This window comes from Colias croceus, chromosome 5 (assembly GCF_905220415.1).
Source record: "Colias croceus chromosome 5, ilColCroc2.1".
Lineage (NCBI taxonomy): Eukaryota > Metazoa > Arthropoda > Insecta > Lepidoptera > Pieridae > Colias > Colias croceus.
In genome coordinates, this window is record NC_059541.1 from 7,012,972 (window position 1) to 7,132,050 (window position 119,079).

A 119,079-nucleotide genomic window follows, 5' to 3' on the forward strand; every position below is an offset into this window, starting at 1 on the left:
ATTATTATCATCCCCTGAAGGGTTCTCGGAACCTTGTAAATATTTTTTATAAAGTCCAGTATGGTCAATCTATTGTTTTGATGTCTTTAAATTACCTACCCGTAGAAACATATTATTATTCCTCAAATTTATATGACTATCATCCTATCCTAATCTATCCGACTAATCCTACTATAATATTATAAATGCGAAAGTTTCTGAGGATGGACGTATGTGTATGTGTATGTATGTATATTTGTTACTCTTTCACGCAAATACTACTGAACAGATTACAATGAAATTTAGCACACATATAATTTAACTAACTTGGTTTAACACATAGGATAGGTTTTATCTCGGAAATCCAACGGGGACGGAAACTATCCGGGTTGTTTTTGGAAAACGCGGTGGAAGCCGCGGGCGGAAAGCTTGTAAAGCAAAATTTTTCTCAAACAATTTTAAGGTGTCAAAAAATAATGGGATAGCATGAAAAGTGTGTAGGTTAGGTCACATTAATATGGAAACGTGATGATTTCCTCGGAAACCCATGCGAGATCCCGGTCGTTTGTTAAGCTCTCGAATTATGTGGCGCCCGAGGGAGCTCTCGGGAACAACACAACACAAATTTTACTTTTTCGCTCAGAAATTTACTTTCTATCTGCCTGCCTGGGTAATCCGGGTAAATTATAGTCTTCCTTAATAAATTGCCGTCTAGATTTTCGATGCAAATTTAATTATGGTTTTAATTTTATGCGTCAGGTAAGTAATGTGTTTATGAGTAACATAATAATGATTATTAAATATATATTATTTCTAAAATCCTTGTTCTAAGAAAAAATGGTTTTCATATATACGATTTAATAATGTACTGTGTGTATATATATTTCCCAAATGAAGGTTACATAAAATAAAAGAGGAATAACAATTATTAGTTCTATATCTTTCTAAAACCCATAGTTTGATGACCATATACATAAATAAATATACCTAAAAATATTTTGGCAAAAGTGAAAATGTTTTCCACTGTATTTCCACAACGAGTGGGGATAAAATCATCGATAAGTTAGATAAATACGGGCGTAAACAATAGCAGGATATAAAGTTAGGTTGCGGCCGTGTCACGGCGGACTAACACAAATAGCTCAATTAAACAGGGCCGTTATGCCCAGAACATCCCTCCGACAACAAATGGTGTAGTCATCTGTTCACGGGCAGGTACTGTGTCGCGTTAAAACTCGACGCTCGCGCTTTGTTTTTAAGCCTACATTTTAAACATTGTATACGCTTATAAGATCTAATGAATAGAGTAAGGGGTTCATTGATTCCATTTATTATAAGACATATCGCTTCAGTTAATTTAATATGTTTAAGAAGGGCGTTTGTAGTTATATGGCAAATAAAATGGTTTATTTCAACATTGACTAAAGGTACAAAAGCCAGAATTTAGAGTATTCCAAAAGAGGTTTGTTCATTTAAATCAAACGGCAATACGCTCTATTCTATTCAGGGAACAAACAGCACAAGTAAGACTCTCGAAACTTCGAAGCAATACGGCCGCTTGCTTAATTGGCTAGAGTTTTCCCTTAATATTTACAACTTTTAAGCAAATGCAGTTGAAATGCATTCGAGAGTTTCGTAATACACTCGCTTTAGCTTTGGTAGGTTTTTCTTAACCAATTTGAATCGGGTTCCGTTTTGAATCGGATTTAATTAAAGTCGCTGCCGAGTTCTTAAGTTATAGAAGGTACGTCTTTTACAATATCACATAGGTAGTCTAATATTTTTATTTTTTACACACGAAGAAAATAAAAGTATGTAGGTATGTATAATGGGGTGGATATCTAAAAATGTGTCCAAGAATAAATGATAAATGCTTTTTGTTAACTGCACTTGTACTCGTATTAAGTAGCCTAGATTGATATTTATTGGTACTATCCAGAACGATTGAATCCGGAGTAAGCCTTAGCGAGCAACGCGCATAAAAAAATATTGAAATATTTATAAATTTCATATTAGAATGAGAGCATTTGAAATAAATACCCTCATATGTGCTACAAATGCAGAACCGTACAAATTAATAAATAAAAGAGCAAAAGAGAGTCGCTACTCAAAACTGTTTCTAGTGTTTTCGAGTTGCTAGGAAACCTATTGGCGTTGCTAGGGAACGATGAGTTATGAATTTGTTTGAAGTTACTCTAGTAATAACGAGAACTTGTTGATACAAACTATATAAAAGCTCTAATGAGGATATTCCTGGTCTCTTTCTAGTTAAGATTATTAAGCACTTATTTAATTATATGAAGTGTATGAAGATGATTAAAAGTGTACCTAATATTGCGCTTGAAATTAAACATTTAAAATATTTATGTATTATGTACTTACCTATTGTAAGAAACTAACAAATTTTAAATTGATATAAAATACAGTGCGTATTATTGTAGATTATCTTTTTTTTAAGTCTTAGGTATGTAACTGTAGGTAAAAAGAAAAAGCTCTTTCTCAAAATTAAAGTCTTCAATTTTAATTTTTCATATTTCGTTTTCTTATTCCTATTTACATATCGCGCATTTTTGAACCCACAAATGTACTCATATCCGTATAGAGAAAGGATAGTCGATAATTGAAATACATATATTTTACGAATAGCTTAAAATTGAGCTCAGAATGTTGCTTATAATTAAATCATCAAAGCAAGTGATATCTTACAGCGATGTTTATCATTCCTCGAGACATGGTATACATGTAACTTCTTAGATGTAAATTTCGTAATATCAAAGTATTCGCCTTGTTTTGTGTTAAATAATTTAATACAACAGGCATTTAGTGTATGTCTCATAATATTAATCAATATGCTTGTGCTCGAATATGTTGTAATTAAATTTGCACAGCGAATGCCATTATTATGAAACGTCTGATTTGTTTATGTCAAGATAATAAAATAGAGTTTATATACGGGTAAATGTCGTTGGAATTCACGAGCGTTGATAGAATTTTCAGTAGGGTTGATGGAAAAAACAATTCGCGCGAAGGGTTTTCCGATGCAACATTTGAGAAACAATATCTTCTTCAATGTCTCAGTCTATCGCCCAGGAGTCAATGACGGGCTTTGGAAAAGTGTCACGTAATATGTAAATCGTTCAGGTCGCGATGTGTCCCGACTGTCAAAAACAACCGCTCTCCGAGAGATCTTGGGACGATTTTTTCTCAATGATGTCGTTTCTTCAAATCAAACGAATTATTTCTTCAACATGAATTATAAAATTGTATTAAGGATAACGTCATTTAAATTGAAATGAAATAATCATAGAAATTTAATTAGCATTCAATAAAACTTTTAAAATAATTTAATTAGAAACTGTAGGTAGGTGCTTTACCCATTAAATTTAATTGTAATTGCAGGAGATGTAACGAGATAAGGTGATCAAATTGAAAACGGAGTTAAAAATTACAGTGTCGTTTTTAAACCATAACAATGTCATATTTATCCTTCATCAGTATTTAATAACTGCAGGAAAACTTTTATGTTAACGGTTTAAAACAAATATTTTAATGTGTTATTTTAATTATGACTATAATATTGTTTAAATATTTTGCGTAATTGCGGTTTGAAAATTGCGTAATTCTGATAAAGGTTATTATTACTACATACATAATTCTATTTAATTTGTTATTTGTGTTGCACTTTAAATTTTAAATACATATTTAAAAAAAATGTATATGTATCAATATAATTGTATAAAACAGCAGTTTTATAACAATTTATTACAGTAGAATACATATCACGGCAAGGATAGCGCATTAAATACAATTTTTAGGAGGAAATTTAACTACGACATGAACCCTATTTAATGCTCGCAGAGATTGATCCAATATAACGAAATGGCTATTAGATCCAAGCAGGTATTAAAAGAACCGCTTAATGGTAAAACAATATAGCGTTGTCCCGACGTGATGCCTTTGTTTAAATATGCAACGTGTCACCGGCGGTGACGCTCTCAAAATATTACAACGCCTGTTAGCATAATAAAAGAGCATCGCTACAGGCGGCGCATTATTGCATTAACGAGGTGCAGGCGAAATGAAATGGCATCCGCATATTTTTCTAACATGTACCTTCAAAATTGTCAGGTTTTTTTGCTTAGTTTGTGAGCGTGCAGAGAATTTATTCCGTCTTATTTGTTGATGATAAGAAAGCTTCATTGTAGAGCAGATATAGATCACGGATTTCGATCAAATACTGTTTATTTATATTTAAAATTTCTAACACCACTATCGTGCGAGACGATCTTTACTCACCAGCAAGTACCTTAAATTTTAATCAATAGAAATGCAAAAGAAATGAAATGAAAAATACTTGATTGTAATTGTGTTTACGGAATTAAACAAGGAGGTTAACTTATGTACTAGCAATAACGTTTTAATAAATACCATATGTATTTAAACCGTACTGAAGAACATTAAACGTTATATGCAGTGTTAAAGTAACAATAACTCTTGAGAAGAATGGAACGAACAGCGACTGTTGAGTAACATTTACAACTTTCATTTCTGATTCCCGCTTAACACAACGTTAGTAGTCCAGCAGCGTCGCAGCAATACTATTTTCTCATAGACGCCAACGAGATTGAACAGGAGTAAGGCGATCATAACTCACACTTAAATATAGCCCGAGGTGTAATCTCGAGCGTGGATGCGCAATAATCCCAGCCGTCCATTCTATCAGTTAAGCCTGTTACTTTTATGCTATTATTCTCAATTCTCATTCCTTGGAGAAAAATGACAAGAGACCGCCTGTATTCGGGCAATTTTCTTACATTTCTAGCCACATATTATGGTTTAGAGTTTAGTCGTATATATTTCAAATAAAGCTATCAAATGTTTTAAAATAAAAATATCCACTAGTTCAATATGAAATAAATGAAACAAAATTCGTTCAATACCGACCCCTATTCAATTAAAAGAAATTCTATATTTATATATTTTCTATTCACATTTTCAGGTAATGAAAAATACTTCAATATGCGCCGAACTAAGATGTGAAAGGATAAAGCTTTATTGGAAATAATTTAAATACTTGATGTACAGGATGGCGAAACTGATATAGGAAAATTCTAAAAGCTTACAACGTTGTCAAAGCTCTTCAGTCAATTTGCTCCGTCAAGAAGTTCCTTTTAAAGTTTGCTCTTAGGCAGTGTAAGGGCATTTACATGTTATTGAATTTTTAGACCTCCATTAACTTGATCCCGATATGGGACACCTTTCTTTGCCTTTTGCCTTTATGCCTTAGTTTCTATGTAAAAATACAGTCAACGAACTGAAGGATTGCACGTTCAAAACCAAAGCTTTTACTGTTGCTTATAAAATTACCACTTCTATTTTTCAAATATAATTTTTAATTTTTAACAATTTAATTTATTTTACATACATTAGGTAAAATCATTTGTCATAAAATCGTGAAAGATTTGCGGTATAATTCCCAAATTAAAATATATATACATAGTAGATTCATCCACGCAGCTAACAGCACATTCAATTTAGATTCGTGCATAATGCATGCGGTCGGCAAGCACGAGCCTAGGGAACATTTGCCGTATCTAATTACGCATTATGCTTTGCCATGTAGACGGGCACGTCTACCGATGATGAATATTAGATCGTGGGCCAGCTTACACCAGCCTCTGTATTGGAGCCAATGCGCTCTCCGTAATTGCTTTGTTCGACGGCATAATGCGACGGACGAGTGTGATCCTCTGAATTGACAAGCGCTTCGTTAAATATGATTGAACTATTATTTAAATGGTCTATTACCGAACAAGATGAAGTTAGGAGTTGCGGAAACTACGATAAAATACGAGGATAGCAAGGATTTTTATTAATTTAATAAATTTATGGAACTAAACCGTTAACCATTGTTTTATCACACGTTATTTAACATGTTATTAAGAGGTTTTAAAGAATAATTTTAGTATATGCGAAAAGTTTTCCATAATAAGTGTACAATGTCATGCAAATTATAGATGACCGGTATTATACTTAGGCTTGGTCTTTTCACGTTCACCTTCATCATCAAATACAGCACTCTGCACACGCACAAATGTTGACAGATCGAATTGTACCATCAATTAACTTTAGCTTACCTGTCTCGTGTACATAAAGGTTTACTTAATCCGTGATCAGAGCAGACTATACTAAATTTTGTCTGGGTACTGATTAGATTAAGATCGTTTCACCAAAAAAGAACAGCGTAAAACAAGTCATTTTATTTTATAATGTAAAAGCATTAGAAACGTCGAAATATATCAACGGGAAATGTAGGAGCCCGTATCTCGTACGTGCCGATCTGGTCACTGTGATTTGTTCCTACTCAGGGTGCATTAAACCTTTTCGTCGTTATCGAACCGAGAACTAGATGCTTGTGAACGTATCAAATGGCAGACTAAGATAATGCTGATTGGGTGTTGGTATACCGTATACTGTATGTGCTTCTGCAATGGGTTTTCTTTTTATGCGTTTTCTAAAAAATATCATTTTAGACGAACTAAAAAAAAGCAAAATGGATTCATGTATATTGTATAGTATTCATAGGAAAAAATGTAAATTTTAGAAATAAAGTCAAGCAGATTATCTGGTTGTACGTATAACTGATGCACAAAGAAATGATAATTTGTCCTGCTAACCTTATAGAAAGATTAAAAAGTACATTATAAATTACACACATAACGTCAAAATATATTTATTGTCCCATTAAACCTATATTGGGATAACTAAAATTGCTAGAGCTTTTTAATATGGAGCTGACACTCAACATGAGCACATAGGTAATTCGCAAAGTACAAAGTTAATAGGAAAACATTGTTTTGAGCTCTGATTAAAAATGGCCTGTCGAGAGTGTGGTTACAAAAATTAACATGACCAAAGCGTTTCTGGAGCGTGCACATGATTGTTGTGACACGAAAAGAGGTGGATTTCAAAGAGTTACGCAAAAACATTTTAAAAGCCTACCTTTGACTCCTTTGTGTCCGCTAGAGGTTTGAAACTAAAAATATGATGACTTAAAATGCGAATAAAAAGAACGTGTGTACCATCGTTCTTTTAAATACCTACGAGATATAAGCTCATTAATGTTTCTATTTCCATTGGAGTATGATAGTGTTACTTAGGTATATGTATTTTAAAAGGAATGATGAAACAAAATGGAAATAAATTAAGCATTACGTAGGTTCAGTACGAAAATTGAGATTGTATATAAGAGATTTTATGAAAAGTCTGAAATAACCTTTCCTTTTATGTAAACGAAACTTTACACTAGAGGTTATTTTTGATCACGGTCTTTTTCTTTTGTTCACCTTTAACAAGCAAAGTAAAATCTCTAGTTATTCCTGATAAGAGACAAAATGATCAATTTAGCGAATTACTTATAATCATTAGGTACACTAAAAAAACGAATTTAATTCTTAGACAACAAACTTTACGTAACATTAAGTGGAATTGGTTCTAATAAATTATGTTTTATTTAATGACGTGCTAATAATTTCTGGAGCACTATCACACAATTCTTAGGATTTAAACAAAAAAAAAACAAAGACTCCCTATTTTATTTTAGTATCTACGCAAACATAACACTGAATTGGGTACGTTGATTTAGAAAATAATTTGATATTCAACACAAATTCCAAAGACAAATGATCACGTAACTTTTTCAATGATCTAAGGATGGAAATGATAAAACTATTTCCACTGATACACAAACAATTCATTGTAACAGCACATACATATAATAACCTTAACTATTTACAGGCGGATCATTATTTTCTTAATAATCATGATAAGCAACAAAATAGCAATTTGCTAGACCATAAAAATAATTGAGTTCAAACTACGTTTAGGCAATAAAAAGCGTGAAAGCAGGCCCAATAACCTTTAGTGGGTGGACGTGGGAAACACAGCACCTGTTCAGTAGGAAATAGAGAAAGGAGATATTAGGTACCCACATCATTGAGCCGAATGGCTGTTTGAGGACTTCGTTATATTGCTACACGTGATTGACACTTTTTGTCGTACAAATAAGCTATAATTATTCAATTAAATCCGGTGTAGTAGTAGGTATAATAAATAATAATATAACATTATGATGTAGTTGAAAGTATTTGAATTGTTTAGCATACATTTAATATCTAAAAGAAAATTATTAGGGTTAGCTGGTTTAGTAGTTAATAGTCATAATATGTTTGGGTAATTGGTAAGTTTCTTGTTGAAAACTTGTAGACTTAGTTGTCTAATTAAAATCCCATTCAACGGGGCCCTTATTACGTGTGCTAATCAGCTAGTCTATGAAAAGGTTAATAATTAAAAGAGAAGGACAGTTTTATAATAATTTATAAAAAAAAAACATAAATAAAAATATATACCATCGGCTGCTTTTAAGCTTTTTATTGTCGTTTTATAGAGCATAATGCGGCTCCTGCAGTTTCCGCCACATTCATATAAATCAATTGAGTACGCACCGAGAGCTTTATTCATTCATTTCCAACAAAAAACTCTCAGCTAACATGTGTGGAATATATGTTCAGCATACAGTAATCCAGAGAAAACTCTCTAAAAATTACAATGTTTTATTGTTCGAGCGAAAAATCGCAGCTTCATCACAGTGTAGTCTCTGGAAAATGAAGACTAGTGTTAAGGGCATCTTTACTGCTCACCAGGGAGTGGAGTAACCGTAAGTTATGACGGCATTTTCTGCTCCCTTATGAGGAAATACGACAGTTTCTCCAAAGAGATCCTTTGGTCGAGTCTATGATTGCCTAGAGCTAATAAGCTTGCGGCTAGTTGAGTTCGTGAAGCTATCAATCACTCTATTTGCGTACTTATGTAGGTTGAAACTTATTTTCTACGCACAGAATAACGTGTCATTATGAATACATAGGTACCTATATTTTTTATGTGTTCGATAGAGTAAGGACAAATAGATTATAATTTGATTTTTTGCATCAAAATATTATTTTTAAGGTCTTTAAGTGCATACGTGCTATAGCATACCTAGCTTCAGAAATAGTAGCGGGAGTGTAATACCTTGACAAAAGACATTTATTTGAATTGATTAAATTTATGAGATGATATACCTTAATATTTGTTTTGTTATTTATATATATTTATATATTTGTTATAATAATAAATATTGTTTGTTAATAAAGTAAGAATTTATGTATGTAAATTGTACATAGTAAAATGATTTGTTCTAGAAGGTAAAGCATTACTAAAGATCGGCATGTTGAGTAAGAAAGATAAACATCACTAAACGTATTTCCAGAAGCAACGAGAATTGAGTTTTCCGACGAAAAAAACGAAACAGTTTTATTTAAACGACTGATTTGAGAGCAAACACCTGTCGGAGACTGAATCAGCAATTCCTTACTAAAATATAATATTTTATAATACAACTACTTCTTACCTTTAAATAAAGGAAAGAAGAAGTTGTAGAATTTGTTTCCGCTTGTAATTGATATAAAATACAACAACATAATATTAAGATATTTGACTTAATTAACATGTTACTTTTAAAGTTATTAGCATGTCTACATAGATTTTTTTAACAGAAGTATTTCTAACAGATATATATATAGTCATCTAATATATAAAAATCAATGCCACTTTTCGTTGTAATTCCATAACTCGAGAACGGCTGAACCGATTTCGATAATTCTTTTTTTATTATATTCCTTGAAGTACGAGGATGGTTCTTATGTAGAGAAAACGTTAATATGTACCACGGGCGAAGCCGGGGCGGACCGCTAGTATATAATATAGTTTTTATTCTTAAAGGAATACTTAAAAAATATAGCAAAATAAACCCCTAACATCTGCCTCACATAAGCGTTTAAGATTTTAATTTTAAATGTCAACGTCGTTAAAGTAAAATGCCATAAAATATGTGAGTCGGCGCAAGAAATATTTCGGGCCCGGGGCACGAAGTTAATTAGCGTGTTTTCTTTGATTACAGTCATCAGTGCACCGGGTGCTTGGAACAGCGTCTCGGCTCAGGTGACTCGACGCGACGTTATAACTAAATTAGATCGTTTCCTTTCCTTCAATAAAAATAGCGATAAACTTAATTGTAAGCTGTAAGGTCGCCGGCGCCGCGTTGTATCAACATGTGCTGGGAATTGATTTTTATCACGGTAAGGTTCCAAAAGATGCAAAAAGGTGAGCTTATTTGCACTAGGTGAAAATCGTATGTATATTGGTAAATATTATATTTATTAATTTATTCTGTTTACTACTTAATTATTACTTATTTAATTTTGAAGTAAAAGTCAGTGCAGACTATCGTATATAATTGCCCAAAATCACAACAATAGATTACATTTCGCTCTACTTTATATTCAAATCCAAAGACTGCTTATTATTATAAATTACGAACAAGAGTTTTAAATTCTGTATATTTACTTGTACTACGCGTTCAATTTTCACCAGGTTGTTTGATAAATACGTAACTTAATAAACGCGTCTAGTAAAATAATGCTTTTCATCTCCTCTTGTCGACGTAACAAATTACTTCATTTTTAGCGCGAACGCATTAAGTTTAAAATTTATCACCTGTGTATAGGCCTTTTGTATACTCGCTTTTATCACTTTATCCTTGTTCGAGGACTTCGCTTGGGCACAAATCAAGTCAAATGTTCTGGTTGTTTTACAGTAGAATATTGTTTCATGTATTGGGCTTTTGGTGTTTTTCAGATCCTTCGTTTTCACAAAATGGCTGATATGTGATGAATTAATATTCTCCTATATTTTAAATACCAAAATAATAATAAATATTATTAAGTATTTAATATTAACTAAATAAAGTGAAACAACTGTTAAACTTATTTTGATAATGATAAAAACCAGAAAAATTTCGTAAATTTTAATGCTTAAGATTGGTTTTGTGTTTCCACTAGTTCGTGACAGATGAGGAAGGCTTGTTCAACTAAGATAATTAACACGTTTCTTTTCCACCGGCTCCGTAACCAAACTTTATTAATACCGGCGACGGCTTAGGCTTTGAGAGTAACAAACTTTTCTAATGAAGTCCCTCTGTGGAATAACTATGAAGTACTTTTAATTTGTTTATTTTGTTTATGTCAAATCAAACACCACGAGTAATATAATTTAATTGGTTAAGTATCTTCCTAAAGAAGTTCCAAAAGTTTGAATTAGGATCTGAAGAGTGTTAGGTAGACATAGTAGTGAAATGACGATTAGTAATTAGTACATCAAGTTTGAACAAAGGAAGAATTTCCAAGCAACAGCGCTGTCAGTGATTTGAGATGTCAAGCATAGTGAGGGTGTCAAAATCTGAGCAAATGTGTTTATGCAAATTACTAACTCCATTAACACTGCCTTCACAGCGACAGACACGTGTTTGTTGTATAAATATCACATGGTACATGTATTAAAATGAAATATGCACGGTATCAATTAACGTGATGTAGAGACCACTGGGAATTCTGTGATTTTGGACGTTTAAAAAGTGACAAAGTTTGGCTTGTGGTCGCTACATATTAATGAAATTATTATCATGCAGCAAAAGCACCATCAAACAATATAAATTATTAAATATAAAACAGCATATTCATGCTATTAGTACGCCTCATAATCTTCAATTTCAAGTTAAGTATTATGCTTTTACTTCAATGGATTTATATTGCGATTTATTCATTATTATTAAAACCGTTGGTCGGAACGCTTTTCTATAGAATTAGCAGGGTCATGGACATATTAAAATTAAACTGTTAGTGCAGCCTTTATTGCGTTCGAAGTATCGGTTATAATAATTATAAATACATTATGTTTTAATGCATCGTTTTAACTACTCTCTGTTTTATCTGAGCTTGTAAGCGTATCGACTACCTAAGCTTAGTACCTACCTAAGAGTAAGTAATTAGTTTTTTTTTCTGATTGAGACAATTAGTAATACAGATACTTGTGAATTAAAATATTTCCATTTGCAATTGTGCAAAACTTTAATGCTGTAGGTAGCTTCTCTAATTTAGCAATCAGCTTACCCTCTCAATAAGCGAGCCCTCTGTAAAGTTTCTTGGGTATTTTATATTTTTGGTGAACAACAAGCCTCGTTTGAGTCTTGAATGTCTTGCATTACAAATGCCAAATGGGCTTACCTTCGCTTGCCACAAATATGCGTTCAATGTAAATTTGATACTCGAAGTGATGCCACGTGATCTGAATCCAGCCGCGAGCAATCTCGACAACACCGTAAATCTGTAACATAACTTTGTGGCATTCTGGCAATAATTTGTTTGTTTATTTAGGTAGAAAACATTTATTTAAGTAAGTAATTAAGAAGTAACAAAATGGTAAAGTTTATTAAATTTTTAAGTTTTATAGAATACAAATGCTTTATTTTCTATTCTATAGAAATGTATCATAATAGATAGGTACTATAAATTAAATCCATGAAAGTTTTTCTTTTTTTTTTGCTCTGAAAAATGTCGAAATAAGTTCCTAGTTAACTACACAGTTGCTGCTGCTTAAATAATTTGAAGAAGGGTGTAAGATTTCCCTACCTACTTAATAGGAAGATAAATTTAAAACCCAATGTTTAAGCTTACAGGTACCTAAAACAAGTCTGTATTCAGCTCATGCACCACCAAAGCGCAACCAACACATAAAAGTCAGTATTCTCTATTTTTACGCGATAACGGGTTAATTCTCAGCGCTATTTTATAAATTGTAGGTGTACAAGAGAAGTTTGCGCGGCAAATGGTCGGAGTTGGACAGTTCACTCGACATTAGGAAGCTTTATGCCTTCGCCGAATAGAGAACGTGACTTCGATCTCTCAATTACGAACTTTATTGCAAAAGTAATTACATTCCTGGAAAAATAGTTGGCGTAATTAAGTTTTAACTAATTATTTTTAGAATTTAATTGTCCAATTATTTTATTTGAAATTTTTATGTCTTTTTTATAAAGGATCAAATGAAATACGTGTATCTCCTTTCACAATATGAATGATAACAAAACAGTAATCTCCTAAAAGGGAATGTAATACAAGGAGCAAGTTGCATCGGCAGAGCGTATTTTGCAAAGCCAAAACGATTGTAGGATTTATCCATACACGTAGAAGCTTGACTTCGGTTTTGCCTACTATATTTGTCGTCCTCTGTGGGATTTGTCAGAGGTTTTGCTTTTTATTTAGTTTTTGTTCAAAGGCATACATTATTCTGCTTTCTAAACTCGGTAAACTGATGGAAATATATGCTGTGTGTTATATTTATAGCATAAAATTGAAATATGTAATAACATTCAACAAAAAAAAATAATTTCACCTAAATAATCTATACATATAATAAAATCGTAGGAAAGTCAAAACTGTACATTGAATATTTTTTTTAAAGAATACATAATCCATGATCTATAATCGATATAGAAGCCAAAAACACAGTTTTTAGAATTTTTGTCTGTTTGTCTGTTTGTCTGTTTATCTGTTTGTCTGTTTGTCTGTATGTTTGACCGAGCTAATCTCAGAAAGTACTGCATAGATTTACTTCAAATTTTGCATGAATATTCCTTAGAGGTCGGGTGAGGATAGTTTAAACATATTATCATGATATCACCTTCGGGGGAGGAGCTGTGAACCTTTATTTTTCTTACATATTCCGTGTACTACGACAGCGTACAATCTAAAGACTCATGTTTAAATGTTGGTTTCGAGTAAGCCATACTATTATCTAGCTTTACAAAATAAAAACTATGTCATTTACGTAATTTGGGCAGAGAAACAGTTTAATGAATTTAGTAGTATAAAGACAAATTTGAAACAGCGCCATCTATAAGATTTCGTAAAAATCAAATCAATTTACATGTTAACACTACTGAATACACTGTTGAAAATTAATAATTTAAATATAATCATATTATTTATTTATCTCTTTAACCCATATCTTCCATTCCCTATAAGGTGCGCTTATATTTCGTGTGAATATACTGCATTTTTAAAAGTGAGGGTAGGTAGATGTTTATTATTTTAAGTCAAACTAGACACCATTACAATTAATCTAACATTGATTGTGTTCATTGGTTACATTTTTAAAATCTTCGTGTTTTATAAATTTATAAAGAATAGAAAAAATTCGATTTAATACTTAGGTATATATTCTATAACGGTACGCTCAAACTGTTAATCTACATTTAATTTAGATTATTATTTGAAATACTAAGTAATGTAGAATTTAAATCACATTCATTCATGTTTTCCTCAGATTTTCGATTTTCTCCGATTTTAAGATTTTCTTATCAGAGTTTTCAATTTTAATGTAGTTAAATTTTATAAGAGACAATTAAGAACATTCAAAAATAAAGTGTCACGTATTTTTTTTAAACGACGAATGACCTAAAACGACGTAATCGCGGACGAAGTCGCGGGCAACAGCTAGTATTGTATTATAGATGTAGATTGTAGGTATAAAATTTGTATTTCTGAGAGTTTAGACATTTTCCATATTTATATTGATGTAATATTAATTTGTTTTAAAGTACATGAATATTTACCGTAAGGAGTGGTAGAGTTCCAAAAAACGAACCCATAAACTATAGTGTAAAAGCTGTATGACTTAAAAAATCATCAAACGGCATTTTACTCTCAATCACTTTTTAGTTTTGCAAACATTACAGAATAAGACCAGTTCCACACCGGCACTATACAACATTATTGTCGTATATAAATCAGGTTACTTTATAAACATTTATGTTGAGCTCCATACGCTTAGTCTGAAACAAATCCGAAAAGATAATACTTTGATAGTATTCTAGAGCTCGGATTTTTACGATACGCTGAATTTACAATTGCCTACGAAAGCATACTGTCTTGAGCAATCCCTTTGTTTGTTCTATTCAAATCTAATGCTAATACGTTCAGAGAATCAAAGCGGACCTATCATGGGGGTATGGCTGTTTGCATTGTAAAAACAACATCCAAGGAAAGTAATAAAATTTACCAGTGTCGTATTATACTATGAATAGGGTTATACTAAAATTATTTGTCTGTAACGGCACGAAATATAACAACAAAAATGTGTCAAGATTGATTTATTTTATACATATTAAAATATTGAATTTAAAACTTCACCATTACATTAGGTATAACACGTAAAATTAAAACACAGTTATTTTCCTGCTTTGTAAATAAATGTTAAATAAATAAGTCTGTGTATGTATGTCCACATAAGGATACTCAGTTTTCCTTGAGCAGTTATAATAAAACAAATTCTAATGACTAGCGTTTTTAAAATGGAATTCGATAGTAGTATAGAGAGTAACATTAAGGGCAGTGGACAGCAAACCCCAGTCCGATCCCGAGTAATGACGGTACGTCCGCCGAAAAGTTGGTAACTTGCGGAATCTATCGGCGCCCGTTCAGTTTCTTTATGAGCCGCCATTATCGTCCTTTTCGCGCTTTCCGATAAAACGTGTTCGCCATACTTTTAACAGCCATTGAAACTTTAAAGATACCATAAAATGTTCGTTTATTTTCAATTTGCATTCATTGTTGCGATTGATTTCGGTGGTAATAAATTGTACGAAGTTCTGGCGTATGCAAAGTTTAAGTGCTAAAGAGAGCATTACTTACATCAGTGCTCGGCCAAACTGTTCATAAATAAAAATAAAACTGAGACCGCTAACTTTCCACTTAACTTCTCTGAACTGTTGGCTTCCTGTTTTTAAACTCCGTCGCCTTTTTGCTTCAACTCAAAGATGCGCTTTAGGGCTGTAAGTTTAAAACAGCTCCTAACACCTTGTTGCAAAGTGCATCCTTTTAGTTTATATTTTCATTAAAACATTAAAGGTGTTCTTGTTGTACCTACGCTGGAAAACTAGGCTGACTTGAACTTATGTGATATCGTATGTTATACTTTTATTTTAAGTATTTTATATTGAGTTCTTGTAGATCGCTTTTGGTTCTCATCAAAGAATGAATTAAGTCCTATAATATCGTCGACTCTATGAAGCAATAATCTAATGCTAGAAAGCTTCTATTTCCTTTGGCTTTTTCGATAACATTTCATAAATCGCCAGTGTGTAATGTTAAATCGGCAGGGAACCATAAGTCAGCTTAGGTCAAGATCATCATAATATTTTCAATGGCTCTCGGGAACCCTTATGGTAATGTCTTATTTCTGCCGACGCTAGCGCCTTTTATAACTGTGTTTAAGTTTCCTTATCTTGATTTATTTGATCACGATTGCTTCATTCTAATGGCAGACAATATTAAGGAGGCATTATAAATATTTTATTGGCTTAACAGACTAGCTCATTGTTGACGTTTATGTGAAGAGTATTTGACATAAATAGATATATTTTTCCTTCTTAAAAATATGATTACTTACATGAATTTTATATGAAAATTTCTATGCATTGTTAAATTATTCCACGATACAGAAGCATACGACGCGTGTTATCTAATAATGAAGTAGATGGAATCTCTAGAGTTTGCGGTTGGCTTAAGCCTCTGTCAATTATGCACTTACATGGCATACAATGAGCAGAGGCTATCGTATGAATCTGTTGGGTGCCCGTCGCACCTGACAGCCGTGACATGCGGATTCTCTTTGTAAAGGGCACACAATCAACTAGAGCACAACACTACAATGATATGGTCTCTTATATTAATTTGGTAATTAGCATAATGTGTGCAGGTATGGATGTTTATTCACGTTCTGTAGCGAGTTGAATTTCGTAATGTAATCAATTGGAATTGGATTGCCTTTGATGTGTTAAATAATGTGTGATATTTACGCCATTGTAGACCTTATTTATTGTAAAATAGAGAAATGATATTATTATGAATCATGTAGTGTAAGTACGTTCGTACATACAGTACATAATGTATAGTAAGCGATAAAATAAAAATATAACAATAGATAGGTAATAAAGCTAAAACTAAACGGATAGTCGCTTACGAAAAGCTTACAAATAATATCAGTCGACGAGTTGGAATACGATATTAATCGAAATACTCCTCTCCTTCCCTTTATTCCTATTGGCTCAGTAGGTACGTACTACGGAGAACCAACTGAGAGCTTTTGAAATTAGAATAGATCAAAGAACTCGAAAATCAATAGCGTAAAGAGCCGGAAACATGCGATGACTGAATGCAAAACTTGTTACGGTCTCAATGAATTTTAATTTAAAGTTAGGTCTTTTGAAATCCCAAACGAATGTTAAAAATTAATTTATTGTAAATGTGTTGCGAATTCTTCACCGTTAAAGAGTTACGTATTAAATTTTCGCCCTTCCAGTGGGTTAGTTGTAAAGGGTCGTGACTGAAAGAATATAAATGAATCTTATATTTATGATACTTTTTTCGTAGCCTGTTCTTGGTAGCATTTTATTGCTCGTGAAAGGGTACGAATTGTTTTGCTGACAGATTTACGACGAAATATTCGGCGTTTATTTTAACTGTAAATGTTTCTTTTTGGATCTAAGCAATGAAACAAGATCTCGGAAAATAATTTCATAAATTCATTTTTCCTTTTGTTTTTGGGGTTGGAATAAAAATCTGCATATTTTTATTGAATCGATTACAACTGTTTCTTGTCTGTTCTTATCATCTTTTTACAAGGACAAGTTTACCGTTAGTAAATAAAATATTTACTTTTTTGATAATAGATATTAAGTACTCTAACAGACTATACTCTATATTAAATTAAAAAAAAAGAAATCTTTATCAACAACGATTAGTCATTACATTACAAGTACGTGACAGAACACAGGTAACAAAACAAAAGTTTATGTATTCATTGTAGATCAGTTATATCGAAGTGCTTTACGGAAGGGGCTTGAAGGCAGCTAACTCGATAACAAGACACAACAGCAGCTTTCCTAATTGCAATTTATTGCAGGTACTACAAACAAGTCTGTTTCACTCGACGCTCACGTATTTTAAATTAATTTGCAAATTTCGACAAGCAATTAGATTTTGTTCTGCGAATTTGGAGAGCTAGATTTTTGACATTGCATTATCCAATTTAATGATAACGTCTATTGTATCATTCATTATATTGTTAGTTCTAGAGCTGACTAATTCTTTATTTTAATTAGCGACAGAATCTAGATAAACATTATGAATTCCTCTGCAATACATTGCTTATTTAGTGCCGTATAATTTAATCTACATAATAGAAAGTTTTCCTTCTTAAGGTATTGTTGTCTCCTTAGCTCTTTGCTTTTGGAGCTTATTCAATGATTCCTTTATTAGCTTCGTATTCAATACGCGGCAAGGTTAGTCTTGAATTATAAATTAATTTGTATTGGGTTATTAATTCAGAAATTCAACTATTGTTATCCGAAATGTCAAAAGTTAATTAAATATCACTTGTTAAACTAAATTATATTATAATATTTATTAAAGTTATTAATTGTAAATGTTTATTGTTATTATTTAGGTATGTTAGATGTCTACTTCAGGATCTATAACTAAAACTAGGTAGATATATCTCAGTAGAATGAGATAGGTATTAGTTCGGCTAACTATGATAAAATATGTAAATGTATTATTGCAATAGTTGGATCCAGGTACAAGTTAGTAATACTATTCCTGACTGTAGTACTTATAATAATAAATGCCTCTTATTTCTCGTCGATATTATGATATGAAATGAATGCTGCAATAACGAAGTTATTTTACAATATTTTTTTTGTTGTTTATTACATGTTATGGTAAATTAGACTGATGTCATATTTGGATTTTTTTAATGAAGAAAGTCGTACGAAGAAAAGTGTACTTACAAAAAGTAAAAAATATTTTACTATCAACCTAATACGTTCAAACACAATCTTATTAATACTTATTCTTGCTTGCTAGTAGCATAGTAACAACAATAATTATTATGAAGCATCATCAATAAAGCGGATATCATTAATAGTGTTTAAAAGTATCGGGTTGCAGCAAACGATCTGATCGCCGAATCACTCCGCCACGGATAAGTACAATACAAGCGAAAGGGGATTAATTTGTTGTCAGTAAATTGGATCCTAATGAAGCAAAGGCTCTTTAGGTAAACAAGACGGTCGTCTTGCCCCTGTTTACATGATTCAACGGTTCGTTAGCTTTGTTTCAAATTCAATCGCCTGTTTCCTATACAGCTTTTCTAGCTGCTCACTCACTATTTTCACGTTCGCCAATCAAATGGTCAATATTTGTATAATATCTTATCGGATTTATCGTTGAAAAATATAATAAAGTAGGTTTGTACTTAATATTTACTGATGAAGAAATAGCCTTAGAAATTAAACCGGTTATTTGAAATTACGATTATTCTAATTTTCCAGTCTCTACCGAGAAAAAAAGATACATACAAGTGATAACTGCGTTAAAAACAACCGACTTCAAACTTGCACTTGCAAAATTTACAAATACCTACAGACAAAAATGCTCATAAAATAAAAACTACTGGGCCTATCCGAATAAAATTTTTATGGGACCAATTCGACACCATCCCGCATCGAACAAAAAAAGAATCACGTAAATCGGTTCAGAAACCTCGGAGTAATCGGTGTACATACATAAAAAAAAAAAAAAATATACCGGCCGAATTGATAACCTCCTCCTTTTTTTTGAAGTCGGTTAAAAAGAAAAAATACTTTTGAAGAAAATATATTGTTAATACCTGCGGTTATTACAACTGATAAATTACGTTAGTCTCTAATGTACAAATAGAAAATATAAATATTTTACAGATTTTTGATAATATGCTAATTAGTATTATTTATCTAATTAATCCCTACTAATATTATAAATGCGAAAGTAACTCTGTCTGTCTGTCTGTCTGTTACTCAATCACGCCTAAACTACTGAACCAATTTGCATGGAACTTGGTTTGGAGATATTTTGATACCCGAGAAAGGACATAGGCTACCTTTTATTGCGAAATATGTACCACGGGCGAAGCCGGGGCGGACCACTAGTGATATATAAGTGAAGGATATATTTTATTTAATCTCTCTCTAGCGTCTTATAAATCTCTACCATATGTAATTTTTTAATGAAAACAAGAGTATAATATCTATGTACTATTAGATAGTGATTTTTACTAAAGTCTGCTAGATAGGATCTATTTAAAACAAATGAACACTCATTACGATTAGATCTAGAGACAGGAGGTTTCAACAGCCGTGCCGTTTCTCTCAATGCATCAGGTATTCCTCTTATTGGATGTACGTAGATTGCGTGGTACATATTTCGGTACACGAGTAATAGAGACAGTGTCGCTGGCATGTAGCAGCGTGTTGCGGTTAACCACAATGAATCTTCAGACGCGTTCCGAGCGTCATCGTTATTCCTGATATTCAGGCTATCCTCAGCCATATATTAGCATTAATAAGCTTACGTAATAATGTGACGGTAAGGGAAATCGTTGTTAAAATAATATGTTTAATTAAAATTTTATGAAAACTTAATTATATTTCTCGAATTTTGCGTATGCTGTTCCTTATCGTTCTTACAGGAATTACATATTATTTTCAATTTAAATTAAAGTAAATCATATTGTATGTTACATTTTAGAACTTACATACATAGCTTTAGATTAGTATACATTTAAAACAATATAAAAGACAAGTGCTGATTGATATTGTTAATGCAGTTTGTAATCATTTTTTTTACGTCATTTCACATTTGGCTTACTGCTCTATAATTCATAAACTGATACAGATAATTAGGACGTGGTAATTAATAGAAATTTGATTGCTTTGCACAAATTAGACTCCTATTGAGGCCGGTAGCCACGCCAATAGCCACGCTTGTCACATAAGCGGATTTGCATTTAAATCACAATAGGCTTCCTGTAAATCACGCTCGAAACAATTAATCATTTACTGCGCACTATCTGAGTTTAGTGAATCATTTTCATCACGACTAGTGAAGAAAAGTGATGTTCTGTGCTTAGGTTCTGTGATGGTTTTTATGTTTGTTTATTTTTGCAAGGGCTAGTAATTCTCTTTAACCCTTCATAATATTTTTATATCACGATAAAAATGAATGACTTTCTGCGTTGTAATTACTACGATTTAGTGTATGGTTCATTTTCTGGCGAAGAAAAGTGTCGCACCGTTTAAAGTAATGAGTATGATTTAGGAAGGATTTTGCGTTACTCTATAATCTATATTGTATTTTTCTTTATATGCACTTGCATAAAATTTAATTCCGTGTACTATTACTTAAGTACACGGAATTAAATTTTGCTGTTAAGGTAGGCCCACTATTTCAATAACTTGTAATGCTGATATACTTAGACCGAGTCATGTCCATCAGTGATATTATGCATTTTGTATAAAAAAATATGTTAAATGTAATTTAACTACTTTACGCAATAATTATGCGTATAAATTTAATCCTTAATCAACATGTTTTACACAACTTCCAATTGTGGAACACAAATAAAACGGAAAAAGTAAAAATACCAAAAGTAAAACAAGCAACGTTGCGGTAATGCTCTTGTACATTCATTTAGTTTAATGTTCTGTTAGTTAAAGGCAAAACTAACTGGGAGTTTGTTCAGGCTGTAAGCATGTTTGAAGCTGTTTATAGCAAAATGTACGTCTAACGTAAACGATGATTCCGACTCCACTGTTTGGTTTCTTATTTCACTTTGTTATTGAAGTTGAAACAACCGATCCTATAGCGTAAATTAAGGCTGAGATTCAGAATTAAATGAATGACGTACAACTGTTGTGTACTTAAATAATAAAGACGAGTGTGTACTGCTTGTTGTGTTTCAGGTATCCTATCATTATTCTTATTGAACTGTGTATGTGAATGTGATTTTTTTTTCATAATTTTAAAGATATTAGTTTCACTAACTAATACCTCAAATTGTGGATTAGCTTCACTCTTTTTTTAGCTAGCTCTATCTATCCAGGTTCAAAATAAATAAAAATACGAGTGCGAGAATTATAACTGAACCCATACACACCTTCAAGTGGGTATAAAAACCAGGATCTCCTAACACGGCGGCAACTGTTTTTAATTAACTAAGTACCTACCTACTTCTTCTTTTGTTAATTTTTATTGATCTACATTCTACATAATAAGAACTAGGTATATTTAGGTTGCAAAAATCTGCGTACCAAGGCTTACAAATGTCGGTTTTAAAATCATGTCGCCGTTAAAACTTTCTTCATGAATAATTTACGAAATTTATTCTTAGATATGCTTTGCCGCAGTAGATAAGAATTAAATTACGCGAAATTAAGTTTTATTACGGGCAGCGAATAAAAATATCAAATTATAAGAGTAATTTATTTAAGACATTTTAATTGTAGCTACAGTTCAAGTAATATAATAAGTCGTAGGTATATTATTTTTACTTGCATAATATAAATAACCCGGTCCAATTTCCATACGTAATCAATAAGTAATCTCGTTATATTTCAGTTTAAATATAAAGGTATGAAAATATAGGGAACCCGGGCAAAGGAGAAAGAGTAGAATCTAGAATGCTGGAAGAAAGTCCTGGATTGCGGTTGTAGAGCCTCAGAAGATGACGATGTTGAATCTAGTAGATAATATTAAAATACTGAAAAGATATTAACAAAGAAAATTTTCATTTAAAATCTCAAAAAAATATTAAACATACAATTTATTATTAATATTATTAATTGATGGCATTATTGTCGTAAGTCGTATGAGCATCTGGCATCACATCATACAGCCGTATGGTATGCAAAAAAATAGGGTAAAGTAAAATCACTAAAAAGTATTTGATTTTCCCTATAATAGTTTTTATCATAAATTTACAATGACAATTAGGTATGTATTTACGATTACGATAATAATATTTTATTGGAATTTGACATAATATGTTCTTTGGGAAAAGTTGTTCAGTTTTATGGTATTATGGGGATTTTGTTGCATTCCGTATATGTAAAAATATGATAATTCATATAAATACACAAATACCAGAACAAAACAGCTTGTCAACAAACAAATTGAAATAATTAATACCTAAAACAATTATCCATTTACGTAATTTTTATTTTCTTTTTTGCTGACCCTACCATATGTCAGTCTCAGCTTTGGCCGCTATTGAAGATTCGTTTCTTTAATGAAACGCGTTATAAAAAAATTCTTATTAATCAATTTAAAAATTAAAAATAATAATATCCGTATGATTATACTCATTCAAAAACAAGCTAATCATCCAATAAATATAATTTATTCGTAATTGAAAAATAATCCAAACTACTAGGTTTTAATCTGTTAACATTTAAGGTATAGATACATATACCTTATATTTATAAGCCCATACACCATACAGATAATTTCAAATAAAATCTTTGAATGGGACGGTGAAGTGCTTAAGACCACCTTTCCGTAATATTCTCAAGTGCACCCTCTAATTTGACTAAGGGCCCTTTAATTCCAAATTTATAATATTTCTGCTCTAAATCCTGCCCACTCCTACGAAATGTGAAGTTACAATTAATTATCTAAAGAGCTCATATAATATTTAAAAAAATTCAGCTGTGATATTTAACTTTGTGGATAAAAACGCCTCGAAAAATAGCTATGGACTTAACCGTTACATTCCTTTGTTTCCTCCAATTCAGAGATATATCCTTATTGGATACCTATATCTTTGAATTTTCGTATTATTCTATCTATTGAAATCTTCCTGTTTGCCAACCGATTTTCCATTTAACGATTTTAATATACCATTCTTTAATATAATTCGATTGCTGTCTACCTCACAACATTTTAGAATTATATTCGAAATAAATAAATTAAAAAAAAAACGTATTTCAATTTTAATTACTTAAAAAAATCTAGTAAAAGAGGGCAGGGCAATAAGCGTCAGTGTGATTAAAAATCACAACCCACATTTTTAGTTCTCATGAAAACGCTTTGTGGAAAACAAGCTGAATTCCTACATAATTATGATTAAGCTGTACAGAAACCAACGTCCCCTCGTGTTAATAAACTGTAAAGACAAAGGTGTACTAATGAGAGCGAGGTGTACAGGACTAGAATACTAATATGTAATTAAAAATACTAGCAGGTAATATTTACATGAAAACCACAGCTTCCGAGTGACGACGATACTTCATTAAGGTTATTGTTTTCATTTGCTTTTAAGCTCTGTATTTTGTTATGAGTTAAATGTTAGTTAGGTCTTTTAGCAACGCTGGCATGGAAAGGAAAGTGAAAATGTGATGATAAATTATTTTGGTGTAATGAAAAAACAAACTCTTTGCTGACTCACATGTTGCGTCGTTTGTATCATTGCGACATATTAATAGACATTTCAATTTCAGATTTTTTCCTAGTCTGTTAAAAGCTTAAATAGACTTTCGATGTTCGTATGCCATGCTTTATTACAAACTCACTACTGGATATTAATATATGTGATGTTTTGAATCTATTATAGTTATTTTAATATTTTTTACACACACGAAAAGTTATTTATCCGTGTGGGAATCTCATAAAGTCATAAGTTAGAAGCCGGTTGATGTAGCTTTGCCAAAATTGCTAATGACCGCGAAACGGCGTGCGGTCGCGCACGATATCGAGCCAAAAACCAATTTCCAACACTAATAACAACATTGTTATAATGCTCGGTTATTGAGTTCAAATTGACGATAGTTTTGGATAATTCGTTTATTATTTCAAGCTGAGCTTAGCAAACCGCAGCGCGTAAAAGGCTTTATTTTAATCTCTACTATCTTACTTCATTTTAAGGTGTCAAAAAGAAACAAAACATTTAAATAAAATATTTTGTCGAGAAGTACTTATACGTAATTATGAAAGCGAAACAGGACGGCTTTATGAAACGCAGTTAAAGTAATAACATCAGAGGCTTTCGGCTATAACATCAGATAGATATATTTTCACCGATAGTGCATTGTCACTGAAGTTGCAAAGTTATGCCAAATTTCAGTCCAATCGAATGCCAGCGAGTGCTTGAAAATTGTGTCTATTGATAGCGATATTCGAACCGAAATACATCCGTGAATGTACGAACAGAGCGTGTAAAATAAAAGCTTATAAAAACATTGCAATTATCAACGTTGGAATCAGTTACTTTCCATAATGTTTCGCACAAATAGCATTGTGGGTCTAAAAGTTTGCACTCCACGAAAGAAATGGGTACCTGGACGTTTGAACGCATATAAAAGTTTTCCAATTTACAGAGGCTGATTGGAAAATTTTCGGCAGTTTGGGTGTTAATCGAACCTTGACTTTTCTCGGACTTTGGAATTAAGTGTTAATTCCGACTTCGGAAACCCCTTTTTTATTAAAACGATCACATTGTTACCATTTCTATTACTAGGTACTACAAAATAAGGACGTGGGATGTTTTCCTCTCGCCATAAATACTCTCGAACTAAAGTTTCTTCATGAATATTTCTTTTGAATTATGACTTACGAACCCAAAGCGGAAGATAATAAAATTCTGTATAATTTTTATTGTCGTTGTTAAGATAAAGCTCTATGAATAGTGAATAACATTTATAATTAGGAAATTTTATTATAAACATTTATTATGTTAATTTTACTATAGTTCGTCATCTATTTAATATGTACATGTATTTCCATATTTAAAAGAAATTGAACAACCTTCGATTTCAAATTAAAATTAATAATTAGCTGTTATATGAACTTGCATATACTTTGTTTATTATTTAATTCAGTACCTGCCTATGTGTTAGCAAAACAATTATTTGTTAAATTAGGTTTAAATTTTTTTTCATGATTTTAATAAGTTGATTCAACATAACAAAGCCCTCCTAATCTTAGTCTTAGTTAAAGGTTATTTTATATTCTAAACTGTTTTAAATTTTGAAAAGTAATATTGTTTGAGTTCATTATTGAATTAGGGCGGTACGAAAATAAAATTAGCGAGGGGTTTCCAACGGAAGCCAAGCCAGGAAGCGAGCGCGACGTCATTGCCAACAACTTATCTATATCTCTTTCCAAATCTTAATATACTTCGCGAAATTATCTAAAATTATATGATTTTGTTTATCGTTAATTTTGTGGTTATGGTGGAAAATTGTTATCTGCTTAGTTTATTGCAGTTCTCTTAATTAGTTTCGCGAGATGTTTATTTTTAATTAAAGTTCATAATTTATTAAATTTAAAAATACAACAATTAATAATTAGGTAGTCCAATTGCAATTAACTTTTGTCTACTCGTTCAATATTTTAGATATTTCTTACCATAGCCAAATCAAATACCATAAACAAGCCAATAAACCGAGACAACAATGGTGGTTATTTTTAAATTATTAATATACTCATATAATATAAGTCTTAGTGGCTGTTTGTGTGGCACCATCCATAAACTGAATGGTTTTTACTGATGATTGTCAAAATTAATCGTTCCGCTTTCGGCAGACATGATGAACGACACAAGGAATTGAAGTAACGTACAAATTGCGAGCATAAATTATGTTTTAATAATTTCCTGTACGGGCTGTTCCCTCAATCACCAAATGCAGGTGTCGTGACCATGAATTAATGATACCTAAAATTACTTTTTTTGTACAAATGGTTGAAATTGTGACAATGAATGTATGTATTTTTAAACGATTGGAAAGATGTTACTAGGTTATTTCTTAGGAATTCAAAATGAGAACTTTATTAATTTAGCTTAATAAATTTTTACGTAAAAAATACACAAAGAACAAAACGTTTTATTTCTAGTGGCTACTACCTTGTTGCTATGGAGTGTTCAATTAATATTACAACTAAAGAAATTCTTACAAAAAAAAAACTCTAAACGAAAGGAAATGTAAAAGTTTGCCACATTACCTGGAAACGCTTATATCTGAACAACAACACCCCAAAGCTCACTGATGAATATTCGCCTTGACAGGTTTGTAAAGAATACCCTTCTTTAGCGCCAACGAAAGAACAAAATTTGAAAATCATTTGAAAATTAAACATTGACGAATAAAATTTCGTGATCGAAAATAAAGAAAAATTTTAATTTAGTGGAAAAAGCAACGAACCGTTTCCTTTTTTATAGCTGGCCAATTGAAACGTTTCCAGTTCTCTGAATAATTCATCTTTCGTTTGAACAAAGACGAAGTGGGCCGCGCGGCGATTCTTTGATCTTTTGTAATTGGAATCGATGCTCATATTAAAAAGAGAAAATTCTTTAGAACGACCGATGAAATGCACCGAAGCCATTTCGTTAGAGGCGATTAAAACGGTATTGATTTAGCAACACTTAAGACGCACTCGCTTCCCTCCAAATACGAACACAACCAATTTTTATGTGGAAAAAAAACCATGAGTCCAGTAATTTTAAAAGCATAACATAATATTATATTTTAATTTTTAATACTCTCAGTCTTATCTATGGTGTTACCTAGCTATTTGAAATTAAAGTATTATGATAGATATGCAATGATTGTTTATTATAACTTGGTTTTCTATATTTGCTTTAAAGTTTAGACGAATTATGTAACAAACTTGATTCATATTGCATATTACTTCTATATTACCTACTATATTTTATTACGTACGCCGCTCTGTAACTTATTTAGTAACATAACAAAACGACATCAATTTATATTCATCATGAATATTTTGCTTTGCAAAGTTTTTCCAACAATAAAAGCTCGAAAAGTTTAACGATTATATTACATTTAACGTTAATCATAGATACTTATTTGCTTAAATTAAATTTATTTAAATTAAATATAACTCTGTTTATTAACAGTCAAATAATTTCTCATATAACTCGCCGTAACCGAAATAAACCAATCGATCAGCACGTTTGTATCACACATGTGAAAATAAAACTTTGTGATTCCTCACATTTGTTATTTACAGATATCATCATTTGATGTCTCCAATAATATCAATGGAACACATTGCTGTCTATCGAAATTACTTTGGCAACTCTATCAATAAAGTCGCGAACTTGTGCAATAACGCCAATCCATTATATAATAGAGGAAGATTGTCCGAGTTGCTAGGACTTGTTTAGCTTGAAATATTTAATATTATTTCTCGGGAACATTGAATTAACAAAGTTTTCTAATAGCGAATATATTTGTCTCGTGAAGAACTTCTTGAAAAATAAGATGAATTGTTTATGTAAGTGGCTTTGGTAGCATGTAAGAAAGGGTTAAAATATTTTAGTATTTTACTGACTATCAATAATCTGATGAAACTCTGATAAACTCTGATTGATAAAACTGTTAAATTCTGAATTGTAAGTATTTTTTATATTATGTCATACGTATGAGACCATGTGAATCAAATGAAAAATTAACCATACAAGTCCTCTTGAAGCATAAATTTAACTCATCAACTTTATGAGGATAGTCAGTGCAAGTTTAAAATTTAATCCCGCTACGGGTAAGAGACCAGAAAAGTTAACCGCCCAAAACTTTGTGGAGCATCCCTGACATAATATGTTTGAAGGAATATATTTTACCTCTTGTTTTTAAACACGCATTAATTAGCTGAATAAAGTTTTTCTAATTTATTATTTTCATGTTTCATTAATATTCTGGTTAACAATGGTCATTCGTTTACACTATACTGGATTACAATAACCATTCCTTATCATTTTTTAACCGACTTCAAAAAAAGGAGGAGGTTTTCAATTCGGCCGGTATATTTTTTTTTACATTTCAATTCTAAGACACGTAGGTACCTACTATTATTAACATGCATAGAAAAGAAACTATTCCAATAATAAGTGTGTACTGTACTACTGTGTAATAATAAGTGAGATATGGCATAAACTCAAATAGTTGAGGATTAAAGAGCGAACGTGTACGACATTGTCAATTCCAACGATAAAGTGATACAAGTATATTTTCCCTATTCGAATGCAATGTACGCTCCTCGACTTAGCAGTTGGGAAAATACTTTATTTCTTTCAAAGTTTTATACCATGTAATTTTTTCTATGAATATTTTTTATTCGTGCAGGATCATTGAATGTACGTTCGAGTAATTTTTGTGATAATAGTTCTTTTATTTATATTTTAACAGAAGAATAAACGAAATCAGTTTAGATTAAATTTTTTTTTTTATTTTTTTTTTTAAATTTTATCTTAATAGAATGTATCGTAATCTTTTGCCTTTTTCTTACAAAACTAACGATTTTTAGGTACATGTCAAACTCAGCGTAGAAATACATTACCACACATTACCTTTACAGTGTTTAGTCAGCTGTAACTAAATTACATAACTTTCAAAAAGTTTAAATATACCGGAACAACGTAACATATTCCAAAGAGTAGAAAACCTTAACCCTAGAAAGATAATCATATTGAGTAGTACGGGAAAGATAGTCATGCGTCAAATTTACGCATGTTTTTTAGTTAGCTCAAAGTCGAGGTATACCTATTGTTTTTTTTCTATAAATTGTAAGTTATTTTATATTAACAGTTATATTAGAATAATTAATATTACAAATAATTTATTTTTGATTATTTTTATACATATAAAAAACGAAAACATTAAACGTCTGCTTTAAATCTACAATTCTTGTAACACGTATTATTTCCAATAAAAACTTATTTTTGACCACAATTATCAGACTTTTTTGTATGTTATATATATGTTGTACATATAGTTATATAAAAAAATAGTGAGAAACAAGTTTAGCACATATCAACGTATGCTCACGACATATGTTCTATGTTACATTTTTTGCAGGAGGCATTTGACTTTCGTCATATTTCAGAAGGACAAAAAGTATAGTAAATACGTTTTTTTTTTTACAGAAGGCCTCCTCAGTACTTTCTTATGATGTACCAGATACTTCATTTGGCAACAAATTGGAGATATTATCACGCAAATATCTTATCTAAGCTGGTGATTCTAAAAACCCACGCATAAACAAAGAAGACAGTTCCATGCTTCTATATTTCATGTTTTTTGGACTCAGATATTTTTGTGCTTTGTAGTTAACATTGTGGCTATAAATTTAATATGCAATATGCAGGTAATTTTATTGATTCCATAAAATAAAGCCATTAGCCATCTCATTGTCTTCCTACTATTGAACATCAGGTAACACGTTCGGTCTAATGCATCTACTCCGCCTTTTGCTTGAATATAATATATCATCTTTGCTTTGTACCTCATCGGGAAAAAACTTCTTCTGTGTCACTTTGCTCGACGTCTTCAATTTTCTGGTCCTCCTACTTCACTATCGGTTTCTTCACCCTCAACGCTTTGCATAAGAGCGGCTAGTATACAATATTCTTCCAATTTTCTATCCCCAATTGTTTTCTATATTTGCTTCAATATGTATAAAAATAAATTTGTAACATAAGTCACAATATACAGTAATAATAAGCTAAAAAATATTCAAACTACCATAGAAGTCAAAATCTTAAAAGTCACGGTAAAGATAATCATGCGTAGTTTTGACTCACGTAGTCGTTATATTTCAAAATCGGTTACACTAACTTTATTGAAACGTATACCATAGCGTAGCTCTCAGTGACTTATGAAATGTCCTATAAGCACAGTTATGGATTCGCGACATTTAAAAAGATACAGCTATATTTCGAAAACGCAGGAGTCATTTTGACGCAGATTATCTTTCTAGGGTTAAACAGTAATAAAACTTTTCGTTATAATAATTTTCTGAAAAAATCGCCCGCGGGGACACCGAACTCTACTTTTATATTTCTCGTAAAATGTATTTTCTTTTAAAAAGTAGTTAATTTTATAGAAGTGCTTAAGCAGAAGTCTCACTTCTTATTACTTACAACTATCTTAAAATTCAAATACTTTCATCAGAAAGCGACTTAATCGTCCATCATTAAAGCCCTTGCCAAGAAAAAGTTTTATGTTTATTACTTATGCTGATTTTTAATATTCTTCAGAGATTTTGTTTTTATTCAAATTTACAAAGACTAGTAGTCTTTGTAATTTAGATATAATATCTTTGGTTATGCAGCATTCGAACATAGTTGATGGTCTTTGTAACGTTTTAGATGTAAAATATCGGTAGATGCAAGTCACTTATTACTTGTTTGTTTTACAATTAATATTGTAATATTTATTGATAAATATTGGCATAGAAGATAAACTATTATTCGATGCGGGCCCAGCACGCTAATACTGTGCTAATACTATGCCAGATGTTTACTTTGACGAGTTTCAAAGTCAAACTATATTATACAGAAATAATATTGGATTTTAGAAAAGGAGTTAAGATGTTTGCTGTATCAAATTAATTGATTAATAATCCTAAAATGGTATTATGAATTAATACTGTTACCAATATATAAACAGTTATTAATGTTTTATAACTTATTTTATAAGTAAGTCTAGAACTGATTATTATTATTACCTTTGAGAGATCCTTATAACAAAAATCGAATGATAATAATAATTGTAGAGTCAGCGAGAAAATGTTGCACTACAAGTTATTATAACATTTTCAATTCACAAGATCAGCTCCCTTACAAGTAGAACGTTGCTCTATGAACATTTATATTTGTTAATAGCAAGAACGCTATCACCAGGTATTGAACACAAGATTTCATTACGCGTAGTGGCCGGTATCGTCTTTATAGTGTCATAAACGAGAAAATAACATTAAAAGGAAGCATAAAAAGACGACCTGTGGCATTGCATTCCTGCCTCAACGTCCATACACCGTCGAAGTTTCATTTAAGCTGGGTACATTGATAATGGCTTTATTTTTGTCTGGAATATTGTAAAGGTAGACAATGTTACAGCTCAATGCTTTTAGAATAAACGTAAAAGTGGATAAATACTCGAGAGATTCGGAATGCTGCTTATAAAAAGTAGTGGTTGTGTTAAGGTTATTTTTCGTCTGATATTTATACCAAAATAGTAAACCATCTAATAATAGGTTCATGTTGTAAATGCGTCAGAAGTAGAAAATATAAAATACAGTTTCTGCAAATAAAAAAAATAAAGTAAACATAAAGAAACCTAGGTCATACGTATATACTATATACTATACGCAACTGGTATCTACGAATCTATCCCACTGTCAATTGTCATTATAGAATCGAATGTTTGTAGGTTTTAATGTGTATGCGATTCCTTTACGCTAAAATGGTTGAACGGATTAGAAATGTATTGATGTTATATGATGTATTGTCGATACATAAACCACAGATTATTGAAATTTGAAACAGTATGAAACAATTTATATTACCCAGTGGGATATTTTTATACTACGAGTCCACGCCTGTCTAGTGTATGCTGTAATGAAATAGCCATTTATGACCTGGTCATTGTATGCGAGCATTAAAATTAACCTAGCAATTAATTGATGTAAACAGCGCGGCAACTCCTAATGGAAGTAAGGTATCTCTCCATTTAATTGTCCATATATGTGCTGAGGTTACACGTTAATTGGAACTAATAATGTTGCTACGCCCCTTTTATGCCAAACATGAAATAAATTGTGTTACCAATATCTTGATGAATTTTACCGCTTTGTGGCCTTTATGGTACGTAATATTTATAAACATAGAGCTGTAACTATTGGATATGTTACGTTTACAGATATTTCGGCTAGAAGGAATTTTCAATAAACATTTCTAACAGCTAATTTAGCTCGTCATGCAATGAGAGTACTTCTATGAATAATGATATTTTAAAACGATAATCAAGATTTTTTTGGAAGGAGTACAAAGTATAATATGAAAAATCTGTAGGTATTTATTTCAAGTAGTAAGTAGTAGTTTAAGAATTCGTTATTTATTTCGCTTCTCTAATCTATGGTATTCCAAACCTTTTGTTTTTTTCGCGAAAGAGAACAATATTTGTTAGTTGCGATTCAAAACTGCATTTGACGATTGTGTAGTGATGTACGTAATACTTCTACGTATCGATAATTCTTCCAAGTATTAAAAACTTATAACTATTAATCGCTTCAGCCGTGGGACGTCCACTGCTGGACAAAGGCCTCCCTCAAGGATCTCCAGTACGACCGGTCACCGGCGGCCTGCATCCAGCGGCTCCCTGCCACTCGAACCAGGTCGTCTGTCCATCTTGTGGGAGGTCGTCCCACGCTTCGTCGTCCAGTTCGTGGCCTCCATTCCAGAACCTTTTTGCCCCAAAACTGTTAATAGAAGAACAACACATAACTATTAATAGAAGAACATTATACCTGTACTAACTAGAAAAGTGAGCGCAAACAACTTAATCAAGAGACGATAATTAAACTGCGCAGCCAGAGTAAACAGTTACAAGTCGTAGATTTAGTTAGAATAAGGAACGTAGCTAATATGTTAGTCGGCAGAACAAAGTGCCTCGTTTGCACCAAGACCAATAGTCGGACAATGCATTAGTTAAATGGATACGCTCCGGTCCATAGTCCCGTCTAAGTTACTTCACAATCTCCACTAACAGCAACTTAGATCACTACTGTTTGGAATCCAATTGCAAACAATGTCGGTTGCGAAATGAAACGTCAATAAAATGTCAAGGTTCTGAATCGAGATCTGAAACTAAACACACCACCAGTCCCAGTCCAGTATCATTATATTCATGTTTATACTCTGTAAATTATATATCAATTTAACTTTCAAATTAATGTAATTCATTGCAACTCATTATCATACTGTACATATTGTACGACGCTATCAAAAAAAGTTAGCACAAACATCTCGTGTTAGCTCCAAATGAAATAATTTATGATACAATCATACTTCAGTTGGTGTGCGAGTGAGACCGTTGTCAAGAGTAGACAGTGGGGAGACAACACTGCTAAATGCAATATTCAAAACGGCACTGCTATGGGCCACGCGGGACTCTGCTGACAAACGTATATGTTGCTGATTGCTCCGAGAATATCCTTGCATGAATCCGCTATACTTTGTTGACTACAAAAAAGCTATTTCTCGTCTCTTATTTGCATTTACTGAGCACTTAGCGAGAATTAAACTGGATGAGATTTTCTTTTTTACTTTATATTCAGTGAACGCTACACCTGAACAATTTTATAGATTTTGTTAAAACAACTGTAATATGTTATTTAATGTTAAATTGTAATCAGTTAGAGTATACCAGTTGTAATATTAAAGGGGCTTATTACGGTATTTTTCTAATATTGTACTCAATCGCTGTTGCTACAAATACAATTGAAACATAGAATAAAAACAATGCGGAAGCTATACACTACGTAGGTACTCAAATAATACATTGATAGTTTTAGTTTTAACATAGTCAAAGTAGAATATATTAAGTACTAAAATACGTAGAGCTTTTTATTACAGAAGAATAGGTACGAATCGTAGATTTCTTTTACCAATTATAGGTAGTAGGTACCAACTGTTTCTGCATTTAGTTTTGCAATATTTAACATCGCCCTTATTGTTATCGCGCATAAAATAACAGAAAAAGGTTACCTTAATGACGTGGATTATTGAGGTGAAAAAATCGGGTGCAATTCGAAAAAAAAAGGTGCAGGAAATGATTTTTCAGCTGGGAAACTATTGGCAAAGGTCGCGCGTTGTCAACCGTACATATTTGTTCACACAAAGCAACGCATGCATGAAATCCTATTTTACGGCCCGTATCCTTTCAGAGCGCCTTTTGAATGGCCCGTCTAAGCTCAGGAGAATATCTTGCCCAATGCCTTCGAGCAGCCGTCACGTTTAAAGTCGACATGTGTAACATTATTATTTCTTTTCATGCGTTTAGTGCACGTCTCGATTTTACGGATAATTTTACTGCTATTGTAGTTTTCATTTTATGTGTTTTCTTTGTGTAGGAACTTTTTAAGATGCTCTATACAGAGAAATAGTTTTTTATACGAATAGTATTACGTAGTCAAAGTAGAGCTAGAGCTTATTTTCTAAACTTAATTACTTTGCAATAAAACTAAATTATTATAATTCTTTTAACTATCGTATTATTTTTCACCAACAACTAAATTTAATAACAAAATTTATTAACCGTGAGCTATATGGTAATAGAAATCATGATATGAAAATTTAAATACTGAAAACAGGGCTTGGGCGTCACACTGGCCTGTAAATAGCTGTAAGCTTTTCTTGTTTCAGTGAAAATACACCTTCATGGGCCTTAAATTATTAATAACTTTGAAACTTATTTTGTCATAGGTACTATATTTTATATGAATAAGGGTTATAACATTGCCCTTACTAAGCATTAAAATTTTACAAATGCAGACAATATTACATGGCTAAATAAAAGATCATTTCCGAAAAACTTAACATTGAAAGTGGACACGTATTGTGCAAAAGTTTGAACTATATTGAAAATTATTGTCATCTTACCTTTTAACGAGTTGATCATTCTATTTAAGACCAAAAAATTCCAAATTTAATTGTATATTTAAAATATCATTTAATACCAACCGCCAATCACGTGAATAATATATAATTCGGCTTTAGTAATGGCAATTAATACGTGAAATAACGAGTAACAGATTGAAACGCGGTTGAAACTCGGCGCTGGTCCCGGGGGCCCGGCGTTTATTGTTCGTCGAATTTTAATGAACCTTCCATGTCGCGATGAATACCGATCGAGGGCTGCGATTCACTAAACAACGCACGTACTATAACAATGTGTATATTTCTGCCTCTATCATTGATACCGTGAAGTGTCTATTTATGGATGGACACATGTGAATGACGCTACCGTGAATGAATATTACGGTTCATTATATATCTTTATTAGGCACGACATTCGGATTACGATGACCACGTATACCTGCTTCATTAGTTTGCTCGTTTACAATTGAATAGAGATTATTAAACCTAAATGTATTAATAGAATTAGAACATGACGTCATGAAATTTGACGAGGTAGTGCTGAATCAAATAACTTGAACTAAATCTATGATAAGCAATATACGTTTTCAAAGAAAATATATTTTATATAATGAAATTAAAATATTATCTACTCTTAAATAAATATAAATCGATCGCTCTGGCGTGTCACGAGTGGCTGAGTTGGTCAAGCATCCGCCCCGGAATGGCGCGAAAGGATGCGGGTTCGAGTCCCGCCTCGTGGTCGAATTTTTTCTGTTCTTTATAAATTTATATTTATAAAGCATTTGAATGCCATAAAACCAAAAATATGAATACTCTTAAATAAGTCCAATAGACCATAAATCAAAGCTTTCTCTGAAATTCTTGAGGCAATATCCATATTATAGCCAGGCGTGTAGCAGCGAAGGCTTGCATATTTAAATAAAGCGCTGAAGGAAAAACAGTGGCATACAATGAGGTGTAATTAAAAGTAATAAATCTCTCAGCAGGTAACAAAAACTGAAAGAGCTTAATAAACGTCTCATGTCTGTGGTGCGCCGTGGGAACTCGCACGCGGCACCTTCCCGAATCTTGCTTTACATGAGATTAGAATGGACACCGGGCACCGGCCATGCCATCCCCATCCTTAATTATCTTTTAATTACATTCCTTTGTTTCCTCAAATTCAATTCAAATATTAGCAATTAATAAAATTTAAAAAATCGCTAGGTACTTGGTAATATTTTTAAAGTGCAAATAGATTTGTCTAAAGATATTATAGGTTTAATATATTTATAACTTCGCACTCGTATATAAATTCAATAGATAACTAGGAGCTAAATATGCAACCTAATGCTGGTCGTCTGTGAAGATGTAGCATCTTCCTCCGTACGAGCGTGACTCGATTCGTAACCAAAAATAGCATACATTTGTATGTTACGTAGCTGTAGACCGTGTAAGGTGTTTCATGAAAAGTAAAAATAACTTTTACAAGATTTTATGATAGAATTTTTGTATATTACATTATACTATTTCATGATATTTTTATTACATGCATCAATTATTACGATTACAGTGATCATATTTAAATATTTTATAAATTCGTCATTTTCAAAAAAGTAATACGAAGCTTTTTGAGGTATACGTACGTTCTCAACAACGAGCTTGTTGTTGTTTATAATAAATTTTTTCCAAATGAAAAAGAGGTTGTACTATGTAACAAAAGCGTGGTTACAGTTGATATTTATGGCCACGACGGATAAAATTATGTAGCGTCGTGTTAATATATCCGGGATAAACTCCGCACGTGTGCCGGTTCTCACGCCTCGAACCATCCAGAAGCTTTCCGCTATCGCCGATATTGTAGCGTGAATCTTGAATGCAATGCTATTAGCCTTTGTGAAATGCACTTTTCTGTACATTGAGAATGATGCTGCAACTTCAAATAGGTAGTCCAATTGGAGTATCCGTTCCAGCTATTACTTTATATTCGAATTGACCGTTGCTCCGGAGTCCGGTCGGTTCGGAATTAAACTGTGGGGATGAAAACGATCCGTGTTGTGTTTTGCAATCTTGTTATGTTTAAAGAAAACTACTACACTATCAGAATAAAAAGTAAGAGACAAATCTAAGATTTTACATTGATAATTTTTATAATTTCTGAAAACGACTGACGTGTAGATATAATTTGTGTTTAACTGTATTTTTAACTTTTTTGACTTAAGTAATATATACCGTCACCCCTTTTTGTAATACTACATAATTACAATTCAAAGTACAAGGCGAAAACTGAGTTTCAAAAATCACGTTACACGAACCCCAGTTGTATACGACAAGTATACATGTAAGAGGGGCTGAATAATTTACGAGTGCACCAACTTCGGCCACGACGGGCCTCTGCTACAGATGGCCGAAGTACATATATCAAACGGGCCCAAAGTTACAACTTCAATAAAACTTTAGCGAAACTTATTCAAACGCGTCGGCCGGTGAAAGCTGTTTTTAACTTCTACCCTGAGGGATCACCCGCACAAATAAAGAGTTAGGTGAGGTAAAAGTCGATTCTGTTCGCGCGGAATATTTTTTAAGTTAGCAACTCTTGGTGCCAACATCAGACCTCTTTTTGTTATTCATGTGAAATATTGCCCAGCGAAATTGTTTATTCACGAAGTGATCTGTTCTTTTTATGGATCGAAATGAGAAATGTTTGTTTTACATACTTACGAAGTTGTTATATTTTTCAAATAATTTATTATGTTCTATGGGTACCTAGGATGGCTACATATTTTATATAATGTAAACAAAATAAATTCTTATTAATAAACAAGGATGTTATAGGTAACACTAACACGATTGAAGAATAAAAATACGTAATCGAAAATATACTCTACGCAGTACGCTATTCAGTAATACTTTCAGATCCTACCGGCAAAAAAATCAGTTCAGCCGTAACAGTACGCTATTCAGAAAAATCTGTACTGTTTAATCATAACAGCAACATCAAATCGAGATCAATACAGTACATCTATGAAGCTATAATGATCTATTTTTGACTATAGAATATGTATGTATCGGATTATACATATAATACTAGTGGTCCGCCCCGGCTTCGCCCGTGGTACATATTTCGCAATAAAAAGTAGCCTATGTCCTTTCTCGTGTATCAAAATATCTCCATACCAAATTTCATGCAAATTGGTTGAGTAGTTTAGGCGTGATTGAGTAACAGACAGACAGACAGAGTTACATTCGCATTTATAATATTAGTATGGATATTATTAATAATAAAATCAAGTACTACATTTCAGAGTTGTTATCATCAAATGAAGCATAATAGACCCTTCAAGCCTTATATAAGAATATATTTGAATTTTGATTGTGGGAAAATAAGTATATTTTTTGATAATAATATAATGAAAGGCAAACGAGCAGGCGGCTCACGGCATGTGTCACTTAACGACACAAATAAGGGCGGTGTTGCTAACCTCAAATAAGATTTACAATCTAAATACCTTAGATTACAAAATAAAGTACAGATGGAGCATGACAACCGCCCGTCGCCCTTGTCAAAGAAAATACGAAATCAAAAACAAATACGTCGCTGCACCAGTGCTATAGCGCATATAGTGTCATGCAATACGTCAAAAAGGGTTTGCAATTTTAGTAAAAAAATGCCGTCTTGTGATAATAAAACGCTGTAAAATTTGTTCCCGAAAACAAAAAAAAAGATAAAACATCGTTTCACAGGTTTTCTGTAGATTATTTGGCTGATTTATTTCTTTAATACGAATAATAATTTTACAGATATGAAGGAATACAAAACTTCAACGTATGTTGCCAGTATTTTGAAAATGAATTTGCCATTTTTATTGGTAAAACGGTAAAATGGTTAAAGGATCTTCAGGGTAATGCTGTTGGATTTTTCGATCGTGAATGTGATTATTTGTATAGTGCACTAAAGGTTCATGATAATTATTAGATTATTTTAATAAGCATAATACATTATTTTGTTACTTTATAAAGCTTAAAAACGTCATAGTCGTTTTCGCTAGCGATTTAATTTATGTGAACTCCATGATGGATATGATGAAAATAAAGTGTCCCGTATTCTCGACTAAAAACTACCGCTATTCTTATTCATATATTATGAAAAATAAAAAATTATATAATTATTGTAGTTAATATTGAAACTTTTTTTATGTAATTTATTTAATAAAAAATTGAATACAATTTTTTGGTCCATATATAACTTTAGTAGGCAGGTACTTTATGTATTAAAAGAATTTAAATAAAAATTAAAACTTGACTTCTCATTTATGTATATACCCTACGTCACTACCGCCACTAACATAATAATTCAGATCATTGCAATGAAACCTCACAACTCAAAATCGGTCCAACGGTTTATACTGCAGGGCGTGTCAAAGAAATATTATTCATACATCCATAAACTCGAAAAACATAACCCTCTTTTTTGCGTAGTCGGGGAAAAATTTGGGAAATTTTTCAATATCTGGCAACATTACACGCACACAGAAGCACCGTGTACGTACAGTGCAGCGGCGAAATGACAGCACACATAGCTTTATTGAAAATGACGATAAATTATTCGGTTTAGTTCGGCAACGCTCCATCTGTCTTTTATTTTGTAATCTAAGCTAAATACTTACTGGCCAACCACCCCAGCTTTTAGACTGGGATAAAAACCTTAAAAATAAAGCCATTTTCTTGATAAAAACGTCTTTTTCATTTGGTAAAATGATATGTAAAATCGGAAATGTAGTTTTTTTATTTATATTACCAACATACGGTCAAATTTTACCTCTCTGTAACTAATATTATAAGAGAAGTACGAAAAATTTTCAGGTTATTTTCTGAAGAAATTAACCCCTTATTGCATGAATTATTAAGGAGATGAAATAAAAATTATTTTTTTGCAAAAAAGTGTTTATTAGACCTTACATTATGAGATCAAATTGAGAAAAAAAATTATTTACTTATATTATAGAAAATATGAAACGGCGCCATATATGGACTCGTATGCAGTGTTTGTTGTATTTTTTCTGTCATATATGGCTTCATATGCAATTAGAAAAAAGTAACTAATTAATAAAATTAAAATATATTCCGGACTAATTTCACACACTCGGTTGCTAAGCCCCAAAACAAAAGGCTTGTATCCTGAATGCTAAGTCAACTGATATACTACATATACTTTACATAAATCCTATCCTACTAATATTAAAAATGCGAAAGTTTGTGAGGGTGGATGTATACGTGTATGTGTTTGTTTGTTACTCTTTCACGCAAATACTACTGAACCGAACAATGAAATTTAGCACACATAATATAGAGGGTAACTTGGCCTAACACATAGGATAGGTTTTATCCCGGGAATCCCACAGGAACGGGAACTATGCGGGGTTTTCTTTGAAAATGCGGGCGAGGCCGCGGGCGAAATGTTAGTACTTTATATGGATATCTAAATAAAACCCAGAATCATAGCCAACTTATACTTCGTGAAATAGCTTAAAACAATTACATTTGTCATTATAACATAAAAACACGTTATATTTTTCACATAACGTGAAGGAACGAAATTGGAACAATATAGGCATAGGGGCATAGCTGACGGACGTTCTTCTTCCAAATTGGGTAATGACTAATCCCATCAGATCGTGCAGAATCAAAGTGAAAATCTAGATGTCTTGCAGGAGATTTTCGTAGCTTTTTTGCGGCAATTGGCGAGTCAGGAATACAAAGGAGACTCCAGAGATGCCGATGTTTCTAAGTTCTTGAGAGACGACCACGTCTTTTGGTAATAAGAGCTTTCCCTGACTTTCGCATTTGCTCTGAAACGGCTAATTAAAAATCATACAGTGGCAAATACTTACTTGAGTCTGTATTTATTGATGATGATATGATATTTACATTAGCATTGAGATAAAAGTGTCCAGAATCGATACTGGAACAATCAGTGAAAGTATCCTTGAATGCATACCAAGCCACATATGACATAATATATTTTGGACGGAATGCATACGAAGCCAAATATGACAGATTTGGAAAAGTACAAAAAATCATGATTAAAGCAAAAAAACAACCAAACCAAATGTTTTACCTTATTTTAGAAAGACTAAAGAAAGAAGTAATATTTTTTTTCATGGCTTTACTCACCTTTTTGATATTGAAATCTTAATTTGAAAATCACGGTTTTTTCCGCGCACCCAAACCGTCGCACGCGCTACACTAAATCTATAATATATCTGATGGATAATAATTACACTGTATAAATTAATTACATTCCAATTCTCGATGATATGCTGTTTAAGATGTAAGGTAGTTTTTTTAGATATTTTTTATAGTTAGCCTATAAAAAATTCATGAACTTCGTCGTCCATACATGGCTTTGTATGCGGTAAGGGGTTAAAAATGAAGACATTTAGAGCAAGTTAAGATAATACTTTATCAACTGTATTTTAGTACCTACTGTTCTTTTCATATCAGATTTCGTTCCTATTTTTGCAGCTTCTGCCATATTTAATAAAGGTGTATTATTGATAATATTATATGTATAACGAGTATACAGTATGTTTGATACTGATACATAATAATAATCAACCAGTAATAAATTCTCATAAAATTATAGTAGGTATGCAAACTCCTTGATCACTAATATATAATTTTTTTATTTATTTCCAGGTAAATAATGATCCCTTCAATGGTTTTTGATACTTGAGTGAAATATTAAGTACTTACAGCTCGTGAAGTGTAGGCATCTCTGTATAAAAAGTTCTCATTCAGATTTCGGCATTAATTAATGGACAGGTAATATTGTTTTGTAATTGTCTATAATATATATATGGAATTTTAAGAAGAATTTTCTGAGAAAAATCACATCGAAAAGAGTTTCAAATAATGTAGTATGAAAGAAATAGCTTAGGTTGGCATTTTTAGCTTACCAAATTAATACGTGTTGTATTTTATATCTTAGTTGTTGTATTAGGTTACAAGTATCCTTACATATTATCTACTCTATTTTTTGGTTATAAATTGTGGTACTTCACATAATGAATCAGTAAATAAAACATCTAAATTATACTCAGCAAAACAACTTTTTTCATAATATAATTAGCCGATGCAGGAAAAGCGCATACAAGTGCATACAACGTCACCTGAGTGACGCTAAATCTCTGACACTAGATGAATATAAAGCAAATAAACTCGACACTCAAGTACAGTGAAGCTCATACTCGTCTTCAAGTGAGCACTCAAGTCGCGCCCCACTTCACAAGTGTTTAGCAGACTTTGTAAACATCTTTGCTCATCGTATTCGTGTAGGTGAATTGGTTTGTCGAGTTGTAATATTTGATTTGCGATTTCTTATATTCATTTTAATATTGAATTATTATTTTTTATTATTCCTGTGTACCCTATAGGTAAAATTTTTATTGTATATGTAAGTAGAGTGAGAGGGGGAATCTACGTAATCTTTGAAAACTATTATAATATGTATGTAGGTATTTACGTGTTCACTGGTGTTTAGGAAAATAAATTTCTTAACAAGTATTAATTATTATTTCTTGATCGTTCTCATTTGATAAATCATTTCGTTAATTTATAATATATTCCTTTTACAGGCAACTAACTACCTATATCTTTGTTTTTAATAATTTAATAATTACATCATGCATCAATGACTTTTACTAGCTAAAAACTTACAGACTCGAATAGTTTGAATAGTACAACTAACTGTTGAGCTAAATCATTAATTATTATCTATTAATCTCAATTTAAAAAAATAGAAATTCAAAATTCTATGTGAGTAATTAAAATATTAAAATCCATAAAAGTGATGCTCTATAAAACTTTCGATTAGCTTCATCCGTTCTGCAACAACTTTTAAACATAATAAACGTGGCTAGATAAAATAATTTTTAATGAACTCAATTTGTGTAAGTCTATTAAGGTAGATCGAACGGAAACTTTTCCAATAACGCGGGTTCAGTCGGGATCCGGCGCGGAAAATCGAGCGATTTATAGATCTTAATTAGAAGTTTATTACGTTAGTTTTTACTATAAACAGCTGTTTTAATCTCATTGTAGAAACTTTGTTAGGAGATAAAGTTTTTTAGATTGAATTTATTCACGTACGATTAACGAATGTAAATTAATTCGTAAATTTGTATGTTATTTATTTGAAACAATTACCTTGATTACAGATATCCATCTATGTTAGTAAATGACTTATAAATTAATGTTAGTAAATTGTCTTTATCAATAACTAGCTTTCCGCCCGCGGCTTCGCCCGCGTTTTCAAAGAAAAACCCGCATAGTTCCCGTTCCCGTGGGATTTCAGGGATAAAACCTAGCCTATGTTACTCGTGGATAATGTAGCTTTCGAATGGTGAAAGAATTTTTCAAATCTGCCAAGTAGTTTCGGAGCCTATTCAATTCATACAAACAAACAAACAAACAAAAAATCAAACCTTTCCTCTTTATAATATTTGTATAGATACACGGGGCGTCAATACATTCAAATTGCAAGTTACTATTTTCGAAGCTGAATAATTGCAGATATGTAAGTCAATGTTATATTTTCAATTGTGTAGTTATCTTCATATAATTTTGTTTATATCTAATAGCAAACCTGGTAATTTATAACAAGAATAAAGAGTATAAGATTTCTTAGTATCAACACATTTCTTAAATTAATTATTGTAGCTATTATCTAGAGAAAATCATGTTACCATATTCTAGACAACGGCGATGAAGAGCGTTATTAATATTCATTATCTAGAGACTTAGTAACATGACTTGAAGAAAATAATAGTAATATATTCAAATTACAATTATGTTAAAGAAAACATAAGTTCGTACTCCTGGGAACAGTTCCAATTTTATTCCTAGTATAAGCGCCTAGATAACTACCGGACATTGAAAATTCCATGTTCCCGCGCTCGGAATGTACCGGTAAAAGAATTGGCAAAAGCATCTATCAGATAAACCTATTTTCAGCTATATAGTATTAGCAAAATTTGTAACTTATTATTTCACTAGCTGTTGCCCGCGACTTCGTCCGCGATTACGTCGTTTTAGGTCATTCGTCGTTTAAAAAAAATACGTGACACTTTATTTTTGAATGTTCTTAATTGTCTCTTATAAAATTTAACTACATTAAAATTGAAAACTCTGATAAGAAAATCTTAAAATCGGAGAAAATCGAAAATCTGAGGAAAACATGAATGAATGTGATTTAAATTCTACATTACTTAGTATTTCAAATAATAATCTAAATTAAATGTAGATTAACAGTTTGAGCGTACCGTTATAGAATATATACCTAAGTATTAAATCGAATTTTTTCTATTCTTTATAAATTTATAAAACACGAAGATTTTAAAAATGTAACCAATGAACACAATCAATGTTAGATTAATTGTAATGGTGTCTAGTTTGACTTAAAATAATAAACATCTACTTACCCTCACTTTTAAAAATGCAGTATATTCACACGAAATATAAGCGCACCTTATAGGGAATGGAAGATATGGGTTAAAGAGATAAATAAATAATATGATTATATTTAAATTATATTAATTTTCAACAGTGTATTCAGTAGTGTTAACATGTAAATTGATTTGATTTTTACGAAATCTTATAGATGGCGCTGTTTCAAATTTGTCTTTATACTACTAAATTCATTAAACTGTTTCTCTGCCCAAATTACGTAAATGACATAGTTTTTATTTTGTAAAGCTAGATAATAGTATGGCTTACTCGAAACCAACATTTAAACATGAGTCTTTAGATTGTACGCTGTCGTAGTACACGGAATATGTAAGAAAAATAAAGGTTCACAGCTCCTCCCCCGAAGGTGATATCATGATAATATGTTTAAACTATCCTCACCCGACCTCTAAGGAATATTCATGCAAAATTTGAAGTAAATCTATGCAGTACTTTCTGAGATTAGCTCGGTCAAACATACAGACAAACAGACAAACAGATAAACAGACAAACAGACAAACAGACAAAAATTCTAAAAACTGTGTTTTTGGCTTCTATATCGATTATAGATCATGGATTATGTATTCTTTAAAAAAAATATTCAATGTACAGTTTTGACTTTCCTACGATTTTATTATATGTATAGATTATGATTAGAATAATTTTCTAAAACAAGCTTTTGATATGTGATAATTGTTTTAGTAGGATTTCTAATTTAGTGGTTTTCTTAATGTTTCTGAGATTTATATTTAACTTCCTTTTTGAACTTAAATTGTAATGTCACTAGAAACAAACGCATGCTTTCACTTGTGAAATAGACCTCTTACCTTCTGCTTTGATTTTCTGGAATATGACTGTGACGTTGTAGGCACTGGTAAGTTCCCTATTTCTTTATAAATTTAGTTTTGGTTCTTGCAATATGTGATATTTTTGAAACAGGAGCTATCGGTCTCTTATATTACCTACTGTTAGAAACTTGAAGTTAGCAGTAAGTAGTTTATGATGCTTACCGTTATAGATCATATTTTATCAGAAAGAACTTTATTCTTATTTATACAATCCTAAATTTTAAAATTTTGTAGCAATATTTTATCAGAAGAACTATATTAATAAAGAGCAATTGAATGTGTTTCACATGTAATCAAAAGTTCAAAAAAACCACATGTAGAGCTCACCTCTGATAATAAGTTTTTTTTCCATTCTCGCAGCACTAATATTCAAGTATCTAATCTAAAAGACATGATAGAACTCGATTAAATTAAGTTACTACGGCGAAAAGGGGAGCAATTTCGATTCTCATAGAATTCAAATGAGCTTTTTATTCAAACACAGAAGTGGAAGAACACTAAAACAGACTGTTCCGCTCCATTGCGACGAAAAAACGTAGAGGTGTATTCTTTAAGCTTGTGATCGCTGACTTTGTGATCTGGTAAAAGGTCGTTCAATGAAACCGAAGTGGGTTTCCTACTAATAATTCTTCCAACATTTACTTCTAAAGGGACCCTTTGTATTCAAAGCAAATGAGGAAAGGCGTCGGGAGTTATCATTTAATCAAATAAAACCCTTACAATATCAGACCTTTAGAAGCCGGAGTATTTAATATATTAACAATATTTTATAAATGACATAAATAAATTTTCATTAAAGCCGTAGATACCTTACAGCATGGCTTTATAAAGAAATACAATTTTCATAATTTACATACAATTACATGATATGATTTTCTAAATTCATTTTAATTTGCTCTAAAACAATTAAATTATAAAAGTTCGTATATTTTAAAAGTTTAACAAGATGTTAGCGAAATAATATATATTTTAAATAGGTATTAACTATTATCAATACAAAGTTGGTTGTTAAAAGGATTACCTATTTTAGATTACCTACCTGCATAAAGGATACAAAACCGTTTATATAATGCAAGATACGTATATTTGAACTATTTAGTTACTTAACACGCGCAATCTGAATAATCTATCCGAAAATATGAATCCTATGTTAAGAGGCCGTTACATCATTCTATTTAATATAACACTAATGGAATATTTATTACATATATTTCTTTCTATTTTTATATCCTAATACATCTACATGTTATATCATAATTGAATTCCAGCGCTCTTATATATAACATTTTAGTCAAGTTAGAGTACAATAAGTCTATAATACAATTTATTATAAATACAAGTCTATCATAAGCAGAATGTTTCAGTGAGACTGTACAAAAAGTATATACAAAGGCTTATTTATGTTCGTAGTAGGTTTACAGAATATTATTCTTCTACAAAATTTAAATACTTATTTTAATACAAATGCCTACCGGGTACTTTCCATTTCAATACTGTGTCCACGTTTTTGCTGAAACAAACAAATTATTTATTAATTTTTTGAAGAGATAAAAAATGTAAAGTGGGTTTATTATATTAATTAGGAATTGTTCAATTCAATTTAAAATAATAAAATTACTTGGTGTTATAAGTATAAGTTAAATGACGACCTCATACCAAAGAAGTTGAACTTTATTTCCTTGAAAAATAATTTGCAGTAGCAGTTTTTAATTATTACCAAAGATGTGTTAAGTATGATATTATTTTGATACATACCTTTATAATGCATATTTCTTTGCATACTTGGACAAGTTTTTCCAGGATACTAGAACAAAACAATAATAAATTAATAATTGTGTGAGCAAAAGACAATCAATTCCATATCACATAATAATATAGTAGATAATATATTACATTTTTATATACCTACTTATTAAAAATTTACTGATACCTGAATAAATATTATGATTAAATGTGCAATTTTATTGCTCTACTATTTCCCATCATCTTATTTTCTATGACCCTAAGTAGGTAGTTGCACCATATTATAATTGATTTATAAACAAATCCACCATATTGAAACATTTACCTTGCTCAAGTCAAAGTCGATGTTAGTCCTTACAGCGCGGTGGTGCAAGGGTTGTGGAGGTCTAAAGTTGTTTCCCAGCGGTGCCTTCGGGTGACGAGCGTCGCCCTGCATGAGACGCCTTAGACCGTGCAACTGTACAAGTTCACTATGTTTAGTGCATTTTAATAGTTTAAAGGAAATATGATTTCTCAAAAATTAAAAATACAATGCTATTACCTGAAAAGATTCAATTCAAATAAAATTTATCAGTAGCATAAGTAGATAATTATTTTAAAATTACGTTAAATCGATAGACTACCTAATGGTATTTGAAGTCTATAATGCTATGCTCAATAAAATAACATAAATTTAATGTTTTGTACTCTTACAATTCACGCCTTTCAATGTGTAACAAATTTTGTTTTCTACAGAAATACCGATTTGCGGTAAATTGAAAATTCTTCCATTTATGTTTTAGTAGAGTGTTGGTATAGCCGGCGAGATTAACGGGAGCGGGGCACGCGATCCGCCCTATCTCAGACCCATCGCTATTCACGCTGTATTAAACCGTTTGATTGTGATTATAGACACCACCTAAAAGCCAACAACTTTCAGATTGCCGTAAATGAGTAAAATCGTTACTTCGCTCACGGCCCGCTCGAAATTGTATTTCGAGTTAAGGCTCATTTTCACGATATTCAACTTTGTAACATTATTATCCGCTCCTGCAAACTCGCTACATAAAACTTTCGATAATAATTTCAAATTATTATTCACCTCCCAGATTGAAAGCGCAACGTACTGTTTACATGAAATTGAAAAACGTTTGTGAAAATGTTAAGGGCTATCCTCGACAAGACCTCAGGGTGTTGAAGTTCGAGATTGCAAGCAGTTTCTGCAGGCACTTAATTTCCCACCAACACAAACGGAAAACATAAACAATGATTTATAATAACAGCCATACAACGCGGCACTTTCAGTTTACTTTTAACACGTACATAATTCACGGCGGAGTCTTTGTCTGAAGGCGAGGGACGTGAGTTGTTTATTGTAGCGTGAGCACAAATGAAAATGTTATTACGCTAGCCTCTGCCATGGCTCAATTCACAAACACGTTTCTCTGGAAGCGACCGCGAGGGTGCGTGCTATCTAGGACCTACATCTCTATTCAAAGCACTACTTACAAACCTGTCACATTGAGCTACAAAATCATATATGCATAAAATTACTAATTGAAGTAAATAGGTTGGCAACAAGGTATTCGTAAGTTTATATGAGGATATAAAAGAATACGCAGCTATCATCTAGGTATATTAAACAAATAATGCTATGGCGCAAATACGGCAACAATATTATAAACACGATAATAATTAAAAAAGCTAACATCATAGATTAAAAATAATTATAAAAATTAAATTTTTATACCGTAGTTCCAGTTTCCAAACTTGAAAACTTTTGGAAGCACAACTTTCCGACTACTCAAAACTGTTTCATAATACTTAACTTCATGGAATATTTTATGTACTCAATGCATTTAAGTATTTCCTAGTACAGTTACTGTAATGATCACTACGGAATTCTGAACATTTCATCTTTACGCCTTGGTTAATTGCTCATAGAGGTCATTGTTTCCAAGTATTATAAAAATGAATAAAGGAATGTTAGAATTATTATTAGCTTCAGAATTTATAATAACACTGAAGTCGTATCATTATGTTAATGTTAACAACTAAAGAGATAATAACGGTGCCTTTTTTGAAACATCTATTGAGTAATTAGTAGTATGTCTTTTTGGGATATTAAATTCATAGATTCAGCGTGATAAGTTTTTAATTTCATACAAAAACTAAAGTTGTAATTTTTAATTATAATATTATAGCAGGAACCGTATAAAATTTAGCCCAGGTAAATATTTAAAATAAACAAATTTCAAATCCGAACAGTACATACAAAACCAAATAAACACTATACAGAATTAAACTCACGGGAAATCCCGCAATTTTATAGTAGCATGTTACTGATTTATATGAGCAATGCACATGTTATTTTGCTATTCTTAATTTTAAATTAACTACTGAGTTCTTGTTTATGAATATTACCGCTACGGTGGGTACTCGTACGCGAATGTGCACATTGAAAAGCTTTTCAGTTTGATTTACAAGTGGCACACGTTTGTAGCAGTGGGACTGAAATTTTCAGGTATTGCAGTTATGTGTGTTAAGGGCTGGAGCCTACGCCATGTTTGAAAGTACATTTTAATCAGTTGCTTGACTATACATTTTTTTTATCACGCTACGCTGAATCGAAATATAATTGACTGAACTCTCGGGTTATCAGGTGTGGAAAGTTTTTAATGGTTTATTCTGTGAAGGGTTGTTAGTGTTGTTGATCATTCTTGAATTTTTTGGATTTATAATTGGTATGTGAATATTTTTGTGTATCAGTAGTTCTCCGAAAGCGGATTTTCAATTATAAAAGAGGAACAATCAGCAAATTTACTGGGCGTGTACGGTGTACCTCAACAATGAGGAGAACGAACTCAACAATATTTTTGTTGAGCTATAGAAATATATTACGTCCAATTAACATATATGAATAAAATGACTCACCTGTTGTTTGGTGATATAAATAGGTTTATTGACGATGATCCACGTGACGGTCTCGTAGCAGGCGGGCGCGGTGGTGGAGCCGTCGTACGTCATGTAGTAATCCGTGTCTGGGAGTAGTCCTCGTACCGATAAACGGTTTACGGGCATCTCCGCACCTAATATTTGCGAGAATTAGAACGTAGTAGTAAATAAAAATATGTATTAACCAAAAACAAAAGTTTTTTCATTACCACACACTTATTATAGTAGATAGATATTTGGTTCATACCTCCGTATTTTATGTTTTCTAATTCTTCAGTTAAAATCCTTAGTTCTGGATTAGATAAATCACCAAGCTGAAAATAAATATTTTATCAATATTCAATTTACCTTGTAATGATTTAGGAAATATAATTCATTGTGCTTAGTAAACCTTCTGTTGAAATACGATATGATACTTAAAACAACAACATTGTATAAATTTAATAATATCATTGTCGAAACCTCGATTCGTATAAGTTTCGTAACTAAACAACTTTGCTATCTCGCAGCATACTAATTAATAGCAATTGTATGCATTAATATAACCCACAAAATGCACCCAACAGCAAATTAATTCTATAGGAATATGAAATTCTCCGCTATTTTGTTATAGAGGGAAACTTGCTTTCGCACGTCTCTTTAGTGTAATTTCACGGGCGAAATATGAACATTGAGCGTGGTGTAAACAAGGTCCCCTAGAGACAACACCGGACCCGCCTTCATTAGGGAGTCGTAAAACGATCGAATAGTTACTTCGGGAGAAAACCTGACTTATAAAGTAAACGTTAAAGCCTTTACTGATCTCGTTTCTTGGAACCGCTGTAAACATCCGATGGAAAGTTTTGCGCATAATTGATTATTTGTCACGCTTTGTGTCGTATATTTATTGGTGTTGTTAATTTATGTTTTTATTATAATAGATAACATAAATTGTATATGATATTCTAACAAAAAATAAAATAAAATATAATCCATGTTTGCCTTATATTCTCTTAGGTTGTACCTAATATTATCAATGATTTTCTCGACATACCTAGATTATCTAGATATGTCTTTAAAAATATTTTAATTGCATGAATTATTAGGAAACTATTTGAATATTCTCTTATTTATATTATAAGCTGATAATAAAGTTATAAAAAATGTTTGGTTCAAATGTTTTGGAATAGGGAATGATATTATAAACTCTACATTTATGAAAATAAAGACGTTAATTTCGTGTCTTTTCAAGAATACCACCTTGCATTTTCAAATGCCTAAAGCTATCAAATATAGTGCAAGTAAGAACAACACAGCAAAAACTTTACGAACCAAAAGTAAAGCTGCACCTTGTTTAGAATACAGATATTCTCTAACAAGTAAGTTCTCGAAACACGATTAACATTTCTAGAAATTCACGTTACATTTGTTAGTTGTGGAGAACTTGCACTTCTTGCTAATGCATTATAAATTATAATAGATACCTACAATTAGAATTCGACGAATTTCTCAATAGATACTTGAAGGGAAACATAGAGATAAATATGAATTTGTTTTTGTTTGTTTTAAAGCTAAATAGTTGGAGAAATAATGTCTAATGTCTTCTGTGTAATGTGTCTGTTGTCCAATTTGTCCTTTTTAAAAAACAGTCCCAAATTTCTTTAGGTTTACTTTCGTACAATTTGGAGAAGTTAAAGGTTTATTAGAAATTATTATTGGAAACAATTTGTCTTGATTGCATTTTTGATCTTAACAGAAAATGTATCGATACACTGATAACTAAAAAAGAACAGGACCGGCTGAGATTATCAGATGACAGATACATGCAATCTAACGAGGCTAGTTTGAAAACTAAAAAAACCAATTAATGGAAACAGTAATTGATACAAAACGGCAATTACTTTGCAAGTTTAGTGTCGGCGAAAATAAAAAGTTGCATTTCGTATTCAGACAGTTCTTAATTTGAACTAATAGCTTCGGCGGCTAATCCAATAGCGCACAGAAAATTCCAATTTCCTTAATTAACTACCCCCAGTTTGGGTGAAGCTATGAAAGGTGTGGCGCCGTGATAACACGCCGTCGATAACTCACATTACAGGAACCTATTTCATATATATTTCCAGATTATCTATGATTTATTGATTAACAATATAATACACAAACGTAAATAAATATATTCCTGCTCCACGCTATCCATACTTAGATTATAAATGCGAAAGTCTGTTACTCAATCACGCCTAAACTACTGAGCCAATTTGCATGAAATTTGGTATGGAGATATTTTGATACCCGAGAAAGGACATAGGCTACCTTTTATTGCGAAATATGTACTACGGGCGAAGCCGGGGCGGACCACTAGTAGGATATAATTCATTTCATAATTGTTTAATACGCGCCTAATTTATTTTGTTTATAGGGTCACAACATTTTATTTCCATATGCAATATAACACATGCAATTGAAGTTGGCATGAAGTACTACGAAAAATAAACATAAAAATTAATTTATCTAGGTAATCATATTTGTTTAACAAAAACACTGCATTGCCTTTGAATGGTCAGAAGTGGACAAAAAATTTTATGGAATCAACCGGAAGGAAAAAGAATCATCAACATATAAATTTATAAAGAATAGAAAAAATTCGATCACGAGGCGGGACTTGAACCCGCATCCTTCGCGCCATTCCGGGGCGGATGCCTAACCAACTCAGCCACTCGTGACCCGCCTGAGCAATCGAATTTATTCTATTCTTTATAAATTTATATTTATAAAGCATTTGAATGCCATAAAAATAAAAAAAATATAAATTCAATCATCAACATGTCAAAAGTTGTGAGCTGTTCTGAGATACCTAACAAACCAAAAAAAAAATGCAGTCGAACCTCCTCCTTTTTTTGAAGTCGGTCGATAATTGAAAAAGCTGTCGCGATATTGTGTAAGTTAAAAAAAATATAAAATTGATTACATACAACTTATTTAACCATTTTTTTTTTTTAGTTTTTCACTTATTCTATTAGAGTATGATAATATTGGCAAATTGCCTTTAAATTAGGCATTCAACCAATCACGCAAAAGTTGAATAAACACCTACACGTATTGCAAATACGGGGGTCGAATGAAAGAGGTTCTCAAATTCGCAAACAAGCGTTGTTATACAACTCTAAGTAAATCACGTACGTACCTGTAATAGTAAAGAAATTGAAACAATCCCCTGGGCTTTATGTAAAGCCTCCGAAAAGTTTGAATACAGCTGTGAATTGAAACCAAATATTTGAATCTGTAACAAAAGGAAATCTTGAATGTCGAAAATCATATTTGTACGCTCCCAATTCGCATAATACAAAGCGAGAGAGCTTTGTTAAAAATGTTGAAATAAAGCTTGGGTCATTGGAATAAAATTTGATAATAAAGAGCAAGGTAAATTGCGTAGAGTTAAATCTACAGGAGAATAAGCACATGATTTGGGATTTAACTTGACGGTGCAAGAATTTGTCACATAAATAAACAGTAGGCACGCTTCAGTTGGCCGAGAGTCGTTCGTCGGGATTACTTTGGGATCCGGCTCGGAGGGAGCGCGCGGCCCATGCGTGTAAAACATCTGTTACACTTTCTTTTGAACTTGCGAAAGAAATCCGCGACAACATTCTAATGTATTAGGTATGTTTATTTGCGGCTTAGCGACGAACAGATTTACGTGAAATGTTTGTCAACTTTATGGTTAATGTAATCATTTTGGGCTGCGTTGGCGGTATTACGCTTTATGCGTATGTGCGTTGAAGAACCTCCTAATTTTGTTATTTTTGTCACAATTGTATTTTATACGAGATATATTTTCGTTCTTATTTGTAGTTCTTTTAAAAGACTATAATAATTTTCTTTGAGTAGGTACCCAATAAAAATAGCAGCTTTTAGACTAATGCTTATGTGGGATGAATTGTTGGGCGACTGATTCAACTAATTTTCTCATTTTATATAAAATTGATTGCAACAACGTCTGCTTATCGGGTAGAAAAAAACAATCAGAAATGAAAAATGGAATTTAAATAATTCAAGCTATTATCTGTAACCGTTCATACAGAAATCATACTTACGCAAATTAATTTTTACCACGAAATATCTTATTATTACTTTTATTGCTGGGTATTTCAGTATTCTATCAATAAAAATAATTACTTTTTAATCCCAAATAACTCAGACAATCTTTACCTAGAAGTACATAAAATTGTTCAAAATATATCTATAAGCCTACCACCCGCAAACTCTTAAACAAATTAATAAACACGCTGTCTACACTTGTCTAATTTCCTAAAGTGCACGCCGTTGAGTTACGCTTAATTAACGGAAGCGAAAGTATTAACAGTAACACGAGCTTAATTAGTGTTTAGAGAACACGTATTGCATCCTCAAGTTACGCCGAGTAAACACTCGGATTGATGCGCACTAATTGATTGCAGACTCATCTAGACGTGCTGACGTCTGTGTTTTGAATTTACTGATAAAGAGGGCAGATGTATTTCCCAATATATTATATGCTTTATCCGCACTTGGAAATAAATCCTTCAAACGCGTCACTAATATTATGAATAAAACATAGAATTAAATGGGTTGTGAAGTGAATAGTTGGTTAAAATAACACATATTTTCTCATTTCTGGTCTATTTGAAGGTAGTAAATCTATTTAGAACAAAGTATAAGATTAACAGCAGAGTTCTCTTTGATGAAAATTTTCAAAGACTTTGGTCATGAAGTGAAGTCTACTGGATAGAAAACACAAGTATGCGTGGTCATAATATAATATTTGGTCTTTAAACATTGGTACACGTTTAAAACTTAAAATTGTATTAAATTATGTTCAATACCGAATTTATTATTATCGATAATATGTGCCTACGGGCTACGAGATAAATATAAATGTACTCACTTAAAACGTCGTAACAAAGCAAAGCACCTCAAGATTTTATTTCAATCGAGTTTTGTAAATGAATTTATTAGGATCATTGTTACGTTTCTCGGTGTTTAATTATATCAAACGTGGAACCAGTACCATTTTAATAACACATAATCAGTTTTCTTTGTCACGTTCATGATTTTAAAATGCTCCGGGCATTTAAAGAATAAAGAAATAAAATAAAACTACAAAATTATAACAGTCACGTATAGACCAAACAACAATATGATAAAATTGCTGATGCGAACTTCTCCTTGTGAACAATGAAATCGAATAAAAACGTATTATAAGATATTGGACCATTACGGATAGTATCGTGGATAATAAGATGAAATAATTTGCTTACCTCAGCGGGGAAAGAATATCCGTTAATCGCATGTTCTGAGCCGAATTGATCGTGGAGGCCATAATGTATGTGGATCTCGTGAAACTGATACTTGTATGAGAGCGGCCCGCCCGTTATATTGATGTGATGCCGAGTTTCGTTTTCCACGGTGAATATTACCGAGTGACCCGTGTTGCTTATTAATCCATTTATCTGTCGAATACATTGTTATCTTCATCTATTTGGAATGTATAAAACAAAAATAGGTAAAACTTTCCTACATTCATTTGTTTTTTCTTTTCCTACATTCAACGTTTGACTTACTTACAATTTTAACAATCGTGTTTGTGCTACATATACTAATATAATATTCATTGTAGGTTGTTGTAGAATTCAGTACTGTTTTTTTAAAAACCACTGAAAGTTTCTATACTTTTGTGTGGGTATAATAAACGTATTTAAGTAGGTACCCACATATACAAGCAATAAAAGCTCCCCCTCAATTATTTTTACTGTTTCGTACCCTATGTTTATCTATGTGCAAAAACCGTAGGTTTGGATCGAAGAGCAACTTCTCTGGTTCGAGGTTGACTGGAGACTGCCGCCGACCCTTGTTGCATAGCGACCACTCTGGGTTGATTAGACCCCAGAAAGCTGGACCTAATGGAAAGCATTCGGGTTAACAATTTTATAAAACTACCATTGATATGTTATCTTAAGACAACAAACTTTATCTTCGTCTGAATATCAAAGGAAGTTGAAGTTTGAACTATTATGAAATTCTACATATAAAAAAATCATTAGTAGGTAATAACATTTTTACTCAATATATCACACGATAAAAATTTTATTTATCATAATTAACATAATGCTGCTCTACAACTTTACAATACAACATCATACTTAGTATAATGCTCATTGTTCATATAGTTATAAACACTAGAAACATTTGACACCGCATTATGTAGTGTATATTGATACTAATCAAAGCACTCAGCAACGTCCAGATCTGTATCACAATGTGTAATGTGTCCTGTATGCTATGATGTAGCGTTCAAATCGCGGCCGCTAGTACATGCCATTCCCTAATTACCTATTTATTAGGTCATCTCACAAGCACAATGCCAATAAACAGTATTAGCAACCACATAACGCACACGATTTAAATTAATCCAGCCTTAAATATTCCTTCAAATTGAGCCATTAGATGGACTTTTGATTAGGACATTATAAATTCACATACCGACTGAATGTTCATTGTTCCGATTACGTCATAAATATCCACGAGCATTTTCGAATTATTTGTTGAAATTTCACGTGAAATGACATGGAATGTATGAAATGTGCATGAAATAATATTTTATGAATGCGCACGTGTTCATTATTATTGTCCACATACAAGCGCGATGTTCGCTTAATTATGATTCTTATTGAAAAAAAATAATGGAATTATTTTACATACACTGCAATGGATATGGTATGAACATGTTTTTAACTCGAATACATGTTTCCTCTTAATGAGAATGGAAGTGTAAAAGCGGTCGACATTTTTTCTACATACTTTTATATTATAGGAGACTTGAATGATTTACGAACTATTCATTAGAATGAGGTATGGTTTTCTACTCTGAAAGTCGAGGTTTTTTCTTTATAACAGAATAAAACCCGCCCTAGCTTAACCAAAAATCCACTGGGCATGGAATGCTTAACACGAATTTAGTTTAAAAATGTCAATTAATAAAATGCTCATTTGTTTTAGCCGCATATTTCACTCTTTCAGAAATATTCTTGTCTGAAGAAATAATAAGGGCATACACTAAGTTAAATTGGATTGTAAAATTAAATTTCATGCTGTAAAAAGTGTAAGTAGCGCCATCCAGAAACCGCTCACGTCTACGAGGTATTTCAATATGAGAGAAAACAGCGGAAAAGTGGCCAAAGTGCTTTGGATCGCGTTCACGGTTTTATTATTTATGACCTTGAAAATTGCATGAGTAAGCCGGCGCAGCGGTTGCGGTCACGCCTACTTTATAGCTATGCGTTAAGTGAACTTTCCTTGTATATACTTTTTGGCACACGGTTCATACGGGTCTTGTTGTGTGGATAAAAACTGCAATTACGTCAGCCGCAGGGTTCTAATTGCGCTATTCGTATTGCACTCCGCAAGTGCCGTTTCTAAGCTTTTATCGGCTATAGTTATGGCCGGTTAGAATATCATCGCACGGTTTAAACGCTTTAATTAAAAAATAGCTCCATTATGATTTTACTACGGTTCCTGTAAGTGGCTATTTATTTATTTATATATCCTTTAAAACACGTGATAAAACTCTAAAAGAAGCGAGATCGAAGTTTGGGTAGTTAGCGTGATTACTAATGGGCTTGAATATTACAAGAGATCGGAGGGTGAGGGTCTCACGCAACATCACTTTACTAATACTGGATGTATCGAAAATGCTACTTCTATACATTTTTAACGAATGTCTACAGTACTTGATTAGCTAACCTTGTTGTTGTAAATATATAAATCTGTGTATTATAGTATAAGGTAGCATTAGCTTTTGTTCTATATTCGTAATCTGTTAATAATTGTTAGGTACCTACACATTTCTCTACATATAAAATTTTAGCAATAAATTAATTCTTATGTAAGTATCAAGGAGCAAAATTTATTTAAACATCACTATAAGCATAAACCACATTGTAAAGCTCGTACAGGAACGCATAAATCAAAATTTTATTACAGAAATATCATGTGCATATCATAAAATTGGAGAAAGACTGAAATTTCTGTTACGGAATGATATGATAACACACCTCACAATTTCGCGAGTAACGCAATATGAATGCAAGATAAATTGGCCGTATAAATTTCATGTCACGTAAACTGGCAAAAATGTTATCGGCACAGAAAAATTGATACGGGAAACGTTATATTTGCGGTGCGTTTGCGGTAGGTCAATGGATTGAGGTTTCACTTCATCCCCTCACATACGGATTTGCAGTTGACGTTACCGTGTGTTATGGTAGTCAGTCCAGTCATGCCTTTATGTGTAATACGATAATAGAGCACGTATGTGAGCTGTTTAATCCCTATTGTAATGTTTATCAGCTTAATAAGTTGCTTAACTAGCATCTATATGCTGTCAGTATATTATGTATTTGTAATTCCAATATTCACATTTAGATTGCAGCGTTGCATGCTTGATTCAAGGAAATATTTAACAATGGAAAAAAAAAGTGTGCGTACATGAACAGTTTATTTTGGGTATTAAATTATTGTATTTTATGTTGAGCTTCTCTAAAAAATCTCTCAAACAGAATTTCCATTTTTGAAATATCTGTGAAAATTAAAAGCGTGTAATTACGCTTTATCAATACACCGATATCTACTGAATATAAAAAGGACGGCACTAACTGATAAATATTCATAGATTTATACAGATATTTATGCAGAAGCACAGATAACAAATGGAATACAAAAGCAGCATGCAATTTGAGCATTTGAGCGGAATAGTTATAATTTGGGTTTTGGCTCACCTGAGATGCCGTCGTAGGTCCACCATTCCTCCCAGCTGACGCCGTTCACGGCTGCAATCAAACCGACACTAATTAAGTCTGTGCAACTCCAATTGCTTACATTTATCATCACATTTTTGATATTAATATGTATTTTATGAGTTTAAAGAAATTTAATAAATATTCGGTAATATGGAATCCCAAAAATCTCTGGTGGAAAATAGCTTAAATACTTTCCTTTGTGTCTGTTGTTATAATTTTTTGTAATTGCATATTTTATAGTTGTATTTAACTTCTTCCTCTTCCTTCAACTTTATTAATGCAACAAAGGAGTTATCTAGATTTGATTGTTGTTTTTAAAATAAAGAATGTTATATCTTATCTCTGTTTGTCTATAGCTGTACAATTATGTGTCGATGCTTAGTTGGAAAATGTGACATGCCAACAAAATGTTACAATATTTATTATTTTAACAGTAAACAATTCTACAGCTTCATATTGGTTTTCCTGGCTGTTGAGTCAAGAGCGGATAAATCATTGTTTTATGAACGCTGATGAATTGCATTTGATTGAAGATAAAAGAACATTTTAATAACGCTAACTGACGAGGGAGGGTTGCAAAATCGACCGATTTTTTGTCTTGTTCTGAAACGAACGGCCATTTATGATCTGAGAAAAGTGTAGTTCGAATGGATATTCTGTACACGTTATTGTTTTTAAAAACAATCTGAAACTATACCGATAAACCTATTACATAACAGTCCTAAAATATTTCAAATTATAGCAATAATGTATAAAAATTGCAACTGTATATAGTAAAAAGGCATTAAAGTACAAAAAAGTCTAAATACATTGTTATCTGTATTTTATTATTGTACCCTTTTTATAATCGAATATATAGAATACTGTATGTTAGACCAATTTCAATCAAACTATAAAAATGCGAAATAGAAGTTTTTGTACCAAAGATCAACCAAACTCATATTATTTATTGCTCTAAATTACGATTTCTATCCATTTAAAAAGCCTTCGGAATCGGGAAGATTTGACAACGCACAGAATTTTAAAACATTTTTTAGATTATATTTGCAAGTTATTCAAATCATTTTTTCACTAACTAGTGAAAGGAACATCGCGATAAAACTAGTGAACTAAAGTTTGACATGTGACGTCTACAAAACCGTAGGTACTCCTTCACAAGCTTAACGCCTAAACCCTCGAATACCCTGTGACACTGCAGTGGGAACAAAATATGCTTATGGTTAAAATAAATTGCACGTTTATAATACATAGTATCGTAGAATAACCATAGTATAATATTAAGTCTGTGCATAGGTACAATGGTATAACTGTAGCAACATATAAGCCAATACTTTCCTGTCAACGTCAACGCGTTTTAATTTATAACCAATCCTTTTTTAATTCTCGCTTGATCAATGTTCGTTTGTAATTGCAAGTTCATATTTCATTTATGCAATTTGAAACGTTATTGGTTATTACAGAATATCGTATAATCGCTTTTTAACTGACTTTAGTAATTTTGCCCCTCGGATTGACCAGTTAGTCTATGACTATTATCAATTAATATAAACTAAAAAAGACTTAGGTATATAATATTCCCTAATAGCTGATATATTTTGCAGGAAAAAAAAGAAAAGGCTCAATATTTTATGGTGAAATAGCCTTTTGGTGTTGCAACATTTAAGGTTTTCATGGTCATCATTTAAAATTTTATAGCAAAACTTTTATTGAACAACAACATACTTTACAGTCATATACTAATAATTATATTATGTGACAGGTTGCTAATTGATGTTTTCGCTCTAATTATTTTTTAAAAATATTATGTAATTAGATTTAAATGAAATGTATTTCGTAAAGAACATAATATTAAGAGTAATATAATTTATACGTTTCAAAGAAAAGCAGAACATGAAAATTTTTCGTTCCAAAAGTGTAAATATTCAAAATTCATAAGCAGCATCACCTCACGATGAACGGATTTCGAGAGATTAAAATTTCTAATTTGAGCGTCGTGAAGTTCTCTTAATTAAGATTATAAGATACTTATGTTTCAGAGCAATTAATTCAAAAATACTAAAACAAAATTCGTCTGCCGTAATTATCTGTTAAGTATCTTTTATTTTAACAAGATATTCTCACCTGACGGATGTTAGATTATTTTGATTTCAAATTAATGAATGTAATAACCTTGTTCGCCGAACGGTTAAATTAAATTAAGGTATATTGAGTTTCGGTATTTTAATATTAAGTTCGGTTTATTAAAATGGAGATATTCGTATAAAAAATCGATAAGCCAACAAGTATATGTTTCGAAGCGTGCAGTTGAAATGTATACCGGTCTCGAAACTTACTCGATACACGCCTGATTTATGTTTTTAATTTAAATTTTTGCATTCGCCAGGCGAAGTTCGCCACGGACGCGCCGCCTGCATTGCAAATATACCTATATCGTAGTTGACTCGAGAGATCGTTTCGAGTTGCGATTCGATACAACTTCACTGAACTATCGAGTTTTAATCTTTTAATGCTACTTGATAACTTTCGACGTTATGGAAATACTGAGAAACATAATAATTGGCGATGTATGACTTTTGAAAGCATTTTTTTTATATTCGTTTGCTTTGGCAAATCACTTCGGGAGAATGATTTACTTTTACCGTATTCCTTTTGTGGAAATAGTTTATATTATTTGTAATTAATATTGTATTTTCATCTTACACAATTACCTATCTTTCAATGCGTTAAGTATCAGCTAGCATTATATGTTTAAGAAATAATTCTATAAAACTAAATTATATATAAAATATAGGTTAAAAAAAAGATATCTATTTCGTGGAAGTGTCAGAAGATTCTTACCTTTCTCAACTGTCGTATAAAAACCATAAAACCATAATTGCTGGTTATTAAAGCAGTGAATTAAAGGTCTTATAATATAATAATAATTTTAAACTTCATTAGTGTTCGGGGATAACAGAAAGCTTACCGGCCTACATTTACTGAATACAGGATGATACAGCTCAGTGCGGCTTAGAGCAACCTTACAGTCGGGAACGACACCTGCGGCAATTCATATAGTTTTATGGGATTCATTGAAGCGAGAATAGTTTTGCCAAAATAGGGAACCAAATTTGTACGGAGTTCAATTATTTAACACTGATTTAGATTCGAAGTTATGTGACAAAGATATTTCGAATACATCGATGCTTGTTCTTTCTTCTTTCATAATTACTAATAATAAGTCATGATTCAAAACATGAGTAAGTTATAAACTATTCACAGCCTATAATTAAAATATTTCACACTGTGTTATTAACCCCAGAGAAAAGTATTGTCTGTACTTTGCAATCTAGCAGTATCAATAACATAAAACAGACCTCTATTTTAACACATTTCTATGTTATTAAAAGCAGATAATGTAGGGTTACTTTAATTTCTCTGATGTCTCGCTACAACGAAATTTAATATTGCATCTTTATGCATCTTTGAAACAAACATAAGATTGAATTCTTATGCATTGTTGCATTTTGCAGACGCAATTGCTACGTGATGGAGGAAAAGCTCGCCGGGGAGGGAGACGCCAGTCAGCGTCTGTTTTGCAGTCTTAACTCTCGGCAAACGGAACTCTAGTAGGACTTAAATGCTCACCGGAATATGAAATATGTTTGATGTGAAAATCTGATTCACAACCCTTTTCCACATTTCAAATAGTCATAAACAGCGCGGACACAAACACATTTTAACGACAATAGCGAATGCAACAATATTTTATAGGTATTGATGTCCCAATCAAATGTTGAAAACGTGAGCAATTCGCAGCCGACGAACTCCACAAAGAGCTTCAACCGTGCATCGGAAATGAATCAGTTTGAGAAGGGTCTCAGTGAGGTAAATGATATATCTGTGGAATTTAACCGTTCGAATGCGAACTCTAATGCCTACGAGATACCGTCCATTACGAATATTTACCGTGAATTAAAACAGGATGCATTTGAGACGTATCGCATTCAACTATTTGCATTTTTAATTCATAGAGCAAGTTCGTTAATGCTCAAGATTCAAGAGTAATTTAATTAAACGTTACATCGCATGACTTTGAACGGTTTGTGATAAAGACAGATGCGAATGCACATTTCAAGTTTCGCCGTATGATTTTCCGATGCGGTGAGCTGCAGTTATAGAACGAATGGAAATGTCATCGATGTATGAAATAAATAAATAAAATTCACGTGGAAAATAGGCAATTTCACGGTGCATTGGTCGTTCTTTACGTGGCATGTGCAAGCCTGCGCCGATCGCGACGCACTTGACGCCGGCCCAACAAAAGCTTCATTGGTTCGAATAAATTCAACTCGATTCCAGATAAATTTATCACATTGTAAGTGTGAATTACAAATCGTCGGTAAGCATGTAACTGTATAGTTGTAAAAAAATAATGAATTTATATCAACCTAACAATTTTACAGTACAACATGAAAAAAAGATTTGTAAAATGTATAAACAAAATAAATATCAACACTTTTAAAACTCTATAATATTACGAACTTCTTTTCCTGCAATTTGGAATATTACAAGTGAAATATACGTAAAATGGTCCATTCCTTATTCTCAATATCAAAAGCACAGCAAAAATATGGGTTGTCGCTTATGAAACAGTATTCTCGCGACCGCATCGATGTAGTGAAGTTACGTATTCAAACCGTATCGTACCGGCGTGGCGCGTCTGAACTCCTACCTATGCAAATTCTACACTATTGCATTTGTGCTCCCCAAATATCTATAATAGCGATCATCCCTAATGGAATTTCCTTCTTATTGTACAAATAAATGTCCCAGAGCTGAACAAAATGTTTATCTTGAACGTTTATTGGCGTCGTTGTAGTTAACACGAGTGTATATATAAGTATTTTTTGCTTCCTACTTTACTTTGTTCGTATAAATATCAAAAATGCGTTTCATTTTGCGGAAAACACGAACTTTGCAGTATCGTTATTACATTATATAATTCCAATTTATACAACGAAATGCTGTTAAACTTTTGTCGGTACATGTTTCAATTTAACTTCTGTATTTATCGTTAGACGAAATGATAATGTTTTCGGAATAGTATTTCACAAACTAATTTATTCGGGTGTGTCATGACGACTGTGGTAAATTAGAAATTTTAGTGCAAGAACGATATTCAGTGAAGCAAAGTTAAATTAAAGTCGTGTACGGATTTGGCGGCGTCCGTTCCAGCTTAAGACCAGGCCCGCCACCTGCGCTCCAAAACAGTACTGAAAACACAATTTGCGGTGCGCCTTTTGTGACTTTTATGCAATTTATATTTCATATTTATGTACGACACTGCACGTCCACTCATTCATGGCTTTATTTTAATTTGCCAGATGTTCATCCCGTGTCTGTTTTCCTTTATGAATCGTATAAGCGCGGAATAAAAATTAATCCGATATTTCTATCTCGCTGATGTAAATACAGATGAATATTTAGTGATTTTAATTAAATTTCAACGTATTGAAAGAAATATTTTGTTAAAATATATTTTTCTTTGAAATGAGTAGACTAATTTAATTTTCGAATAGCCGTACAGTAATATATAATATAGGGCTTCTTCTGAGAAATGTCCTTTTTTAAATTGATTTAAGGTTATATTATATCAGGTTATAGGCAATGAACAGAATCACAAAATATTACAATTAATTACGTATATCATAAGCAAAATAGTCAAGATTATAAAACGCGAAGTGAAGTTTTTTATTTATTTGACCATTAAAATTAACAAAGTAGAGACATCTTTGAAATCTACCAATTTTAGGTTGCTCCCTTCAGTTATATATATTACATTATAATACAGTATAAATAAATAATTTGGGTTAAATCGTGTAAAAAAAACAGATGACGGTAAAAATATACCTAGTCGTATATACCTGCCTATATTGTAAAGTTATGAAGAGTCGGTGCCTATTTTTATTATTTTTTGAAGAAGGAATTAGCCGCTTTAGCCCAAAAGTATGATTTAGGCTGTGTTAATAAAACAGTGGTAAACAAAAGAAAGAGCACAAACAAGGTGATAAAATACGTCTGAAGAACCAGCCTATATATAATCAGCTTAGTGATAAATTGGTAAACAGCACGCGAGCGACACAGCTGCTTCCGGCCTCCCTCTGACTGTCTTCATACCTCGCCAGTTACCTTTGTCTGAAGGTGTAACTATTACGGACAGTCTTGAATTAAACTGAACTTAATCGTGATTAAAATGGGAGCTAATTTCATGAAATATTCCTTACGTTTATTATTATTTGCTGCTTTTTTAGTTTCAACTTCTCTACCTACAATTATAATGTTCCCTAAACTTTTTCAACAGTCGGTTTAGTTCGGGAAGTAAAGTATCAAGATATCTTTTAACATTCTTTCAAATAATATGTACTACCGCTAAGTATAAAACCATTATTTACATTATATAAGAGACGTAAAGTAAGAGAATATGTACACAAACTTACCAGAAAATGATAGTAATATCTGGAGAAATGCGGACGCTGTAGCGACTCCAACCAGGCCGGGCATTGTCTAAACAACGTCTCTCGGCCACGACATCTGAAATCCTTTATGATTCTATCGTCAAATACTCGTCCTCATTCATTTTGTTCTTTAAAACATTAAGTATTAATGTTTAAATGCTCTCTTGGCTCGTTACGCTTCTCTTTCCTGGAACAAAGATATTTAATTTAGCTTTTCTTTATTCTGCCACATATATCGACAAAATATTGGAATTAGATATCGAATTACTTGTTCAACTAGTTACTAGATTCTTTAAGGACTTCAGTAAAAAGGAAGACAGTCTTAAACATTACAATTAGAATACAACGTCCAGTTTACAAGTTTCTCTTTTTTAACTCATTCAATATACTCATATAAATAATGAAAAATTGATGTCTCATGTGCTAATTTGCTATAAGTGCTACTTAATTTTGTTGGCAATTGGTTATAACTTATACCCACAAAGATTAGGTAATTTAAAATCCGAGTGTTTTGTTTTTGATTTTATGTTTCCGAGTAGCAATTACCTATGTCACAGAAAGAGCTCGTGTTATCAATGCTTTATTTGGAAAGAGAACAAATGAATGCATCATGCATTTTCAACTGACTATCAAAAAAAGATGAGTTCAACTTCATGCTATCAAACTAGGACTGTATGAGCTAGATTGAATAAGTCATCCAGTTTGATAAGATGCAAAATTGGATTCATATGATTTGATTCTTTTAGGCATAGAGAGTTGGTAAACAATTTTCGATTAATTATAATGTCTGTTTAAATATTTTATAAACATTTTCGACGGAAACAAATGTATTACTTGAAATAAAGATAAATTTCAGAAACGGCCTAAATAAATCATGTTTTAACTATTTTACTTTTAGCACCTGGAATAAACTATCAGATAAGCTAGGCATTTTGCAGTTACCAAGAAACCGCAGAAAATACCTTTACTACTTGTAAACTTGTCAAATATCGTTCAAAGATATCAATCGCACTTTTAATTTATCCAAAGTCACTAACAATAACTAACCAGGTATTGTACTTTGAAAACTATCTAAGCAACCCCGAAATAGCCATGGAAGTATTAAAAAATATATCAAACGGGACGAAGAGTCAACAAAAGACTAGAGGCTTCAACTAAATTAAACAACTATGATTCCTGGATTTCATAAATAGCACAAGGAATTTAATCTACCCAAAGAACAACAGTAAGATTATACTAATGTTGCCATATCTCAGCTGCAAGTCTTGATAATGGAAATTTGATAGGTCGCGGCGTGTGTAACACTTGAACGTCGAGCTCTAGGTACGCTTTATTGTATAAATAAGCTTAAAGTAGTGCGGTATCACGCGAACGGGTCGTTAACCCTGCCTCATGGTGTACTAATGGGACTACAGAGTGTCAACGCGACGGTAGGGAAACCACATCACCGCACCCTGTCACCCAAGAATCTCTATAATCAAAGCGTAATAAAAGGAAGAAAAGGTTTAGGACTGTTGCGGTCTACGGGATGAATGGCATGGATTTCATAATTCAATTGTTTTTATTATGTATACAAGGTGGCATTGTTCTTAGTTCAATAAATCAATAGTAACCTTAAACTTGTATTGAAAAATAAACATGGAACTGCTTATAGGTATTGTCTATTATGATGAACATTTTGAATTCAAAAGATAGGAAGCGTAAATAATATTATATCATAGGAAACATTACACTTTCATTTTCCAGTAATTGCATCCAAAAAGTGTAGTAAATGCCGGAGGCATAATAACAAAAAACGTCAATAACGTTATGTTAAAAGAGTTGAATAGATTGGGAGCAGTGCAGAGTGGAATGTCAGGAAAAAATTTTTGAAAAGGTCCCCTTTTTCAAAGCCACGTCGTCGTCGTATTGAATGCGTTTTAATGAAAAAACATGCGCCGATTCGCAACAGTCAAGGGAATTAAATCCTCAGCGCGGCGCTCGCGATTTCAAATGCATCGGAATTTTCATTTACCCGAATATTATTTTCATAGGGGATTCTGCAGAGCCTATTTAAATTATGATAGCGTTTGATTAATTTTGTTGCAACCTACCAGATGTTACCGTGGTCCATTTTGGAATTTCATTTTAGTATGAAATTGAAAGAATGGAAAATTAATAAAATGATATTGTTATGGTGTATGTTCATCCTCAGATTTCAATGCGAAAGTGTATTTCTTTATTAACCGTCTGAACGGAGTTTGTGTGTGTATTTAAATTTTAAGAAATTACTTTTGAGTAGTTAAGAGATATTTAGGATGAGCTACCTTTTACAGCAGTGAAACCTCTCATTCGTAGACTACGCGGGCGGCTCCGTAGGCGTTAAGCTTGTTAGAGGTACCTACATTTACGTTGAATGCCGTTTCATTAAGATTAAATTTATTTGTAACGAATTTTAAGTGTCTGTGTCTCTATCATTTTGTAATGAGCTAAGTTCATCAATTTAAAGCACCAACTATTGTTAAATGTAATAATAATCATAAGACGCTAAACTAATTTATAAGTATTATTAAACTGCGGATTTAATTAGGTAAATATATGCATAAACCTTTTAATAAAAAAAATTAAATTGCAAATGGATATAATATAACAATAGAAACTGCTCACGCGCCGTAAAGTGGACGAATCGAGTGCGCAGAGATTCATATATACGAAATATCATAGACGAAATTTGTTAATCTATGGGGAAATTTATTCTTTATTAAGGTTTCAGTGAGCTCTAGTAAAACAATCGTGCCTTTTTGATGTTTTTCCAGATAATTACGTTACTCCGTATGTGAGTCAGACTCACTCTTAGCCGGTTTCATTAAATAATAAAGTACCAATAGGAAATACAATTTGCCCACTTACAATATTTTCTTTCGGGTGCACTTATCTATAACTCAGGTATAAAAGAAAGTTCACTAAACGTAATAATCGTATTATCTACGTTTTTTCAGTAACTGCACATTGATATCCAAGTCCTGTTACATGTTTGTAGCAAAAATTGTACTTATTGAATTTTACTCATAAATAATTTAACTAGCAATAAGCTTACTCCCAAAGTATTATGTACTTCTAGTTCAGGATACATCGCCCATTTTTGCAAGTGACTACTATCAAGCTGATTTTCCGTTTGTAGCTTTATTTTGATGAGACACCGAATAATTTCGTGTACGAAACTCTCGATTGTGGTAGCTAACAGAGATAACAAGGATAAAATTTTTTGATTTGATGGTTCTCAAATATTTATTACGCAATTTGTAGGACAATATGTCTGTTGAATTATATAAACATTAACTAAGTGAAAACAAAAAAAATCAGCTTGTTAGTAATCATTTATGATGACCTCGTTATCGATACACTTTGGAAAGGGGGACACTTTGAACAAACCATAGATTTTGTAGGACAAATATTTTTTCGAATAATTTAGGTAATTATCTTGAGATTGAACAAAAAAAAAATCAGTTAGTAACAAATATTTGAGAACCATCAATTCAAAAATTTTTATCATTGTTATCTCTGTTAGCTACCACAATCGAGACTTTCGTACACGAAATTATTGGGCGTCTCATCAAAATAAAGCTACAAACGGAAAATTAGCTTGATAGTAGTCACTTACAAAAATGGGCGATGTATCCTGAACTATTCAAGATATAGGTAATTTGTGGCTTGTATACAATATTTTTAAATAGATTAATTTCACGAAAATCACTTTTTTATTGAATTACATGAAACAAAGTACCCTTTAACTTAGAGATTTCAGCTAATGCCATAAAAAGTTTCATCCGATTTCTCCATTATGTCGTTTTGTTATGATCAAATAAATTGTAATATTGAAGGATTAAAAAATCTAAATAAATTGTTCACATATTTTGTGAGTAAGTACCTACTAAGCCGAGATATTTTACGAGCGCCTCGACTTTATATGAGATTGAAGAAACTTTTGAAAACTTTGCATGTGATCATATTTATTTTGATCTCTCTCACAAAAATACGATTCTTCAACTAGTGTAATTGTTGGAGTACTTTAATTTGTTTTCAATAATGCTTCCTAAAGTAGACTCTTTTTAAAAGTTTTTAAGTTCAAGTTGGATATCGATAAAACAATTTTACGGTTTGTCATTTTAGGATAAAAAGTAAAAATGAAAAATATATAAATAAGTACTTATTAACGTAGATTGTTGGTTCAAATCTATATTTAGGGCCTAAATTACCCGTCGGCAAGTTTTATTCATTTTTTTAAATGCTACAAAGTTTTAAATGTTTTCCATTTTATTTACATAATGTATTCTACTACAATATTCTACCGACAACTAATCATATGTTATAATCAGATCTAATGTAAGTATTTTTATAAAATTGTACCTATAGGTAGTTAAACGATGTAGGATATATACAAGTAGCTGTACATAAATTATACATATATACGTTTACTACATTTTATGTAAATTAATTGTTTTCCAATTTTATTTGGATATTTTTTTACATTTTAAACATTTTTAATTTCAAATTTTGATCTTACGATCAATAAATTTACATATTATACTGAAAAGATTCAAAACATTTAAATCAAATTTTATATAACTTTAATCTCTTTCAAATAATAAATATATTTTATTCACTGAGTATTTTAGAGCTGAATGTTTTGTGGTACATAATAATATTTTATTTGAAATTAAAAAATAATTTTTTATTTTTAGATTTATAATTTCTAGATCTAGAAATAAAATTACAGTCCAAAATTTTTAAATATGCGTACTTACTTAAGTCGAATTAAACATCCTGTTAGTCTGGTTTTTTTTTAATCATCTTTTTTTATCATACACAATATTATGTTCTACAGAAAATAACGGAAAAAAAATGTACCGAGAAATTATCAATATGTGCATTAATTGTAAAATAAAACAAAATAATTTCTTAGGGATATCAATTTTCAACATAATATTATGAACGGATACTTACATATTTTATTAAAAACTCTTTAACAAAGTCATTCTCTTCTATATAACATACAAGTAACACGATTGAACAAAAAGATCAATAAATAATATAATTTTCAAATCTACGCTCGCAACTTCCAAAAGCTCGAACGTTATCGTAAAGTTCCCGCCATTTTCGTGATATGTCAAAACCCGTGTTGCTAGTTACACGCGCGCGTAGCGACTGAAGGCATGTTTCATAGAAGCCCATAGTCAAAACGTCCTGACTGGTCTATCTTTCAACTTTTCCAAGCTCTGCTTGATGGAAATAAAGCACACGAGTCTGTACAATCAAAAGCTGAAATAAACCTTATGCTGATATTATAAAGACTATTTCATCGTGACACATAAGTTTTCTTAAGTCGTTTAATTTTGGGCGACCGTAAAAGGCCAGTTGTTGCAGCTCTGAAAAGGACTAAGCTAACTTTACCGCCACTGAATTTCATACGCTTTTCCTCAGAGCTTTAGGTTGCAATTTCAGGATGATGTAAGTCGGATATAGTTTGCGAACATGAGTTAAACTGAAAAATTTTCCCAGATAGAAAGAGATGCATATAGTTTTAAGTGACAAAGGGAACGGCCTACCAAATTTAATAGTGGGGATGATCTTAAAACGCGTTAAGATATGCTATTAGAAATCTCGATAGCCCAGGTGAAAATTCAATAACATACAGAAACGTTCTAAATGAAGAGTTGAATGTTATTCAACATCAATAAAATAAAATAGTCATGGATAAAACTGCATACTCATTCATAAAACATGTGAAGTTGACTCTCAAAGAATCTGAGTCAAAGCAAAATGTTGTTTATTTTGTTAGAGAAGAAAGCCTGTACACAACGGAGAGACGCCACATGTCAGAAAATGAATAAAAGAAGAGCTATGTTTCAGACTTTCAAAAGTTAAGCGCGTATTTCTAAAATGCATCGCAACATCATATTTCATTCTACCTACGACTAATTGCACAAAATGTTTAAGAAACCATTTTTAAATAATGCTAAGATATCTAAAAGCTCGCATCATTTTAAAATGATGATGATGATTTTATTATTATTTTACAATTTATTATTTAGTAGATAGTATGTTTAAATAATCATTTACTTTTAAAGAGAAAATCTTTAAAAGTAAATGATTACAAAAGTGATTACAAAGTGACATGAATTTTAAAAATGTAATTTATGTTATATTTTGTTCATGAATGTTTATAGTTTTAGTGTTCTAGGTATTCATTTAAATGAATGTATATTATTATGAATTAATTGCTATCATAGTAGGTAAGTAAGGGTAGTGTATCAAAAATAAATTTACAAGATTTGTTGACCTTGAGAAGACTTAGAGCCAATATAATATCGTATCAGGAGTATTAGAAAACCTACATAATATAACACTTATTGGTAAAAAAATATGGAATGCGAACAATCCACACTAATTGAAATAATTTCCACTATTTACGCAAACTATTGGGAAAATATTGGAAGAATAGTCATACAGATTTAAAAATCTTACACAGAAACATTATTCAAGTGTGCTGAAAAATTGCTCACATTCAATTTTTGTTTTTTCCCATCCCAAAAAAATGAAACGTAAATTTGGGACGTCTATTTTTTATTTCTGCTGCGATGTGTTGTTCGGGTTTTTAACACAGTTTCAAACGGCAAAATATATCTTTATATTTTTAAGATTTTTGCAATAAATCATCCAGCGTTAGTTAGCACTATATCAGACAAGACCTAACCATAAAGTCACATTAAGTACTTTAAGTATATAACAGGAGCAATTTATGACTCCAACGTTTGACCCTAAATTTGCGCAATATATTATGGTTTACTTTGTCGTTTATGAGGGCTGCTGTAGACATAACCGTGTGCGGAACATGTGTAACAGATTGCAGCAATAAGGGAGATTGTCTTTTTTATGAACGAGCGAGAACGTAAAGTATTTGGAGAGAACAAGCTGCTGCCACTTAGATCAAATCGCTCTTGAGACTCGAAGAAGATGACATTTTTGAATACTTGATATTTTGCATATTAAACACACACGTTATGCTATGAACTTCATATTAAGCTTCAGTGTATTATTTTTACTCTCATGACTTTTTATACCAACTCTGCTGCTTGCGCAGCTGCTTTAAGCTTCATTTTTTTATTTTTCTTATAATCGGTTACAATCCTTTTGCAATGATAAGGAACATCTTCATTAATTTATTAATAGCCAAATAACCAGTGCATTTTCATTTAAGTCGACTCACAAATCCGGAAACACGTTTGACATTATGACACTGCTTACACTTCGCACAGTTGTTATCCCACAAACAGAATCCTACCTTAGGAACCTGCGTGTCTAGCAACACTAATTTGAATTTCTAATTCGGCTCTAGTGCAAATGCAGACGCCCATACATTTTCGTGTCGCAGTAATCTGACCGAAAAGGTACAGCTTAATATGTAGACGAATTAGACATGTTTACTAACATACAATTTTCTTGTATAACTAATGAGTCTAGCACTGTTATTTATTATAGTGTATTTGGTTAGTACATATTATTTTTAAAATCAACTTTCGTTTTCTCAACGTTGTAATTCTTAAATTCAACATTATTCTCATTAAAATTATGTAGCATTAGAATAAATAAATCATTAAACATCTCAAATATATTTATGCTTCGTTAAAATGTATGTATCAGAAGTATTTTAATTACCTGAAATCTTCCCAACCATTTCAAGAACCTAATTAAACGGTTTAACTTTCCAAGTTTGTTTATCAGCTGACTGACAGCTATTAAAATGTTTGCAAACAAAGTGTCAACAATATGTTTTATGGGAAGTTTCCTCAATGGAATCAATGGTTGGTCTTGTGGGAAAATTTTGCGCGTACTGTTTGTACGTTTTTATCATGTAATCTATATGGAGAAGAACTTGTATACTAAAATCATGTCAATTTATTTACTAGAATTCCATCAATACCAAATATATACCAAAGCCGAAACATTTATACCTTCGCAAAATTAAATAGTTACCATCTCCTTTAAACAAAACTATGATAAATTAATACTTATAAAAAAAAAAACAAGTCAATTACATGATAATTACTTACGTTGAAAGTTGTTTAGTGAGTTTAAATTGTATGCACAGAATTTTGCTACAATGTAACTTTCCAAAATATTCAGTACAAAACGATCAGATAAAAGTGTCACAGATATTGAAGCAATCGGAACTTAATTAAAGCGGACTGTGTTCCAAATGGATTATTTGATATTCTATAAGAATGATTTTTAGGTTTATTTCTTCTAGAACAGTCCTTTAATTACTCCTGTAAAGTTCACCCTTGAAACTTAACATTCTTTTGTTAATTTACATTATTTTACAAAATTGAATGATGGTATTTATTGATTTTATGTTAGATATTTTTCTATAAGTAGTAATTAAATGTAAATTTAATTAAATGATACTATCGTTAATGTTACAACAATGTCATCGAAAAGCCCTGTAAAAAATAAAAAAAGACTTAGCAGCAAAGACCTTATAAACATAATAATATTATATTGTATATCCTTAACATGCGAAATTTCTAGCACAGAATTAGCACAAAAGATGAAATAGTAGGCACTAATAAGTATGTCAAATTTTATTATGGAAGAAGTAACAGACTTTCTATAAAATATAATTCATATTCTGTAAGACTGAAAGCGTGTTATAAATTTAGTTTATTAAAATAAATGGTGAAGGAATTAAGCTGCACATATTTGCTACCTCAGTTCAGAAATAGACACACTTTTCAAATGAATTTAATGTATGCTTCTTATTGTTCATTATCTAAATACAGCGGCAAACAATTTACGAAAAGTATGAAAAAGCTATTTATTCATAAGTCGACTTTTTGAGAAATGATACAGACGATTTATATAGAATAACAAAAGCCGCCTTACAAAAGGAGCCGATCATTCAGAAGTCATAAGTATGCAGTCAATGGCCGACGTCATAACGGTATAACATGCGATACTTCTGTTTAGAATAAATGACTTAATATTTACTTGTTCTTTCTATCAATATTGGTTCTGTATAATATTGTGAAAAGTTTATAGCTGATATAAATTTTTCTTTTACTTATCTTTTAAGTATTTATTTATGTAAGTACATAATATAACAAAATATTAAGAATTTGTAAAAAATTCTACTGAAATATGTTATAAGAACGACCCGACGATAAAGAACGACCTACAATGGTCATTGTAGTTGTAGTCTCGCAAATTGAACATAATCTTCTACACTGAAAATAAAGTAAGTAAGAACAATTGCAATTGCAGAAAAAACAGGAAAAATATTACGCAAATGTTTTCATATAGTTGTAATATCAAGTATGAAACATAGCAGTCTTTCATTTTCTATCGAAAAAAATATTTAGCTATAAATATATTAAGGAAATAAAATGTTGTGAACGTGTTCTTAATAACGATAATGTCCTTACAAATTACCCATAACAATTCACAATACCAATAAGTTCCTAACAAAATATGAACAAGTCAGTTTATCTTCGTTCTCAGTTAAAGTGAGGTTCATGGCGTATTAACTTGAGTGGCGACCCTCGGCCTCGTACGCTTTGGACCTTTTTAATAAGGATCCTTATACTTGAGAGGCATTCTCAGCAATATTTTGGATAGATCATTAAAATTAATAAGCAAATACTCTAAAAACGATTACGGCAAACAATTTGGAGGTTTTTTTTGTAGTTAGTTTTCTAAAATAAGATCGCTATCATGACAATAGCTATAGAAAACCGTATATCAAAGGGCTTCGTTACACTCCAACTAGATACTGCTCAGCCTTTTAAAAATAACTCGTTGGTGTTACATGAACGCTTGTACACGTGAAAAATAATGATGGAAAATTTATGTGACCCTAACAATTATTATTGTGATGGGCTTACAGTTCTTAGAATCAGATTTTCGTGTGGTTTTTTTACTTCATTTTTATATACACAGCCTACCTTGCCAAGTAAAATATACCACTTCATACAAATTATTATTTATTTTATGTAAAAATAACATACCAAAAAGGGACTCACAAAAGCAAAGGACTATACAATAAATCTAACGATGCACCGCTGTCAAGAATAAATAGTAAGTGAATTTTGAAAATTTTGCACAAGTCGACATCTCCGCTTGTCGGCTTCAACAAAACGTTTGAATATGTGACATTTATTCAAAGTGGCCGCATTTCTCGAAAACTCTTTTATTCTTCACAGGAAACGTTGCGATCGGTGGAGTTCCCTCTTAAACTGATATAAACATCGTGCAGAGGAACGTCGGAGCTCCCGGGAGGGCGGCGAGTCATTCGAACACACTTCCGCTGCATTCAGCGACAACAGCCGCTTTTAGTGTTCTGTGAAATAAAACAATGCACTTGTTTCGAATATTGTTACTATTTATAGCGAAGCAAATATTTGTATGTTTGCAATTTGCATAAACGGTAAAAATGGAAGGTACGTAGAAATTATGTTTAGCGTATATGATATTGTATGATAAAGATGTCGTTTTTTTTAGGTGTCCTTTTATTATTCGTATACAAGAATATAATATAAACCAACTAAACATAATTTAGCCACCTATTAAATATATTTCGTAAAAATAACGATGTTTGTGGTAACAACAATCCTTAGAAATTAAAGTCTGTAGCCAATAAGATATAATTTTCCATCTAAATACACACTGTAAGGCTTTATAGCATTGTTGCGTGCTCACACATAATATATAACAATGTCTAGGCCAAAAGGTCTCTGTTCAACGTAAAACTTTGCCAACTAAAATACGAGTTAATTTATATGTGAAACGTTAAATGCAAACATATTTTATTCAGTAAAATTAATATTTGAATTAAATTATTCAACGTGACACTCCAATCTGCATACTATGAGAAAAAAAAACAAATGGCATAAATTCGACGGTAGCAATTATTATTAAAGACTATAATATAACAATTTGTGATAGTATTAGGGAAACAATAAGTTACCTACTGTAGAAATCAGACATAACAAGCAATAAATACGAAAATGTGAGTATTAGAAAACTTATTGAATAATTTATAATATGCCATTGCAGAGTATTCCTTTCTTCAGATGAAAATTTATACTGAATTTTGCATCTAGTTACAAATATTTCATGTGATTTTGAGTGTGAATGTATTTCGAATGAACACTGAAATTCTACCTTATATATGCCATCTATCTTAACATGACAGGCTCTGTGGAGACCAAAAGTTTCAATCTCGTAGGCCACAAAAGAGTTATTACCTACATGTCCTGTATAAAGGAAATTGTGATTAAATTGATATTAATAAATATATAAGGTATATGGGTTCGTCCGACGTTGTTTAGTATTATTGGAATATATAATTATTGTTGCTACTTTTTCAAAGTTCCTTTAAAAGGCTCAGAGCTTTCCTTCATCGTAAACCAATTTAGTTACATTCATGTTATGTTTATCAGAGTAAACGAAGAAGCCATAAATTATTATCGTATCGTATCGTACTTTGATGAATTAGTAACCTGTATTATGCAGTACAATTATGATAAATTAAAAACAAAAAAAAATCTATGTGAATTTGTTGTACAAAATCTTTGCGACGTGATTATTTATTCAAGTGGTAGTCCACTAGAATCTTGCGAGGCTTTTGAAATATAGCAGATCACATAAGTCTCATATGAAGGTTTTGTCATAGGACCTGTGAAATATATATTACGGTTATAAAAACGTCTACATAAAGCGAAAGAAACATTAGCACAAAATTGAATTCATTTTTTGCAATAATAATATTATGGCAAAGTCCATATACAAAATAATAAAATATAATATGTATTATTATATTTTAGTCTAAGTACTACTCCTGCTCATAAACGACTACCATCTAACAATATTATACAACGTCTTTATTCCCTAAGATCGGTGTTCTCGACAATTTTCCAAAGATAAAATTATATTTCTAAGAACTATTTGGATTTATCGTAAATTTCCCGTTGGAAAATAACTGGTTGAAAAGTTAATTAAAGCCGTGGACGGGTCAGCTCCTGAGAGGTTTAAATTATTGCGCTGCTCGTTTTTCACATGGTCTAACTCGCAATGCCAATGAACTTTGTCCATAAATGTCTGATACTGATACCGAAAGAGACGTTTACTATAAATTAAGAGACTAGAGATTAAATTATATAAAAAATGAATATAATAAAAAATTGAGTCGAATTAATTGATCATAATCTTAGAGGCTGTAGATAGACAACATGAGCTTATTTCAATCGACTCGACTCAATTAATATCAATCAAATATGTATATTTGTAATTGTATAAGTAAATTAAATTAGTGCAAAATATATTAACCAATCAAATTTATTAAAATAAACATAATTATAAATGCATTACACACATTAGGGAAAGAATTCCACAGCGTAACAAAGCGTAGTGTCCGAAATGGTCCAGGCCCGGCGCAGTTAATTTCACGGAGTATTTGTTAGCCGAACAAAATACCACTTACGGTTTACACCCATACGAAGCAATGTATTAAGGACGAACGAAATTTGTTGTAGCCTTCCAAGATGCCAGCTTCTTATGTATTTACTGCTCTAATAAAATTCGATTAGACTGCATTCTCCAATTTGCATTGTTACATTTATTGCTGTTTAAATCTTTTAGCTCTACTGTTTTTTATTCCTGAAAATAGATAACAGTGTGTTTTGTTCAATGTTTTCTTTTGTGTCAACGAACAATATTGAAAACGAACAATTGATTGTACAAAATATATTAATTAGAATATAATATGTAAAGTATTCTCTAGATATTTAATAATCCAAAGTATTGTTACCGAGACTTGCACAAGTAGAGGCAAAAGAAAACTTGAAAGGTTTTAATATTTTTAGATTTTTAAGACCACAGCGTGAGCATGTAGAATTGAAAATTCAATAATAAGATTTGAATCTAACATAGAGCATTTTACAATATCTTACCATTTAAATAGAATATTTCTTTAATGCTTAAAATAAATTCATAGGAAATCGCTCGGTTATCGTCGGTTATCGTCTGCATTTTCAGCTCGCTCAAACCTTAAATCATAGCGGAGTAGCAGTAGGCTATTACTATCGCAGTTTGAATTTATGTGTTACCTATAGTTAGCGAACACCTTTGGAAATTATATTTGGACTGCAGTGCGGCTGAGCGTAAGGAAATAACGTCGCGTCATTAGCTTCTCTCGTATTTCTTGTACGCAGACATTTACGTGCACCTTCGAGTTACTGCTTTTCTTTTACTAATCGAGCTCAGTTTATAAATTGCAAACCATAAATTTCCTAACAATAAAATATATCAGAAAATCTTGACTCTACGCGGTTAAAAATTGCTTGTAAATTAAACTAAATTGCTTTCTACTTATTAACTTCAAAACACTAATTATTATATTGGCATTGTACCTACTTGTAAAATGTCTTGTTCTATAGTCAAGTTCTTAATTTTAGTTTAAATAGATACTACAAGGTTTTCAAAACTCTACAGTGTGTATTTTATTTCCTTATAACAAAACCTGGGTGAATAGCAAAATAACATTCACATTTAAATTCGTCGTTTAAATAAAAGTCCCATACAAAGCAACAGGAGTAAAAACAAACTAGATAAATTGTCCCAGATTACCGTAACGTTTTACCTTAACTGACCTCTCTTGTACTTGAACAACCGAAATGTTTTATTTATCCTATACAGTACCTATACAGCTAACATTTAAATTTGTTATCAAGCAAATAGCATGAAAAGACACAGTATAGGAATATCAAATTGAGTCTTGCATAAAGATGAAGATAATGTCATTCATGAAATTTAAAAAGGCCGTTTATATAATAATAAGGTGCGGTTGTTCCTTCAGTTTTACAGGAGAAAAATTCAAAATTTAAATAAGACAGCTATTACAGCACAGATAACTAAATAGTTTATTTATATTTATTTTAGTGGAACTACAAATTATGTTATCACGATATGATTCAAGTCAATATCAGAAGCTGATCTTCGTCGTAAATATTAATCTAAACTCATTCTATTTCATTACGATCAGATAGAAATAGTGATACATTTCTATACAAAAGAAACTATATATTACTACAACCTGTATATGAAACATAATTACGATTTGTTCCTAATGTGAAAACCCAAGGAGTATAGTAGGCCGCGGGCGGGAGAGGCCACGTCTTCCTGAGTTCCGGAGTTCAGATAAACCGCTTCCCTTTCCTGTCCCTTTACCTAGCATCGTGTAGCGGACAAAAGACTAAGTATCCGTACACACCTGAAGGGGGGGAACTAGCCTCTATAATATAGATACTGTCTAAATTTTTAACATTATGAATAGATTTACGATGGGCTTGGCGGACGAAAAGAAAAGTGTTTGTTCTGAAAGAAGTTATCATTGTTCTGGATGAATAAAGTTGTTTTATATATTATCAAATAACAACCAACTTTTATATTTTTTATCTTGATGAATTAGTTAAATAGTTTTATAAAAGCTATTTGCAAAAAGTCGATAAACAACTTTACAACTCGATAAACTCCCATCTATTTAAATAGAAAATAAATGAAATTATAATCACATTTAAAGTGCCACATGATAATTGATAAGCATCATTAGAATCCACGCATTTAATATCAGTCGATAAAATGCTATCAATGGTTAGTGCGGCGTGAAATAAAGCCAATGGTTATAATAAATACGAGATATCAGCATACCTTTTAGCGAACGCAAATTCCGAACACAAATTCCCAATTCGCCGTCGGTTTACAGATCTGTTTGACATCCAGCAAACGAATGTAGGAAAAAATAAAATTTTGCTTGAAAACGGGACAGCGCGTCCACGCTCCCGCACGTAATTTAATCTTGTAGCACTTTGACTATGCCTTACAAAAAATGTAACATGAAGCAACACAAATAGTCAAATACAGATAAAGATTTATAAATTATCATTAATTAAATTTTTTAAAGTTTTTCTTTTTTACAATTCATGTTTGTGTCGTCGTCGTTGTTTAAGCCATGGGCCGTCCACACTAAGTACAGAAATAATTACTTTTAAAGTATAAAATAGTCGTTAAAAATTATAAAAAAATAACTATGCGCATCATATTCATATTCATTGGATTATTTCGTTAGCTCACAAATTAATTGTTTTTGCATAATTAGGACTTGAACAATAATTATTGTAGGTAATTATTAAACACATCTCTACGTGCACAGAAAATAGTTCCAAATTTTAATTACAATACAAAGGCGAGCTTAATTACTTCGCCAGCAACCCTCTTCATTATTAGACCAATGAATTTAACCGTCGAACTCAAAGCAATAACTAAAACTAAATACGTTTGTAACAAGTTGTTTGTTGTGTTATCAGCGTCGTGCCAAACGTTCCCTCGCACATACACCGCAAACTTATGCCCGCTCTAATGAAAACTTTGTTTGAGGTGAACTCGACCTAGGATTTAAATTTAAAAGGTACGTGCGATTCTGTGGCTGCGACTCCGATTGCACCAAACAAAATAATAAATAGGACCAATGGCATCTTAATGAATGAGTAATCGCAACTTTATCGACATCAATTTATTGTCTTCGAAGAAAAATAATACACATAAAACTAAACTTAATACACACAGTTATACGACTACACACGGCAATGACCAGACACCCTACCCCTCAATGATTGCTTATTAATTATTCACATGTGTTTAAAACGGTCAAATTATATCAATTGAATGAAACAGCAAATACATAATCTATATTCGTAAGCCCTGTTAATGTGTGTACAAAGTAAATCAGTGGAAACAAATGTAGACCATCAGTCAAGGGCTTGGTAGGCCGCTGGGGCCGTCGTTAGTGGTTGAAACCTCTAGCAATAAATCTCGGCGGCGCCGCCTTGAGGACAGCGCCTATAAAACAATCTGCTGATCGGTTTTGTTTTAATTTATTTACCCAAAGTACACTTGGAATGTCATTGACCTTTTGATTCTGAATAATTGCCGGGCTATATTCTATCACTGATATTAATGTTAATTCAGTGGACAGCTGTACACCTAACACGTACAATATATTAATAATAATATATACGATACACGCATAACTATAAAATATGATTAAATGCATATTTGGTGCAGGTGTCAGGTGGACAACGCAGTTATAAAATCCTAAAAGCCCTGTTAAATGATTCAAATAGATAGATGGGTAGGCAATATTTTTTTTAGCTAAAATACAGAACATTAATCATAACGAACATAGGATATTGTTGTACCGCGTGCATATGCATTGATATAGTGCATATGCATTGAAGAGCGTCCATGCGAGGTATTGAAGCCCAACCGCAAACAAGTGTAGCGGACTTTTAATCTCCCGAGCACCGAACGAGCAGCCCGCACACAAACTAATCGCTGGTTTTATACACTAGCGATTTTTTTAATCGCTACCCAAGCGTTCTAGACGTTCTCATAAGCTTCTATAGTACAGTATGGACTGTGGGGAAAAGTGTGCGACCGTTAGGGGAATGCAGTATTACAAGACTGGACAATATAATAGTTACCTCGCAACATTTTATTTTATTTATTTGTCTCCAATCTACATTTACGCGACTGAAAGCTCCTAATTCAAAAATAAGAGTTTAAAAAAATCAATAATATTATAGCATAGGTCACCTCACGAATTATAATACAAAATAATCAATATCGTTATTTCATTTGAATAATATGAATGTAGATAATAGAACAAGAAAAAAGAAACCAATGTTGTCACATTCAAAAAATCAATTTGTCTCTTCCACCACTTTGTCATAACTCAATAGATTTAGAGCATACAATAATGAAACGTCAATAGTATTTCGATCTAAAACTCATATACATTCAATCAGACCGAGACAAAGATTTTCAGTGAGCTAACCAGACATTTCCTATTTCCCTCTCTGATTGCATCTGCGGTTGGTCTTCAGTCTTTACACTTTTTTATCCGCTCCTGTATATGCGACGGGAAAATGAATGCTTTTAAAGATATTGTTATTTGCATTCACATTATCTGTTGGTTTTATTTAAACAAGTAATTATTTAGAGCAGGTAATATGAAATGCAGGTTAGTTAAAAATGCACACTTATCATAATGCGAATATCTGTCCTTCTATCTATCTCTGACAGAATAATGAAAGAATAATAATATTGTATTAAAAATATTGTCAGTATAAATTATGTATTTATTTATTTGCAGATATCATCATAGTTTACAATATTTACATTAACCAAATTATATTTAATACAAAAAATCTGAAAAATCTCAACAGAATGCGCTATGTTGAAATAAGGATAACCATTACAGAGAAAAAAGACGTATTTACCATTTATAAAAAAGTTACCCTTTCGGTCACTATAACAAGGCGTCTCTTTGTTATAGTGCGGTAATAAAATTAATAACTCAATGAAAAAGAGCTCATGACCGATATATGAATAAAGTCGGAAGCGGGAAACATTTTAATATATTTCAAATTTAAATGGATATGGCAGTCGCGGCCGTAAAGCCTGGCAATGGGACGTATGGCGCTCACTAATCATACTTTGCTTTCTGTTTTATTTCGTATTTCCATTACCGTATTTCAAAAGGTATTGACATATGAGACGTTTTTACGAGTTACACCAAGTTTACCGTACGGAATATTAACTTTGAACATTTCCTTTGTAGAACAAATAATCTCCGCCCACTTTTCGTCGCTTGTTTTTCAAGTTTTCGTTCATTCGTTTTAGCCTGGATAATTTTCTTTGGATACTTCATAGACCTAGAGAGTATTATGTACATAATTATTGCTCCATGGAATTGTATCAGTCTTTTCTTAAATATACTTCGGTTTAATATTATCGACATGCAATACATAACATTTATTTACATCCTTCGATTAACATTTAACATAAGTACCTAAACTACTATGCTAATACATACTATAATCTAATCATTTAATAGTTCAGAAACAAGGCTTTAAGGCCTGCAAATCGGATTCAATCTGTTTATTGCTAGTAATTTTCAAAGTGCTAATTAGAAGTACTCATCTTTCCAGTATTACCCCTTGCAACATAAACTGTAAATTACTAAGCAATTAAAATGCTATACCCTACAGACCTTCAAGGGAAACTCAACAAATTTTCAGTAATTTAGCCGACCGCAATTGCTTATGTCGATAACAACATTATAATTCCCTCAAACACTACACAAATTCTTCGAAATGATACTTTAATCACTTTATATTGCCTCCTACTTTGGGTTCCTCTATAAGGGTCTCAGTATCCACAATATTATTTGATTTACATTGCAAATTTAGAATTTCTAAATTTACGACCTTGGTTTAAGCTGTAGATCGTAAAACTTGTTTCTGAAACAACTAACGATGTTCCATTACTATAGATAATTTAATTTAAATATAATCATGCATTAAACAAAAATTCTACTTGTTCTATAACTGCAGGCTTGTAATAATTATTATGATATCATAAAAATACCCATACAATAACAATTCTACGGCCATAGGTAAATATTTCTTGTAACAATGAATAGACATCCTAATTTAATAACGATAAATACGTGAAAAACAATTGTATCAGCATCATAAGCACGTGGCCGGAAGGGTTGTTTTCCAAAAGGCAACCGACGTAAACAAGGTACAACTAATATAATAAATAATGTATGTAGCCCAAACACCGAAGTTATCCGTGCCATATCGAGAGGGATCGAGGTACATTTTCATGATCTTGCGGTTTGCGATACTAGCTTGTTAATATTAGTTTATAACCCTCTTACCGCATTGTGTACAAGATTTACAAATACCTCCTCAATTCTCCATTGAAGGTGAACTTAATATTTTGTATCGCTTGACGCTTCAAGTGCAGCCAATTTGCAATCATTAAAACAGACTTCAGTGAAATGAGTCAGTGTTTCATGTATCATAATTATGCGATAGATACATAATCGCAGATTATTATTATTTAACTTTGTGTTAATGTTATTCTAAAAATAATCAACATACGCTTTTTGACTACACTATGATGGTAAGTTTGACACAACTCGATATTTTGTATTGCGAAATTCAGCATCGTAAAAAGAAGAGAATAAGCTACGATGATGAATATGCAACTGTTCGTCTTATTTTTAAAAAGTAATAATCACTGAAGCGAACACATATGTTTCTGTACAAATATTTTGAATAGTTTCCTCGCGGAAGAAACTACGAAGAACGAGATTATTTTGTGTATTGTACCTCGCAAAACAATATCGTACGAAGGAACAGAATATATTTATTCAAATGGCTAAAGAAAATAGAAACTGCACCGTTGTTCGTAATAAAATCTTTCTTATTTGTATTTATTGTATTTACAGTAGTATTGTAGTCATAGAGATGGGTTAAAATATAACTCCGTCAAGAATAGTCGACGGAGCGTTGGTAATTAGAGGTTGTTAAAAGTTTGCTGCGACTAAAAATGTTTCAATTTGTCGAGATCGTCAAACTAAAAAGCAAAGTAACGTTTGTAAGCCTGCAAAAAGTCGGCGGGGTTCAGTTGTGGTGACCTCTCATTAACAGTGACTGAGCGGTCGTTGTCACGTCGTGGGTTGAGTCCTGGCAATTTGTTCGCCCTTAACGAATTCGCTCAAGTAATGCTTTTCATAAATTAATTTCATTTTACATCGTTCCAGTGTAAATGCTCCACCCTGTTTGTAAAGTTGTTATTATGATGGAAATCGTGTCTACAAATAGAACTCATACTGTTTTTGAATGACTACTTATTGTTGTTATTATATTATTATGAGTTTTGATAGAAATGATACTGATTTAGGTATTCCTATGTAGATATATTATAAATTAAAAATAATTCAAAAAATACAATTGTTATTATACAAAAGGGGTATGAACATTTATAATTATTACAATCTAGCACTTTATAATAATACTAAAATAATAAAAGCTTAGTAAAAGATTTAGGTATTACATTTTGATAATAGTCAAGAAAAAAAATACAATGTGTTTAAGCAAAACCTTTTTTCATTTAGCTCTATTTTATTCAATCTTAAAGCGATTTCAATTGAGCAGGTAACCGAAAGGAATCAAGGAGATCGTGGAGACGCTTGTGACGTAGATCATTGTCTAAGCACAATTGAGGCACAATATTGCTGTAACAACATGGACGGATGTTTCCGCTTGATGCATTTTTGATGTTTTTCTGATGTGGGTCTATCGCGCCGTTCTATCTAAATGTGATGAATATTCAAAGCGTTGGTTTTAGGTAGATACGTTCAAATTAACTCGATTTTATATTTATTGCCACTGTGGTTGCATTTGTCTATGATCTAGGTATGTCGAGTTGACGGGATAGTCTGATTTACTATAAATTATAGTTTTGATGTAGCTATGGTATTTGGATTTATTTATCTATGTTTGTTTACATAATTAATTGAAGTTTGATTTAATGTTAAAATGAATATATTTATAACATTGATTCTTGTACAAAACCTGGGACGTTATTAGATGCATTATTGACCAATCGCATAGCACATTTCATTAACTGTAAAAGTACGATAATTCGAGGTAGTAATTAATAATTATCGTTTTCATAATATGTCCCTCCTTTTCAAACTTTAATAAATGTTATATCACGTACACTTTAAAAATTATTATGATTAAGTCAAGTCTTATCTATACTTTTGCCATTATTTTTAACATTTCACGAGGACAACAGTATCCGAAAGAGCCCATCAAATAAAAAGACCTTCTGTGCATAGATAAAGGACGTTCGACTGTCGTCAACTAAATTGAATTTTGTTGGGATAAATTTACCATCAAATGAATGTTTAACGTAGGTATACTTTCAATTTACGGAAGAGCTTTTTGAATTGATTAAAAAAAGGTTAACCTTTGTCGGTATCATTTTTCTTACCGATATACTTAATTACACGTACAATTTTAAACAAATTAAACGTTGTGACGATAAAACATTCAATAGAATTATAGAGACGATAGTTTTTATTTTACTCGTATATTAGACACATTGTTTCAAGAGTACCAAATAATTCCATCAAGGTCCATGGGCCATTCGACAAACATTTATATGATAGTTAATCTAATATAAATGATTATGTTATCTTCAATATACAGTGTGTAAATTTTCGATGGGCCCTGTAGGGAAAAGTACTTGAAATACTCAAGATAGAAAAAATTGCGGAAAGGAAACATTCCAAAAATAATTATAGAACTGCATTCAAAGATTTTCAAAAATTCACTTGCTTCGACCGGGAATAACTACAAATTAAAAGAAAAATATTTTTTTTTATATTGAAATCGATATAAATAGGCCTTAAACTAGTATTTTCTATACCATTATAATATCTGTAAAATATGTAAGTATTCAATTTTTTATTATTGAGTAGGTACACATGGGCCTTAATTATAGGCCTTAATCAACTTCTACGAAAAATTGTCCGTCTGACACGTGAACACTGAACAACCAGTTATTACTTTCTAAAGGTAACACCTGAATATTTTTTATTAAAGACATGAATTTAAGGTAAGAAAATAGTTTAATTGGTAATAAATAAATGCAGATATTTTATTTCTTAGACGTTTCTTTTTTATTTAAATTTTATAGTAATTGGGACCGCAGTATTAAAATTTGTTTTACTTGTAATAAGAGGTCTCATTTTGAACAATTTATTAGTTAAATAGTGTTAAAATTAGTAACGTTTTTTACATAGTGTTGACGATACAATAAAAAATGGTAAATTCCATGATATTTCTATTTCTACGAAGAAATATTTTTACGATAAATTAGGAATTAACTATTAGATTTTAATTATAAAATAAAATATTTCAACATTTTGACATCCGTCATCTACATCTGACAGCCGTCATATAAACCTGACAGCCGTCATATACATCTGACAGTCGTCATATACATCTGACAGCCGTCATATACATCTTACAGCCGTCATCTACATCTGACTGCCGTCATAAACACCTGACAGCCGTCATATACACCTGACGGCCGTCATATACATCTGACAGCCGTCATATACATCTGACAGCCGTCATATACATCTGACAGCAGTCATATTCATATGACAGCCGTCATATTCATCTGACAGCCGTCATATTCATATGACAGCCGTCATATTCATCTGACAGCCGTCATATTAATCTGACAGCCGTCGTATTCATCTAACAGCCGTCATATACATCTGACAGCAGTCATATTCATATGACAGCCGTCATATTCATCTGACAGCCGTCATATTCATATGACAGCCGTCATATTCATCTGACAGCCGTCATATACATCTGACAGCAGTCATATTCATATGACAGCCGCCATGTTCATCTGACAGCTGTCATATACACCTGACAGCCGTCATATCAATATCATTTATATCATTACAGATAAAATCAGTCAATATCTGAATTTATCAGATAAAATCAGTTAATCAGTTATCGTATTAACCGACGCGGACGCCCTTAGTCAATAACCTTAAGAACCGTCAATAAGGATATTGACTGGTTCAGGGTTTTGACTGTAGCATATATTATATAACTTAAATGTATAACTTCTCTTATAACGTTTTCTCCATAAAATGCGTTTAAAAAGTGTTAATATAAAAAATTCGTGTATATGACTAGATAAAACTTCATATACGAAGTAAGCATTAAATATATAAAGAGTGTATATATATAATCTTGCAACGATTAAGCGCGAGCCGGAGATACTATAGCAATGAAATAACAAAATGCGAACAACGCAAACGTTGTGAACATAAATAAGCTTGTGTAAAGTGTGATTTATTTAATCTTCTTTCACAAACGCGGGACTGTTCTTTATTTTTCTAATTTATCTAAACAATCTGTGCAGGTGCAAAGAGGGACGACAAACGGTCGAAGAGGGTCGCATTCAAAACATGATGCATCAAGAGCTGAGTCAACCAGCTGCCGCCGCTCCCTATTTACACTATGAATCTGAAATTTCAATACCGTGGCCTGTCCTTCGATTTAAATTGCACTGTTTAATGGTACTCCGTAATTTCGCTTACCACAGATTAAACGAACTTAATGTACTCTGTGACAAAATTAACTCTTTGGATTGGTACTTGGTTCAGAGTGTTTAGAGTTATTGACGTCAATTGTAGTTTACTTTCGTTAACAAATAAGTATAGTGTGTATGTTTGTAGTAAAGAATAAAAATATTTAGATTATTATTTACCAACTTATTAAAGTATGTGAAACATTCATATTATAATGCATATAAAATTAGTTGTGTTATTGTAAATTATTGTAAATGCAAGAGTTTTTTTTTGTTTTTTCGCAAGATAAATCAAATTTAATATAAATAAAACTGTATATTATTATATAACAACAATTATTTATTTTGTTAATAGCCAGATAATATTCCTCGCAGCATTAGCAAGGACATTGATGCAGCATTATCGCCTTGTATATTTGTGGCCGTGTAATCAGAGACGTTGCAAATAAATGGGGGTAGTTAGCCGTGCACCGCAGAGGGCAGTATCCACGATTTATGAGTACCGTCCGACGTTGCTTGGCGTAACCCACGCCTTACCTGCGATATTGTTTTTATCCCAGACGTTATCGACAAAATGAAGCTGTGTTCGTAAGCTATTTTAAAAATACTCTATATAAAGGTTAAAGAACCCTAATACAACGTGGGTATAACAGATCGAGACTCTTTATATAATAAGGTTTCATACCTCAATATTCTTTGTTGCAACTAGCATGAGATTTTGTATTATTCGTAATTGAGCTGCTTTGGTGGAAATAACTTTTTACAAATTATTTCTTAGCGTTTATATTTTCCATGTAATAATTTTCTTTTACAGTACTTGCATGACGGTAAATGTTCAAAGCAATGATTATATTGGTTTTAATCAAATAATTATAGCAAAACTCATAGTCGCAATTCTATCAGCAAACAGTATTATATTTTCAAAAGCGCAAAATATTTTCTTGACATTCGTTTCTTTACACTTGTTTACACAATATCTGACAATATTAACAGTTGTCTGCCCATGTCATTGTATGCCCTGTGCCCAGTGGAGCTTGAACGTTTTTTTTAGTTTAATAACACTGAATAGCACATGAAAGCTTAGTGATTTTCATAGAATTTTTCAAATTTTATCGCATAGTTTCATATTCTATTATATTAAATTGATAAAAGTGAACACATACATTGTGAATATTTCATTTCAATCTCGCAGGGTCCACGGTCATCATCCGATACCATTCGATTACATGCGGTCCGTGGAATAGTTTCAACCAGTTATATAACCAATATGTTCTCATTTTTACTGGCACGGCCTCTGATTGAAATTTATAATTGTTTCATCTTTCTTACAACCGCAAAACCGATGCGTCAGAGTGAAGCCTTGAAATTGGAATTTGCAGACGAATAAATATGAATGGCTTTTCTTCTTTTGTTTTCTACTTCAAATGTTATGTACTGTACATATTGAGAATATCGTTTTTGGTAGCGTAGTTTAAAAAGGAATTAGGTTTATCTCAAGCAGGCATGTCACTATCTAGATTCTAGATCATCGTCTACTTGAAATCAGGTAGACCTGTGGTCAAATGCATGGTTGGTCAAATATAAAAGAGGAGTATTTGAAATGCTATTGTTTTCTCATTACGTTAAAAAATAATATGAGTTTTAATGGAATTGATACAAATCTAAACTTAATAGTGTACTCAACGTATACACTCTATAAAGTGATAGAGCGTTGTTGAAAATCTACGCCTGAAAGTGGAGACCGCAGACAACTATAGCAAACTTCGTCTAATCCTTTCTCCTCCCTAATCGTTTCAATCCTTTTAGTGAATACAATTTATAATTGACATTTATAACAATTAATTGGTATGATATGACAAATAACACTTCCTGAAATATCATCAATTTACTAAAAAGTATTAATGGTTTGGTCAATCGCAAGAGTCACAAAAACATACTCAATTAGTTTAAATCAGTCCTATGGGCTTACCTACTTACACATTAATACATACCTACACACATACACATGCAATATATTATGTATTAATATAAAGTGCTGCGTTAACCGTACATAATTGGTAATTAAATAAGATCGTTTCTACAAGGTGTCGAGAATATAATTAAGCTGTAAAATATAATTATTAATCATTATAATATAATTTTTGCTTAAGGATGTTAAATTCGGTACGCACTCGTAACTCATCATTATATAATTCGTGTAAGGATATTGGAATGCATGTTATACCCGTACGGAATTTATTGTAGCAATATGACTAAAAAACATTTTAGATACCCAACTTCAAAACTATACGCTGACTGTAAAGTTCTGTCGGTGCGAAAACTTTATATCTTAAATATGATACTTCGTACACATGCACACTTAAAATATGATAAACATCTCTTATCAACTATACGTAGGAATAATAAAATAGTTAAACAAGAATCGTGCAGAACCTGTATCGCGGGTAGGCACTCTTATGTAATGGGTCCAAGGCTGTACAACAAAATTTCCCAAATAATATCCATTTATCCACTCACAAAAAATAAACTAAAATTAGTTTTGAAAGAATGGCTTCTTACTTTGAATTACGAGGATACAGAGGTATTGCTAACTTTTAGGACGTAATACTTAAGTAATGAAAGTAAAATACATTAAAATTAAGTATTTTTATTTTTTATTTTTTTTATTTATTTCTATTAGACTTAGTGAATGACTGGCTTTATATATCCAGTCATTCGATCCCAAGACCCGTCGTTGGTCGTAGGGCTAAGTGCAAGTGTAATGGGAATTTTATTATTAATTTTGCCTAAATAAACAATGATAATTATATATTTTTAATATATACAAAACTCTTGCTTTCTGGACTGGTGGTTACAACTGAGCTTAGGTATGATAGTGGTTTATATATTCTTTGTAGTTTTTCTTATTTCTAGCGTTTTTTTTTTTTTTTTTTTTTCTCTCAACAAGTATAAATAAAATGTGATCCAAAGAAGTTAGGAGTGGGGGCCTGGTGACCTAAAATACAGGTAATTTTTATTACCTAGTTTAGGCACCAGTCTCACACTTATTTATATGTAATCGAAATGTGTACTTATTTAATGTAACCAATGTGAGAAATAAACTCTTTTTTATTTTTTATTTTTATTTTATTATATTTCATTTTCGCAAGTAAAAAATCTGTTATTTTAAAATCTTGCTTGAAATTTATATTAATTTTTGCTCAAATAAAAATGAAAGCATGTTCTCAAATGTAATAGCTGACTAATATTTAAAACAGACGCATAGATGCCTAATGCTAGTCAGCTATTCGAAGCGCTCAAAGTAAAATGTTAATTTCAGTACGAAAGAACTTTACATATCGGTACATTATAATAATTAAAAGTTTCACGTAGGAAAGCAGCTAATTAAAGCGACGTAGGTACGCTGCACGATGTGAAAGCAATTACTCTAGTACCAGTTATATCTATTCTCATAGGAGATGCTCGCTTCAGTCGCTACTACATATTTTTAAAGCTTTTCTAATTAACTTTTTAATTTTTGTAAATATACTTAATCTTAGCTAATGTAAATTATATTATAGTTATACGATCTTGATATTATTTCTTGTAAAGTAAAGCTTCCTTTACAAAAGCTAAATAAATCTTAAAGCTTAAAAGTAAAGCTTATTTTACTTTGAAAAACAAGCCTTAGCATGTTTTGGTCGTCCTTGCGAAAGTTTGAATATCAGATTATATTAAATACTAGTGGTCCGCCCCGGCTTCGCCCGTGGTACATGTTTACGTTTTCTCTACATAAGATCCATCCTCGTACTTCAAGAAATATAATAAAAAAAGAATTATCGAAATCTGTTCAGCCCTTCTCGAGTTATGCGCTTACCAACACATTTTGCGATTCATTTTTATATATACTTATAAGAAGATTATTACTTCACTTCCATATTACATAATTTTCCAATATAAGGTATTTGCTTTCAGACGCGTGGGGTCAGGACAGACACAATAAAGTCCTTTTTCACGAATTTTTGGCTTTAACACATACAGACAATATTATACACCTACCTGTGTGAATATCAAAGCAAAAATGCAGGTTTAAACCTACATTAGTCGATAAGAAAGAATCTTTTTGTAACTTATATATTTTTTGACAAAAAAGTCACACATTAAAAAGGGTGAACATTGTATTCATAGAGTCAGTAACATTCATAAAATTCAACACGAAACGTTCATAATGAGAAAAATGTATCCATTGTAATCTATGAATGCAGATTTTTAATACCACGCCAAACAGATCACGGTCAGCCGATTCCAATTACTGTATGGATGATTATCGAATGATCAACGGCGAGATTTCATCCCAGCCAATGTTCATTCGTTCCTTTCGATTGGCAATCGACATGAGCGGTAGAGCCTTCTGCAAATACAATAGCGAATGCATTGGGACTCGAATGGGAACGATTGAACCGCGAACGAAGATGAGAGCTGAGTAAATAATAACATATTTTCCTCTTGATTTTTATAAGCGGGGACCGTGATACTTTTTTTTTTTTTTTTTAGTATGGTGTTTCTCAATGTTAGCCAGAAGGGCTACTACATTTTAACGCGGACGCGGGGGTGAACTGAAGGTTCACCCTGGTAGCGACATGCACAAGGGCGTCCCCCCTTGACGGGGACCACGAACCTCGGCTTGAGCTGTCGCTTGAGTGGAGGAGGCCAGAAGGGCCCTAATCGGACGCATCGCTGTTTAGTGCCTGTATTATAATATTATAATAGAATCTGTTCTTAAAGAATATAGTAGGTTATTATTTAAACACTCACTGATATTGTGCAATAGCGTACCTAGTGAAAATTGCAAAGATTATTATCAAGAGAAAAAAAGATACTGAATTGTATAAGCGATTACGTATCACAATAGCAATACATAAAAATTCCATCTGTTATAATTCTCACACGTACTTAGCGAAGATTTTTCGAGGTGTTCGCGATATGTGTTTTTAAATCCTTTTCGTAATAAATTATTCTACCCGGCTTGAGTGCATGGAGCGGGAAAGATCTTTTTGTATTTACACTTATAGAGCAAAGTGTTTTCACATTTGTTTTGTGGGCACTCATTTTTTTATACACGATTTTTTTACAAACATAGGTATATGTAATAGTTTTCATTTATAAAATATATGAACAAATACGTACGTTTAATTTACTAATCGTTTTAATAGCACGTTACAATATTAAAAATACTTCCTTATAATAAAATACAATCACAAATTCACAATGAACTATATTTTCACAAATTAAAATTCCCAACATCCACTGAATTGTTGAAACGTGAAAAAATCTACATTACTTACTTAGATTTATCGAAAATATCATCAGATTCTCGATAAAGTATCACATCTTCGACCTATCACACGCTCTTAGAAAATTGCCGTCTTCATTTCTGATCATCGATCATATGTGTGACGGGAAAAAGGGCCTTTAATTCTGATGGATCGTAAATGTATTCATTACACATGACCCTATAATTTACTGTCATGCTGTCTATTATTGGGCAAAATACACATTCACAAATTTATTTCAAATCTGAGTTTAAAAATAGAAAGTTCAAAATGTATTTTTATTTTTAGCCTGACTATTAACTTTATTTGAATTTTATATGGAATTCTGAATCACTATAATACAGGTTGTAAAAATCCCAAAAGATAATGTATAAAAAAGTAAATGGTTAAAGAGAATTTTCCGGTAGCCCTGTCTGAAACTGTTTCAATTTCACGGGGTGTTTGCTGGACGTCAAAGGCGCCCAAAGGTGTCGTTTCACTGAAGGCAACGTAAACTTGTAGGATACTAACGTCTTGAAGCTGAGAATAAAACTGAAAGCTGGCTAAAACGATTTCTACGTTTAAAGGAAACAACGTAATTTTCTATATTTCTTCTATTAACCAAACCTTTTAACAAAAGTGGTTAATCTATGCGAACTATTTATAAACTAGTCCTTAAATGGATTTGGATACGCATCCCTTCATTTCTCACGCATCATTACTCATTTTGACGAATCATTCGTATAAATCTCTCTTCCCTAAGCCCATTTACAACAACTAAGACATATGGAAAATATTATTATGAGCTACACTTTCATCGAAGTCTAAGTGCATCTTACGTTTCTCTAAGTACTAAAATCATGCTTCTACGAAAAAGTTATAATGGTTGTTAAGATACGGTGCAAATATGTCAAAGTTTGTTGCAACCCAAATAAAGTTCAACTTGTATGACGTGGCTAAAGCGAGCTTTTACGTTAAAGTGTGCGAGTAGCTTGTATTTTAGTTATTTACGGGGAACTGTCAATTTTATTTCTTAATGCTTTATGTATAAAGGTGAATTTCTAAATAATTAACATTTTTTACATATTATGTTATCACACCATTAAAGCTGTATTATTAACAAAGGTGAAAGGATGTATAAAGAAACAACGTATTCATGTATAAAGTATCAAATGAAAACACTAAAGTCTCGACCCGATAGTGAACAACACACAAAAGAACGAACGATAAATGTCAATTTGTCGTCTCTTATTTAAAACTTTAAACATCGCTAAAACACGTGAAAATATTGGCGTGGAGCCACTAGGGTACACAATTCCACTCCATCCTTAGCTAGTGTCTGAGTGCAAAGGCGTGTCGGGGCGCCGGACGGAGTCGGCCTCCGTGAAAATTCAGCGCCCGCCGGAAAATATGGCCGCTGATGGAACCTTAATGTTTCCGACTTGGAACGGCTACTTGCGGTCAGCCACGACAGCCTTCGAAACGCTCCCTATAAAACTTGCTACATATTGTTTCGTTTAGGAAACATTTATGTGCTCCACGACACTGTAACGCTTTTAGGCTTATACAGAGGAAATTTAAATTCAATTTGTTCAATACCTACCTATATCAATTTATAATAAGTACAAAATATAGTATGGGCTCATTTTACGTATCCGTATTAAAAAAAATATTGGTAATACTTATGAACAAAACAGTGCAATAAAAAAGTTACTATGACTATCAGATATACCAGCAGTCAAACAATTCCTACTGTCTAGATAATAAATATGCACACAAACACAAAGTCAAGTATGATAGTGCCTCACAAATAATAATTAAATCGTTTGTATAAAGTGTCGCAGCTGTGACTCGCCGATGTGAAAGATGTAGTAATTAAGTGATGAAAGTTAATGATGATGGTATATTTTTGAGCGTCGTAATTGAGTGTTTAGCGCCAGTTAAGGATCACAGTTGATATGAACTCATGACCTCATTAGTGGACGCATACACAACCGGACAGGCCAGACGTGTGACTGACATTACGGAAATGATTCGCCTGCCGCGACGTTATCTCAAAAAGGTGCTCATTTGGAGCGAGTATTTGATATTGCACCAGATATGAACGAAAAGTATAAATTACATTAACTATAATATCGTTCAGTATACTCAAATTGAAAGCTATTAATGTTACGTCTGTAAAAAAGCTCGTCTTCAATAATAAAAACGTGGTAGTCAAAACAAATTTTAATGGAATTACAATCGAAAAATTCTTTCGAAAATTAACTTTAATCAAAATAAACAACAAATGGTTAATAAGAACTGATTGCTTTACTTTCAGCTCACATGTTTTCGGTTTCATGGACAATAAAAAATTCCGATCCACTCGAGGGCCTCGCTCAAGGGTTGAAAGCCACTGAATTCATCACTTCATGTTTTGATCTGCCGAAATATTTATACTCTTTATCGTAAATTGAGTTGAACTTTATCAGTTTATTGTTTCAGAGGATGAGGTTTATTATTAAATAAATGGAATAACGATTTTATTTTATTTAATGAAAACATATTTATGTAGTAATAAACGTTTAGTTTTAATGAATGTGGATGAAAGTATTATGTATCAAGCTTGATTAAAAGTACTTATTGAAGTATTTGTTAATTAATAAAAAATTTAAAGTATCGAATTAGTACTACAATAAAAAATTAATGTATTCATATCGTAGCCAACAATAAAACAGAGTAATCTCCGCTTCCTTCCCACCTGTTAATATTGATAGGGACGTAAAAATATTGCGCAGTGCTACCACTACATACAGATTGGCATTTCACGGTTTCTTTTTTAGTGCCGAAACTCCGGGAAACAATTTCTCAGAAATGATACCGCCGGGTGAAATAAACCGTAACACCAAGTGAGGAAACCGTAAAAGCGATTCCCAGAAAATTAACTCAATCGGCGCCTTCCAATGAAAAATGTAATACACGCTTAGAAGAATGAACCAAAAGCTAAATACAATTAAACGTATGAAAGAAAATATCAGGTTAAAGTACGAATAACGTCTTACTCCTATATTAGAATCATACCACTTGCCTCATTTGTATTAGAATTTGATAATGAAATTAGTTACCTTTTGTTGCTCAGAGGATCTAATGATAATTGGGTGAAGAGGATGTTGTGCTATAAAAGTGTATATCAAAATTTGCAATGTTTGTTTCAACATTAAACACAAATATAGTCACAAAAATTAAAAGTCCAGTAGCAAAAAAGGAACGTCAGAAATAATCATACTTCGTATAATCTCGCACTGAACAAGTCGCTCAACACAAAGTATTTAAAGTTTTTATAAAGTGAAAAGTCAAAAATTCATCTAGTTAAGAGCAAAATGAGATTCCCGAGACCACAGTGAGGCGAGCATCAACACTTATTAAAAGAGGATTAACTCGTTTAAAGTACGATTGAACTTCTGCCTTAGACTTCAATGCTGAGTGGCAAGCGAGCACAAACTTTGTTACCCTGGGGTCGGGTTCCCTTTATTCGCTACATTTTGATTATTTTTAACAATATTTGTTGACGTGTGTTTATTATAAAATACATTTTTAAATCACATTTGGACTATTATTGTATATTACTGGAACGCATTACGTAATTTTTTTTAGACTTTTGTATAAACTGATCGGATTTTCTTCTTTTGGGTGGAAGCGGGATAATGGTTCGGATATTATGATAGAGGATTACCTCGTGATCCCCAAAATATAATTAACACAAAGGTCAAGCCTACAGATGCACAGTCGCACAGAAGTGTATTGTGAAAGAAAAATGTTTCACAATATTATTATTATACAACACACACGGAAATTATTATTATTATACAAGCAATTGCTTTGTATTGAACTTAATATCTATAATCAAAACATTGACATAAGGACTACAATTTTATACGAGATTTTGAGATTATTAATTTACTAAACTCACTCTGACTAAGGACAGACAGCAGATTACTTTATGTACTAACAAACGAAAAAACAAAATTTTCTTTCACCCAAACGAAAATTCGTTCCCAAAATAAACACTATTTAACATCTAAAAAGCAGACATCGAAAGTAACACATGCTAACACAAACAAATGTGTAAGAGGCAACTAATGAGGCTTATTACGTTTGCACAGTGATGTGCTGCTATTTAGTACATTTTGTATTTTTACCTAGAGCGGAATTATTCTCGTAAGCGGTTTCAGCGCCGAGGAGCGCGATATTTCTTTGGTCAAACAAATTGCGGTCGGGCGTTAGTTTGATTGAGGGTTATTTGTTGCTTTTACAATGAACATTAGTGGGAGCCGCGGTACCGACATGTGTGTAGCTAATGTTCACGATTAAGGATTTAGTATGCGAAAAATAATGAAGAAGTATCTAGGATAAAAATAAATTTTCCCTGAATATCGAATTAGTAAATGATTTTTTTTTTCATTATAAAATTTAACTTTTATTTCTATGTCACACCATTGCTTAGTTTTTCATTTCAGTCGTTGACTAAAATTCCAGACGAAACAAATAATATATATTCGCAAATAACCTAAATTGCAATTAAATAAATCCTAATTCCAAACTAATGTTATAATGACAGACAAAGCTATTCACATGGCTAACAGCTGTAATGAAAAAGGGAAATAGTTCAATTTAACCATTGTGTTATTTTGATGAGGGTACGACGCCCAACTTGACTTTTGCACATTACAACTAAATGGACGAATTAAATAATTACCCAGGGCCAGGGATAACTGCTATCATATTATTATGGCATAATGTGATAGAAATTATCCATAAAATAAACAGAAAAAAAAGAGGACCATAATTATTAAGAAAATTGATGTATAGTATCCAGTCAAAATGAGAATTATTTTAAAACTATAAATCACAAAAAAATCAAATTTGAAAAAAAAATTGCACTGTCACATTTGTCTACTAAAAACAAATTCAAATTTGATATTCGAAAAAGCATCGTTATTCAAAATGTTATCGATAAATCTACGAGAGAAGCAACAGTTGCCATGTGTGTGATCAACTCTGATCCCATTTACACGAAATACGCCAATTTCCTGTCGTACAAAGTGATACACGATCATATACCCATCGCTAGAACGTTACAGAGAAAGGATAAAAGTATTTTCCTTTCCTAAATTTAAAACAATCAGATTGTTGTTTAATTATTTATGTAATAAAAATAGATGTTCTAAGTACTTGGAACAATAATACTTTATACTTTTTCGATTCGATATGCCAAATATTGTCTTTTACAAACTTTGACTCTGGGAGTTTTTGTATAGTAGTTGTACCTTTTATAAACTGTGTAGTGCAGCACTAAGTACGTAATAAATTATGGTGTATCATTAGTATTATTATCACAAATTATATATCTATCGAATGGATGTGGACAATCATTTATAAATATTTTTTGTAGTCAGTAGTTTTACAATTTTTCTAGGTCTATAATAACACTAATTCTTCTATAAGTGCATAAAAGCATAAATTAATATGGCCTGCAGTTTCCATAGTTTTTAATAATTAAAGCAACTTTTAAGCATCAACGTCGTCGGTGTAAAATTGAGCCATATTCACCTACTTTAAAATTTCCATATCGTTCCACATATTTATAATTTTTTGTTGAGCAAACTTGTAGACAATGAGACGAGCACGCCCCTTATATCCGTGTGATTAAACTGAAGCACGTAGACTGGATTTGAAAGGTATATTTTCTTCTCTATTTATAATTTCTAAATGTTATTATTTAGATTATATAGATCGAAATCATACATGATTTTAATAAAAGTTTTCTCAAGTAGTGTTGAAACAATAATAACATAATATTCTTTGGGAAAATTTAAATAATCAAAATAGTTAAACAATATCATAACAGATACCTATTTCATATTCAAAGTCACACAATTCATTAAATCACGTAGCTTCATATATAAATCGTAGAATAAAAAGTAAAATGAAAACTAAGAAATACACACGACAAAAAACATTAAAAGAGAGCAGTAAACATTATCGCAATAACGTTAAATACTCTCTCAATAATCATAACAAAAGAATTCATGAAACAAATTCCCATTTCCTTAATCACCTCGACGTTAATTATTCACTTATTGTGTTATAGTAATGCGGTATACAGTGCTCCGGATGTGTACAATATAAAAATGTTGAGGGGAAATGCTTTCATGGCCGGTTATTTCTATAGGGAACAGTAAACGAAGAGCACAACGCTATCCGGCCAGGCATAATATTTGCTGCAGAGTTTAAACACATTCTGGATATAGAAACAATGTTATTAAAAGATACATATGTAAGGTTTTAAGTTTAAACCTAAAGGTAAACTTTAGTATATAATAAGAAGGAGGAATGAATTGAAATACCTAATGTAGTTATTTGTTTTTTAATGGTACCATCGCTTTGAGCAATGTCGATTAAATCTCGTGAATAATCAACATTTCGGTTGATGTTTATTAGTTTCTACCAAAAGTAATCCAACTCATTTACCACCATAAATGAGTTATAAGGAGAAGCAAATAAGCATAGCTCTGTTTCAGCGGAAACAGTTTTGACACTATAGCTTAGCTCGTAATATCGGATAATGTATCGTGCGGGATTCCCGATGTCAGCCAACTTTTATGTAATTGGCTGCGCGGAGCTGGTGTAATCCCACTCGCATTCATTAACGCTGTAACTGCAACTTATAATCTCTTGTCGGCCGGACACGCGGGATCGACGCTGTGGGGATCATCTCTGTAGTAATCAAATAGCAAGCCGTTTTCCACTTATTGCTTTGATCCGCCTGATCATTTATTAACTAATTGCTCTATGCATCGGGTTTTTATTTTAACGTGTGTTATAAATGAGAATAGAATCACGGAAATGTACGCTATTGCAATCGTATGTAATATCTGCATGAAGAATAAATGAATTTGCAAAAATAAAATACAAAATATTTTCTAGATCACAACTTTGAATTTACTGATTCGATGAATAGATTGGTTTAGTCCAGCAGTAGGTATGTACTACCTATTTGTTTTAGTTGCTCACAATTTGTCAGAAATATCTATTTATCATTAAATTAAATGCAATAATTACTAAAAAGTGAATATTTTCATTTCACATGCTACATGAAATAAAGTTTATAAATCTGAAACCGGCGGAAAAAGATCACATTCAAATAAATTTGAAACATTTAAATAAATCATAAGTTCATTCAATATTTTACGTGAATACACTCTTCAATTAAACATTACACTTTTAATATTACCCTTTCAGCCTGGAAATAACGAAGCGTATTCGCATCTCTCTGCAATATTAATCTTAAGCGCCCGAGAGCAAGGCTTGTTTTCCCTAACGAAGTATCTCTGAACGCTTCTTATAATGCACTTATGATTTATTACATCAGATGCTCTCTACGGGAGCGATTTTTTATACCTTTCACCTGGTAATAAAGCTATGTTGTTGATATTAAAAATAACTGCTGAAAGTAGCAAATAGAGTAAGAAAATCGGTTGCAACTATGGATAAATGTAAAGTTTATTCCGAGTGGTCGGCACGGCATGTTTAATTTGAATTCTTGCAGTAATAACAAAGACATTGGGAACGCAGACATCGTCGTAGTGACGGTTCTTATGAATCTGACACTGAATTCTAAGATTAAATTCATGCCCTGAGGTATCGTTTCAGAGAGCGTCGCATCGTCCACACAGCTCGAGAATGAAAAATGGGAGTATTATCCCGATTTTACTTGTCAAGTTGAGCAAAAGGATAGTTTTTGCTCAAGACCGTTGAATTGTTCAATGTTTTTGTACTATGTCTTTATGATATTGAATAAATGGATCATGAATATTATGTGTCTGCCTCTATCTCTACGTTGATAAGTCCATTATATCATCACACTTTTTTCAGTACCTCAATGAGTTTTCTAAAATTTGTTTAACCCCGAACTCAAAAATGAAAGCAGTAACAAATAACACGTTATAACCAAATACTGAAAATCTAAATAATTCTATCCAGTGGAATTAAACGAAAGTTATTAGTAATTATAGTAAATTAGATCTGTAACAGATAAACGCATACATTATCGGTTCCATAATTTGCAAACGAAACATTTAAACGTGAATCGAACATTCTCGACAAAATATAAAATAAGTATTCATAAACAAAGATATTGTGATAGTCGTTCGCCTCAGCAATTAAGCGGTGATATTAAAACTTAATTAAAATTTGTTTATCACGGCTCGAAAGCGATTAAAACTTTAAACGAAGCTGCGCCGATGTAGATCGCCTTAACGAAACGACTTTATTTGCGTATCTACATAGTGCTCCAACCCCTGCGCTTTCAGTGACTGCTATTGTCTACAACTTCGCTGAATTATAACCTGCGCTTTAATTCATGTGCTTCGTTACGATACGTTTTGTTTGTGTAATAGAAGACGAGTTGATACATGAAACTTAATTTGAATAACGTAGTATGACTATGAGCTTTAAATGTACCTATATATCTCTGTAGGTATTGATGTTTCTTAATATTTGTAGGTCATATAATAATAATATGTATATATGTAGCGACACCTCGCTCTGAATCGCGCAAGCGAAGTGTTTCGCTACAGAGCTATATATACAACTTTCCGACATCATCCATTGGGGCCTTCACGGCCGGCCAGTCGAGTAGACTGGTCGAGGATCCTCCCTTTTTCGATGGAGGAATTCCACCTTCCTTCCTCCACAGTGGTGACCCCTGACAGTTCACAACTCCTTCTGTCCATCCATGATGTCCATGCCCACCTATCCCTTCCCCGCCTACGATCACCGCCCGCCAGCCAGCGCACTCGGCTTCAAATGGAGTACTGTCCACTACCATGTGCGATCGCGCATGCTTGGGCAGCTCCACAGCCATCCTCACTGCACACTCCGACTCACTGGAGCATTACACGCAGCATCACCGCACTCAGTTCCGACTCACCGTGAACTAGCGGCTTCCTGTTCCGACTCAGTGGAACATACCTGGCATTGGCAAGGCAATTCGTACTACGACCTCCGGTCTCGGAGGGGAGTCCTGTAGCGACACCTCGCTCTGAATCGCGCAAGCGAAGTGTTTCGCTACAGAGCTATATATATACAACTTTCCGACATCATCCATTGGGGCCTTCACGGCCGGCCAGTCGAGTAGACTGGTCGAGGATCCTCCCTTTTTCGATGGAGGAATTCCACCTTCCTTCCTCCACAATATAAACTACTGTTATAAAATCTAATAGGAAAAATTAGGTAAAGTCTATAAATTGCTTGAGGTCGACAAACGACGACTGAAAAGGAAAGTTTCATGTCACAATTTCGAAAGAAAATCATAAGGTATTTCATTGCCTTTAAACAAATCCTTGAAAAGTCATTAACTTTCAATCTTTGTCAAATAACAAAATTTGTAAAACAACAAAATGTTACTTTCAATGAAGGTAAATAGATTTTGTTTTTAATCCCACAGCGGAGTTAAAATTTGAAAAAAAAAAAACACAAAGAAAATGTTTTCCTGTTCAAGTCGTTCAGTTATTTACTGTAGTCTACAAATAACTTCCGTCACTAGGGACACATTAAAGGGTTGTACGTATTTGGTCTTTGTTTGACCAAGTTATGTTGAAATTTATGTTGGGACTTCACGAACCCACTATGGGACTAATAGTGAAAATTAATGAGGTTTCTTTAATGTTCGGAATAAAAATAGTTAAATAAAAATCTTTGGAGGCTTTTGTTTGAAATATCGAAAAAAATGCTTATTGAATTAAATACATAACAATAGATCTATAGTGACACTTCACACTATCATTTAACGATAACTAAATGAGAAGTATATAATGTACTGAATACCTATCCAGATAATATATGAATATCCCTTGAATATCCATTTAAATATGAGTGATATCTTTCGTATATAAGTGCCCTGCATTTACAAATATTATATACAAATTTCATTTACATAGCTTTTCTTAAAACCATGTGAAGGATAATTAATTTTACATCTCGGTGTCTTATTTAATTAAATCGCAAGACAAACTGATTGACTTGAATTTAATGATCAGTTATATTTCAGAGCAATAAATACAAAATGGAATATAATCTTTCGTATTTAAGCCATGAATAAGCCTTTAGTGGATTAAGGGCTGTTGTCATCCATTACCCTTCGCGTCTCGATGGCCCCAGGCTCTGCCAATGTTCTTACTATTATTGTTTATAACATTAATTATTTAATCCAACAAAATGTTTACATGCTATGATTATATTGTAAGAGTTTCATTATGCTTTGTAATTATATTACGTCCTTTGGTAACTAACTCAAACTAAGTTATTGCTTACAGTCAGAGAAACTAGCTCGTAAATTATGCAAGAAAGGATTGGAGCGTTAGAAGTAATGTTATATGGAACAATTGAACATACTTGTTACTATTCTATACAAATGTAGAAAGTTATGAAGGGTTTATTATGTCGAATATGACCAGTTTTACTAAAGTCAGAAACAAGTGTTTGACTTGTTTCTGACTTTACATAGAAAACAGAGAGGGAAATTACCGATACCTACTTTTATCAGTGTGCCTTATTATAGGTTAATTTTATATGCTTCAAGTGTGTAATATTAATACTATTTGATAGAGAATAATGGGGAATTAAAGTCTCACAGCTTACTTTTACAGTTTAGATAATATATCTCTTCTTCTTTTAGATTTAAACCTTTCATTGTGAATGTAAAATTACTTGCATAGTTTCTTATCCCGTTATGAAATATTCAACTTTTTCTTAAATTATTACGGTATATACAGGTATTAAACAGATAACTGCTACTAAGCTTCATACAATAAGCATAAATGTTTAAACATAAAACACATTTAATGGCGTAGGAGACGTTAAAAATAAAAGTAAAAATATGTAGCATGTTGCGCTAGACCAAACGCAGCCTTTGTAAGCAAAGGCTGAGACAGGACGTTAGAAATAAAAACTACACGAGCAAAGGTCAGCTAACGTTGGCCGGATCGTAAAATCATGGGATTGTTTACGACGGCACCTACTTACCCTTTGCAACGTTTATATTTATTTTTTATTCAAGCGAAATTGTAAAAGTCTATGAGGCTGGCTACAAAAATGTATTAAAGGAATTGCAAATCATGTATCTTTAATACTGAGTTGTTTTAGCGTGTTTAGCATTTATAGAATAACAAATTATACATAAACATCTTGATGTACTATACCTACTCCTTGGAGTAAGATATCCTTACCAGTGTGCATATAGGTACAAAATGGTTATATTTTAAGATTTATTATGTATTTATATTTATTTTAATTTTTATTAAATTGTAACTCGTAAGCTCTACTGCTACGAGCTGCAACTTATTATAGTGGCCTTCGTTCTGATTAATAAATTCAATCTGTTATATTGAAATTTGAAACAAGTTGAACGTAGATTTTCTCAAGACGAGAGGTGGGTTAGTATAAGCGATAGGCGCCAAGTGTGCCCGACTTGTGAGTTACATCGTACAAGATGAGTGATGATGTCGTGACTCATCTGCTCGCAAATTAACTGCCCTGATAAATGTGCACTGACTCATAACCAGCCAGCTTAGGCCTGCGCCCGGCGGAATATTGTACCACAACTTACGATTACATCAAACAGGTCAGCGGTTTCGGAGCTCAACTAACACTGGTCTATAATAATAGGCATGGTAAGGTTGCCGTTGATGTATCACTTTCATAACGTCCGCGGTTAATTAGTATTAAATTACATCGTTCGTTTTGGGCTCTTTCTGTTCTTTTTCCGTGATTCGCATTATATTAAAAGATTATGTAATTTACTTCATTCACAATAACCATATTTTTTAGAATCTCATTAGATAGCAAATTTTCTAATTAGGCACCATACAAATTATAAGAGGAAATTGCTAATAATACTTTAACGTTAACTATGAGTAGTAACGGCATCATTTTATTCAAAATAAAAAGGAACTGTAATGAAGGTATGTCTCTTAATAAAAAATACATAGGTAATTCAATCAAAAACTAATGTAATAGTTTATTAACAATGCTTCATTTAACAACTTTTTTTAAATTACCAAGATCTAATCCATAAAACAGTGAGAACGAAACACAACAAAGAAAGATTTATTCTTTCACACCCCAGCGTTTACGCTCAGTAATAATAAGTCCTTTAAAGCCGTGGACCACGTAATTCAAGTCAGGATTTCAACCTTAGAAGAAAGTAAGTTTGTTGGGACAAAGAGAGGGTCACTCCCTGAGAGTAATTTATACGTGACCGCGGAGTCACAACTCCTCAGGGACTCGAGTTCGAGCTCGCGTGTCCAACTTCCCTGACAGGTTGCTACGAATTTACACAGCTGCTTTTTAATGTTCTCAGGAAATAAATACAAATCGAACGGACTTTTCTCTTTGCTTCTCTGGACTCTAGAGTCTAGATTTATTAACACGATTTCCTGTTATTTTTTTCATTCAAACAAATCTATAAGTATTATGTACATACTATCAGTATGTTTGGACCTAAGTTTTGTTGAGTGGCTGTCTTCTTACCCCCAAATATTTTGCTCTAGCTAATTCAATGTTACGAAACAACATTACAAGTTCAAGTCCACGCTCAAATATGACCGAAAATTGCCTAGGGGTACATTTGAATGTTCCCAGAGGCAATTGTCGGTCATATTTGTAAACATTTGAAAGCATACTAGGAGGGGCAATATACGCTTCACTGTTACATAAATATAATATACACGGAGGGCAAAACATTTACATGTTGGTTTATAAGAACAAAAGGTTACCTTAAAACCATTTTGCGATGTCCGTGAAGCAGAGTGGTCGCCTAGCTAAAGTGACGTCCACTTAACTTCACATTCTAATACATAATATTATTTTCTTGACGCGAAAAATTGTGTACTTTACAATATTTTTCTATAATGTATTCAACAAGTCTAGTACGTAGTTTTTTTAGTTGAGTTTAATTAGTTAAGTTCTATAGCTGTTATTATACGCTTAATGATATAATTATTATGCGAATTTGAAGTTGTTGCAATATAGGTAGTATTTGTCACGTAGTTATCTATATATCTGTCAACTGTGTATTTGTTGTTGTCAATTGTCATCATAAGATCATTCTTCTATTATTGTAATTATTTTTCAATAATCTCATCTTAAGACTATAAAGCATTTATTAAATGACTGCTCTTTTACCTTTATCTTTTATAAATAAAATTAATGGCCACGTTGCTTACGTCAACTTGTAAGTTTATTATCGAAGCAATACCGTAATGAGGTTGTAGAGACACTAATGCGAAAAGAAGGGCCTGACGAGATGAGAAATCAGTAACGATAAATATCACACACCTGATAATTACGTACGATATTAGAAATGAAACTATTAGATATACCTACATAGACATAATTATTATTTATTATTATAAAGTGTATTTGAAACAGAACAGTATCTAGTAAACAGAAAACTTTATGCAAATTTCTATTTGGCATTTAAAAACAAAAGCTAATTAAAGAAAAACATATGAAAACTTACGTAACAGAGAACGGAAAGCGTATCGAAAGGCTGATTTATTGCCGGTCATTCATTTCATAACAACCCGATATGAATGTATGAAAGCACAATACAAGTGAGTGAGCGCTCGTTTCAATCAGTCTCACATAACGTGCTCGCCCGCTAACCGATCTCTTCGAATCAAATGGGCTCTATTTGCTTCCTGTCTACCGTCATGGTAGCTCGCTGCCGCTCTAACAGATTCTTAATTTCATGCCCGGCTTGTTCCAACTACACGTGCTGCCACTACGTTATTAGCTACGAAACTAAATGGAAAAACCCGTGGAAACCAATTAACTTAGCCCGTGTTTCATTAGCCCCAGTAATTATGGTATCAAGCTGAATGTTGATAAAAATTTTCATGCTTCCAAGATACATCTATGAATGTCGTTTTGTTTTAATTATAAATATCTGAATGAGGGCATTTGTTTATTTAGATACAATATTAATATTAAGGTGATCCTTTTGTAAAGATGTAACAGGGGTGAAATACGGCGAAAATTTTATTGTAAGTAGCAAAGGACTTACAATATTATGCTTTTTATACTATGTAGGTTCGCAACTAAAAATTACTTAAAAAACGAACCATTTTGCTTCACATACCCGTAACCCGTAGCTAAACTCTTTAGCCAATCAATCAATCGCGTAACAAATAAAAACACATACAAAACTAACTTTTATAGACACAAAAGCAATTCTAGTCGGTTTCCATCGGCGGGACGCGTAGCTATCAGTTGCACAGAGCGGCTGGCTTGTTTAATATCCAGCCGATCCCCGCAAATCCGTATGTTAACGCTGACAGATGTTGATGTCTGTCTACCCATACAGGCAAAGCTTGTGGAATTTCCAGTTTGACTGTTTAATCCCTGTGCATCAACGCTTCATATTCGAGTTTTATTAACATTATAATCATACGCGTTTTAACCTGAATAGCTATTTTGTTATGTATTAGCTATAGGTAGGATATATATATACGAAAAAGGGGAAGACAGTTCAAGCGGTGGGAAGACGATATTAAAAAGAGAGCTGGCCCGGAATGGATCAGAATAGCTAAAAATAGAGCTAAATGGAAATCCTTAGAGGAGGCCTTTGTCGGAAGACAAGCTGCCAAAGAAGAACCAAGTTTGCCGACTATAGATTAACAGCTTATGAAATATAATTATATATATAATAGAGAAAATAGTTTAAATAAAATAATATACAATATAATATAGGATTAAATAAGGATTATTGTCAACGGCATTTAGAAGTATAAGATTTTTGTAGTAGTTTGTAATATTTTTGCAGTAATAAAGGCTTATTTTATTTTATTTTTTATTTTAGCTATAGTATTGATTTGGTTTAAAGTTGGCCGGGTGTAATATTTTTGACATTACCATTTACCAATGTAGTCTAGAATATAGACTAATATTGAATTGTTTATGCCTTTGTTATTGTTTAGCTAGGCAAGAATATTTTTGCTTCCATAAGCTCTTTGTCCGAAAGCTAACATCAATTAGATAGGTACCTATTGACAATTCTTCAAAGTCGATCAACGTAATTAATTTCTATCTCTATCGATGAAAAAGAGACATTTTAGATCTTCTTTTTAAAATGTAGTATTTGCATTCCAGAAACAAAGGTAATCCAGACGGATAGAACATAATTTACTCATTCCAATTCAAGCACGCATCAACTTGATTTTACCTCTATCTTGCCCCGGATCCGCGGGTAACTTTTCCCCAAAGCATCATATAAATAAATTGTTGCCAGTCTTTATTACCGACGGTTTGCGAAACACTTTTCTTGCCTTGTTATTATCTGTATAAGTTTTTGTTTACATTCAACTATAGGAACACTTCTGTAGTGGAGATAAAGTTAACATCGTTTTGATAAATGCTACTTCTTGGACACGTTGGGACTCGTAAAAATATTTATTTTTAGTTATTTTTTCTAGTTCATAGCAAAGAACAAGATAGCTTAACTATTAAAAAATACATATTTATATTATATTTGTATAATTTGATGACTTTAATAAACGTCCACTCAAATTTAAGAATGTTTACAGAATTTAACTCCGGTATTCCTTTTCGGCATTTTATAAAGAATCACAAGAATGTATTTTATCCGACGCTCAGTGTTAATTCCTTTTGCGACATTCAAATTATTTAGCAATTCAAAATATTACAGCAACATAAACAGGATTATCTTAAATCCATATTGTGATTTTTACAATTCTTTTGCAACGTCGACATTATGATACTATTTAAATATTACATACTTAAATATTACAATCCCTTCATTCGTAGCCCAAAGTAGTGTACCTAAGTAATAAGAACTAATTCAGGCTTTTCTAGTGTTTATATTTCATAGAGAAACAACAGCAAAATGTGACATAATTATCAGCAATTCTCGTTAAAAATTTTCAATTATGCTGATATTATTTTTTATATTAAAAGTTGAATAATAAGTAGAATTAATATCTTATTGCTTTTTGGCGTAAGGTTTTCGAAGAAATTAATTTTTTTTGGTAGAGCTCATAAGCTATAAAAATTAGGGAACTGACATCGAATATTTTTAAAAATAAAGTATATAGACTGCTACAAGCCAAAAATTATTATAGTGTTAAGGAATACTTGAACGATAATGACATTAATGTATGAGTTACCTATAATTTAATTGTAATTTTGTATGTATTTTGTAATTTATTATCTTTTTTTTTAGTTGATTGAATGTATTAATGTGTACCTATATTATTGATAATTTTATTTGTACCTTCAAAAATTTTTGCACGCCATTTACAATGGCAGTATATGTGATATAAATATTGTATATTAACACCTTTGTATGACCATATACGTGCAAATAAACAAATTTGATTTGATTTGATTTGATTTGATAAGTGAGCTGGTGTTTTGAAAGTTCGCAATCGAATTTTTCATATTTTACTACACATATTAAATATATATATTTTTTTTTTTACTGAAAAATATTTATGAGAAATTATCAAATTACTCATAGTGACCAACTGGTTATCGGAAGGACGATAAAATGAGAGCATTCTCTTGTTTATAAAAATATTTGAAATATTTTGTAGCATGATAGATACTTAGTTATAATATTCTAAAACTTTTGTGTTATTTTCCAATCTGCCATACGTATTGCCGATTTACGTATTTATTTTATTATTCCAAATTGTAATACATGTCACAAACAAGCTTTACAAAAAACTCATTTAATTAGTATTTATTATTTTAGTTTTCGTAAATCCACTTTAATCATAAATTTAATCATAATTCCGCTACTTCAAAAGGACACACGTTAATAAAATAAACAGTAGAAATAGGCGTTCATAAAATCTAGATGTCATAAAGACCGTCACATTTTATGCAAACACGTACCTAATGTGATACATAAAAGTATGCAAATTAATTATATTAAGACGCGTAGTACGTGCTTACATAATTACTTAACTCGACTACGACCGGTAAGACACTAAGCTTTCCTGTGACGAGCCGCGAATTGTGAAATAAATTAATCTGGCTGCATAGAGATAATATGTACTACCTACGTATGTCTAGCTGCCGGTTTAATTATATATTTTTATTTTTTAGCTATAATATGCAATGTGCAATGTGCATATTCGAATTCCGAATATAATTTAATTTTCGCACTTTATACAATGTCTAATAAATTGTACGTAATTTAGTATTTTTTATGATTACCTATTTAATTAATACAATTATTTAATAATTTAGAAGATTTTTAAATAACAGTAAATTAAATTTAAAACCACCCTATGTTTCCCCTCGAACAAATTTGTTTTTTGTGATAATAATATTATTATGTACCTGTTGCAACGAACACTTTCGTGTATGCACAGCCTTATATTTAATCACAGTGACAACAAGTTCTATAAGCATTTTTTCAACGCCACGTTTTTTAACAAAATAATATTCACTAGCATTGTTTAAATTAGGTATGTGATAATAAATTTCTTTAAAATAATTACAACTTAGCTCATATTTAAAGTTCAAGATTTATAAGTCTCGCGCATAAAGCTTTGAGTTATGAGCGTTATAACGGAGATGTGGGCAATACCATTTATTCTGGTTACCTTGACGAGGGTGAGAAGTCGAGCAGATTATAACAAGTGGCAGCACTAACTGTCGAGAGCAGACCTGGCCACACCACGCCTTACGGCTTAATCACCAAAGTTTTCCCTACGATTGGAGTTTTTGTGGAATTGCGGCCGTTGTGTGCTGGAAACGCTAATTTATGCGCCGCCGAGTGAATCGAGAAAGAGCACTCAACTTATTCTCGATTCGTATTACGTATTCAGGACATCGTTTAATTGAGTGGGTTTGGTATCCTAGCATAGAATTGTAAATTTTATAGTGGCAGCGGGAATAAGTACGTTCGCCAATAAATTTAACGGGCAAAATAAAAATATATCCACTAGCGAATGATTAATTCAATATACTTAATTGGCGTACCGTTCTTTTTTTAGTACGTACATTTTATGAAATTTGATGTAAACATGCAGGTATACGGGAAAAGAGATTGAACGCACAGTGCACACATTATTTTTTTCTCAGCCTTATCTTTAGCGTGTTAAAAACACTGAATCAACGGGGCAATTTATAAGGTATTGATAATGTAAAGACTTTTCAATGGCCTATAGTGTTATAGTTAATTTAAAAAAATCTTTAACTAGGTAAGTGTAGTACGTAATATTATCTCTATGGTTAAGTGCTTATTATTTTTAAAAAGCAAACGAACAAAATTACAAACTAAGATTACAAATGTGCAATTTATTTTGAATCGTACAAATTAGAAAATACTGCCATCTATACGACTTGTGAGAAAAGCTTTACAGCTTTTCCTTACGGACTGAAAACTATAAATATATATATATATATATAAAACCAAACATTAGTTTAATAATTTGCATGATTGCAGATGGCGCTTTTATCCAAACATAGAGCTAGCTATTTCAAACTAAAATTGTTCATAGCGCCATCTATTAGCTTTGACTAAAAATACAGAGAAATTTATGCAAGTACACAAACTTGTTCATAGATGGTGCTATTAACAAAATGTTTATATTATATAGTGTTTCTTTGGTGTTTACAAAAGCTGGTAGATGTCACTAAAGGTTTATAATGAGGTACGATGGTGATGATTTAATTATAAAAAAAAATCAATAATATACAAAATTGGGCACGTTTTACTCAAAATTATGTATTAAGCCCTCCTATGCGGGTTCACCGTTCAAGTCATATTCCACCACGCTTTAAGATAAAATGAAAAAACAATTTTCCTACCTATACGCAGTACGCTTACATGGTCTTGATCCCCTGACTTATTTATTTCCACTGATATTCATTCATTCATTCAACTCAGCAGTAGTTCCTGAGATTAGCGCATTCAAACAAACAAACAATTAACAAACATACATACAAACAAACTCTTCAGCTTTATAATATTAGTCTAGATTTAAAAAAATAAGACGTTTTCCTATAAAGATATACTGTTTGTAACTAGTTTGATCAATTCATTTCCAAAACAATATTTGCTTGGCTTTTCTTTAAATTATGTATGCAAAAGTGATAAATGAAACAACCAAACACCAACAAATACCAATATTATTCACATGCAGTACAAAATTGACTCGGCATTATGTTAATACGGTGTTACATCACACTTTATCAAAGTGTTAGAAGTCACGTGTAGGTAAAGGCAGCAGTCGCTCTGGGCTAAATATGGGATTTCATATGCAAACTGCTCCACTCTGACAAATTATCCCCATTACAGATTTGACGCGAATGGCAGGGGCTTACCTTTATCTTTGGAAAGGATTTAACCTCTACTTTTTAAATTTTGTACCTACTGATCGAGTGCTGATACGTTTAGCAGCTAGCAATTTAGTTTTGGACCTATAGCTATTTGTCTCATTTACAAGGACATAGGTAGGTACATTAATTCTTTAAGGCAGAAATACCAACTGCTTTCTTTCTTTAAACATATTGAAAGATAATCAGTATAATGCTTCAGGTGACACTCTTCATATATTTCTAATATTTATTTTTGACTGCTATTTGAGTATTTTATACCGATGTCGAAATTTGATAATGATGGTGAAATAAAATGAATATTATAACGTCTACTAATTCAAAATCTCATAGCAAAAATAGGCAAGAAACTTGATACTTGGATAAATTTTTCCTTAATGGCCAGTGGCCAGGGCAGGCAAGCGAGGCAGGCGAGGTCAAAAAATTATCGAATAGGTGCTCTTTGTCAAATCAAATTAATGATCTAGAGACACTTATGTTGTAATATGAACGCGTAAAAATACACGGACGCTTACAAAAACCATACACGTGTATTTTACCTTGTTAATTAATTTAACTCCATTCTTCTGAGTTATTCTAAGGAATAAAAACATATTATAATATTTTACTATAAGTAGAGGGATAAGAATTCCAGAATGAATTTCTTTTTCAGGAACATTTATTTAATTATATTGTTCCTTATTTTCAGAGTACATATTGAAAGATATCTATTAGAGATATCTATTAGAATACATTTGAATCAGATAGCTATCCATCACTGCTTCACACGGCGCTATCAGTTTTATTAAAATTAGCTCTATGACGTGACAGGACACTTTTCACATTGCCCTACTTAAAGATCTCAACGGGCCGGCCTAATGTTTTGATACGGTCAAATTATAAGCTTTACACATCTGCCCCAAAAAGACTCAAACTATCAGTAATATCAAAGTGAAGCATGACGATCAACCCTCTCGTGGGTGCTGTAACCGTTAAAATGAATTATGACCGCGTTATTACAGGGCTACCAAACCTTTTGGACTGTTTACACCAAGCTAGAAAATATTCTTAGTTACATTTTGATTTGATTAACTCCTGAAATAAAACTTTTTCTCTTGGATAGTGAGATATTATTCCTAACGCTATCATAATAAAAATGGGTCAATACATTATTATTATTCCCTTATTTGTTAACACATACAATACTGTTTTATTTTATATCAAGGATAAATGGATAATAAAAGTTTTAATGATTAATTAAACATGTTGCTGATTCAGGAATTTTCCTATAAAACTTTTAAAACATAATATATTCAAACATCTATAGTCTATTCCATCTATACCAAACGTTGCGTACCTCTGTCACCTTGTAGCCGAAATGCACTTATTAACTCTTTATACAAATATGAAAAAATAGAGATTATCATTTAATTTCGTAGCTAGAGCATCATTGATTGTGACTGGAAGGTGGCGCGTGCGTCTTCCCACCTGCTTCCGCCTGATGGGGTTAAATCAATATTTGGATTAATGTATTCAACTCTATTGTCTTTTATTTTGTCTTTTGGATGGAGACATTTCATTTACATACTAAATTATGGCCCTATTGGACGTTGATATGATTCATAGATTCGTTGTTGTAGAATGGCTTATTTATTTGCTTAATTCCATAAATACATATTTTATTATAACATATTCTCTATGTATTTATAAAATATAAGTATTTGCATACATTTATTATAGGTACTACTTTCTACTTCGATACTATTATGTTCAAGAAATTTGTACTTGTGATATCAATATTAAATATACTCGTAGGTACCAACTGAAATACATTGAACGTATAAATCATGTTATCACCTTTACGATTAAAATTCTCACGATTAACCAGCTGAGTTCATAGTTCCATTCAAAAATAGTGAAACGAGAACAAAAAAATCAATAAAAGAAATTTTTATCTTAGATTGATTGGCCCGCTCTGACCCTTTACCGATGCGCCCGGGTTTTTATGGGCTTTCACAAAAAACCAAATGTATCAGTGTTTATTTGTGACAATTTGCTTTGTCGGTTTACAGCGATTTACATTTGAAAGGAGACTTTTTTTGTGTCGAACGAAGCGACCTGTAACAACACGGTGAATGACACAGGTAGAGGGCCGATCGTAAGATTAGATGATCTTGATCATAGGACTAGTCGCGGGATGATTATTTCCTCTGAACTTCAACATATTAATAATTTTCAATGTCCTACTTATAAAATGTTCGAGCTGCAAATGTTTGATTTTATACTTATCGCATTTATTGAACCACTCAAATAAAATATGTTTGTTGTTTTTGCGACATCGAGACTCGAGTCAATAAAAATAAGACGCACATATGCCGCCTGTATTGTGAGTATTTGAATATTGCTTTTAAACATTGTAAAAGTTGGTCACTAAAATCAAAATATATCCAAAAGTGGAGCATCCTATTAATAAAACTCATGTTGTTTGGTAGGTTAGTTTTAATTCTAAGATCTTAAATTCAGAATAATGATTTAATTCACACTTTTCAGCTTAGTACTCTGAAATGATTCGTAGTTTAGATTTAGAAGAGCAAAATATTTATTTAATTAAATAAGTTACACTTTTTGTTGCAATATTGCACACTTTTCACATAGCCCAGATTTTCCACATCCCAATTCTCTTATAATTGTATAAACACAATCCAACATCATTCACAAAGCATTCAAAAAGGTTCCCTTTCTCCCAATAGCATAAAAACCTGACATATTACACTCATTATTAAAGTACCAAGACTTGACAAGCGTCACACATGCGTAACAGGGATTCGTCGCGCCGCGGCCGTCCAAGATCTGGATAGAGCTGTATCCATCAATCCCTCGATTGCAAAATGAGACCCCGGCCGCACACCGCACCCTTCAATAAAAACCTATATTAATATTTATTTGCTGATTTAATATCTTTGTTGTAATTTCGTATATCAAGCAATTAAGGTTTGAGTAGGAGTTCAGTTTGCACGAGTGTTGATTGTAGTTAATTGCTGTGCACTATGATGATGAACCTTTTTAAGTTTCCAGTACAATGTGTAATGTCACATAATACTTAAATTTTATATCTTATACACATACATTTTAATCAAGAAACAATTATTTTGTAAGCTAATATTAATATTAGTTCTTTCTTTTATCACACACTACAATACTCTGAAAACAATTTTACTAACACTAGTCTTCCGTGGTTTTTGTAGCCTTCAATATTATCATCCAATTGTCACATAATTATACAAAATATAAAAGTATCTTACATATCTCTTAAATATTGTAATTGTCGAAATAAGCTAATAAGTTAACATTTATCAACCCTCTTAGCAAAAATATGATATGAAAAGCGTATAATGGTAATGAAATCGATAATTTATAGCTTTTCAATATGGAGGCATTAATAAATACAAGATAACCTCACGCTCCGAGCATGCACAAATATTGTAATTGCAGAGATCGAAGGTAATAAATTAGGCTTTTCACACATAAAACTCGACGGAATTATTCCACGGCAAATAATGCATACTCGGAGGCTACTGCAATTCGCAATCCGCACACAATACTGAGCAATCAACGAGGTGCCCTATATTTTATCATGACACGCGATTTGCTAAGATATTATTGTTGTAATACCTTTAGATAAGCTCACTGTGAAGGGAAAGTAACTACGGTAGGTGAAACTGGTAGCTTCATTTTATGTGACTAATCTAAATAATTCTCAAATTTGAAAGATCATAATCACTATATTATTTTAAGCTTTTAATGAATATTGAATTAAACTATTTAGGAAATGTCGCATTTTTTATTCACAGATTATAATAGTGACCGAAATACCTATCTCACATATTTAACATTCAACGGACACTGTAACATTTTTAATTGGAAACAACTTTATTTGTCACAAAGCTGAGCATCACGTGGCCAGGTAATAACCACATAATCATGAGATAAAATTTAATTAGCGTCACGTCGTAATTTAATTTAAACACCTCGGTACTAAGTGGCCGATTCCGAGGTTTTCACTAATAAATACTCCCCATTAAACCTACGCTCTTCTGATTACCCGCTAATAGTATCAATGTAATCTAATAAGCACTCGAGGAAGTCTCGGTCGTGTAATAAAGGTAATAAAAATGTAATAAGATATAATTCTTTTGGGCTCAAAGTGGTAAGATGGCGTGGTTAGTCGTAAATCTGCCTTCGGACTGGATAGCGCCCACGCTGCGCATTTCAGAAGCACCAGATAAACATTGTAGATATAACATTTCATTATTGAACGATCTACGCCTTCTTCACACTGTATTTTGTATCTAATCCTAGCCCGGTGACACATATATAACTCATGCCGCCCTTAAATTATTTTACACCTACTGTGATTGATCCTTTATTTATTTGTTTTATGTAGTATGTGAGTCATAGGAGCCATACACATATTATGGTAAACAATTATTAAGTTTTCGTGTAAAATAATAGTTTTTGCATGTAAAGATTGCAAATCAAAAACCTCTGCTCTATTTTCTTCGTCTCTTAAACTTTTCATCTTACTAAAAATAACTATAATTGCCGTAATTTTAAACATCCCTACAATTAAGTTTTAAACCCTTCATACCAATACTGAGCAATAAGTAATATTGTCAAAAAATAAAATACATACCAAAACATATTTATCATGTCATGTGTGCATTTTCTCTTGAATGCAACGCAATATAAATACAAATTTAAGGGACCATATGCGGAAACATTACTTTTCAATAAAATTGAAAGTTACCTGTTGACGGTAAAAGTCCAATAAAAAGTACCTTTAACATCAGCCTCCATTCGATAATTACAGTACAAATGCCATTATTAGAAATCAAGAACACACCTGTTACTTGCATGAGCCTTGATTTTTTTTTGTATCCGTGCCTTTCACGAATTTACATATCTCCCAAGTCTTTGTTAAAGCTAACGAGGGTTATTATTTCAACCACAAAATGTAGACTTAACCGCTTGTGATTGACAAAGGCACAGAACATAATAAGGTATTATGTAAAGCGAGTTTTTATGGAATATGTTTACATAATTGTTTTCACCTCGTTAGCGAATCAATACTACTAATTATTATTAAAATAATAATATTTTCGATAACTAGCCAAATGATGTATCCTTTTTTTAGGATAAATATGTTAAGGTTTATATTTTCCTAAATTTAGAGAATATCTTGTGGAAATGTTTCAATTAATAACTTTGATAAAAGGTAGAAGTAGTCGAGTTCCTATGCAAAAAAAAACAGTACAATTAGTGTTGTAAGTTAATAATTATAGGTTTTATTTAGTTTTACTACTAACTAGGCGTTTATATTAGTATAAACATAAATATACTTTATATAAATTTGTAAATATATACGCAATTAAAATAAAATCCCCGTTAGTGTTTACGTCCAGGCTCATTAGAATTATTATTATAAGCCTCTTGTGTTATACGAAGGTACTGTTTAATGTATTCTTGCTAAACATAAAGACCTTAACGACTCGAACTAAGATAGATAGGCGAAAGGAACGATGGCTCCTATCAAATTCCTCAATCATGCTTTATTAAGGCAATGAAATGGATTTATAACGTTCAAAGCGATTTTATGTCAAAGTGCAGTTCATTGCCACCTGACAATGTCGGGAAGACAATGTAATTTTATGCTCAAATGAGCCTCTTCTGAAGTGGAACCCGTTCGGAAATT

General features: G+C 32.0%; 1 protein-coding gene and 1 long non-coding RNA gene across 4 annotated transcripts; one reads left to right on the top strand and one right to left on the bottom strand.

Annotated features, from left to right (window-relative positions):
• The first annotated feature begins 29,250 nt into the window (after window positions 1–29,250).
• Window positions 29,251–29,946, top strand: LOC123692083. The gene is made up of 2 exons (XR_006751481.1): window positions 29,251–29,341; window positions 29,731–29,946. It is a non-coding gene; the product is annotated as an uncharacterized LOC123692083 (long non-coding RNA).
• A 17,118-nt stretch (window positions 29,947–47,064) lies between these two features.
• LOC123692063 (carbonic anhydrase-related protein 10) lies at window positions 47,065–107,759 on the bottom strand. Of its 3 annotated transcripts, none has more exons than XM_045636698.1 (11): window positions 107,497–107,759; window positions 65,548–65,752; window positions 59,048–59,098; window positions 56,034–56,170; window positions 55,532–55,723; window positions 53,419–53,514; window positions 50,506–50,572; window positions 50,238–50,392; window positions 47,650–47,781; window positions 47,337–47,385; window positions 47,065–47,091 (listed from the first exon to the last, which is right to left on the bottom strand). In XM_045636698.1, exons 2-11 carry the CDS (start codon window positions 65,609–65,611, stop codon window positions 47,069–47,071), a joined length of 966 nt encoding a protein of 321 aa, XP_045492654.1. In that variant the 5' UTR covers window positions 65,612–65,752; window positions 107,497–107,759; the 3' UTR covers window positions 47,065–47,068. The 3 variants fall into 3 exon arrangements, with proteins under 3 accessions (XP_045492654.1, XP_045492653.1, XP_045492655.1); XM_045636697.1 differs by lacking the exon at window positions 107,497–107,759 and adding an exon at window positions 70,549–70,750; XM_045636699.1 differs by lacking the exons at window positions 53,419–53,514; window positions 107,497–107,759 and adding an exon at window positions 70,549–70,750.
• Window positions 107,760–119,079: the final 11,320 nt, after the last annotated feature.

Bases quoted from the DNA above. Each gene is read 5' to 3' on its own strand.
- LOC123692063 (XM_045636698.1), bottom strand. From the start codon at position 65,611: ATGCCCGGCCTGGTTGGAGTCGCTACAGCGTCCGCATTTCTCCAGATA. The intron at 55,724-56,033 runs GTACGAAACAGT...TGTATTCGACAG, and splicing joins TGCACATAGATAAACATAGG to ATAAATGGATTAATAAGCAA. The intron at 50,393-50,505 runs GTATGAACCAAA...CGCAAATATTAG, and splicing joins AGAAAACATAAAATACGGAG to GTGCGGAGATGCCCGTAAAC.